This window comes from Artibeus jamaicensis, unplaced genomic scaffold (assembly GCF_021234435.1).
Source record: "Artibeus jamaicensis isolate MK-2021 breed Jamaican fruit bat unplaced genomic scaffold, CSHL_Jam_final contig_1803, whole genome shotgun sequence".
Classification (NCBI taxonomy): domain Eukaryota; kingdom Metazoa; phylum Chordata; class Mammalia; order Chiroptera; family Phyllostomidae; genus Artibeus; species Artibeus jamaicensis.
Window position 1 is genome coordinate 5,755,107 of NW_026521356.1, and position 142,121 is coordinate 5,897,227.

The 142,121-nt window shown below is 43.3% G+C and overlaps 1 protein-coding gene across 4 annotated transcripts; it reads left to right on the plus strand.

Annotated features, from left to right (window-relative positions):
* Positions 1-26,324: 26,324 nt before the first annotated feature.
* On the plus strand, positions 26,325-121,643 carry FKBP5 (FKBP prolyl isomerase 5). 4 transcript variants are annotated; one of them, XM_053671208.1, is made up of 11 exons: positions 26,325-26,450; positions 68,752-68,880; positions 73,418-73,562; positions 85,075-85,217; positions 86,142-86,256; positions 102,193-102,349; positions 108,062-108,152; positions 110,476-110,559; positions 117,181-117,366; positions 119,663-119,902; positions 120,490-121,643. In XM_053671208.1, exons 2-11 carry the CDS (start codon positions 68,776-68,778, stop codon positions 120,595-120,597), a joined length of 1,374 nt encoding a protein of 457 aa, XP_053527183.1. In that variant the 5' UTR covers positions 26,325-26,450; positions 68,752-68,775; the 3' UTR covers positions 120,598-121,643. The 4 variants fall into 4 exon arrangements, with proteins under 4 accessions (XP_053527183.1, XP_053527185.1, XP_053527186.1 ...); XM_053671210.1 differs by having other exon boundaries at positions 68,755-68,880; XM_053671211.1 differs by lacking the exon at positions 26,325-26,450 and adding an exon at positions 30,907-30,994 and having other exon boundaries at positions 68,755-68,880.
* Positions 121,644-142,121: the final 20,478 nt, after the last annotated feature.

Genomic DNA, 142,121 nt, shown 5'->3' on the forward strand with positions numbered 1-142,121 from the left:
TGTCAAGGCAACCGAGGGGGAGGCGGGGCGGAGCGGCTGGAGAGGGCGAGACGAGACCTTTGAGAAAGTAGGCTGCCCGAGGCCTGGGACTGGGGTGGGACTAGGAAGAGGCGGGGGCGGGCTTTTCAATCTCTTCTTATTCACTCGCTGTTTCATTCAACAAACGTTCATTGAACTTCAACTAGGCTTGGCGCCACGCTTAGGCACTGGGTGACTGCAACGCTCCATCCAAACCCTGCCCTCCTGGTTATTGAGTTAGTAGGGTAAGGTAGTCACAAGTCCCGGGGTTAAGTCTGTAGTACTGGTGCAATTAATAGTGTCCCTTTTCGTGCTTGAAAGTGTTTCAGCGTGTGTGTGTGTGTGTGTGTGTGTGTGTGTGTGTGTGTGGTGGGGGGGGCCGGTCCGGTTGGTTAAGGAACCTTGTCCCTGAATTCAGGGAAGTCTCCAACCGTGCAGTAAAGGCAAGACAAGCTATTGTCATCTCAGTATGCAACAGTCACTTTCTTAGCACATGGTGGTCTCTGTCGTCTTTGCCCCCCATTCTGCAAATACCACTAGTGCCTTTTACAGATGAAGGAACTGACTCAGAGAGGTTAAGAGTCTTGCCCAAGGCCAAACAACTAAGTGTTGGAACCAGAATCCACACCCAAGTTTATATGGCCTCCAAAGCCTGAGAGCCCCATCTCAAAATAGATGATCCTTTCTCAAAATAGATATTAAATAAATAAAGACACTGTCCCTGCCATTAAAGAATTTATCATCTATGGGACCGAAAGTACTAGAGACGATAACTAAATAATGAAATCTAGAACAGATTGAAGACAGCTCAAAAGGTTCAGAGGGAAGTTGACAACAAAAGGATCAAAGTGGGGTGGAAATCTACTTCTCGAAGGAGGTAGACTTTGAGCTGGGTTATGAGGTGGTGATTTGGGTGTACGCGTACAACGTGCTGCGGAAAAAGAGAACAATCTAAGGGTGTGGGACCAGGGACCTACAGCTAGACAGGCTGGAATCTCCAATGGCAAGATCCCTCTGTAAACCCAAAGGCACTGGTTGCGTGCACTCTCCTCCCTGCCTTCCATCCTCCTCTGTGGTTTTGTTTCTCCCTGGAGCGGAGGCTCCCACCAGGCAGCTGCACTCATTCCACTCTGCCCTCGAAGTCTTTGCGGTTGGTATTTGGCTCAAACTTGGATGTCGGCCTCTCCCTTTCCCGCTCCTTTCTGAAGATTTTGGGGAAAGAAAAATAGTTGCTCCTCAAAACCAAAGGACCTGAGGGAGCATCAGGAAGCTAACAGGCTTCATGGGACCGGGGAGACCAAGTCCGGAGAAAGAACTGCTGGGATGAGAAAGGAGCGACCGGACAGGCAGACGGTTGCCGCCCTCCTGTACCGCAGCAGCGTCCCCGTGCTGCACTCTGCGGCCTGGGCACGGCATGAATGACCCTGGGTCCCTTCAAGTAGAACGTGCAGGTTAGAAGTTGGTGTACCCAGTGTGCTGAATGGGGAGTCCACAAAGTTGATAACACACACAATAAAGAGTGCTTGAGAAAGGTTATTCCACAGGGTGTGTAGGAGGAAGAAAAAACTTAGATTAAAAAGGGCAGTGTAGCAGCCGCCGTAGGAATTTGGGCCCAAGGTGGAATCCATGGGGTTGGAGAGGAAAGGGTGACAGAAACATAACAGTGCATCTTGTAATAAAAGCAATGAAGGGAAGAATTTGGTAAAAGATCAGATATAAGATGGAGAAAGAGAGAAAATAGTTAAAAATTAACCCAGTATCATGGAAATTTGGGGAGATAAGAGGGCCACGGTGGGCAATGGGGAGGAGCTGGTGTGAGGACCCTAAGTTCGGTCACTTCTAGGCCATATGAGGGCCAGGTCGTGTGTGTGGCTGGGCTTGGAGAAGTCCAGAAGGGCAGTGGGCTGTGCTCCGAGACAGTGTCCCTGTTACTAGAGGTGTGCAAACAGCTTCAGAACAATCCATGACTTGGGCTATCGTGGAGAGATTTCATATATCGGGTAGAAGTTTGAAGTCAATAACAAAGATGCCTCCTGACGGGAGCTTCTGTGAGTGCTGGCTGCATAAGCAGATGTGTGGGAAGTATGCCCGTCAGTGTGCGAAGGTGGTCCGTGGCCCAGGTCTCTGTTGGCACCCATCTCCTCACCTTTGGCTACAGAGGGTGCCAGAGATGTCATCAGACAGGGCCCGGGGGTGTGAGGCCCAGGTGAGGTACTTCAGCAGCCTAGGGCCCCTCCCCCAACCCTCCCCTGGAAGGCCCTGGAGCCCAGGCCTGTGCTGACTGCCAGGACCTTTCCTGGAACTCGAGAGCAGACTGAGCCCCTCCCTGCCTGCCCTGGCACACTCCAGGCACAGCGTGTCCTCTGGGGTACCTCGCAGACACCCCAGTTGGCTGGGGTGTGGGGCAGGTCCCTGCCCCCCAGGAACAGTGCTGCTCTGGGCTTCTAGCTGAGGTCCTGGCTGTCGTCCTCACAGTGGCCCCCACCAGACCACAGGGTACAGCAGGCCTAGAGGAGAAAGCTTTGTGGCTGGGTGGCAGTATGTGTAGGTCTTTGCTGTGGCTTTGGGTAGGAGGGTGGGTAAGGGAGAAAAGCATCTCCCACCTGCTTCTCCTTCCCTGTAAGGAAATCTTCAAGGGTCTAGTGGTTTTGAGGGGTGCGGACAGGAAGAGACTCTGTATTCTGGGTCAGCTGAGAACAGAGATGGGGGAGATCTTTTTGGCCCATATCCTATTTCTCCCAGCATCTTCTTCCCACTACCCTAGAACGAATTTCTACCTCCATATGCCACGAAGAGTTCCATCGTCCAGAGACTTCCCAGAGTGGTGGGGTTTGGAGGAAATTAGACTTGTATCTAGCAGCTGTATGCCTGGCTACACCTGCTGGTGGCGAGAAGAGTGCCCCTGGGTGGTGGGCAGAGCCTGCTCTGCTCAGGCTGGGGCCTGTAAACAGCTGTATTGCAGGGGCGAGGTGCCAGAGTGATGCGCCAACCGGCCACGTGGAGGTCCTGAGTGAGCAGCAGGCTAGGGGGAGTCGGAACCGGGGCCAGCCGAGAGTTCGCCCCTCCCGCTTGAGAGTCAGTCGTCGCTGACCGCAGGCTGCAAGAGCGGTTTATCTGGTGAGCGAGCACACCCACTTACCCAGCTGCTGAGTCAGGCTGTTCTCGCTCCCAGCTCGCACGCCCGCTCGGTACATTGTGTTCCAGCCCCGGCGCGCTGGCACCGGGCCCAGGCGCTCACACCAGCCTCCTCGCTCTGTTTGTGCTTGCGGCTTGCGCTGGGCGCGGAACCTCCCAGCCGCAGCCCGTGAGCGCGCCGGGGCCTGGGCCAGACGTGGACCCCAGGGACGCGCACCCTGGCCGAGTAGCCCACACAGCCCTGCGTGGTCACCAGCCTTAGAGCACCCAGACCTGTGCATCCCTGAGCCCTGGTGTAGAACGCCAGGCGTGTGTGGGGCCTGGAGTAGCACAGCTGGGGTGGGAATGGGGCCGGCGGACAGGTGGTGTAGCTCCACCAAGGAGAAGGCGCCGCTCAGGCTGCACCAGCGCTGAGCCCAGGAGTCTTCTGGAGGATAGCTGGGAACGCTCCAGCCCCAGACTTGAGAGCCCTGAAAGGCCTGGGCTCATAGTCTTGTTACAACGGAAGCCCGGTAGAGGGGGCCAGTTCAAGCGATCCCCCAAAGGAGCCCAGCTCCTTGGCTCCCTTTTTGATCCATTCTTCACACCAGCCCGGAGACTCCAGGGACTCCCAGGGGCTGGCAAAGCAAGCCCAGCCCTTTCGGATAGCTTGGGAACCCCCTGGCACGACGTCAGTAGGAAGAGCCCGGACGCTAATGGGTGGGAGACCGTAGGGTGGAGGAAGACGACCCCAAACTGGAGCCGGACCCCCCCTTTGTCCAGCCCCAAAAGCCGTGTTTATTCAGAGCCACGTTTTCTCCCTACCCTTCCTTCTGCAGAAAGATATCACTGAGAGCTAGTCCCGAAGGTCCCTCTGCCTCCAAACCGAGGACTGACATACTGAGCACCTACTGTTTGGAAGACTCTTTAATTAAATTAAATTGGTCTTTACACTTTAAGATTTAAGACACGGCCCCGGCTAGATAGCTCAGTTGCTTAAGGGCATCTTCCTGATACACTGAAGTTTCCAGTTTGATTCCCCACAGGGCATGTAGAGGTAGTAACCAAGAATTGCAGAAATGGATGGAGCAACAAATTGTTTCTCTCTCCCTCCCTCCCTCTCTCAAATTCAATAAATACATATAAATAAGTAAGTAAGTAAGGCTCAATTCCTGAAGTCCTTTCTTCTCCTTCCTTCCCGCCCCACAGCTGGCTGTCCCGTTCGCCATGCCAGGAGAGCCTGGCCTCCAAGTCCGCTCATCTCTCGAGCTCCAGTTCAAGCTGGTGCCTGCTTGGAACAGCACCAGCCAAATCCGATTTCTCTCCCCTCTGAATGCCCATCACTGGGTTTGTATCCTTCTCATGGCACAGCGTGTGGTCCGTCTCCCATTCTAGTGGTCTGTTTACTAACCCTGTCCTTCTAACCAGATTAGAAAGTCCTTGGGGCAGAAACAAAGTCTCCTTCTTGGAGGCCTCCCCCATCACTCAGCTCATCCCCCACAGGCCCAGCTTGGCCCTGCAGTTGAAGTTTAATAAATATTGGGTGTATTGGTATGATGTCTTGCCCTTGGGCAGTTTGCAGGCCAGTTGAAGAGACAAACACACAGCATGTGAGGTTAAATAATAACCCAAGCCAAATGTTTGTAAGAGCTATAGGGACTCAGTGGGAAGGAGGTGGTGATATGGGAGAAAGATCCAGGAGGTTCCAGGCCTTGACCTGAGTCTGTGGAGAAGGAGAGAGGAGGCGTGGAAGTGACTCATTGTGGCTGACATCACAAACCAGGATCCATGCTAGGCACTTCACATGCGTTATCTCTAATGTTGAAGGAGGGGAGTAGGTTTGGAAAGGGTGGAGGGGACAGTGCCCAAGGCAGACCTGCCAAAAGCCAACCAGTGCTTAGAGGCAGCCTCAGATCTGGGCTCCCCACCCTCAGTCCCCGGGCACTGCCTGTTCCCTGGCCTGCCACTCCTACACACTACACCCAAGAGGGCCGCCCAGCCGTGGATGCACTCTGGTCCCACCCTGCTGAACAACTGTCTGTGTCTGTTGTCTGTGTGGCCATGGGCAAGGCACTTCCTTCCCTACACCTCCCTGTCCTCTGTACCTCCATTACAGCGCTTATAGACTGTGACTCTAAGTCCCAGTGGTACCTGCTACCTCCTCTGATGTTACCAGGGCTGCTGTGGCTGCCTGCACCACCACCCCTCCCCACCTCCCCCGCTCATTGCTGCCTCTCAGTCTGGAGCTGCTGAGAACACTGAGTACAGAGTGTGAGCAGGGATAGTAGGTTTCCTGTGGTTGCAAAAGTAACATCGGGACTTTCCCAGCGGTGTGAGCTCTGGGAGAAGTGGGGGAGGAGGAAGCTGGGCCAACCTCTAAGGAACCTCTGCTCTCTTCCCTCCCCTCCCCAGAGCTCCCAGATCTCAAAAAGGCTGGTACAGTTTGTTACACTGGGGCCGGAATGTACCGTATGTTTCATATGGCCTCTGTCCAGTCCTACACTGACCGCTTTAAAGTTATACTTCCTTCTTCAGCCCTGGCATCCTGCTGTCAATCACTCCTGTTCTCATCTACCCACCTCCAACCTGACTCCCACCCCCAGCCCACATAATGGGTGTTACTTAGGTTCTGAACTCTCACAGGAGGTGGGGGGGGGTGGGTACAGAGAGAGCTCTGGAGGAGAGAAATTGGACTCTGGAAGGGTGAAGCCACGGTTCCCTTTCTCTCTCCCATCGCCCAGCCCTGAAACTGCCTCCAAGGCCATGGCCTCTCCAAGTTGGCTCTGAAAGTTCTCTTGTGGGCCTTTAAGGTTGATCCACCACTCTGCTCCCTGAGCCTTCAGCGATGTTCTTGACAAGTGAGCTGAAGGCTCTGTTTAAGTTGTCCCTCTCCCCCCAAAGGCTCGGCAGACCTGCTAATCCACGACCCTTCCTATCAGTCAGAGAGAACACAGCAGAGGAAGGGGAGGGGGAGGGGGACCCCGCTCCCTGACCCAGGAGTCACACCTTCCTAATAGATGCTGCGAAGCGGAATTTGACACTTGGTGATATTCTGAGTTGTGACGAGTTTAATCTCCTCAAAGCGACTTGGATATCCACAGCTCGATTCATTTACGATCTGGCCTTCCTCCCCCAGGAGGTGTGTTATAGCTAATATGGATTGCCCAGCAGGGACCAAGTATTGGGCTCAGAGCTTTATTTACACGAGCATGGAAACAGCCCTGGGACATGGGTTCTATCATTAGCCCCCTCTGACAGTTAAGGAAACCGAGGGTCAGAGAAGTGACAGAGCTAGCTGGTGTTCACATTCAGGTGTGTCTGACATCGAAGCCATTGCTCCAAAGTGGTCTGCTAGGTTGCTTAGACCAGGTACCTAGTCGTAAATCCTCCATGTCTCAAGCGTCAGAGTCTCATTCCCTCCTCCCTTCAAATGATTCCAGGAACGCCGCCTCCTTGGAGCCCTTGCATACCTCGAAGTGCGATTACGCAGAACAGCGCTTTCCTGCGTAATCAGCCTGTCGAACAGGCTGCCATGTGGAGGCCTCAGAGAACGCCCAGTCGTGCAGCTGGATGTTCAGGCCTGCTGGCTGCGGCAGTTGCCTTGCAGCCACTGTCCTGCCTGCTGCCGCTCACCCCCTCACCTGGGAACAAACCGTGCCTGAGTGTACTGACCTGGCACTGGGATTCCAAGCCAGGGGCCGAGCGTGGGTTCCAGGGTCTGAACTCAGATTTGTCTGTGGCACTAGTGACTTGGTGGCCTTGGCTCTCTTAGGACCCATTCACAGCAGGGCTTTGGGAGAAATCACCACCATGAGTCAATTCTTGACATTTGTGTACATTTTATTTACATGTCCTATCTCAGCATGACCTTAACATTTCTGTGAAGTAAGGAGAATGCTCCCTACTTTCTGATGGGAAAGCCGAGGCAAGAGCAGCTAAGATGATCACCCAAAGGCGAGAAACTAGGTTTGTGACTGATGCCTGGGGCGCTCTGTTTCATAACACAGGGCCTCTCCTGAGCTAAAAGAGGGACAGTTTCCCAAGATGTCCCAAAGCCTGGTAACATGTGGCCTTTCCTCCAGTACTGTTACCCTAGGAAGTAACCACAGCACCGAATTGTCTGTGCCGCTCTTATCTACCCCCAGGGGCTGAAGCAAGGGCACCGATCTCCTGTGGGTAGTTGGACTGTCCCGTCCGTGGCTTCCTGTCCTCTGCGGCTCTCATGGGCACATTTTGTCCTCTTGAACCCAGTTCTTTCTTCCTCTTTTATCTTTCCTTTTCTCTTCCGCTCTCCTTGCTCAACGAGAGCCCTGCTTATATGCCTCCATCCATCTGAGTCTGCTTTTTATTTTTGCTTTTTGTATGTCCATTCTCCTGGGACATTTCCTAAGGTCCCCTCTGCCTTTTTCCCTCTGATGCTGTCTTGTGTCCCCAGAAGCATCTTCCATTCCTACCCTAACCCCACTCGTCACCTCTCCTCCAGCTTCTGCCAGTGACCAGTTGCTCAGATTCATGTGTCCAGTGGGCTCTTAAAGAGCATCTACTCTGTGCTCCAGGAATTATGGTAATGCCTGGGAACCCAAAGTCCAATAGCTCTGCTAGAGCACCTGTTAAGCACCTACTGTATGCATTAAGCACTGTGCTTCAAACTAGGCACACAAAAGCTGGTTGTTGCTCTAAAGAGATCACTGGGCTACTTGGGAAGATGCACAAAAGCAGATTGTTATAATGTTCTGGGAAGTTGGGGACTGGGTGTGGCCAGAGGGTCAGGGAGGGCTCCTCTGAAGAAACCAGTCTTCAAGTCTGACTGAGGAGCTGGCCAGGCAGAGCAAGGGTGCAAGGCATCCCAGGGTAGAAGGAAGAGTGTGCATAAGGGCACACAGGCGTGAAGCTGCCCCATGCTCTCTGGCAAATGCTTTGACTTACTTGGTCTGGCCTGGACATGGACAACAGGTTGGGGCACCCAGAAAGATGGTCCCAGATGGTGAGGAACCTCATGTTCCAGCAAAAGGGTTGACCTTTATCCTGGAGCAGCCAGAAGCTCAAGTAGCCTCATGGCTCCCCCCAGCCTGGGAGTTGCAGGGCTGGGCATAAGCCAGGCCCCAAGCTTCCTCTTGAGCCCCCATTAACCTATATTTACTGCCCTTTGGCTCGATGAGGCCTGTGGGAGAGTCAGACACTTAAATATAATGCTGTTTCCAAGGCACATTTATTTACTCATTCATAAATATGTAGCAGCTCTGGTTTTACCAGGAGCTGCTCTGAGCATGGGGAATGGTCTATTGAACTCCACAGAGGCCCCAGGTCTCAAGAAACCCACATGCTTAGCAATTGGGGAGGCAAGATAGGCCGTAAATAAAGAAACAAAACAAATAAATTAGCAGGACAATTTCAGATTGTGCTAAGTGCAAAGAAAATAAAACCGAGTGATGTAATTAAGAGTATTGAGGTGGGCTGGGTAGTCAGGGAAGGCTTCTCTCAGGAAAGTTGTGTTTGAGCTGAAGCCTAAACAAGACCAAACCATTATGTGAACATCTGGAGGATTAGGCTTCCTCCAGAACATGCAAAGGTCCTGAGGCAGGAAGGAGTGGCTATTTTCTAGGATCAGGAAAAAATGCTGGGTTATTCATTACTTCTCAGCAATCCTGTGCAAGAATCATTGTACCCATTTTATAGAGATGGAAACTGAGGCTCAGAATGGTTAAGGTCCTTGGCCAAAATAATAAGCGGTAGTACAAATTTGGGCTCTAAAGCCACTACTCTTTTTTCTACCAAAGTATCAAGGATAGTAGCCATGTGTTCTAAATTATTCAGGAAGGTCCGGTTTCCAAAATTCTGTCTCATTGTTCTCTGGACAGTCATTCTGGACATTCTTTGTCCCAAATCATGACTTCAGGCCCTGTCCCTGACTTGGAATACCAGTGGGATCCGGGATGAGTGCTTCATCGCCGCAGGTAGAGTGGCGTCTGTCACAGGCTTGCTGAGAGGATGGAACGAGATAACCCGCGTAAAGGTCAGAAGAGAGCTGGAGCACGACACACACTGAGTTTGTGGTGGTTCTTTATTGTGGTCTCGGAAAGCCGGGGCAGCTGCTGACTTGCGCTCCCCCACTCCAGGCCTCCGATGCCTAAGACAGACAGGGGAGCTGTGGGAGAAGAGAGAGCCGGGGAGGGCAGCCAGGGGGGCCTCTTCCTTCGCCCAGCTGCGCCCTCCTCCCTGGGAGCCCACACTGACACACCTCCTTTCCAGTGAAATGCCTCACTGCTGGATCGCACTGCTCCCCTTCCCTGGGCAGAGCAGAAGAGCTGGAGGCAGAGACTGTGAAGTGACAATCCTCAGCCCTGTGTGTGCCAGGAGCCCCCAAGGGCAGGAGGCCATACTGCCGGAGGACCGGGACCCCAGAGGCAGCCTGGCACGGACTGCTGGGACAGAGCACCTCTCAGAGGATGCAGGACCGGGAGTGCGTGACTCTGGTCCTGCAGCCTGTCTGCACCTTTTAGCAGGAGACAGATCCTTCTTCGCTTGTCCCCAGCCTTCCCCAGCTCCCTGCTGACACCCTGTCACCACACACACTCACTCACTCCTCCCAGGCACGCCCCAAGGGGGCCATCTGCAGGGGTTCTGAGGTTGGGGGCAGGGGGAGTAGGGCCAGGGTTCTCAGGTCCCTAGCCTCCCTCTCCCACCCTCCCTCAGCCCCACCTGCTGAGCTGCTTCTAGGTTTCTGCCCTTCCTGCTGCTCAGTGGCAGCAGCTCTGCCTGGGGGTATTTTTACCAGGGATGCAGGGAAGGCACCTTTCCCCTGGACTTTCATTGGGAGCACCCCCTCTCCCCCTGCCCAGCCAAGACTGGGCCTGCAGAGGCCAGTACGGAACCTCCCTCCTGGAAAGGGGAAACGTGTACATTTTCTTCCTACAACTCACCAGATTTCCAGGAGCTCCAGTCAAGCACTGCTGGGATATTCCAGGTTCCATGGGCTCCACCCTGTCCCTGGTCTCCATGTTCCCATAAATCTGGGGAGCAAGAGGAGCGTGGTGGCCCTTGTTCGTGTGGCCCTTGCTGGAGCATCAACCCATACATCAAAATATTGCGGTTTGATCCCTGGTCAGGGCACATGCCCGGGTGGCCCATTTGATCCCAGTGGGTGTGTGTAAGGGAGTCAATCAATCGATGTTTCTTTCCCACATCCACATTTTTCTCTCTCTCTTTCTCCCTTCCTCTCTCTCTCAAATCAATAAACATATTTTTAAAAATAAAAAAGGGAGTCATGGTGTCTGGAGTCAAGATGCCAGGCCTGTGGGTGTTGGGGCCCAAGGGTTGGTTACAGACAGCGCTGAGGACTACGGGGCACCAGGGATTCCGCGTTTGCACAGGCTGAGCAGGTCTGTTCTGCATATTTCTTTGGGTGTGTGTCTTGTAGATGCTAGCAGTACTTCATTGAGGTGATCTATATGCGGGAAGATGCACAAACCCTAAGTGTGCATCTTGGTGAATTTTTACACATGTATGTAACCATTTAACCGTCACCTAGATCAAGATTTTGAACATTTCAGGCAATAACATTTTTCACATGAAAAGGGGACATCAAAAAAGGAGAGTTATTTGAATGCAAGAAAAGCTAAGGAAGGCTTGGGAAACAAAACAGGAGGTTCCAGAGCCCACCTGACTCCTCAGGATTGAGATGGGGGAGAGGGGCCGGGGCGAGGAGTGAGGGGGTGGGGGGGTGGTTGGGACACTTCATGAAAAGAGAGGCAGAAGCCAGAGAGAGGCCTACCAGGGCTCCTCCTGGGTCCAGCTGCCCCCACGTTCTGCTACAGCTCATGCTGCTTCTCCAGCCTGCACACCCCAGCGATGGTCAGGGTCAAGGCTGTGAGGAAGGGTGCTCTCTGGGCCGTCCACCCCGACACAGGGAGGGGTCAGAGCCTCTGCTCAGTTAGGTCATTTCTTTTTCCTTCTGTCCCTTTCAAGGTCTTTATAATTCTGGGCCTCCTGCACCCCCTGTCCTCTGTGGGCAGGGGATAAGCGGAGGTTGTCAACGTAGGGAGGCGGAAGAAGAGTCGTCACAGAGCACAGCATTTCTCTCCTTCACTTAACACTTGCTTGAGCACCACGTTGAGCTGTAGCTTCTGCGGGGTGCTGCCAGTAGATGGGTGACTGAGACAAGTTTTAGCTCTATGTGGAGGCAAAGGTGGCATCCTTAGGTGAGGCCAGGCCTTATTAGCCCCTTTGCATTGGAGATGAGGGGCTCCGAGAGGTAAAATGACTTGCTCAGTATCACGCAGCTAGCTGTTGGCAGAGGGAGGCCGAGAACAGAGGCTCTGGACTCAGCCCTCACTAACTGGAGATGAGAAAGCAGAGGAAGGAAAATCAGCAGCCCGACCCCTTGGCCTCCCTCACGGGCTTTCTGGAGAGACAGGGAGCACTGACCCGGAAGTCAGCAGACCTCATTTCTGCTTCTGGGTCTTAGAAGCATTTCCTCTGTCTGGGCCTCGGTTCTCTCCTGTGTGTAGGAGGAAGGCCACCTCCAGAGGAGCTGTAAGGCTCCTTTTGCTCTAACTTTCTCCAGTGTCCTGCCTCAGTGCCTTTGCTCTGATTGTCCCTGCACCTGGAATGCCCCACCCTTTCCTTCCTACTTCCTTCCTCTGATATGCTCCCGGTCACTTTGGACCTAATTCGAATGCTGCCCCCTGAGACCCCCACAGTTCTGAGGATTCACTGAGTGGTCACGTAAGTCTCCATGACCAGGACCAACAAAGCCTCCCTCATTCGTGACCCTCCTTTCCTGGGGCAGGGCCTCCCATGCGGAAGGTATCTGTTTTGTCAGCCACTGTTGGAAGAATTGAATTCTTGCTCCTACCTATTTGCACATGCCCCTTCCAATTTTCAGAGACTGGGCTCACTCTGACTTAGGGCCTCTAAAAGACTGTGCCTTCCTGCTGGGTGGGCCCGATAGCTCAGAGTATCAAACTGGGGTACTTTTGGCAAGGGTGGCCGCGCTGGGCAGTGACCCCAGTAAGGATGAGATGAAGAGACAGGGCCTGAGCCAGAGGAATAGCCGCCCCACCTCACCTGTCCCATCCTCATTCACAAACACCTGGGCCGAAACCCCCTCTCACAGCAAACATACGGCTCCTGCTCCCACGACCACACCCAAATCCACTCCTACCTACATGCCCACTAAGGAACAAGCACCTTTGCAAACGTGTGCCCTAATGATCCCCTGGCCCTCCCCTCCCCCAAAGCATTGTGCACATGTACAGTGCACCACATGTGCACATGTGGGCACACATACTGTCACATGCACACACGCTTGAGTGTACACACCCACATGCACACACACACAGGCACACACATATATATGTCCTCCATTCTCAGGTGAGCCGCGCGCACACCTGCTGAGCCGAGGAGCTCCAGGGCGCTGGGAGGAGGAGAGTGCTCTGCTGCCGGGGTCTGGTGCCTCTGCATTTATGTCAGACTGGGGTCTTCTGTGTTAATTTTCCTCACCGATGGCCTGTGGGAAGCAGAGGAAGCCCCGAGAGCCACGAGTTCACTCCCAGGCAGCACCTTGCTTGGGAGCTGACAGGCATGGGGGTGGCGACAAACGTCTCCAAAGAGCCATCGTTTCGTGGGGCCAGTAAATGTGAGGCTGCGCTTCTCTTGGCTTTCACTGCCGCACTTGCCACTTCACTGCGTCCATCTTTTATGGCTGCAGAGGCCTCAGGCCCCGGTCCTCTTCCTGTGGGAAGGGAGTGGGAAGACTGCGAAGGAGGCCCAGCGCCCAGGCTGGTGCAGCAGACGGCAGGGCTTCAGGCAGCTGGGCCTTCAAATGGAAGCGGGGCTTCTCTTGGACTCCTCCAGGGTAGCACTTGCGAGGAGGAGAGGTGTGTCTGTGACACAAGCACTCGATCTGCAGGGTTGGGCCGACTGCAAGCTTGGATTCCCCTAAACCCAGTTCAGCTGCAGCCCCACGCACGGTGCTTTTGCCTGGCGTGGTGCTGGGGTGGGCGGGAAGGTTGAGGGGGTGGATACAGAAATGAGTAAGACATAGTCACTGTCTTCTAAGAGTGTGTGTGTGCACGCATGTCGGGTGGGGGCCCGAGGAATACCACACAGGCAGAAGAACCCCTGGGGCTGGAACTTGACGACATGCTCCACGCTGAAGTGATCAGCTCTGCCCACCCCTCCCAGAGCATCACAGACACCAGCGCCTCTCTGGTGCTCCTGCTGTATGCCCCATACTGGTTACTAACACCACATGGAGTCCCAGGGCAAAGAGCTGGGGGCCGCCCCAGATCTGCCCTCTCCTACTCTGTCCAAACAGTCCCCCATGCCATGGGTTATTCTTGTCCCATTCCTCCCATCCATTCTCTCCTCTCAGGGCCCGCTGCCACTGCCTTAATATCTCCACCACCTCCCTCACAGGGCTTTTAAACGGGGGCACCCCTCCTCCCGATGTTTACTATGCTCCACACCGCTGCCAGAGCCATCCACCTCCAACACACAGCTCATGTGTAACTTAGAACTCTTCGCTGGCTCCCCTCTCCATCGGGAGAAAGCCCAGGGCTGACCTGGCACAGCCCCACCCCCCCACCGTGCACCACATGCACAGCCCCTGCACCTCTCAGCCTGTACACGATGTCCCTGCTTCCCAGTCCCCCACTGGCCACGTCGGTGCGCGCCTCCGAGCCTTCGTGTGTGCTGTTTCTGTTGCCTGCAGCGCCCCCCCCCACCCCTTGACCTAGGAAGGAACTCCTCATCTTTCCAGATTGTGGGGGTTCTTCTTGGTCTCGGCTAGAAGACATTTTATAATTGTGCTGACAATAAGGATTTAAAGCCAACATTTTGATTTGCACATTATGAGGCACTATTCTGGGCACCATTCTGACGGCAGTGTGTGTGTGTGTGTGTGTGTGTATAATGTGTAGGTATATATATCTAAGATATATGTAATATGTATATATGTGCAATATGTAGATATATCTATGATATGATCATAGATACATACCACATAGAAAATTGTAAAGAAAATAGACTTTGAGACTCAACTCCCATACATAACATCTTCCTCTTACCCTATCCTTTTTACTTGGAATTTATATGACTCTCCAAGCCCAAGTTTTTCAAGTCAATGACGAGAGGTGTCCTGAGGATCCTCTAATGGCCTGGTTTCCATGACCAGGACTGGGGCAGGTGTCAGCTACATACTGAGCCATCCCTGTGGTTATGTCCCCAGGGAGACAGACCCACTGAGAAGTGACCTAACGTAAGGTAAATTGTTGCTGATGCTGAGAGAACACCCCATCTCAGTGCACAGGCCAGGGGCAGAATTGTTCCAAACGGGAGTGTCTGTGAGGGCTTCCTGGAAAAGGTGAGGTTTGGGATGAACCTTGAAAGATTTTGATAATTGGAGAGATGGGAGAAGGGAGGGAAGTCCAGAGAATGTTTGGCCCCCGAGGTTCGGTGGTAGAAAGGGCAGAAGGCAGGAAAGGGAGAGAGGATGTGATGGACGGTGTGACCAAGCAGGTGGCCATCACATGGTTGAGTGGAAAGGGTGGAAATCACCGGCACTTCCACCCTAGGTGGCTGCACATTTTTGGACGAGTGGCTGATGTCTTCATTTTCTTCTATCCTATATGCAAATTGATCATTTACATCTGGGGAAAGCTCAAACGAGAATCCCCAAGGTAGGAGAGTTTAATGACCATCCAATCAACACGTTTGACTTGTCACCCAACCAGCCAACGGCTTCACTCTTCCTATGCTCACTTCCAAAAGGTAGTGCGGCTCAGAGGACAAGCCATGGCCCTGCCACTTGTGGGACTGGCAAGTCATTGGCACAATTTCCTGGGATTGTTGTTGATGATTAGTTAAGGCACTTAAAGCATTTAGAGCAAGACCCAGCTTCCAATAAGTACCCTGTGGAGATCAGCTGATAGATACAGTTAAAGGTCTTTGAAATGATACAAAATTTCACTGGATTATCTCCCTTCTGGGACACAGGATTTGGCCTTTGCCGCCATCTCTCTCAAGTCCCAGGGTTCTCCTCACTAGTGTGGCTCTTGTTGACCCAAGCAATATCCTCCTCAGCCGACACATGTCCGGAGTCAGTCCCCCAGCACCCAGACCTTTTCGCCTCTGCCCCTTATGTAGGCTGATACATTGGTTTCTTGGGATAAGATTATTTTGCCTTGTGCCCGTGGGGCCTGGACAGGAAAGCAAAGCTGCAATGAAACCCGAGTAAATCCTTCTGGGAGTGCACGGGGCACTTAGCCAACTTCAGTTCTCCCGGGTCAGCCGGGTTCCTGACACCAGAGCTAAGTCCTCAGAGAGTAGGTGCTGGTGGCCCTTGTCCTGCCTGCCCCCACACCCCCGGGGCAGTCAGCACACAGCCCTGCATGAAGCCAGGTTGGGAAATACTGTACCTGTTGGTTGTTTGCACAATAGGGTGACAACACCATCCAAATATGCAGACAGAGGCCAAAGATCTCCGAGAACTGTGGGACGAGATACAAATCTGGCTCCTCACAGTGAAGGGGCAGGTGGAGAGGGGATTAGCTTACAAAACAGAGCCCGGGCCCTCGCCCAGTGGCAGGCCCAACTGGCTGCTCCTTAGCAAACCGTGAGGGCCTTGAGGATTTATTTTGAACTATTGGGTTCACTTTCCCTCCTTTTCTGCCCTTCTTACCCACTTCTGGGGCTTTCTACTAAGGTCCCTCCACCTGGTCCTGCTCTTAGATCGCTTAAACCCAAGTTAATAATTTGATTATGATGTGCCCTGGTGAGATTTCCCTTGTGTTTATCCCGTTTGGGGTTCATTCATCAAACGTGGAACGATTTCAGCCTTTACTTAGTCTAAATGGCTTCAGTATTCCTTCTGGCCCAACCACTGTTTCTCAAAGGTGGTTTGCATGGGGCACCAGGGAGTTTGTTAACAACACTCCATCCATTTAAGAATCTTCTGGGAGCTCAGGAGCCTGTGTGTTGAACAAGTTCCAGGCTTGGTCTTAGGCCTACTGAACTGAGACTATGAATGCTTCAGTGGCAGGGCCTGGGTGTCACTCATCTCAGTGGCCCGGTCCCCACCGAGGCCTGTTTGTGGAACGGAACGCTCGGCTGCCAGGGTTACTCCTCATTCATGGAGCCAGCAAGATGGGTGCCATTTCCCTTCCCAGGCTCCCAAAGCTACAAGGGTGCTAATAGGCTCCGTGAATTTCAGGCATTGGTCCGCAGAGGAAAGACACTCACTGGGGCTCTGAGCGGCTCTCCCAAATCCTCCGAGACCTCAGGGGAAGCAGCGCTGCTGACGCAGACATGTTGGACCTCTGTTTTCTCCAAAACAGAGACAAACATTTCTATGGTGAGGGCTGAGGGCATGGAGTGAGCTTGAAAAGCTGGAAGTTCTGGGTGACGGATTTCATTCAATTTGGGGCTTAGGAGTAGAGGGGAAAAAACAAGTGTGCAGTTAAGAAATAATTCTTTTTACGGGCTGATGAGTTTTGACAACTGTGTTTGCCTGTGTAATCTCTAACACAGCATACATCATTTCCTTCACTCAAAAGTTTCCATGTTCCTTTTTTGCAATCGATTTCCACCTGGTGTGAGCTGCCCCTAATCTGCTGTTACTTTATTTATTTTTAAAAATATTTTATTTACTTATTTATTTTTAGAGAGAGCAGAAGGGAGAGAGAAAGAAAGGGAGAAAAACATCAATCAGTTGCCTCTCATGTGCCCCCAACAAGGGCCCTGGCCTGCAACCCAGGCATGTGCCCTGACTGAGAATTGAATCTGCAACCTTTCAGTTGTGAGACAACGCTGTAATTGACTGAGCCACACTGGCCAGGGCAATTTTTGATTATTTTAAAACTTTTGAATAAGTAATATTTGTACATGGGAACGTTTCAAACGTTATGTTGTTCCAGAAAAGGCTGCTCATGCACAAACAAAGATATGTACCTATCTGCATTTCCCCCCAAATTGTACCAGAATGTATACATTGCTTTGTGCTTGCTTTTTAAAAAAAGATTTTATTTATACATATTTTAGAGAGAGGGGAAGGAAGAGAGAAAGAGAGGGAGAAAAACATCTCTCGGTTGCCTCTCATACGCCCCCAATCAGGGACCTGGCTGGTAACCCATGCATGTGCCCAGAGCGGGAATTGAACCTGTGACATTTCGGTTCACAAGCTGGTGTTCAATCCACTGAGCAACACTAGCCAAAGCTGTGTCTTCCTTTTTTATTTAACAATTTATCTTAGGAATCATTCTACATCATTATGTGTATCTGTTAAGATTAGGTTTAGCTGTGAGTGACAGAAAATTCAAAATATCAGTGTCTTGCAAAATTAGATATTGGTTTCTCTTTCATCAATGAAGTCCAGAGGTAAATAGCCAGGCAAAACTAAGACTCTACAATTGTCAGGGACCCAGATTGCTTCTGTGTTTTACGATGCTGTCCTCAACATGGTGCGTCTACCTCATAGTGCAATATAACCGACTGAGTGCCAACCATCACATCTGCATCTAGCCAGCAGCAAGAGGAAAGGAAAATGAGAAACATCCTTCCTCTTATTAAGGACATTGTCTATGACATTTTTGCTGAGCTCCTATTGACCAGAACACAGGGACACATCTACCTGTAAAGGAGGCTGGGAAACATATTTTTTATTCCAGGTAACCATATACCCAACTCAAAAATCAGAGTAGGAGAGGAGAATGGATATTAGGGGATGACTAATACATAAATTTGTCTCATTTTAAAAATGGAATTGTTTATAGCCAGTTGTCCAATGAAAAGTGGGAGTCTCTCACCAAGCCTCATATCCTGCACTGCCAAATTGAAGTCTCCTTTGGGTGTGCGATTGGTAAAGCTAGGTTACATGTCTGTGTTATAGCTGCAAGAGAGGCAGAGAATTTGACTTCTGACTTCCAGGCTGAGGGACAAGACTCATAATAAGAGAATTTCCCCGAGTATAAAAAGGACACTTAGAATTTTGACCAATCTTCCTGTTAAAGACAAATGTAAGAGGTCTGTCTAGAAGGTAGCCAGTCATGTATTATAAAAAATAGAAACATTTATTGAAGAAGACACAAGATACAAGAAACATTGTACACAGGACAATGACACCTCAGTCGCCTTCAAAGTAGGCACCTTGGGACCTCACACTGTTCTCCCAGTCACCATCAGCTGCCCTGTCATATTTTCCTGAAACTCACTCACAGTCTGAAATCTCTTCCCTTTCAAAGTAATTTTAGTTTTAGGAAAAGCCAGAAGTCACAGGGCACCAAATCTGGGCTGTAAGGGGACTGAGTCACCTGTGTGATTTGATGTTTCACCAAAACACTCTGCATAAGATGTGATGCATGAGCGAGCATGTTGTCGAGATGAAGCTGCCAATCACCAGTTGCCCATCACTGCGGCCTTCTGAATCATCTGAATAGTTTCTGCAGAGGAATGTTCAAGCTTAATGCAAAATTTGATGCAGATTCATTGCTCTACTCGCTCAGTCATTTTGAATGTGACAGTCACACAGCATACACGCTCACTCAATGATGTCTACCACCCCTACTAACTAGTACAGTGAAGTTGTCACTGTTCTCTCATGCGAATTCCAGTCCACTCCCCTTGGCTGGCAGGTTATATCAATGTCACACAAAACATTCTTGTTAACAATGGTTGGATTTTTTCCAAAAAACTCATATGTACGCACATATGTGTGTATGTATACACACATATATGTATTATATACATACACATGTGTGTATACAACACATATACATGTATGTACTGTATATACACATTATGTATATATATACACACATCTATATATTTTTTATTTTCTTCTTTTATTGGTTTCAGAGAGAGGGGAAGGGAGGAAAAAAGAAAGAGAGAAACACTGATGTGGAAGAGAAACATCGATTGGTTGCCTCTTGCACTCACCTCGACCAGGAACTGAACCTCCAACCCAGGCATGTGCCCTGATCAGGAATCGAACCTGTGACCTTTCAGTTTGCAGAATGACACCCAACCAACTAAGCCACACCAGCCAGGGCCCTAGACAAATATTTTTAAATCTTAAAAGCATCAAAAATCTAACAAGATAGGAATTACCGGATCACGATACAGGAAAAGGGAGGAGTGCAGAGAGATTAGTCAAATACAGGACTTCCAACAAATTGGAATTTCAGATAAACAACACATTGTTTTTTTAGCATAAGTTTGCCCATGCAATACTTAGGACATACTAATAGTAAAAAATAATTTGCTGTTTATTTGAAGTTCAAATTTAACTGAATATCCTGTATTTTTTACTCATTCAATCTGGCAGCCCCACCAGGGAAGTGAGTCCAGTACTCGGGGCAGATTTGCCCAAGGGCTTTTGCCAGTCTGAGTTATTGGAGAGTCTGAGCCATGCTTTTGGGAAGCTTCTTAGGATGAGGGGTTCAAAATTGGAGTTCAGGGCCACCAAAGTTAGAGACTCTGATAAACCACCCCTGTGGTAGACTATACTTTGATGACTCCCACACCCCCACCCCATGAACCATGGCTGTGGCTATTTATGTCCTATGTACTCTGGATCCTGGGCTGGCTCTGTGATCCGCTTTACCCAACAGAATGTGATAGAAGTGATGTTGCACTAGGTCCAGTTCAAGACTTGAGAAGGCAGCTTCTTTCCATATTTTGTCTCTTGGGGAAGCCAGTTGCTGTGTAAGAAATTCAATTACTCTAAGAACTGGGATGTAAACAAAGAATTGGTGGCATGAATCCAGCTGAATTTCAGAATTCCTGTGGACGTGTGACTGCTATGTGCCTGCAAGTATCTGTTGAGATTTTCCTTTCTCTGCCTCATCATTCTCTGTGGGGAGCAGATACGTTGTCTTAATTCAAAGGTCATCAGGTCCAGAGGAGCATCACTTGAGAAACTTCATCCATACCTGGGCCTGATTTAGATGATGAAGTTACAGACTTCAAGCTCAATCCTATCACAGTAATGGGGTGAGACTTTGGGGGTCTTAAGGATGGCAATTATATTTTGCATGTGGAGGAAAGTGAATCTTTAGGGGACAGAGATAAGTTGTTAATTTATCAGAGATAAATAGTCCCCAGTAAACCATATATTTGAGTACTCACACCATTACTAGTTTCTTCCCTTGAATCTGGACTGCCTGCCCTGTGACCTGCTTTAATGGACCACGTGTGGTGGAAATGACCCTGTCAGTTTCAGGCCTAAACTATAAGAAGGCCTGGTAGCTCCCACATTTGTTCCTTGAAGGAAGCCAACCACCGTGTTTAGAAGTTCAACTACCCTGAGACCACCACACTGGGAGAAACCAAACTGAGTTTCATGGAGTGACCGTGAGGGGAAGAAACAAGGATCCTGGCCAACATCCCAGCTGAGGTCCCGTTAGCCTTCCGTGTGAGTACGCGTATCTCGGCAGTAAATCACTCAGGCCTTGTCAAGCTGCTCTGACTGATGTCACATAGACCAGTTGTCTCTGCAGAATCTTGTTCAGATTGCAGAATCGGGAGCAAATAAATACACCGGTTGTTGTTTTAAGCCAGGAGTAAGCAAACTAGCCCCATGGATAGCTGCCTTTTTTTAACAGCTTTATTGAAATATAGCTATTCACATATTGTACACTTAACCCATTTAAAGTATCCAACTCAGTGGTCTTTAGTATATCCACAGGTGTTTGTAACCATCACCACAGTAAATTTTAGAACATTTCATCACCTCAGGAAGAAACCCTCTGCCTTTACCTCACATATTCCTGTCTTTCCTGCCCCTATACCCCAAGTTCTAGGCAATCACTAATCTACTTCCTATCTTTTCTCAGTGGATATTTCATATGAATGGAATCATATAATATGCCTATATGGTCTTTCGTGAGTGACTTATCTTACTGAGCATAATGTTTTCAAGGTTCATCCATGTTTATCCTGTACTTTATCATTTTTTATGGCCAAATAATGTTCCATTGTTTAGATATACCACATTTGTTTATCCATTCATCCATTGATAGACATTTGGATTATTTTCATCTTTTAGCTATTATGAATAATTATGTATACATTGGTGTAGAAGTGTCTGTCTGAATTTTTGTTTTCAATTCATTTGGGTATATGCCTAGGAGTGGAATTGCTGGGTCATATGGTAGTTCTACGTTTAACATTTTAGGAAGTGCCATTTTCCACAGCAGCTGTACTATTTTACCTCCCCACCAGAAGTGCACAAGGGTCCCAATTCCTCTACATACTCACCGGTACTTAGTACCCTTGTCAAAAATCAGTTGACTGCAAGTGTATGGGTTTATTTCTGGACACTCAGTTCTATTTCATTGATCTATATGTCTATCCTTGTGTCAGTACCAAGTGTGGATTTATTTGTAGTAAGTTTGAATCAGGAAATATGAGACCTTTTGCTTTTTAAAAATATTATTTTGTGTGTTCTAGATTTCTTGCAATTCCATATGAATTTTAGAATCAGCCTGTCAATTTCTATAAAGCAGTTAGCTGGAGTGCTGATGGGATTGCCTTGAATTTATAGATCAATTTTGGAAGTGCTGCCATCTTAAGAATATTGAATCCTTTAATGTATTACCACAGGGTTTCTTTTAATTATTTGGGTGTTTTAAATTTTCTTTCGATAATGTTTTATAGTTTTTATTGTATAAGTGGGGTACTTTTTTTGGTAAATTTATTCCTAACTATTGTTTTTTTTCATTGCTTTTGGAGAGAGGGGAAGGAAGAGAGAGAGAGAGAAACAACGATGTGAGAAACATCAATTGAATGCCCTACTGCATGTACCCCAACCCGGGACAGAACCTGCAGCCTAGTTGTGTGCCCTGACCAGGAATCAAAACCCAAACCCTTCGGTCCATGGGATGATGCTTCAACCATCTGAGCCACACTGGGCAGGGCTATTTTATTCTTTCCAATGCTGTTATAAATGAAAAAATTTTCCTAATTTCATTTTTGGATTTTTCACTGAAACTATAAAGAGGAATACAATAGATTTTGTTATTGATCTTGTGCCCTGCAAACTTGTTGAATTCACTCATTGGCTGTCACGGTTTTTAGTGGGTTCCTCAGCATTTTCCATACACAAGGTTGTGTTATCTGTGAGTAAAGATAGTTTCACTTCTTCCTTTCCAATCTGGATGCCTTTTAATTTCTATTTCTTGCTTAGTTGCCCTAGATAGAATCTCCAGTACAAAGATAGAAGTGGCAAGAGTGGACATCTTTATCTTGTTCCTTCTCTGGTTTCCTGGGAAGTATTCAGTCTTTCAATATTAAATATGATATCAATTGTAGGTTTTCACTGATACCCTTTATCATCTTGAGGATGGCTGCCTGTTTTTCTGTAAATAAAGTTTTATTGGAACACGGCCATATCATTCATTTGTATATTGTCTATAGCTGCATTGACTACTATGTATCATAGAGACAGAGTTGAATAGTTGTGACAGAGACCATATGGCCTATAAACCTAAAATATTTACCATCCGGCCCTTTATGGCCTAGTCTATTGACATCTGTTTGAAACCACTAAATTTTTGGATAGTGTCCTATGAAACAATACATAACTAAAATAACTCCTCATTTTTGATTGGGACCTCAAAGAACTGCAGCAGTTAGTAAGGGGGAACCATAAATAAGCAAGCCCTCCCTCAGACTATAGTCCAGCTTCAGGACATTTGGGAGACTCAGAAATCAGAAGTCCTGAAATTGGGTTAAGGTGATTCTACTTTGCTAGTGTCCCCGGATGCCTGAAAAAGCAAATGGAAATCCTCTGCACAGGAAGAGAGTGTCTAGTTGCCTCAAATGATATTTTTAAAAATGCAATGTCCAAAGCATAACCAGGGATTGATACATGAAGAGCTAAAACAACAGGAGAAAGAACCAGTAGTAAAAACTGACAACGAAAACCCATGGGGGCTTCAGACTGGAATTAACAGACACAGACCATAAAACAACTATACTTACTATACTTACGGAGAAAAAGCCAAGCTTGAAAATTATTGCAGGGCACTAAGAGATATAGTAAGTGACATAGCAGATCTGAAAAAGAACAAAATATAAATTTTAGTGCTAAAAAGTACATATATAATAACCTAATTAAAAAGTTTAGTGGGTAGATTTAAGAGAAATTTTTGTAAGCTGAAGAGAGACTTAGTGAACTGAAAAACAGTGAAAAGACATTTTTAGGAGGAAGCGTAGAAGGACCAGAGATGGAAAGAACAGAAGAAAGGGATGTAGCGAGAAGGTCTAACATGTTTCAGCTGGTGCTACAGAAGGAAAGAGGAAAAGGTACAGAAACAGTATTTGAATGGCTGAGAATGTTTTAAAAATATTTATTTATTTTAGAGAGAAAGGAAGTGGGGGGAGAGAGAGAGAGAAACATTGATGTGAGAGAGACACATTAACTGGTTGCCTCCTGGACACACCCCAGCTAGGAATTGGACCTGCCACATATGCACGTGCATATGTTCCCTGACCGGGAATCAAACCAGCAACCTTCTGGTTCATGGAATGATACTCCAACCAGCTGAACCATGTGGCCAGGGCCAAATGGCTGAGCATTTTTCGAAATTGATGAAAAACTATTCAAAAGATGACAGCCAGCCATGAAAATGGCAGATATCCAGTTTACCACATGTTCTGTCTCTTAAAACAATACATCATTCATGTACAAAACTGTCTTTGAAAGGATTTTGAATCCAACATGGAGGTAGCTCTATGGCACATGGAACAGAGCATGGGTTGGCTGAGTTCAAGTACAAACTCTGCTGCTCCCTAGCTCTGCCACCTGGAAAAGGTCATCAAACTTCAGTTTTCTCAAGTAATAAATAGGACTAGCAATACTAGCTTACTCTACTTTGCCATTGTGGGAATCAAGTCATAAAATACGTGTGAACAAACCTAGTGAAAGCCAAGTGCTTTAAAAGTGAGAGGTGATTTGAGCAGTATCACAAGCATTTCCAGGGCACTAACAGTGACAGGTAGATAATAAACAGCTACATAATTTGCAGGTCCTGGGGCAAAATGAAAATGCAGGGTGTCTTTTTGGAAAAGGATTAAGAATTTCAAGATGGTGACAGCAGAGCATTAAGCCAAGCAGAGGCCATACACCACAAAGCCAGCCTTGGTAACAGGTTTGGCATAGAACTGCTCTGTGCATTAGGAAAGGGCTGCTCAGCCCACACTCGGGTGTCTACAGCCACAGCTCATATTATCTTTAAATTCTGAAGGGCAGCGGTATTCAGGGAAATTGCAAGCACACGTCTTTCCAAATGCTGAGTAGGGCAAGTGCAGTGACCAAAATGTTTTTTTGAGAGAAGAGTGGGGCCAGCTAGGCTGCCCATGGAAGCGTGAACTGACTTTTCCCCACAGACTGTGGCCTAAGGAAAAAAGCCTATAGAGGTATGTACAGGGCCTGTTGTTTGCAGCATTGGGTTACAACACAGCCTGGCAGATTTGCCCACACTGCTCCTTGCTCTTCCTCCAATTATTGGGCTTTTTTCAGGTCTGTTTTATTTTTGCTTATGCTGTCCTCCCACTGCCTGGGAATCCCTTTCCCTCCTCTTCCATGTCCCTCCACCAGGCAAACACGACCTTTTAAGATTGCATAACCACTTCAATGATGCCTTCCCTGCCTCTTCCAGGAAGAGTTGATTCCTCCCTCCTTCCACTGTGCCCTATGCAGACATCTCCTGTAACATAAGGAGTACTGACATCACCATCTCCTAGGCTGAAGCTATCAAGGGCTGGGGCAATGTGTTTGCACATAGCACAATACTTTAAAAAAATTTTTTAAAAAGTTATTTTATTGTTGTTCAAGTACACTTGTCTGCATTCCCCACCTACCACTCCCCCCTACCCAACTCCACTGATTCCACCCTCCCTTTGGTCCTTTATAGTTGTTTCTGAAAACCCTCCCCCCTCCCTGCCTTTCTCCCCATTATCCCCTCCTACCACAGTACTTAATACCTGCTGTGTACAGTAGATGTTTAATCAGTTGGTGTTAGTATGCAGAGTAGTTTTTATTTATTTATTTTTAGAGAGAGAGGAAGGGATGAGGAAGAAGGGGAGAGGGAGAAAAACACCAATGCGTGGTTTCCTCTTGCACATCCCCTACTGAGGACCTGGTCCACAACCAGGCAAGTACTCTGACTGGGAATCAAACTGGTTACTTTTGGGTTCACAGGCTGGTGCTCAGTCCACTGAGACACACTAGCCAGGGCCAGCCAGGGCAGTATGCAGAGTAGTTTTAATCACCATTGTCTTGCTGAATTAATGTCTTGCTGAATTAACCAGTGACTCTTCCTGGCATATGCTTAAAAGAGAAGCTTCCAGGTACAGAGACAGGGTCTGGCCCTTGAGGAGGTTTTACTGTTGGCTCTGATTGTCTTTTCTACAGGCACCACTTCTTGAAGGCTGGAATGATTTGTCAAAGCGGCTGTTCATAAAGACCTAAGTGACCAACGTGATGTAGTTAGTGCAAAGAACACATAGAAAGCTAGGAGATGTGTCTTCTAATCTGGCTATGAGACATTACGTTTCCTTAGGTAACTATGAAGTCCCAAAGCTACGGAACTTAAGGTTTATTTCCTAAAAAACCGAGAGGTCTGAGCCCCCAAGGCCCAGAAATCTCTATAGGAGCAACTCAGAGGTGGTTATCTATAGAAGTGGAGGGGCCTGGGCCGCTCTCGAAGTTAAGTTTCCTCAGTTGGCTTGTCCATTGGGGAAGAGGTGCTGGTAAGGAACACAAACATTTTTTTAAAAGGCATTTTGCTGTTTCAATCACATGGAATCTCATGTTTGAAAGGTTTGTGAAGTCAACTAGCTTGTTCAGGCATTACTTCCTCTGGAGATAAGGGAAGGGGTTGAGTGTGTGTGTGTCTGGTGGGGGTGGTCGGTTAGTTTCCTCCACGCTTTCCCTCCAGTCCCACAAAGGGCCAGCGCCAGACACGTGGGCTGGCGTGAAGAGGCGGAGGTTACACTAAAGCGGAGGTGCAAATGGACAGGGGAGGGGTTCATTTGCATGGACGATGGGTGCCCACCAATCCGGACTTGCAGAGTGACAGCTCGCGCGCCTTTTGGGGGCGGATTGACAGCTCCGGGGCCCAATGGAAGGCGGATCCTGCGGACGGCAGGGGCGGGACGGCGCCGGGCGCTGTCCCTGGGATTCGGGCCGGCTCTCCGGCGCTGCCAGTCTCCGGCTGCAGCGTCCGGCGCGCAGGCGGCTTGGTGGGCGGGCTGAGGGCGAACCGCGCGCGGGTGAGGCGGAAAGAGACAGAGGCGACGAGCAACCGCGGCGACAGGTACCGGCGCCATGGCAGCAGGGATCGGGAGGGTGGCCGCGGCTCCTTAGGATCCGAATCCCCCCTCGTTCTTGGTTTGGCCGCTGCCGCGCCACCTCCCCGCCCCCTCACGCGAGCCGCTTAGCTCGGGAGCGGAGCGTCTGGGCAAGCGGGGCCCGGGAAGCCTCGAGGCCAGCGCGGCGCAGGCCCCCAGCCCCATTCCGGGCCCCTCTGTGTCCCGCCGGGCCACGGGGTCGGTGCTCCCGTCTGGAGGCGTGGAGCCGGGCGGCCACGGGAGCCGCTCCCTGCCCCGCCGCGCTCAGCTTCGCGGAGGCAAAGCCCGTCACAGCCGCTGGTCTCATTCTGCTTTTGTTTCCCGCCTGGGGTGACAGGTCCCGGCTCCGGCTCCGGCCCGGGCCGGTAGTCTCCCACTCGCCCGAGGCCCGGCGGCAGTGACCGTAGCCTCCGGGAGCAGGCGACTGGACCGGCGCAGAACCGGGAGTCGCGCGAGCAGTTGCCGCTGCGGGAGGGAGAGAAACTTCGCCTTACGTGGCCGGGGTGGGTGGAGAAGTCGAGCGGGGTGAGCTGTGCTCGGGACGCGGAGGGCGCGATGGAGCCGCGCTTACCGGGAGGGGCCCGTGGGTGGTGAGGATAACGGAGTGTCCGGCTGCTGCATCTCGCTTGAGGTTTGCGCTCCCGGGACGGTGGGTGTGGAGGCGCCTTCACCTGTCGCGCTGAGACGAGTGGCTGGGAACAGCATCCCAGGTCTCAGGCCCTCTTGGAGGGTGCCAGTGCGGCGCCCATTCTAACAGGTGATTATTCTCATGACACCTGAACGCCAGTTAAAAGTTGTTTTAAGGCTCCTCATTCATTTCGCTTCTTTCCCCGTATTGATATCTAAAAGGTGTCCTGGCGACAGTGTAGGGGTTAAACCCAGTATTGATTATAAGAAAAAGAAAAATTAGGGAGGGGGGTCAGCGTATAGATTGGCGTCTTTCAATTGGTGAGCCAAGAGTAATATTTTAGTCTCATTTAAAAAAATCGTTTTCAGTAGTGGTGGCGAAAGCATAGTAAGGTACAAGTTGTAAATGGAGAATTCAGAACTCTAGATATCCTTCAGTGTGGTTCAGGACAGCGTATATACAACGTTTGGCCGCCATTCAGTAAATTCTGCAAGAAGCAGTTTGAGCTCTTGGTTTCGAATTTACTTTTCAGGAGTATGTTTTCCAGTGGCATAAAGCTTAACATTGAACGGGAACTTTTTTTGCCCCTCTGAGGGGAGACAGGAGTGTTTATTTTTATTGTCTTATTATTTTAGTACGTTGTGGACAAGAGAAAAGTTGAGGCAGTATTTTAGTTTAGTATTTTTAATATTCTATGGAGTTCTGTCGCACCCCCCTCCCCGAAGGGTTTTTTATTTTAGAGAATTGTAGTAGCTTTTTCTTTTGCTGTTGGAATAAAAATTCAAGGGCAGACTTAAGAAGTTATTGTTTTTGTGGGAAATTTTTATTTGTCATACTTTCACTTAGCATTTTCTGTTTGTCTCTCTCCCAGCGGGTCTCCAATTGACAATCTAGTTATGTCCCTAACCAATTTAGGGCATCTACAGAAAAATATTAAAAATAATATATAGTAGTTATTTTTAAAATATATACTTTAGATGAGTGTTATTAATAACATTCATTTGTGAGAAACATTTAGTTACTCATTTTTTCCTCATGCGTTTTGTTTTATCTCTGTATTGGATACAATTTATACTTAATGTAAGTTTAACTTAAGAACAGAGTTACACTTTTTATTAATTATGCCATCTTACTGGTGTTTCACTGATTGATAGTTTTACTTACCTAATTAGCAAAACTATTTAAAGCTGAACTCTAACCAAGAGACTAGTTGTGACTTGGATTTAAAAAATAATCAAGGATGATCTTTGTAAAATGTTTTATTTTTCTAAACAGCAGGCTTATATGTTATGAGGTCTTTTGTTTTTCCAACATTTAACAAAACAAGTATGTTTCTGAGTAATTTTTTTTTTTTAGTTTTGGGAATTTGGGATGAATGTCCTTTTAAAACATAATTTTAACCAGTTCAACAAGGAAAACTTAAAAAATATTGGATTAGACAACTAATTAAATCTTAAATTTTCTGTTTATTCTTGGATTGGAAAAGAATACATATCTTGGGTTATTTTTAGTTTCCTGAATGTTTCTTAGCTTAGATGGAAAGAACGTCCTCTTTCTATAGCTGTAGGAGTTGCTGTTAAAGCTGGGTTGGCTTTTTGATCCTAAGGGTATATTGATTAAACAGTGGCTCTTCTAGATGTAGAGTGGGTTTTTTTTCCTGTGTGACTAGTTGTAAGGAATCACATAAGATTGGGGAATGTATCAATTTAATTACTGTGGGTAATTAGAAGTTTTATAATCTTTATTCTGTAGTGATGCTTAAGTGTATCACATAAAATTAAATTTATATTTCATAGTTTTATTTACCCAAGAGCGTACTTTAGGAGCTTCAACTGTAAAAGTGTCTTTTATAATTAAAAGCCCATTTTCAAATTCAGTTTTTAGATATTTTAATTACTGATTTTTGTCCATTAATTTGTGTCCATTAATTTTAATTTGTGGTAGACCATATCATAAAACTATCAACTACATTTCAGTTTCAAAATTAAGCGTAAGTTGAATTCTCACATCTACACAATAAACATTGGGAGTGTTTTGTAGGTCATTTACCTTCAGGTGTGGGTCTTTTTGACTTTGGGAATAAGTAAATATTTTTGAATGAATAAAGCCACAAAAAGCAAGGACATGTCAAAACAGCCAAATTTGAGGATAAATCAAATCCCATCATTAGACATTAATACTGCTCTATTTAACAGTAATACAGATGTTAACCTAGCATTAGCAATATCCACTGTAGGTAGGCCTTTAATACAGGGTGGGGCAAAAGTAGAGTTACAGTTGTTTGTGTGGAAAATAATACAATAATTAATAAATAATGATAGAAGAATAAATTCTGTTTCAGGTACTCACAACTATAAACCTACTTTTGCCCCCCACCCTGATAATATTCACAATTCCTAAAGAAGAACCTATGTTACACATACTTTGGCAAACTAAATTCTGTAATTACTTACTGCTAAACAATTAAAGTGTATATTTCATAATTTTGAAACTGAGCTTTCTAATCTAGCTGATTAATAATTAGATTTTGTTTTTTCATTAGTTCACATTTCTGAAATTTTTATAGTGCATTTTAAATTTTTGACATTAATCCCTCAAATTGTAAAGAAAATTAAATCTACACTCTTCAGACTGGGTAGACAGTGGTGTGTACATCCCATAACTATTGATTTAGAAACAGTAGTCCCTTCAGTGTGATTTAATTTGCAAATAACATGTTCATTTATTGTGTAAAATACAGTTCAGCCAAATGAGACAGGTTGGGATAACTTATAGCAGGGCCTCTATACCCTTGTAACTAATCTGTATAGCTCACAGGATATTTGAGTAAAATATCCTGTGAGCTATACAGGATATAGCTATACTAAAATAGTATATTTATACAGTATAGCTATACAGGATATAGCTATACTAAAATACTAAGGATATTTTAGCAATATTTGAAACACTGAAATTCAAGTATGCACTGAAAATAATTTGTATCTCATAGTTATTATGATGAGAATTGACCTACATTCTGCTGAAGCTTAAATATGTAAGACTATAGTCCTCAAAAAGGGCAAGTTCATTTTATGCTAAATTTAGTATTTAATTCTAGTCTTATGGAAAACATCTGGGTAATGAGAGAGAAGAATCACCAGAGGGTATATGGGGTCTGTGTATTTGATATACCTGTTTTCTACCCTTGGTCTGGAAGAAAAACACTTTAAAAATAAGACTGCAATTTTATTTAATTCTCAAACAATCAGGCAAAAGATATTGAAAGTAAATTGGGAATTGGAGTTGTTTGGAGCTGTTGTCTATTTTTGAAAGAATTATTCAAGGCTGTTTTCTTTTAGAAAGAGGTACAATAATTAGAAAAAATGAAAATGATATATTTTCAGAGTGAAAGAATGGATTTTTAAGTAAACAGTTGCACATCTGTGCAAGTTAAGGAACATCCAAATACTAAGACTTCTTTAAGATTAAAAATGTAATACATTTAAATTGTATGCTTTTGAAATTGCTCTTTTTTTGGATGAAGGAATAAAAGATGGAGAATGATCAAAGACCAGAAGAAGTTTTTTTCCCTTTTGTAGTTGGAAACCCTTCCTAAAGCAGGCGGTGGTTAATTCTAGAACCATGTGTAATATTCTTGGCAATTTATAGATGATATCAAGTGAAGAGCTCCTGCTAGTGCCCTGAAAATGACCATTTGATTATCAGAAGCAGGGATGGAAATTTCAGTTTGATCTCTTCAAAAATAAGATTTGCACGCATGTTCCTTTTTTTTTTTTTTTAAATCCTCACCCTAGGATATGTTTATTGATCTGAGAGAAAGAGGCAAAGACATTGATCGGCTCCACCTCCACAGCCCGACAGGGGATCAAACCTGAAACCTGGGTATGTGCCCTCGTGCCCTGGTGCCCTGACCGGGGTGGAACCCTCGACCTTTTGGTGTACGGAATGACACTTCAACCAACTGACCCACCTGGCTGGGGCTGCACATATATTTCTTAATGTTTCTTACATCTGGAAATTAAAAACCTCCTCTACTGTCAGTGAAAATTACACAGTGGAATTTGAAAGTCAAAATGTTTCTATTACAGGCTTAATGCTGCAGTAAATTACTTTTAGGACTGGAGAAAATGTATTCTGAATGAGGATAAAAATAAGTCTTTATCCATGTTAAATATTAACCAGTGGGATTGTTTCCATGTTTAACTTTTTTAAAAAGTAAGACAAGAAAATAAAATCTTGTAATCCCAACACAGTTTAGGTTTTGCCCTTGCTTAAAAATTATTACACTGTGGAGGGTAACATTGATTTTTAGAAATTCTAGTTTGGGAAGGGGATTTGTTATGAGAAGAAGGTATTTCATTGAAGCAGAACAGGGTAATTTACATGGAGAAAAATTTGTTTCTCTTTTGAATTATTCTTAATACATAATACTTATTAAGAAAAATTGAGATGGTCATCTTTTCCATCTTAGATTTTCACTATGAACTTTATAAATTATTTTAATACATTTTTATTGGTTGTAGGTGGACTTCTTAGAATCTGTTCACATATCTGTATGTATGCGTGTGTGTACAGTTGACATTTGAACAAGGCAGGGGCCAGGGATGTTGACCCCTGGCCCCCCAGCTGAAAATTGGAGTATATCTTTTGACTCCTCCAAAACTTAACTATAGTTGGCCCTTCACATTCACTGGTTTCATATCCACCAATTTAACGAACTGCAGATCCAAAACAGTATTTTCAACCTGTGTTGGTAATCTGCAGTTGTGGAGAGAGCTAACTGTTCTAAGCTTGCCTTTGCCTTACTGATAACATAAACACTTTATTAACACATAGTTTCTATGATCTGTACAATATTATAAATTGTGTTCTTACAATAAACTAAATTAGAGAAAAGAAAATGTTAAAGTCGTAAAAGAAGAGAAAATATATTTACTGTATTTATTTAAAAAATCCATGCACCATTGGACTTGTGTAGTTCACACCTCTGTTCAAGGGTCAACTGTATATATACACATACAGGTAGGTAGATACACAGGTACAGGTAGATAGAGAAAATTTCTTTTTTTTTTGCATTTTTAATGTGTAATTATATATAATTACTGTATGTGCATATATAAATCCATTTGTCTATACTGTCTGACTTCCCATGCTTATTCATGTGGAAACTCCCTACCCCTTTAAATGAAATCTTACTGCACCATGAGGAATAATGTCCACAAAAACCTGATATAAAATATTCATAACAACTTTTTTTCATAATAGGAATGAATTAGTGATTCACACAACAACATATATAAATCTCAGAAATATTATTCAGAGCAAGAGAAGCCAGACACACAAATGCACCAAATGACGCCATTTATAAAAAATACAAGAAGAGGCAAGACTTAGGTATGGTGATGGAAATCAGGTTAGGGGTTTCTGGGTACTGTGGTTGCCTGGACAAAGTCAAAAGGGAATTTTTTAGGGAAATGGAAATATTCTGTAGCTTGATTTGGGTGATGGTGATTCAGTTGTACACTTTTGGAAACTTTATTTTCATATAATTTTTAAGTTACAGAAAGTTGTAAGATTAGTACAAGGAATGCCCAGATTCACTGATTGTTAATGTATACATTCGTTCAAACTTACTGAACTGAGTACTTAAGGTCTGTGCATCTTCTGGTATGTAATTTTTACTTTAGTAAGAAAGAAAGCTACAAAAATTTGAAGATAGGAGAATGATATTATTTGCAAAATGTGAAATACCTCTATTCAGAACTAATAATGATGTGGAAAAATCACTGACAGTCTTTTGTCTCTACATACATATATTTATGCTGCTTCTAAGTTTCATGATCACATACTTCTGCCAGAAGAAACAGGATACTGAAAAGGACTCAAGGCAGAACTGCCAGCAAGGAAACCCAGCGTTACTTTGTTGTCCTGTGCATGTCACCTAGGGAGTGAGACTGATGGCTGGCAGCAGCTTTCTGGGAATTCAAGGCGGTGATTGTTCCTGTTGAAAGAGTTGCACATTCACAGTCTTTACTGTGTGGTCTTTACCATACAGGAGGCAAGCAAATTTTGTCATTTTTCAGATGATGTTATTTATCATAAGGAGGAAATATTGGTGTTTGTAAATCATATAAACTGTTCTTGGTCACTGGTAAGTGAATTTGTTGCTCTCTACTAGTTTTAGTGCTTCCATAGTCTCAGTAGAGTGATTTGATTTAAATTACATCTATTTGGCCCTGGCTGGTGTAGCTCAGTGGATTGAGCACAGCCTGGGGGCTGTGAATCAAAGGGTTGCCAGTTAGATTCCTAGTCTGGGGAACATGCCTGGGTTGTGGTCCAGGTCTCCAGTGGGGGCCACGTGAGAGGCAACCACACATTGATGTTTCTTTCCCTCGCTTTCTCCCTCCCTTTGTCTCAAAATAAATAAACAAACAAATAAATAAATAAATAAATTACATCTATTTGAATCATAACCTAGACTATAATTGTTAAAAATTCAACTCCCCCCTCATTTTTTATAATTTTAGATATGTGTTCATAATTTAGGGTTAGGTATAATTTATGGATATTGTTGTTTTTTTTAAGATTTTATTTGTTCTTAGAGGAGAAGGGAGGGAGAGAGGGAGTAAAAGATCATTGTGTTAGAGATACATCAGTTGGTTGCCTTTCACATGCCCCCAGCTGGAGAACCTGGCCTGAAACCCAGGCATGTGCCCTGACAGGGAATCGAACCTATGACCTTTTGGTTTGCAGACTGGCACTCAGACCACTGAGCCATACTGGCCAGGGCTGGTTCATTAAAAAAAAAATTTTTTTTCGCATCTATGTAGAGAGTGATTTATTTGGTTATTTACTAGCGTGGAAGATGTTTGAAGTGATAGGCGGCTAACCAGCAGGTTCAACCAATTAATCATTGATGCTGGGGATAAACATCTATTTTGACTTTACTAACCAAAACTATACATTTATGTGGCCTATATATTTTCCTTCAACAAAAACGTAAGTTCATTGAAGAGAAAAATGACAAATGTCCAACATGTGCCAGTGTGAATAAAAGGACTTTTTCCAGTTAATGAATATATTCATGTTCCTCTGAAATGACAGACAGGACCTTTTTGCCCTTTTATGCCCAATAAATTTCATTGGTTTATTAAAAACTAATAAAACATTTGAAACATTTTTATCTGTTAGAATATTGTTTTGCATTGTCATGCCTTAACTGACATGAATTTAAAATATATCAGTAGGTAGTATTTTTTAGACTTTTACTTCTGGAAGTTCAAACTGCACAGAACTGGCAAGAACACTATAATAAACCTCCATATACCTATTCTCCAGATTTATTAATTATCAAAATTTTGGATAGAATGCTTTTAACTCATATCGATGTACCTTATTTTCTTTCAGTTTTTTCCCCAAAGGTTTTATTATTACATAGAGAAACTTAAAAAACAGTGTATTTTAGTTCAAAGACTTGATTTTGGGTACTGTTAATTTTGAAACAGTTTTTATCTTTCTGTCAATTCATAGCCTGGAAAGAAAGATGAATTTTTTAGCTTTCATTTAGCATAAATGAGTCCAAAGACCCTATATCTATAGAATGAAGCACTCTTCATTTAGAAAGTTAGATTATCTTTAACATGTGATATCTGAGGAATGCTGTTGCCTAAATATTTTTGTTACCTTCTCTTTCTCTAAAAACTCAGTCATTACCATGCTTTTTAGGTCTCAATTCTGTATCTTTTGTCTGAACTTGAGGCCCAGATTTTCACCTATGTCTGGAAACTAAATATGCTTAAATACCATCTCTAGCAGCTGCACACCCAATAACCTTTGCCCACCCCAGCCAAAACAAAACAAAACAAAACAAAACAAAACAAAACAAAACAAAACAAAACAAAACACACTGCTCCTCAGACGTTGCCCCTTTAGCTGTTAATGATGCCATTGTTCTTATTGGTCATTTGTTACTTTTCCTTTATTTCTTAAGCTCAATGAGTCACTAAATCACTTTGTCTTTAACTTTAAAATATCTCTTTGTATCTTTTTGTCCTTTTCATTTCTACAATATTTGTCCTTATTTGGTTAACATATTAAAGCAGGACGTTATTCCTAATTTATAATACACTTAATACATATCAAAATTAAGCTAGGTTTCTAAAGTAAAATGGGGCATTTTCTTGTCAGAAAAGGCTTCACCAGTTAGAGTCCCTTGGAGAAATGGCCTGGTGCCTTGCTTTGTTGCTTTGTCCTGTAGTTCATGGCAGTCTTGCCAGGCAAGGAACAAAGTCTGCTTTCCCGGAAGATGGCAAGGAAGGAACCTCAAGATGTTTTGGAGACCTCAAAAACTTGAGGAATCCAGTCAAACTAATAGGTATTTCAGGCAAAGCCATATGGCACAGCTGTGCCCTGAAGGGCTGACTAAAGCTCAATCTGAAGGTTCCTTGTGAAAATTCCAGCAAAGCAGATATGAAAGCGCTTATATAATCAATTACTTTTTCTTTTTGTGTTCATCCAAATAATCAGTCCAAATGGAAACTGAACTTAATGTAGTCTAGTCTCTTTGACAAAATGAGGGTGATTTTAGGGAGAGAAATTGTGTTTCAATGGAAATTACAATGTTTAATTTTTACCTACAAACTGTTTGAATCCTAATTTTTCTAGTTTTCATCCAAGCTGATGCTTCATTTTTTTATCCCTTGACTTGAAATTATTGAGAACTACTGATAGGATGTCAGCCATACAGATTTACCTACCGTTCTGCCTCTCCATTTTTAGGATTTTAAGGTCAATATCTGGTCCTGGTTTCCTGGCCAACTCCCTTCCTAGGACCTATGGCAGTCTTTTTCTTTAAAAATTTTAAAAGATTTTATTTATTTATTTTATAGAGGAGGAAGGAGGGAGAAAGAGATAGAGAGAGAAACATCAGTGTGTGCTTGACTCTCATGTGCCCCTTGTTGGGGACCTGGCCTGCAACTCAGGCATGCACCCTTACTGGGAATCGAACCAGTGACCCCTTGGTTCACAGGCTGGTGCTCAATCCACTGTGCCACATTAGCCAGGGCAGTCTTTTTCTTTAATCTTGTTTTTAGGCCATGTTTCCTCAAATATCTTATATCCTTCAACAGAGCATCCAGGCTTGGGAGATTAAAGGACCTCCAGCCACAGCTCTCACTTTTGGGGCTGCCCAGTTCCACCCTCTTCTTCTTAATGACCCATACCCGGACCCACAGGTAGGGACAGCTCTACATCCCTAGCCCACCTGAAGTAGTTACAGAAGAAGAGACCTTTGTCTCTATTCTCCAAAACCAGAGCTGGGCTAGGTCATTAAGAATAAATCCATTTTAAAACCAGAGGAAGGGATGAAAGGACAAAGTTAGCCTCATTGGCTATTGTGGCCCCATTTGCCGAGTAGGCCTGACCTTGTTGAACATGATGCCCTTTTACTCTCCTGAGCTTGTCCCCAGAACTGGAACTTACTGGATGCAAGAACAGAACTCACCACTGCCTGCAGCCATGGGCAGAAGATGACTTTGGTACAAACTGCAGCCTCCTGTTAAAACACCGCTACAGCCCAGGGGCCACACAACAGCAACCCCCACCCTTTTTTAATCCAATGATAATCCAATAAAAGCTCAAAGCCCCCACTCTTTCATGCTGGTATCTCTCCACTCTGGGCCCCTCTCCTTTCTTGGAGGGTGAATAAAAACTTTACTCTCTACGAAGAAAGAAAAGGCTTCAGTTAGCCTTATAGGCAAACATATCATGTTTAAGGCCTAGGTAATTATTGTATTTAAACCAAAGTGATGTAGAGTAGGTCCCCCTTATCTGCAGGGGATAAGTTCCAAGACTGCCCCTACCAGTGGATGTCTGAAACCACGGATAATTTTGACCCCTATATACACTTATGATAAAGTTTAATTTATAAATTAAGCAAAGTAAGAGATTAACAACAAGTAATAATAAAATAGGACAATTACAACAATATACTATAGTAAAAGTTATGTGAATGTGGTCTTTCAAAATATCTTATTGTAGTATTCTCATCTTTTCACTTAAAGGAAGCACTTTACAGCATCTCTTTGGCATACTGACTTGTCAGCATCACTGCTATTGTGCTTTGGGCCTTTATTAAGTAGAAGAAGGGTGACATGAAGACAAGCACTGCCATACCTAGACAGCTACCAATGTGTGTGTACAGACATAACATGGATAAGATGGACAAAGGAATGATTCACATCCTGGGTGGGGCGGAGTAGATGGTGTGAGAATTCATCATTGTGCTCAGAATGGCGTGCAATTTAAAACCTATGAATTGTTTGTTTCTGGAACTGAAACCACAGAAAGCAAAACTGTGGATAAAGGGGTACTGCTGTAGCTGATTTCCACATCATTCAGCTCAAATAACCTGGTGAATGTGACTGGCAGGGCCCATAATTTATCAAGGAATGGAAGCAGCAGACTTTCTTAGACCACAGGATGAGTTCCTTATAGCCCAGAATATCTGCAAGTGCTTTGCAATGGGGGAAATACTGAGAATATATATCATATTTTTCAGGACTTCCTAAAGTTTTCATGGCTAAAAGTGCAGGTCTGTAGGTTTATTGTGAAACCCCTTTCCTGTTCCTTTTCCCATTATTTCCTGGCAATGATAGTTCCCATCAAAAAGCCACCTTTTGCTGAAAGTGACATGATACTCTATTTTATTACTTTGCCTTTTTTAACAGACTTCTGGAATTGACTTTTGTTAGAGAGATAGGAGACTGTGGTTAGTTGGGAGGATATAAAATAGAAAGGGGAAAATAAGTGATATCTATTGTACTTCCCATTAGGAGTCATCCAGCTTCCAAGGATTTTGGGCCTGATTACTTTCTACAGAGATTATAGTTTATGAACTTGGCTTTCATTTGGTCAGTTTATGAAGATTTTTCATCTTTCTGCTTTTCTGGGAAATGGCATTTCTTCCTGGTAGGAACCAAGCCCCAACTGAAGATAATTGACTTCAGGAATAAGATAATTATCTTATTGTTTTAAATAATCCAGAATATCTGATGATTTTATCCCGTGGAAACTAGGAATAACATGGGGATTCTGAGATACTTATGCAGAAATTGATGGTTATTCAGAGTGGAAAATGGAGGAGAAAAATACACCATTTCTGGAAGCTTAGTGTGGTAAGAATAGACATTGGGATGAGATTCAAGAGTGTTGCTACTGAGTAGGTATTTGATCTCAGGCAAGTTTAGTTATTTAACCTTTTTGAGCCTTGTTTTAGTTGTAAAATGAGTGGGTTGCTTTAGATAGTATTTTTAAGGTCTCTTTGCAGCCCTGAAATTTTGAAATGAGTGTTTTCTCAGAAAAAAACTAATTTATATACTGTTTATAATCAGTGGTTTTTCAGTGGGCTTTTATAAACATTTTTTTGTTTCCACTAGAGGTTAGGAAAAGAAATAATTAAAGGAGTTAGAATTCATAAAATGGATTAGATTCTAGTGTTTTCATTTATGTATCTCCACTGAATTCATTCCAGATTCTTACTTTCACCTTCTATTTGTGTCCATTTTCCTGCCTTTTTCATTTTTTTTAAATCTTTGCTTTACAGTGTGACTTTTACATCCCTCTTTCTGTTGCTTCTCTTTGCCGTTGTTTTTTTCTCTTTTTTTTCCTAGCTGTCCTTCATTGCCCATAGTTCATTATGAGTGTAGGATTCATCAGCTATACCCTTAGTTAATATATACCCTTGAGTCTGATCTATCAATAAGTTAAATTTAGGCATCCTAATAGTTGCTAGGATTAGCGGGATCCTTCTACTCTATTGTACAGAAACTGGGAAGATGAGTTCTAGGGTAAAGGAAGTAAGGGAGCCAAAGAGAGAAGGAATGATATACAAGAGAGTTTCCAAGGATTTTTTGATATTTTGATTTAAGATATAAGTTAAAATTTAAAAATTTTGATGATGGTGATTCTGCCAATGATATCATAGTTTGGTCCTAAATAATGGCCTGTTTCTTGAGGGCAACACCTGTACCTCTAATTCTGAATCTTTAATGTTCAGCCTAGTGCTGCAGAGTAAGAGCAAGTTGAACTGAATTGTTAGGACTGATTCTTTAAGATGTTTTGTGGTAGGCTGGAGATTAAGAGTATATGGCATAGCTCTTTTTTCTAAGTCCTCACCCAGGGACATTTTTTTCATTGCTTTTTAATTTTTTAAATTATTTTAATAATTTACTTATTTTTAGAGAGAGGGGAAGGGAAGGAGAAGGAGAGAGAAAGAAACATGAATGTGTGGTTGCCTTTTGTAAGCTCCCCCAGTGGGGACCTGGCCTGCAACCCAGGCATGTGCCTTGATTGGGAATCAAACCAGCGACTCTTTTATTTCCAGTCCGGTGCTCAATCCACTGAGACACATCAGGTAGGGCATCATTGCTTATTTTAGAGAGGGGGAAGGGGCAGGAGGGACAGAGAGAAACACCAAGGTGAGAGAGAAACATTGATTGGTTGCCTTCCATATGCACCCCAACTGGGGATTGTACCTGCAACCTAGGTATGAGCCCTGACTAGGAATCAAACCTACAACCTTTCAGTGTATACAGGAAGACGCTGCAACCAACTGGAGGAAGAAAGAGAGGGCAAGAAACATCAATTGTCTCTCATATGTGCCCTGACTGGGAATCAAACTGAGCCCCACAACCCAGGCATGTGCCCTGATGGGGAATCGAACTGGTGACCTTTGTGTGGTAATGCCCAACCCACTGAGCCACACCAGTGTGATATTGACAAGCTATTTGGCTCTTCTAAGTCACAGTTTTCTCTGTAATATCAGGAGGGGCAGTATTAATACCTACCTCAGGGTTGTTGTGAGGATTAAGTGAAATTATACATATAAAGTACTTAGCCTGGAGCCTTGTATGTCTTTGAGCCTGGTATATGTCTGTAGTAAATATTAAATGCTATTATAGTTATTAATAAGCACTTTAGTGTTCCAGATAGTAAATTCTGTGAGGTTCTAAATAATGTTGTTACAGAATAAGTAAAAGATCCTGTTTGTAGGAAAGATAGAACATATACATAAAAGATAGGTAACGGGTCCCATGGTAAAAGACAAATGAGTGATTTACTTAATGACTCAAGAGGCAGGAGTTATTGCTAAGCAGATGAGAACTTCAGGAAGGTGACAGAACTTATTTGAGCTTTGAAGGACTAGTTAGCAAATGAAGAGGAGAGGCTCCTTGGATCCAGACTACCTGTGTTGGAATCCTAGCTCTGCTACTGTGTAATCTTAAGCAATTTATTTAACCTTCCTTCTAGGATTGTTGAGAGAAATAATACATGTCAAATCCTGGATAGTGTTGCTCAGTGGGTTGAGTGATTCCTGCTCAGGGCATATGCCTGGGTTGAGGGCCAGGTCCCCAATCGGGGGTATGCAAGAGGCAACTGATCAATGTTTCTGTGACTCATTGACGTTTCTTTCCCTCTCTCCTTCCCTTCCCCCTCTCTAATAACAAATACATAAAATCTTTAAAAATGCAGAAAAACACATGTTGAGCACCTAGAATGTGCCTCAAACATGATTAGAGTATGATATATTGTTATAAGTTGAAAGAAGGGAAAATATATTTCAGATAGAACATTGAGTGATAAATGAAGGGGAGATAATCCTAGGTTTATGTGAAATGATGAAGCCAAATCATCATTTCCAACAGGGATAACTGGCTGGAAAATAATGGGTGGTTATGTCAGGGCACAATTATAAATGATTAAACCAAGGAGTATAACATTTTTTCCACATGTACTAAGGGAACTTGGGAGGATTTCTTGGATGGTTTGTGAAGCATTCTTGTGTGTTATAGGTAACATTTGTAAGGCTGTATTTCTAGTATTTCTCCTGGCTTCAATATAACTGAAACTTCTATTCAAACTAATTTTGACAGTTAAGCTCATGAATTTTTTTCCTGAACTGTTATGCCTTTGTATTTGTCCATTTCTTTTTATAAACATGTACATTTCTTTTCTCCTGTTTCGTGGGTTTCTGCTACTGCTTTCCTCTCTGTCCTTGAACACCTAGTCTGTATCCTAAATAGCCAAAGTCATGAATTAGGCAGGGCCAGGGAGAGGAAGGGGGGAATATTGTTTAGTCCAGCCATCTTGTCTTACAGATGAGGACCTTCAGGTCCATAGGAAGTAAAGTCACGTGTTCAAGATCACAGCAAATTAGTGAGCAGGCCTGCATCTTCCCAAGCTAATTGAAGGCTTTTTTTTTTTTTTTTGGTGTCATTCTAGTGTGATTCTTACCCATTCAGGTGGGAATTACAGTAGTACCACCAATAATTTTTCTACTAATATTATTAAACACCAAGATAAAAAGTAATTTTACCATGAGGAATAATGTGATAGTAATTTACCCTTCTTAATGAGAAACCCATGATTACGTTTTTTGGATAAGCATTACTATTCTTAAACTAACATTTAAGAACAAGACTCTAAAATCTGCTTTAAGAAGAAAGGGTTTCTTTCATTTTTAGAGTTGTAAATTATAAATGGAATAGTGTAATAAACTTAAGCAGCATCAAATAAAGTGGACTTCTATTGTTTCTATTTCGGCTCTTTTACAGAGTGGTTAACAGGACAGTAAGATTAATATAAAAATTGTTAACAATTGTGCTTTTATCTCACAGCCCCCGACCCTGTACTTGTATTAGGGTAGTCTGTCTCTAAGTTTACATCTTCTTTAGTCTCTTACACTTACAGTATACTTAGAGAAACTTAGTTAGCATTGTTTCTTTCTGTATTATTTTCCTACCTAGATGCAATGTAATAGAATATTTGTAAAGCCCTAAGCTTAAAGTCTGGTTACTCTAGTTGCTCAATAAATACTCCCTTCCCTTTCTACAGGCCAGGTAATTTTTTCTCCTATATAAATGTCAGTTCCTAATCATCAAATCACTGTAACAACACTTTTCTTCCTTTGAAATGTATTGTTTTAATTTTGGCAAGCTGCCTTCCCTACATTTTGAAAATTTGTGTATTGTACAAGTATTTAGTCACATAAGTCATCATTTTATTGTGAAATCATTTTGGAACTCATAATTGTTTTCTATATTCTTTCCCATGATTAGAGAAGGAAAAAGTGGCATGGGTTACATAAAGATGCTTCCAGACCTCTGCTCATCCTGCTCTATTTCTTAAAAGAAAAATAGGCACTGGCTGGTGTGGCTCAATGGACTGAGTGCCAGCCTGTGAACCCAAGGGTGGCCAGTTCGATTTCCAGTCAAGGCACATGCCTGGGTTGCAGGGCAGGTCCCGAGTTGGAGGCATGTGAGAGACAACAAATTGATGTTCTTTTCCCTCTCTTTCTCCCTCCTTTTCCCTCTCTGTAAAAATTAAAAAATAAATAGTGTATACATTTAAAATAATAGGATTCTGGACTAGATTTATGTTTTACTGAAATAGTGATTTCAAATACTATGAAGTTGAATGGTATAATCCACAAATGTCAGTACAAAAAATCTCTGTGTCCTCAGTGCTTTGTAGCAGGTCACTTATTTATATTTCCCATGGCTTGGTTTCTTTTTCCTATCTTCATTGTTCTGAAGGGACAAGGGAATTTCCCCCTTTCTTAGGCCTTGTTACTTGTTTTGTATTTGAATGATTACTCTTTATAACAGATTTTATTCTGTATACTATTAGGAGGGAAGATAAATACTTCAGAATTAGATTTTTTCCCCAGGGCTGAATTTGTCGGCAGATCTCTCTTAGCCATTTTCTTTATATAATATATAGGGTTTTCTGTTTCTGTTTTTTAAATGTTTTCTTATGCAGATTTTATTGTTGTTTGAAAGAAATCTGTTAAACTCTATATTTATGAGTGGTTGCTAACCTTTTCTTCTAAATTTATATAGTAATAAAGTTTGCTATTAACTTCATTCTGAGAATTCTTAGTTTTTTATCATTTAACTTTGTTAGATATAAGCTCTGCAGTTCTCATATGTTGAGAGAAAAAGGGACAATTGAATTTCATCACTTTTATTACATAAATTTGGCCATCTTGCCTTTTCCACTTATCATCATTTTCTGGTTGTTATTTGTGGCTCCTAGAAGTGAAATGCTTTAGTATTGTCATGTACTCTTATAGACTGTTGTCCTTGATATGAAATGTGTTTGTTTCTCTTTTGTAGTTTAAGATGATTATATTGTACATTTTCTTTAATTTATGATATATTTTTGTTTAGTTTTTAATCTAGACTTGTCAATTGGGGTTGTTTCTTTTTGTCTTTATATTTTTTGTTCATTTTATTAAGTGTCCTTTTATTTCCTTTTAACAAACTTTTTGGTATTGCCATATTAAAATATTTTCATGTTTATTTGTGTGTCTATAATTTCTAAAGAAATGTGGCTACATTTCCCTTTTTTTTAAGGTTTCTAAACCATTGAAATATTTTTATCCTTATAGCCTATTTTGTATGTAAGAATGCTGGTAATAGTAATACAATTTTTAATATATTTTATGTGAGTTATTTTCTGACAGTTCCCTAGCTTTGCCAGACCAATTTTGTTAGTAAATTAAAAGATAAAAGAATTGTAAATCCTCCTAATCTAGTGTCCCAAATTTATTAATTTGTTTTGATTTTGTGTCATTTTATTATTCTTTTATTTTAGAAACTTGCCAGTGGCTTTTCTAAAAGTAAATCATGGATTATGTTAACTTTAAAAGAGGAAAATAAAGATACATTTTAGAGCCTATATATCATATAAATATAGGTTAACAGATTTTGTTTATAGATTATTATTGAGCGATATGAAGATATAATCTTTTAAATTGTTAAATTTTTAAATAATTGGTTCTGTTCATTGAAAGGGTTTGCTAGTTTGTAATTAAAACAAAAAAGGCCAGGGCCTTTAAAAACAGAGTCAGTAAACAAACACTAATCACTTAAATAATGAGCAGGATGAAGGAGTGCAAAGAATTCTTTACACCAGTCATCTGAGGCAAGATAGTTTCTGTATTTGAACATTAAATTTAGCTCTGAGCTTCCTGGCAAGCAAGAGAAAAAAGGAAACAGGATAGGTTTCATAGTTATTGTCTGATAAAGAAAGCTTATCAGTTCTTCAGGAGAGAAACTTTTTCTGAATTCTAAGTTATAAAAGGAGTTTGTTATTGAATTCTACATAAGGAGTATAGTTTATATTTCTATTTTTATAACTTATTAAATTCCTGCTATTGCTGTGTTAGTTGCCACATACCATTTATGTGGACTGTAGTTGTATTTGTCATAAGTTTATGTCCACTGTTGGCAGAAGTGGAAATACCATGTCTGGGGTGTGTTTATGTATTGCCTCTAGAGTTGTATCCATTGATGAACAGGAAACTGAAAGCTAAAAGCTCAGGAAATGTATTTAGACTTTGTGGAAGAAATATATATGATATTTAACCACTGAAATCCATTGCTATTTGAAGACTAAAATTTGTATGTTCATTTAGTTAGAAATGAATATTATGGATTCTTATAACAATGCTGTCAGATGCTTAAATGTGATAATAGATCTAATATGTGTATTATAGGCCAGGAAAGTTGTGGAATGCTAGAAAAAATGCCACAGATTGTTGTATGTATTTAGTGATACACTTTTAAGAAATGGAACAGTTGGCACATCAGTTGAATTCTTCAAGGATGTCTTTTTTTTCAGAGAATTACAGTTTGGTTTTAGTGTAGTTCCACAAGATGGTTCATTTTACTCTTAGGGAGTTTTAGTGGTTAAGTTTTATCTTCTCCTGTTGAATTAAGCTTTGTTTCCCTATAATTTATTAATGTACTCTATAATCTTCTTAGCATAGAAAAGAAATGATTAATTGGTCAAAACTACTTACAAAGTTAGATGTATTTGCAAGTTTTTTGGGGGGTATTGTGGCATCTTATTTTATTATTTTATTAATTTTTTTATTGAGGTAGAGTATTGATATTGTGGCATTTTTGGTGCCTCAAAAAATACTACTTATAGGAATCTGTATTTTTTAAGTTATTAAAATTTTCTGTCACAGGAGATGTGATTAATGTGCATGCCTGGTAACCTGTATTTTCTTACCATTCCTATACTTACCTTTTTTTTTTTTTTTAACAAGATGGGATTTGTATGGACTCAACACTTTTTAAAAAAAATCCTCACCAAAGGATACGTTTTTATTGATTTTAGGGAGAGAGGAGGGGAGGAGAGAGAGAGAAACACTGATGTGAGAGAGACATCAGTTGGTTGCCTCCCATATGTACCCTGACCTGGGGATGAAACCTGCCACGTTATGACGAATGGGATGACGTTCCAACCAAACGAACCACCAAGCCAGGGCAGATTCAGTATTCTTATTTGAGACAAGCATGAAGTTTTAATAGCTTCTTTAAAGTGGGAATCTTCTGATAATGAGTTTTTGTTGCTGTTCTATTGGTGTATATTTTAATAAAAGAGGTAACTTACTACTTTTTTACTGCTACATTAAATGAACATTCTATTTATTACAGGATTCTTTTTAGGAATTTTAGCTGCATTTTTACATCAGTAATTATAATTTTCTTAATGGCCTCATTTAAATTAGCCTCTTTTCTGTACTGATTTTGGTTTGGATCTGTCAGGTTAACCTTTGAACCATTGTGGTGGCCAAGGGGATGGAGAACACTGACTGGCAGAGATTGGGGATTGGGGTCCACCTGAAGAGGTGAGAACCCATGGTTTCCCAGCAGAAAATCCCAGAATGTTGTTTCCAGCAAAGGGGGAATGGGCTTCGAGCTGACAGAATAAGGAGGCTCAAGGCCAGACCATAAAGGGCCTGGTATAGTGGGACAAGGAGTGTGACTTTGCTTAGCAGCTGATGTGTTGTTGCAATAGATGGTTCTTTGAGGAACAATTTTTACATTTTTCTTGCTATGTTGTACATGTTTGTTGTACAAAAATTTAGTAAACATTTGTAATCAGTGAAGAAAATAGAAATTTCCTATAACCATTTTTTCATTTTTGAATGTTCTTAGTTAATTCCCTTAATCTTCATTTAACATCTGGGTTACTTATTTATTTGAAGGGGTGTTTGTTGAATTGTTCTTTCTACAAATTGTGCTTTTAATAACATTTAAAACTAATTATGAAGGAAATAGTAATTTTAAATCCTTTGTTGTTGTTTGATATAGTTGTTCTGTTCACTTCTATTTATTTTATAGGAAACCGTAGGTATACTAGGCTTAATGAGAACACAGACCTGGAGTCAGAGTGGTCCTTACAAGGAAACAGGAGAAATGGAGACCAAAGTCTTTTGTGAGCTCTTGGGAAGGAGGGAAGGAGGTCCTTCTTGTTCACCATCGTGTCAGTATCATCAGGCACAATGCCTGACACACAGTATAAATGGTCCATAAATAGTCGTTGAGTGAATGGAGGAGTTTCTCATTAAGCATTTTACCAACTCATATTTCCTGCACTCTAGATAAGATCAATATATTCATCAAACCATTGCTGTATTCAGCCTTTTCTCTTTTAAATGAAAATTTAATAAACTGATTATTTTTTTAAAGATATGTATACATACACACACACAAAATGAAAATCCTACCCTGGCCTGTGTGTCTCAGTTGGTTGGAGCATCATCCTGTGAACAGAAATATTGCAGGTTTGATTGATTCTCTTTGAGGGCACATGCCAATTTGCTGGTTCAGTCCCCATTGGTGCATGTACGAGAGGCAGCTGGTCAGTGTTTATCACTCACATCCATGTTTCTTTCCCTCTCTCCCTCCGTTCCCCTCACTCTAAAATCAATAAACATGGATCAAAAACATTTTTTTTGGAAAAAACAATGAAAATTTCTTGTTTCTTTCCCTGAGTCCCATTCTTCCAATTAACTACTATAAATGGTTTGGTGTATGTTTTCTAGGTACTTTCTTGCATTTACAAATGTATATGCATTTTTTTGACCAATAGAAATTATTACATTCTGTTCTCTGTTCTATAAGTTGTTTCCCCCACTTAGGCCATTCTTAAACAACTTTCCATATAATTCATATAGAGCTTCCTCTTTATTTTTAATTGTTGCATAATATTTCCTTGTAGGGACGTAAAATAATAGTCTAGTAAAGGAATTTCAGTTGTGTCCCATTTCTAAAAAACTACTACAACAATGTTGTGTTTAATATCCTTCTGCTTATAATTTTGCTTGCTTCTGTAAGACTATCTACAGGTAATTTCCTGGAAGTGGTATTGCTGGGTTAAAGGATATTTGTACTTAAACTTTTTATAGATTTTGGCAAATTTGCTGCCATTAAAAATAATTGTGGTACCCTGACTTCCAGCCAAGATGGAGGGGTAGGTAGATACACTGTGCCTCCTCACACAACCAAAATTAAGGACAACATAAATTTAGAAACAAAAAAGCACCCAGAACTGACAGAAAATTGAACTGTATGAAAGTCTGACAACCATTCATCCAGACTGCTAAGATGGGTGGAGTCAGCAGCCTGTGGAGAGGGGTCTGGCAGGAAAAAGGTGTGGCTGGTGGACCCAGGCATGCAGGCTGCAGCCAGCAGACCCCAGGAGCAGGGTGGCAACGAGCAGACCCAGTGAGGTGCACAAGTCGGCTGGCTGACCACGGTCACACATTCGTGTGCAGATAAGCCAGGCAAAAATGGGCAGCAAGACAGACCGCGCAACTCAGGGCCCCAGTGCTGGGAAATAAAGCCTAAAAACACCGATTGAAAACACTTGTGGGGGTTGAGGTGCTGAGACAGACTCCCAGCCTCACAGGAGAGTTCGTTGGAGAGACCCACAGGCTCCTAGAATATACACAAGCCCACTCACCCGGGAACCAGCACCGGAAAGGCCCAATTTGCTTGTGGGAAGCAGCAGAAGGAACTGAAATCCAAGAGAGAGCAGAACAAGCGCCATTGTTACCTTTCTGACCCCGCCCCCACATATAGCGTCACAACCCAGCAACTGGGCTGACCTGTCCTGGTGAACACCTAAGGCTCCGCCCCTCACTAGTAACAGGTGTGACCAGATTCCCCCCCCCCCCCCCCGCAAAAATGGCCCAAACGGAAGAACAGATAAAAACCCCAGAGCCAATATATCTAAGTGATCAAGAGATAGCTAACCTATCAGATGCACAGTTTAAAGCACTGGTGATCAGGATGCTCACAGAATTGGTTGATTTTAGTCACAAATTAGAGGAACATATGAAGGCTAAACTAATTGAAATGAAGGGAAATGCACAGGAAACCAATAGTAATGGAAAGGAAACTGGGACTCAAATCAAAGGAGTGGACCAGAAAGAGGAAAAAAATGACCGAACAGAAAAGGATGAAGAAACAAGAATTCAAAAAAATGAGGAGAGGCTTTAGAACCTTCAGGACATCTTTAAACATTCCAACATCCGAATTATAGGGGTACCAGAAGGGGAAGAGGAACAGTCACAAGTGGAAAACTTATTTGAACAAATAATAAAGGAGAACTTCCCCAATCTGGCAAAGGCAATAGACTTCCAGGAAATCCAGGAAGCTCAGAGAGTCCCAAAGAAGTTGGACCCAAGGAGGAACACACCTAGGCACATCATAATTACATTAGCCAAGATTAAAATGAAGGAGAGAATCCTAGAAGCAGCAAGAGCTAAGGGGACAGTCACCTACAAAGGAGTTCCCATCAGACTCACCTGATTTCTCAAAAGAGACCTTACAGGCAAGAAGGGGCTAGAAAGAAGTATTCCAAGTCATGAAATCCAAAGACCTACATCCAAGATTGCTCTATCCAGCAAAGCATTCATTTAGAATGGAAGGGCAGATAAAGTGCTTCTCAGATAAGGTCAAATTCAAGGAGTTTATCATCACCAAGCCCTTATTCTATGAAATGTTAAAGGGACTTATCTAAGAAAAAGAAGATAAAAAAGATGAACAGTGAAAGGTCAGCAAACTCACAGTTATTAACAACCACACCTAAAACAAAAGCAAACAATTAGAACAGGAACAGAACCACAGAAATGAAGATCACATGGAGGGTTAGCAACAGGGGAGTGGGAGGAGGAGAGGGGGAAAAGGTACAGAGGCTAAGTAGCATAGACAGTAGGTAGAAAATAGGGGGGAGGGCAAGAACTGTGGGAAATGTAGAAGCTAAAGAACTCATGACACATGGACATGAATTAAAGGGGGGAATGTGGGTGGAAAGGGGTGTGCAGGGTGGAGAGGAATGAAGGGAGGAAAATGGGAGAAATATAATAGCATAATCAGTAAAACATATTAAAAATAAAACAAATTACCATTAAAAACTAACTGCACCTTTTTATAATCTCTAATGTTCACTAAGGATATGGGGTGTTGTTTTTCAATAACTACACACTTTCATTTTGGAAGGGTTCAACTTTTGAAAATGAATCCTTCTTGTGGTATTGGGTTGGCTAAAAAGTCCATTTATTTTTTTCCATAAAATAAAAGACATTTTTTAAAATTTTTACCAATAACTGAGTGTTTTGAGTATGTCAGCTATTTCGTGCTATTGGCTTCTCGTGGGTAGAGGATAGGGGTTCTGCTAAACATCTTCCAGTGCAAAAGACTGTTCCACAGCAAAGAATGATTTGGCCAGAATGTCAACAATACTAAGAAACTTCGCAAACCACTTTCAGCACATTCGCTCAGTCACAGCACCTTCTCCGTGTATGGTATAAATCTCTTTTTGTGTTTCAGTTGTGTTTTTACCTTTCTTGAAATAATAAAGCATAATACACCAGAAATGTTACATGTTTTCTTCCATCTTCACTATTAAAATGGCTGCACAAAAATTTGCCAATTTTGATGAGTTTTTCTAAAGTGCATGCTGATATCACAGCTGTCACAATGCAGTCTAACAAAATTGTTTCGAATTAAGTTAAAAACAACTAAACATTACTAGAGCCTTCATGTGGAAAAAGCTAAAAGAACTTTTTTAAAAAAAGGTTTTATTTATTTATTTATAGGGGGGAAGGGAAGGAGAGAAATATCAATGTGTGGTTGCCTCTTGTGCATCCCCTGCTGGGAACTGTCCTGCAACCCAGGCAAGTGCCCTTACTGGGAATCGAACCGCGATACTCTGGTTCGCAGGCCTGTGCTCAATCCACTGAGCTACACCAGCCAGGGCTAGAACTTTTTGGCCAGACCAGTAATTTGAAATGTTTAGAGGATGGTAGATTAAGTAATATATTTCCATTTTCTGATGTAATTAGTTAAAATCAAGTATAGGATGGTTGGCTATATTCTCAATAAACCTGGTTTTAATTAACTGATACAGAAGATCAAGATGTTGGTTTTCTAGGGTTTTGTATCCTTAGAATGTTTAACATAAACACTAGTGACCATCTGAAGGGGTAGAAACGGCGGGACTCAGGAAGGAAAGGAAGAAAACCCGGAGCGCTGATAGCTGTGGAACTGGAACTGGAAAGGAGGAAACGCGATGAGCAGTCGGCAGGTCCTGTTGAGTAAATGGAGAGAAATCACACTCAGGTTGTAAACCTAGAACAGCCTGCTAACAGATGGTGAAGTAAACACAGAGGGGCGATTTTGAAAAGCTGACTTTTCCTGAAGAATCCAGGGATACAAAAGGGCCCGAAGTGTCTATAGTCAGGCAATAAGAGATGAGAAATTGGAGAAGGGAAGAAGGAGAACTTACGACTAGATTGGGAGTTATCTAATAGAGATACGCAGTAGGTGAAATTAATAACCATTGAGTTCAGGCAAGAAGTGCTTGACAGGGAAAAGTAGTTCATTGAAAGCTTCATTTTGAACAGGGTTCTCAGTAATGGGAGAGAGGATGAAAGAATAATCTTGGAAAGAAGAAATTAGCCCTGGCCGGGTGGCTCAGTTTGTTGTAGTGTGGTCCTCTACATCAAAAGGTTGAGGGTTTGATTCCCAGTCAGGATCCATACCCACGTTGGGGGTTCAATACCCAGTCAAGGTGCATATGAGAGGCAACTGATCAATATTTCTCTCTCCTCCTTCTTTCTGAAGAAATCAATGAAAACATATCCCTGGGTGAGGAAGAAGAAGGAGAAGGAGGAGAAGTTAACCTGAGGAGTAGGGAGAGGATCAGGAGAGACTGCCGTTGAGACCTCCCTTTCTTTCTTCCACTCTACGTATGATACTGTGTTTACTGCACAGCACGGTGTCCACCCAGAACATCACGTTCTCTCACTGGTACTGATATTTCAGACAATTCTGATGAGCTATTTTAAAGGTGAAGTTAATTTTACTTCTAAAGTTGAATATTTACTTGAAAAAGGGTCTTGGAAAATTAGTTTGGTGTCATATGCTATGTTCCCTGTACTTTCACAAAATCTTTTCATCTTGTTTTAATATCTAAGGGTTTTAAACAAAAAAGTTGGCTCTGGCCAGGGACCTTGGTTGGAGCGTCATCCCAATATGCCGAGGTCGCAGGTCCGGTCACTAGTCACGGCACGTACAAGAACCAAGCAATGGCCCTGACCGGTGAGACTCAGCTGGGCCTTGTCTGGAAAATCGCAGGGTCTCTGGTTTGATTCCCAGTCAGGGCACATGCCCAAAATGTGGGTTCTGTCCCCAGATGGGGAATATGCGAGAGAGGTAACTGACTGATGTTCCTCTCTCACATGGATGTTTTGCTCCCCTCTTCCTCCTACCCTTCCCCTCTCTCTAAAAATAAATAAAATCTTTAAAAAAGGATCAACCAACGAATGCATCGATAAGTGGAACAGCAAATGGATTTCTCTCTTTCCCTTCCTCTGTCTCTCTAAAATCAGTAAGTAAAAATTGAAAAAAAAAGCAATAGCTCATTGTTGGGTAGATAAATGTCCAGATACCTTGCATATTTAAATTCATCATTTTAAAAAGTTTCCTGGCTTTTAAAATTTGGCAAATAACAAATGATAACAATCCATATCTTCTTAGAAGAACATAATGTGAACTTAAGAGTTTTTACTCTCTCAGTCCTTGTCGGGATGGACCTGTGCACAGGAAAGGTGGCTCTGGCATCAGTTCAGAGTGGGCGCGTGGAACGGTCAGAGTGCAGGGTCAGCAGTCATTCTGCCTGCTCCACTGTTCACTGGAATATTATGCCCCTTGATGCTGCCATCTGGAAACGGCAATAATAGTTCCTGTGATGTGACTATTGAGAAAATCTGTCATGGGACTTACATACGGTACAGTAGCACAGGCAGGAGACAAATATGTGTGCCAGGTGGTGAGTGGAGGGAGAAAAAAGGTAGGGTGGATGCTGTCCTCTCCGCTCTCTTTGTATCAGGTAATGGGGAAGGACTCTCTGACAAGGAAGTGTTTGATCAGAGCCCCAAAGGGAGTAGCAGCTGCGTGGCTCCGTGAGGGGACAGTTGCAGGCCGGAGGGACTGGCAAGTGCAGACCCTGAGGAGGGCACTTTGGAGGGTGCAGCAGGAAGGCCAGGGCAGCACAGAGGGGTGAGCGAGAGGAGCAGAGGAAGCACTTTCAGAGAGAGCCACTGACGGGCATGGAGGGTTTTAAACATAAGAAGGACTTGGGATTTTATTCCGTGAGAGATGGGAAGTCGTTGGAGGGTTGCCAGAGCAATTTTTTTAAGGCAGTCTGGTTGTTGTTTCTTAAAAGTGCTTCGGTTCTCTATTTCCTTTGGGATAAAGATCACATGGTTTATTCTGGTGCACAAGGTTCTTCACAGCCAGGCCTATTTATTTACCATCACCTGCCTCCTCCCCTCATGTGCCTTCCTTTTAGCCAAACTGGATTACGTGCAGTTCTCTGGATGGGTCATGACAATTCGGGTCTTGGTGTCTTTCTGCAGACTGTTTGCCCTGTGAGGAAACTGTCCCCCTCCGCTCACAGGGTCACTGGCTCTGTTACAGCGGGTTCTCTTGTGCCCCTAGACCACCCTTGCCTTATTCTCTCCCCGTTCCCTTCCCCGGCCACTTTGTCCTCAAGCCACATAGTCTTGGAATGTATTGTGTTCTCTGGACTAGCTTTGATTTTACTCTTGCCACACCCTTGCTAGTTGAAGTTGTGCCCATCCTTCAAGAACTAGCTCACCACTGCCGTCTTTTCTCTACCCATGTAAATACTTTGTAGCTCTCTCACCCTTAAGTCACAGTTATCTTAAATTAAAATGTTTCTTTGCCTACCTCATGTGAAATCCTTGCCTTACTCACTTCACTTTGTGTTATAGCCCCCACATTATAGTATAGTGTCCTCTCCAGATGTCACATCTTGTAGGTGTCTGTAGAATTATTAGAAAACTTGTGTTTCAAGCTGCTAAGGGTCAAAAGCAGCAAAAGTGAACAAAGGGACACCTATTACATTAACCAAACAAACTTCCTGTAGCACAATATCGATGATGCCATGGCTACTCTGGTTCTCCCATACATTTGCTACTGGGAACACATTTTAAAATGCAGTTTGGGAAAATGTACTCAGATACATAAATGTTTGTGGTTTTTGACCCAGTGACACTACCGAACATCATCACAGGAGAATAATAGGAACTAGACTGACAACTATAACAGCTACTAATGTTGAAAGTTTACTCTGTGACAGGCACCACACAAAGCCCTGCACCTGTACAGCTTAAGTCAATCCTCAGAATCCCAAGAGGTGTGAATACCGTCAACCTCATGTCACAGATGGGAAATTAAGGCACAAAGACATTAAGTAACTCGCCCAAAATTATACACCTGCTATGTTGTCAAGCCAAGATTCTCACTGACCAGCCTGTTTGAAGAATCCATAGTTTTAATTATATGATATGATAAAAGCCTGGGCACAAAGATGTCCACAGCAGTGTTATGTAGAATAAGTAAATTGTAAGTGATGTACAGCATGAGTTTTATGCCCCATCTATTCAATAGAATAATTTTGATAACAGCATTCACCTTTTTAAGTTACACAAGTCAGTGGTTCCCGGTTTAGTCATAGAGGACTACAACTATCACCAGTATCCCATGTCAGAACATTTCATCACCACAAAGGGAAATTTTATACCCTCCCGGGTTGGTGTGGCCCAGTTGGCTGGGTGTCATTCTGCAAAGAAAAAGATCGCTGGTTTGATTCCCAGTCAGGGCACATGCCTGGGTTGTGGGTTTTGGTCCCTGGTCAGAGACCATACGAGAGACAACAGATTGGTGCTTCTCTCTCACATCCATGATTCTCTCCTTCTCCCCCTCTTCCCCTTTCTCTGAAAAATAAATAATAAAATAAAAAAATAGAAGAAATCTCATACCCATTAGTACTTACCTGCGTCTTCCCCCATTACCCTAGACAACCATCACCTACTTTCTGTCTTTATGGGTTTGCTTATTCTGGACATTTCATATAATGGAATCATACAATAAATGGTATATTATGCCTGGTTTACATTTAGCATAATATTTTCAATGTTCATGCATGTTGTAGCATGTTATCAGTACTTTGTTTCTTTTCATTATAAATAATATTCCATTGTTTGGATTTATTACATTTTGTTAATTTATTCAGTAATTAGTGGATATTTGGATTGTTTCCACTCTTTGGCTATTATGAATAAGGCTGTTATGAATACTCATGTACACGTTTTTGCATGAACATTTATTTTTATGTTCTTAGAATTTTTGATTAGATGATAACTGTTCATGTTTTATCGGAACAGCCAGACTGTTTTCTTCTAGAGCAGCTGCACCGTTTTATGTTCCCTCCAGCAAAGCACGAGGGCGCCACACTCCTCACATCTTTGTTGATACTCATTATCATGTGTCTGTGGGGTACTGAGTGGCATCTCACTATGGCTTTGATTTGTATTTCCCTAATGACTAACAATGTTGAGCATCTTTTTGTGTGTTTATTGGCCATTTATGTATCTTCTTTGAAGAAATGTCTATTTCAATCCTTTGTTGACTTTTTTTTTTAAAGATTTTATTTATTTATCTTAGAGGGGAAGGGAAGGAAAGAGAGAGAGAGAATATCAATGTATGGTTGCCTCTCATAGGTTTCCTGCTGGGAACTAGCTTGCAACCCAGGCATGTGCCCTGGGAATTGAACCAGTGATCCTTTGGTTCGCAGGCCCATGCTCAATCCACTGAGCTACACCAGCCAGGGCCTTTGTTGACTTTTTATTGAGTTGTAGCAGTTCTTAATATTTTCTAGAGCAATCCTATTATCAGATATATGATTTGCAAACTTTTCCATTCTATGTATTGTTTCTTCACTTTTTTTTTTAAAGGCAAAGGGGAGCCATTTATTTTTTATTTTTATTTTTTAAATATTTTATTTATTTGTTTTTAGAGAGAGGGAAAGGGAAGGAGAAAGAGGGAGAGAAACATCAATGTGTGGTTGCCTCTCATGTGCCCTGTACTGGGGACCTGGCCTGCAACCCAGGCATGTGCCCTGATTGGTAATGCAACCAGTGACCCCTTGGTTCACAGGTCTGCACTCAATTCACTGAGCTACACCAGCCAGGGCTCTTTATTTTCTTGATGATGTCCTTTGAAGCACAAAAGTTTTTAATTTTCATGGTGTCTAATTTATTTATTTTCCTTTGTTGGCTTGTGCTTTCAACTTCACACGAGAAACTGTTGCCTAAGTCCTGGCTAGGTAGCTCAGTTGGTTAGAGCCTCAGCCGGATACTCCAAGTTGTGGGTTTGATCTCCAGTCAAGGCATATACAAGAGTGAAATGTGTCAGTGAGTGAAACAACAAATCAATGTTTCTTACTCTCCCTCTTTTTTTCTCTCTCTCAAATCAATAAATTAAAAAAGATTTTAAAAAACCAGAAACTATTACCTAATCTAAGGTCAGTGAAAATTTACCCCTTTATTTTATTTTAAGAATTTGATAGCTTTAGTTCTTACATTGAGGTCTTTGATCCATTTTGAGTTACTTGTTATATATAGTGTGAGAGAAGGTGTCCAACTTTGTAATCTTTTGCCTATGGAAATCCAATTGTCCCATTTATTGAAAACAATGTTCTTTCCCCCATTGAATTTTCTTGGCACCCTTTTTGAATATTAATTGACTGTAAGTCTGAGTTTATTTCTCAGCTTTTTTATTTTTTAAATTTTATTTAGTTATTTTTTAAGTACAGTTTTTTGTCTATTTCTCCCATCCTAGCCTCCCCTACCCCGTGCTCTCCACCTCCCTCCCATTTCTACCCCCCTTAGTTCTCGTCCCTGTGTCCTTCCTATTTGTTCTCAGCTTTTGATTCTCTCCCATTGATCTATGTGTCTGTCCTTACCCTAGTACCACACTGACTTGATTAGCTTTGTAGTAGGTTTTAGAACCTGATTGTGAGTCTTCCCAACTTTGTTCTTTTCAAGGCTCTTTTGGCTGTTTTACTCAATTTTTGCTGTGAACCCAAAGCTGTTCTAAAATATAAAGTACATGTTTTAGAAAAGAACCCTTAAATTGTAATATTTGGATTATGATTAATGTTTTTTATTTTTCTCATATTTTTGTAATATATTATATTTATCATTTTAAAAGTTTAAGTTTTGGCTAATAGAATAATTTTTTAACTCACGAGGGAGCCCTTAGTCCTGTAGACAAAAACCAGAGCCACCTAACTCTCCAGGAAGAATGAGTGAAGGTGAGGTGTAAGGTGATAGCTAGAATGAGCCAGTCTCAGATTTACACTCAGCTCCTGGAATTCTGTTTCTTTCCAGCGAATTTCCTTCAGTGTCTTCTCTGCCTTCTCACACTCCATTAAAAGCACTCCCTCACACCCTAGCTTCCGACTTTTCTCAGAAGTCCCCTTAGATCAAATTTTGGGAAATTGGCTCATTGTATAATCACCTGTGATAAATGGAATGAATGGTGGTTAAGTAGCATGAAGACAAGGAGCCAGGCAATGCAGTCTGAGCCACATAGCCACTGGGGTGGAAAGTGGCTTTCAAAGGGGGTAAAGGAAGTCACCCAAGCAGAGATTTTCACTGCCTTCTGTGCCCCCATTGTGTTCCATCAATTTCTTTGGAACTGTATGTGCTGTTTTCTTATGAAAGCATGTGCTCTTTAAGGTCAGAGACCTACAGGTGGTGCTGGGGCGAGTCAAAAGTTTAAATAGGCACACAGAGAAGCAAGCCGTGTGTCTCAGTGACAGAACACTTTTCATGTCCTTTGTAATTGCTGCTATAGAGTATGTGTGTTCTAAGTAGTTTGGGGCTTTTCTTTATAGCTTAGCCAGTTAAAATCTCAGTATATTGAAATACTTTATAGGACTTGGATATTACAGGTGTCCATTGGAGATTTGTTCCAAAACCAAAGCAAGTTTTATAGACCTGCTAAAGGCTGTTCATAGCAGTGTCAACCAAATCAGCTTTGCAGGATTATGACTTTGAACTGCTAACACTGATTTGCACTGTATATTTTTCAGTTGAATTCATCAAAAGAAGGGGAAAACAGCTTTTAACTAAGATTTTAAAAAAAAATTGTGGTCCCATTTCTGTATTTTTTTGTTTTTCTTGCCTGGGAAGATATATCTGATAAAATATTGCTATGAGCAGTGTCCAAGATTTTGCTGCCTATGTTTTTTTTTATGATTTTTATGGTTGCGGGTTTTAACATTTAAGTGTTTGATCCATTTTGAATTCACTCTTGTGTGTGGTATAAAAAGATGGTCTAGTTTCATTTTTCTGCATGTATCTGTCCAGTTTTCCCAACACCATTTATTGAATAAATGATCTTTAGCCTTTTGTATATGCTTGCTTCCTCTGTCGAATATGGACTATAAAGCTGTGGGTTTATTTCTGGACACTCTGTTCTGTCCCACTGACCTATGTGTCTGCTTTTATGCTGGTACTGTGCTGTTTTCATTACTATGGCCTTATAGTAAAGTTTCATGTTAGGTAGTGTGATTCCTCCAACTTTGTTCTTCTTTCTCAGTATCACTGTTGCTATGTAGGGCCTTTCGTGGTTCCATGGACAGTTTTGAAATGTTTGTTCTAGTTCTGTGAAATATATCATTGGAATCATGATAGGAGTTGTATTGGATCTATAGATTGCTTTGGGTAGTATGGACATTTTAATGATGTTAATTCTACCTATCCATGAACATAGTATGTGCTTTTACTTATTTGTATATTCTGTTTTTTTCTTTAGTGTCTTGTGATTTTCCATATACAGGTCTTTTACATCCTTGGTTAGTTTTAGTCCTAGGTATTTTATTATTTTTGTAGCAATTGTGATTGAGATTGTTTTCTTAATTTTCCTTTCTGTTAGTTCAGTATTGGCAAATAAAAAGGCAATTGATTTATGGATACTAGTTTTATATCCTGCTACTTTGCTGAATTCATTTACCATTTCTAATAGTTTCTTGATAGAATCTTTGGGGTTCTCTATGTACAGTACCACCAAAAAGCTCAACACTAAAAAATCAAGCAACCCAATTAGAAGATGGACAAAGGACCTAAATAGACACTTCTTCCAATGAGGACATAGAGATGGCCAAAGGACATATGAAAAGATGCTCAATGTCACCAATCATCAGAGAAATGCAAATTAAAACCACAATGAAATATCATCTCACACCTGTCACAGTGGCTATCATCAATAAATGAACAACCAAGAAGTGCTGGTGAGGATGTGGAGAAAGGGGAACCCTAGTACACTGTTGGTGGGAATGTAGACTGGTGTAGCCACTCTGGAAAGCAGTATGGAAATACTTGAAAAAGTACAAAGTGGATCTGCCTTTTCACCCAGCCATTCTACTTCTGGGACTATATTCAAAGGAACCCAAAACACTAATTCCAAAGAACATAAGCACCCCTGTGTTCATTGCAGTGTTATTTATAATCACCAAGATATGGAAGCAGCCCAGGTTGCCCATCAGTAAATGAGTGGATAAAAGAACTATAGGACATTTACACAATGGTCGTAAATATGAAGAACATTTTATCCTTTGCAACAGTGTGGATGAACCCAGAAAGCATTATGCCAAGTGAAATAAGGTAGTCAGCATGGTAAATACCATATGATTTCACTCAGATGTGGAATCTAATGAACAAACTGACTGAACAAGGAAAAATGGGGACAGACTCATAGATAGAGAGCAAAATGATAGCTAGTGGGGGCAGGTGAGGGGGTAGAGGGATTAAGCAAAAAGGAAAAAGGACATATGGACATAGACAACAGTGTGGTGACTGCTGAGGGGAGGGAGTAGAAGGGGACTAAATGATAATGGGAAAAATACAACAAAGATTAAACCAAAAATTGTATATTTATTAATGGCTTTTAGAAATATAAAATCACAATTTTAAATTTTTTGTAAAGTTTAAAGTAATTGTTTTTATATAGGGTTAAGAAAAAAGGAGATATTTCAATTATCCATAAATCCAGAAATATGAACAAAACTGTAGTTTAACTCTGTTTTACAATGAAGTACCTGCCATTTGGGAGAGAGATTTATTGTCAGTTACATTATTTTGTAATGTCATAGAAAAACTCTACCCTTCAAATTTTAGACCGTCAAAATATTTTCTGAAGAGTGTTTATTTTATCAGATGCTTTCCCCACTTGGAATTTCATTCATAATTGTTTTATCTTCCTTTTTCTGGCTTAAAAATGTACTCATGAACTTGTACTTCCAGCCTACATGGAATAACAGATTGGATTTACTGTCTTGGCTGTAATCATGTAACAAACAAAAACCCCAGAAAACATAATGTGAACTTTTCAACACTGAAGAACAGGCAAACAGGCAGCACAGGAGAGCGATCCCCATGAAAGCAGAAAGGTAGAGATGAACCCTGCAATTATCCTAACTTAGTGCTTGGGGAGTTTCCAGGCTACAGTGTAAGGAGGCAGAACCCAGGCAGAACCCAGGCAGGGGCCATCAGTCTCCTTGAGTTGAGAAGACAGAGCTGGAATCTAGTGAGGCCAAGGTTGCTGTAGTTGGGAGAAGAGAGAGCTGCTGTACAAGGAGAGAACACAGGTCTGTAGGGAGTCCCCTTAAGTCTTCAGATAAGTACTAGTAAGTGAATGTGTTGTATGGAAACTACCCATAGCTGACAAAGAACCACCCAAAAGAGCTGAAAGGGACAATCCCTGATTAATTTTCAGGGTTGAGAATAGTCTGTGTTCCCACCAGCCAAAGAGGAAAAACCTCATAAGACACAGGATATCAGGTAGAGTACTCAGAAGGGAATTGTCTCAGCAGTGGGGCGAGTGAAGGCCTAAGCTAAAGACTGCTCTGATCCTTTCTAACAAAGCTTAAAAACAGGCCTCAAAAGGATCAGACTGTTCCCAGTAACACAACTGCATCCTAGAACAAAGCTCAATATTTATAGTTTATATGAAAATATTTAGCATCCACCAAGGTAAAATTCACATTTGGCCTTCACCCAAAATATCAGACTTGGACTGATACAGGAAAAATACAATCCTTGAGGAGAATTGTCAAAAAATAGAAACAGACTAGATATGACACAGATGATAAATTTAGTAGACAAAGACATTAGAACAGTTCAGACTGTGTTCCTTATATTCAGGAAAGTAGAGGAAAGATTGAGAATGTTAAATCGATATGAAATTTATTTAAAAGATCCAAATTGAATATCTAGAGATAAAAACAACAATGTGTAAGATGAAAAATAATGCTACATGTGATTCACATCAAATTAGTGCAGGAGAAAAGGTCAGTGAACCTGAAGCCATAGCAATACAAACTAGGCAAAATAAAGCTCTGAAATAAAAACTAGGAAAAAATGAATAGAGTGTTAATGAGCTGATAGGCAACTTCAGGTGGCTTAATATACATGTAATTGTGGTCTCAAGAAGGGAAAGTTTTTGAAGGAACAATAGCCAAACATTTCCCAGAGATCTCCCTTGACACACCAAAAAGTGAAAAAGGGAACAAAGAACATATGTGGCAAATAGTAAACAGAATAGTCAGATGTTAGATTTATATGAGACTATCAGTAATCACTACTATAAAAAGTCAAAAACAACTCAGTTGAAGGACAGAGCTTAGTAAATTGGGTAAAAAGGCAAGACTCACCTGTGTGCTGGCTACAAGAAACCTACTATACATATTAAGATACAAATAGGCTAAAAGTAAAAGGTTGGAAAGGAATACTTCATGCTACACACTGATGTGGTTCAGTTGTTTGGAATGTCATTCCATGTGCTGAAAGGTCACAGGTTCGATCCCCAGTCAGGGCACATGCCTAGGTTGAGCACTTGGTCCCCTGTTGCAGCACATACAGTAGGCAGCCAGTGGATCTTTTCTTTCCCATTGATCTCTCTCTCTCTTTCTCTGTCTCTTCCTGCCCCCTGCCCTCTTCTCTCTCTGTAAAATCAGTTTAAAAAATACCCTATGCTAATACTAATCAAAAACAATGGAATAAGTATATTAATTTTAGACAAACTAGATTTTATTTTATTCATTACCATTTATCCCCTCTATATCCTCTTCCACCTCCACCCATCTCCTCCTGCCTCCAAATTACCACACTGTTAGGCAAACTAGATTGTAGAGCCAAGATTATTACCAGGAATGAGAGTCATTTCATAATGATAAATTGGTTAATTCATCAAATGGAACTGATAGTTCTAAAAATTTGTGAGCCTAATGACAGAGCTTCAAAATACATGAATCAGAACTTGATAGGACTGGGCCCTGGCCAAGTAGCTCAGTTGGTTAGGGCATTGTCCTGACAACCAGTGTTGCAGGATTTGATGCCCATTCAGGGCATATACAAGAATTAGCCAATGACTGCATAAATAAGTGGAACAAGAAGTCAGTGTTTCTCTGTCTCTCAAAATCAACTTTAAAAAAAGAAAAAGAAACTGATAGAACCAAAAGGAGAAAGATTCACAACTATAGTTGGAGATTTCAATACTTTACCTCTCAATAATTTAAAGAGCAAGTAGACAAAAAATAAATAATTTAGAAAATTTAAACAACACCAATAACTAATTGACCTAATTGACATTTATATAACATTCTACCCAATAGAGCAGAATATACATTGTATTTATTTGCACACGGAACATTTACTGATAAGGATGATGTTTTGGTTCAGAAAATAATGTAAATAAATGTAAAATTACTTAAATGAGTTTTCCACTTGTTGCTCTTCCCCTTCCCCTGCTGGTACTCCTATAATTCGGATGTTGGAGTGTTTAAAGATGTCCTGGAAGTTCCTAAGCCTCTCCTCATTTTTTTAAATTCTTGTTTCTTCGTTCTTTTCTGATTGGATGTTTCTTTCTTCCTTCTGGTCCACACTGTTGATTTGAGTCCCAGTTTTCTTTGCATCACTCTTGGTTTCCTGTGCATTTTCCTTTATTTCACTTAGTGTAGCCTTCATTTTAAATGATAAAAAGTATGTCAGCTGATCAGAAGGAAATTAAATTAAAAATTATAGAAAGATATCTAAAAAAATCCCTGAATATTTAGAAACTAACATTTTATTTTAGTTTAGTTTAGTTTATGTTATTTTATATTATATTTATTTATTTTATGTATCTTATTCTTGTTCAAGTACAGTTATCTGCATCTACTGCCCACCTTTTCCCTCCACTCCAGCCATCCCCACCTCCCTCTCCTGCTTCCACTTGCCTTGGTTTTGTCCATGTGTTCTTTATAGTTGTTCCTGAAAACCCTTACCCCACATTGTCCCCTCCTACCTCCCCTCTGGTTACTGTCAGATTGTTCTTAATTTCAATGTCACTGGTTATATTTTTCTTGCTTGTTTTGTTGATTAGGTTCCACTTAAAGGTGAGATATATTTGGTATTTGTCCCATACTGCCTGGCTTATTTCACTTAGCATAATGCTGTCCAGTTCTATTCATGCTGTTGCAAAGGATAGGAGCTCCTTCTTTTCTTCTGCTGCATAGTATTTTCATTGTGTAAATGAACCATGGTTTTTTGATCCATTCATTTACTTATGGACACTGAGGTTGTTTCTAGCACTTGGCTATTATAAATCGTGCTGCTATGAACATGGGGGTTCATAGGTTCTTATGAATTAGTGTTTTGGGATTCTTAGGATATAATCCTAGCAATGGATTTGCCAAGTCAAAAGGTAGTTCTATTTTTCGTTTTCTGAGGAAATTGCATACTGTTTTTCACAGTGTCTGCACCAGTCTGCATTCCCATCAACAGTACACTGGAGTTCCCCTTTCTCCACATCCTCTGGAACACTTGTTTGTTGCTTTGTTTGTTTATGATGGCCATTCTCACTGGTGTGAATTTGTATCTCATTGTGGTTTTAATTTGTATCTCTCTGATGGCTAGTGATGCTGAGCATCCTTTCATATGTCTTTGGGCTCTTTGTATGTCCTCCTTGGTGAAGTGTCTGTTTAAGTCTTTAGACCATTTTTTAATTGGGTTGTTTGTCTTCCTGGAGTGGAGTTGTATGAGTTCTTTTTATATTTTGGAGATCAAACCCTTGTCTGAGGTATCATTAGCAAATATGTTTTCCCATATAGTTGGTTCTTTTTTTTCATTTTAGTGCTGTTTTCTTTAGCCATGCAGAAGCTTTTTAATTTGATGAAGTCCATTTGTTTATGCTTTCCTTTATGTCCCTTGTTTGGGGGGACATATCGGTGAAGACATTGCTGCATGAAATATCTGAGATTTTCCTGCCTGTGCTTTCTTCTAGGGCTTTCAGGGTGTCATGGCTTACATTTTAGTCTTTTTTATCCACCTTGAATTTATTTTTGTGTATGGTGTAAGTTGGTGATTGAGAGAAACTGACACATTTTCAAGAAGCTCCTGGGTCAAAGAAAAAAATGAAAGATTAATTTAGAATGTATATTATTGAAAATGAAAAAAGTCAAAATTTGTGGGATGTAGTAATACATGTGCTCAGTGGAAAAATTATAGTACTAAATACCTATATCAGAGAAAAAGTAAGGTTTCAAATCCATGTCCTCAGCTTCTACCTTAAGAAAATAGAATAGAAGAAGCAATCAAACCCAAAGTAAGCAGAAGTGAGTTAAAGACAAAAGCCAAAACCAATGAGGTAGAAAATCAGAAAACAGTAGAGAAAGTCAATGAAATCAAAAGCTGGCTCTTTGAGAAGACCAATAAAATTGATAACCGATACATGGTCTTTGAGAAGACCATATAGCCAGCTGGAGTATGAAAAAGAGAAGACACAAGTTACCAATATCAGGAATGAAAAACTTGGTTAAACTGCAGATCTAATCATTACTAAAAGGCTAAATAACATAATTATATGAATTACTTGATGTCAATGCATTGGACAGTTAGATGAAATGGGCAAATTTCTTGAAAGACAAAATAACAAAGCCTCACTTAAGAAGAATCAAATAACCTGAATAGTTTTATATCTGTTAAAGAAATGGAATTCCCCCCAAAAACTCTGGGTTCAGATAAACTTCCCTGATAAATTCTACCAAATGATTTAGGAAGTGATAATACCAGTTTTACACAAATAACTGTATACATTTGATGAGGGGGAATACTTCTCAACCCATTCTATGACACTGGTATTATCCTGATACTAAAACCAGACAAATGCCTTCCAAGAAAAGAAAATTATAGCCTAATATTTCTTATGAATATAGTAAAATTATTAACAAAATTTTACCAAATGGACCCCAACAGGAGTCACAGATGATGTGACTGCTTATGATCTCTAAAAATAAACTACTAGACCAATTACGTGCACTTAGCAAAGTTACAGGATTCAAGATCAGTATAGAAAAGTGTATTGTATTTCTGTATACTCGCAAATGAAGTCAGAAGTTTAAATTTTAAAAGATTACCATTTATAGTAAAACAAAAATTTCAATATTAAGGATAGATTTCATAAAACATATGTAAGACCTCTCTACTGAAAGATATAAAATGTTACTGAGAGAAATTAAAGAAAACCTAAATGAAGAGATACTGTGTTCAAGTATTGGAAGACTCAATATTGGCAGTTTTCTCTAAAGATAGATTCAGCGCAATCCCAATTAAAATCCCTGCTGGCTGTTTGTAGAAAGTGGCAAGCTAGTTTCCATCTCTGTGGAAATGGAAAGGGTGTGGAACAGCCAGAACAATTTTGATGAAGAGCAGAGAGGACTTAATGATATCTGATTTCTAAAACTTATTATAGCTATAATAATCAAATAATGTTATTGGTATAAAGATAAACAGATACTTCCATGGAGCTGGAGAGTCCAGAAAAAAATATGTTCAGTTAATTTTGAGTATGGTGCCGAGTGGGAAAAATGTCTTTTCAGCAAATGGTGGTAGAAAAAATTGATATTCATACATAAAAAACTGAATCCATAGCTTAATGCATACCTTGCATCATATATAATAATTCAAAATTGATCATAGACTTAAAATGTAAAGCCAAAATCTATAACATTTTTAGAAGAAAATATGTGTGTCTCTGGGCTTGGAAACAATTTCTAAAGTATAACACCAAAAACATGATTTACAAAAGAAACAAAAATAAACTGGGCTATGTCAATATTACATACAGCTTTTTAAAAGCCACCTACCTTTAAGAGACTAAAAGGATAAGCCACAAACTGAGAGAAAATATTCTCATATGTCTGTATTCAGAATATATAAGAAACTCTCAAACCTCAGTGATAGGAAAAGTCTGGCAAAAGTAGACAAAAGAGCCCTGGCTGAGTGGCTTAGTTAGTTGGTTGGAGCATTGTTCTTTACACCAAAGGTTGCAGGTTAGGGCACATACTTAAGTTGTGATTTCAATCCCTGGTCAGTGTTCACACAGGAGGCAACCAACCAATATTTTTCTTTCACCTCTCTCTCTCCCTCCTTCCTTCCTTTCTTCCCTCTGCAAGCATATTCTTAGGTGAGGATTAAAAAATAGGCCAAAGATTTTAATAGACCCTTTACCAAAGAGAGCTGTATGGATGGTAAATAAGTACATGGAAATATGATCAACATAATTTATCAGTATGGAAATGCAATTTAAAACCACAATAAGATGCCACTATATACATGTTAGAATGTCTTCAGTTAAAAAAGTGCTAGTGAGCCCTGGCTGGTGTGGCTCTGGATTGAGTGCTGGTCTGTGAACCTAAAGGTCACTGGTTTGATTCCCAGTCAGGGCACATGCCTGGGTTGCATGCCAGGTCCCCCATTTGAGGGCGTGCAAGAAGCAACCACACAGTGATGTTTCTCTCCCATCTCTTTCTCTCTCCCCTCCATTCTCTAAAAATAAATAAATAAAATCTTTTAAAAAAAGTGATGGTGAGGAGCAACTGAAACTCATATGCTTCTAGTGGGAATGCAGAATAGTATAGCCACTTTGGAAAACATTTTGACACTTTGTTAAAGACCCAAACTATACACCTACTGTGTGACATAGCCATTCACTTCCTAGGCATTCATTCAAGATAAATGGATGTTTACAACCACATAAAGATCTGTACCATATAGTCAAAGCAGCTTTGGTTGTAATAGACAGACATTAAAAACAATCCAAATGCATCAATAGGCAAGTAATCAAAATGTATATCAACAAGTAAATTAAATACGCAATGCACTGTCTCTGTGCAGGGATAGTACTCAACAGTAATAAGGGATGAACTATTATTGACACACCAAACAATGTGTTTGATTCTCAATATACTTAAAATAAGAAAGAAGCCAGTGGGTAAAAACATGATGCCATTTATATGGAATTCTATAAAGTACAACTATTCAGAAAGCAGATCAGTGATTGCCTGAAGATGTGAGCTGGTCAGGAATGAATTATAAAAGGACACAGGAAACTTTTGTGAGTGACAAATATGTTCATTATCTTAATTGTAGTGATGGCTTTATGGATATATATACGTGTCAAAACTTACTAAATTGTATACTTTAAATATGTGTAGTTTGTTGTACATTAAGTATATGTCACTAAATCTGTAAAAAATATGTGAGTTCAACATTTATTACATGCTACTTAAACTTTGGAATCATGTAAGGTACTCAATAATTTTTAAAATATTTTTTTAGTGATGAAGTTTGATGAGGTAGGAAAATATTGTGTATATCAAGTTTACTTAAAATTTGAACTTATTAGAAAATTGAGATTAAATGAATCTTCTGATTTGAGCTTTCTGAAATTCTGAGGGAATTTTCAGAATGATAAATACCAAAGGTTAGATTTAATTTTACTGTCAGATTAGAACATTATTATCCAACTGGATGATGATAGATAAATAAAGGGACAGAAAAGAAAAACTTTTGTAGAGCCCTTAGTTTAAAACTGAGGAAGTCAACAGAATTCTAGGCTTGGGAGAAATTCCCATGACCCTGATTGGATGACTAGGTATCTGTGATGGTAGAATAACGGCTCCTCATTGACGGCGACATCCCAGTCACTGGGATTTGTTCATATGTTGCCTTATGCAGCAGAGGGGACTTTGGAGATGTGATTAAGGCTAGCGATTTTGAGATGGGGAGATTTTTCTGAATTATCCAGATGGGCCTAACATACTCACATGGATTCTCCTTTTTGCTCCAGTACCATTCATCTTTTCTTCGGTGTTCATTAGGATGTGAAATGATTCCGAGGTGCTTGGCGAAGTTCGTAGTCAATGTGGAGTCCATATGGGGCCTTCTTCAATGGTACAATACTTGTGTCGCTCCTCATGTTTGAGTTTCTTATATTGAAAAGCATGTAAGCTACCCTGGCTGGGTGGCTCCGTTGGTTGGCGTGCCCTCCCATACGTTAAAATGGTTACAGGTTTAGTTCCTTGTCGGGGCACAAAGGTAGGCTGTGGGTTCCATCCCTGGTTTGGGCCCATATGAAAGATAACCTATTAATGTTTCTCTCACATATTGATGTATTGATGTTTTTATCTGTCTTTCTCTCTCCCCCTTCCTCTCCCTCTAAAAGTCAGTAAACATATCCTCAGATCAGGATTAAAAATAAAAGCATGTAAGCTGTCAGCATCATAGAAACCCCAGTGACACTTCCTCTCTTCACATTGACATACTTGTTGTAATACTGGTAGTAACCTCTTTGAAACATTTCTGAAATGCTCTGGCAAGAGCCTCCTGGGGTGAAACCCTGCATTGCTCTCAGCTGGTGGCTCCCCTATTTGACATCCATGAATTTCTTCCCCTACACTGGTACCACTGACACCATCTTGGAGTTGGGGCTGTCCCACTTAGATTGTTAAGGAATTTACAAAGACGGAGAAACTTTCCCAGCTGTGGTCAGGGAGACGGGACTAGGGAAGGTGATCAGAGAGATACAGTGTTGCTGGTTTTGAAAATGGAGGAATGGGGCCATGAACTGAGGAATTTGGGTGGCCTCTAGAATCTGGAAAAGGCAAGGAAATAGATTCTCACCTAGGGCTTCCAGAAGGAATATAGCCCTAATACCTTGTTGTTAGCCTAGTGAGATTTATTTCTGACTTCTAACTTTCAGGAGCGTTAGATTTAGGCCATGGGTATTTTTTAGGCCATTAAGTTTGTGGTAATTTGTTACGACAGCTATAGAAAACCAGCACAATATCTAAGGCGAGTAAAGGTCAGAATTAATAATTTTTGCTGGAGGGTTGCAATGGAATGTGAATTCTGTATTACCAAAATAGCTGTTTTTGTTCCTTGGGAATTGTTTCCCCATCTACATCTCACCTCATTTTCCCATATGAATGCTCAGATCAGGTTATGAACACTCAGTTCCTGGGAACATTTTATGATGCATGAAGAAATTATATTTTTCCTAAATGTGTTTTTTTCTCAGCAGGTTGTCTACTTAAAAAAGACAATGACTACTGATGGAGGTGCCAAGAAAAACAGAGAAAGCCCAGCAGCGGCTGTTGCTGCACAGGGAGAGGACCTCACCTCTAAGAAAGATAGAGGAGTGTTAAAGGTGAGGCCATGAGGACGAATGATGTGGGAAATTCACTCTCTGCAAAGAGTGTTTGTAAAAATCTTTTGGGAATGGGGCTGGAGGTGGTAATATTTACTAAGTGCCAAACATGACAGCTGAAGTCTCACTTCATGTCATAACTTGAGGTTTAGTTTTGGCCCCAGATTATACAATAGATGGTGAGATTGAGGCCCAGCCAGGTAAATTAAATGCCGAGTATCACATGTGTAAATAAATGCAGATCTGGGGGTCAGGTTCAAGTTATGTCAGACTCCAAAAGCTGTTTCTCTCTGTTCTCAGGGTGTGCAAATGGGTTGTTACTTTAATGCAATATTTAGTGTATTAAAGGGTAGCTTGAAACAATTCAAAAGACTTTTTTTTAAGGAAAAGAAGAGCTAACTTGCAAAGTTCAAAAGGATTGGTTTTTATATACAAATAGTATGTACCGTGTAGTTAATCATTTTTATATGTGTTATTTTATTTGTATCTTGCAGTGGTCTTGTAAGACAGAGTACCTCTTGATTCTTCTATTTACATGTGGAAAATAGATATTTGCATTCGATATAAGTGAATAAACTGAAGCTAGGAAAGGTCAAATGGCTTTGGTCATATGAAGTTATTTCTCTTACACTGTTATGCATATGAGTTTTGTATAATTGTAAATTGTTTTGCTGAAAAGATCCTTACAAAGTTTATATGCTTTGGCTTACATTCTAAATATTACTTGTGTGCTGAGTTCTACTCTGTCTTTGTGTCCACAGTAGCAAATGGGAATTTTTACTTTGTTTTGTCTAATGTTGCTTTTGTGAGTGTTTTTTTCCTTTTATTGCCTCTCTTCTGACTTTGTATGTTTTACTATTAGCTTCCTGTCTGCCAAGCCCAATTTTGGAGACTTGCAGCTACAGAATAAGGGATTATGTTATAGGTTAATGTCATGAGACTTTACCTTCTTTCAGATGGCTTCTCAACCCAATGGCATATGAATCGCGCATCCCGAACTCCAGGATGCTGGTAGATAGACACAGTGAGATTCTGCAGGTGCCCTCAACGTCTCCTTCCTCTTTCATCTTTTCAGAGCACCCATCAGAGAACATGGTCTCCAACTTGCTTCGGGTTCTGCTTTGGTCTAGGGGCAAAACCAATGAGATTTTTAGGCTCATATAGAAGATTTTGAGATTGTAAGCCTTGTAAATCGCATCATTTATCATTGTCAGCCTCAGGTTTCACTGTGGGGCTTGGGTTAAGATTAAATAGGCCTGCTAATTAATTTTGTGACCTCCTATCAGTGACAAAAGTTTCCTCTTTGGTGACACTGGAATAATAATACAGTTATACGTTGGCAGCCCTGGGGTCCAGAACCTGTCGAACCCTGTACTCGTCGCATTTTGACGAGAAGAAAATGTTTCAGCACTCGGGGCCGGCTGGCCCCTGGGCGCCCTTCTCTCACAATGAAACAGAGGTCGACGCATCAGTCTGCTGGGAGCTGGCAGACAGTTTGGTCCTCGTGGGTTTGGGCACTTGTCCTGAGTTCCAAAAAGAATTAATAAGTTACACAGTACCTACCACTGTACAACCTACCTCCTAGAGTTTGGGGATCACATAAAGCATTTAGCCTAGTATCATGGCTGAGGCTAAATCTCTCTTATTAAGAGAGATTACCTTCTGGAGAGGCTGAGGCTCCCACGTACTGCATGCAGTTCATGATGGTGAGCACTTTTAGGATATTATGTGATTTCTTTTAGATTAATTTTTGAAACTTCCCCTCCATTGAAGTTCATGAAGGTCAGTAATGATGTTTTCAAGTAGCTCTAAATTCAATTTTTAAAGTTAGAATGATTTTTTGCAACTCTGTTGGTATAATTAACCCATAACATTATGTAAATTTATGGTGAGTTGTGGTAAATTTACAATGAGATGATTTAATACATTTATATATTTCAGAATGATCACCAGCCCTGGCTGGTGTGGCTCTGTGGATTGAATGCAAGCCTGCGAACCAAAGGGTTGCTGATTTGATTCCCAGTCAGGGCACATACCTGGGTTGCGGGCCATGTCCCCAGTAGGGGGCACATGAGAGGCAACTACATATTGATATTTTTCTCCCTCTCTTTCTCTCTGCTTTTCCCTCTCTAAATATGAGTAAATAAATAAAATCTTAAAAAAAATGACCACCACAGTAAAATTAGTTAACACCTCTATCATCTCACGTAATTACTATTTCTTTTTTGTGGTGAGCATATTTAAGTTCTAATCCCTTAGCAACTTTCAAGTATATAACACAGTGTTGTTAATTATAGCCACCATGCTGTGCATTAGATCCCCCAGATTTCTTTGTTTTATGTCTAGAAGTTTATATGGTTTGACTTAGATCTCACCATTTCCCCCACCCTTCAGCCCCTGGCAAGCACCACTGTGCTCTCTGTTTCTGTGAGTTGAGCTTTTCTAGATTCCACGTGAAGTGATATAACAGTGTTTTTCCTTTGGCTTATTTCATTTAGTGTAATGCCCTGAGGGTACATCTGTGCAGTCACAAATAGCGTGATCTCCTGCTTCCTCAGGGCCGAATAGTATTCCTGTGAGTGTGTGTGTGTGTCACATCCTCTTTGTCCCTTCACCCGTGGACGCTCAGGTGGCTTGCAAGGCTTGGGCGTTGTGAATGATGTTACAGTGACATCAGAGTGTGAATCTGTCTCTGAGACAGGGATTTTGTTCCCTTTGGGCTTATAAGGGGGGACCGTTAAAACACTGGAATTCATTTATGAAAAATTGTGTATTCTTACATGTTTAAACTCTAGTCACCTTCATAGTACTCTCTGTTTGATACAGTACACCTACTGAGACTTTTTTCCACTGTGCAAAACAGTTTTTGAACTTGTTGATTTTGATGCCTTTTAGTGTTTCTGCCATTCTTTGTTTCACCTCTTCCACATTACTAAAATGTGTCCCTTTGAGGACTTTTTTCATTGGGGAAACTAAAAAAAGTCACCTGGGACAAGATTGGGTGAATAGGGAGGGTGGGGCATAGGGATTATGCTGGTTTTGGTGAACAACTGCTGAACAGTCGCTGGTTTAGGTAGTTAGGCTCATAAATCACCCACCATGAAATGGGCAAACACGTTGAAAGAGTCTTCAAAAAACATTCACTGAAGGTGAACGCAGCCTCTCACAGCACCAGCTGCTCCACTGATACAGATGGGTCCTAGCTAGGGAAGCCTGTACTGCAAGGGGCCTCCTATACAGAAAATAATTCCCATTTATTTTGGGCCCCCCCTCATATATCCAGAAGTGGGATTGCTAGATCATGCGGTAGTTCTATTTTTAAGTTTTTGAGGAATGTACATGCTCTTTTTCACAGTGGCTGCATCAGTTTACATTCCCACCAACAGTGCACAAGGGGTTCTTTTATGTCTTGTTTTTTTTGATATCAGCCATTCTAACAGGTGCGAGGTGATATCTCACTGTGGTTTTGATTTGCATTTCCAGAACTGTTTATTTCTTTCTAAGATATTTCATTGTTTATGTACAGAAACACAACTGATACCTTTATGTTGATTTGATGTTCTACAACTTTACTGAATTTATTGCTTAGTTCTAACAGCTTTTGATGGAGTTGTAGTAGTGATTGTTTTTCTTTAGAGACTGAGCTTTTGAACTAAGAAAATTGTAGATCCTAAGATGGTATTTATGTGGTAATATGAGGGTGTGGCAAGAAAGACACATCTTAAAGAAGAATGTAAGAACAAATAATTGAATTCTTTAGATAAAAATTCAGATCTTTCCCCAAAAAGGATGTTCTATGGACACTAGCTACTACCCTCTGCTATCTAATAAAAATTATTAATTTACTTCAGGTGATTGACAAAATAAATTACACCACCACATGCCTGGATTTGGTTTTCTTTTTCCAGGATTTACCAACTGCATTAGTGGCTGGTCTATCAAGATCAAATAAATGTACTGGATTTTACACTACCTGAATATTTTGCAGTTTGGAGATTTTTTGGTATTTCCTTATTTAGAAAATAAATTATTTATTATTATACAACTGTACAGTGATACTGATTTTATAAGCTGTTATACCAGCAAATTGGTCTTTTTGGAATTTAATCAAACTAGTGGAATCTAGTTAGAAGTAGCAAAGGAGGGAAATAAAACGTCACCTTTAAAACTGCTTTAGACTTCTTGAATGATTTTGGAAGTCTGATCTTTTGGTCTAATTCAGTTTGTGAGGGACTAGCTCTGTGCTTTGGGAGATTATAGTGCCAAAGCATGGAGGGCATTAAACCAATGAAGCAGGGTCTGTCAGTAAGTTATTGTGAGGGAGCAGTGTGTTTAACAGTGGTATTAAACAGAGCGTCACAGCAGGCTAGGACAGTTTTCCAGTGGAGAGAGTTATGGAGAAGACTAGGAAGGGAGCATTTAGAAAAGACAGTTATTTGCAAATCTGCCTTTGGGATGTCAAGTGGACTGTGTGATCTTTTGATTCTCTGATTAGAAGTTAAAAGTTCCACTTTTTTTTTATGCTTGTGTTTTCTAGATTGTCAAAAGAATGGGGAATAGTGAGGAAACACCAATGATTGGAGATAGAGTTTATGTCCATTACACAGGAAAATTGAAAAATGGAAAGAAGTTTGATTCCAGTCATGATAGAAGTGAACCATTTGTTTTTAGTCTTGGCAAAGGTAAGAGGGTATTTTCTGAGTTGTGTTTTGCTTAGATTATTGCTATTTCTATTACATGGGACCTGGTGGGTACTATCCTTGCCAAAAGTAAAGATTTTAAAGCCATAGTTCTCAAATTATAGTTCCTGGGTCCCTAGGAACTTCTAAAACCCTTTTAGGAGGTCCATAATATCAATTATTTTCATAATAGCACTAAGATGTTACTTATCTTTTTATGGTGTGAACGTTTGCACCGATGGTACTGAGTCTGTAGTGGTACAAACCTCTGGTGCCTGAGCCCAAATCCAGGCAGTGGCTCCAGACTCCACCAGCAGTCAGGCTTCCTTTGCTGCCCTCATTGACGGGTTAAGGTAGAGAAAAGGGAAGCCAGTGCCGCTTGAGAATGTCCTTGATATGGTGTAAAACACTCATTTTATTAAATCCTTGTCCTGGAGTCTCACATCGTCTCGCTGTTTTGTGACAGAAAGGGAAGCACATGTGGAACACACCGAGTGTCCCAGGAGGGCGGTTGTCTCCAGGAGACACACCCTGGGCCCTGGCTGCAGCTGAGAGCTGAGCTAGCTGCATTTTTTAATGCACTTTAAAAAATTTGTGCCCTTTTTACTAAAAAGGGCAAAAAGTGTGATTCTTCAGACTTGACTATTTGGTATTAGGTAGGTATTTTCTTGGAAATGAATGAAGCAACCTGTTACTTCAAGGAAAACAACTGACAATATTTATTACCATTGGAGTTTCAAGTGAAGATGACAGTTCTGGACATTTGCATCTGCCACTTTGAGTTTGACAGCTTTTCAAAATATAAAGGACTTGATGAAATCAATGGGTATTAATGTAAGTGATTGTAAAAATATTATGCAATGAAATCTGTTAACATTTGGAAAATCCGTGTACCTGAGTGAACCAATATCTTCCCAATGACCAATGCAAGATATTACAAAGTGATGCCTGAGTACAAGGTCCACTCAATGAGCGAGCTAGACTGCTGGGTTTTCCTGCAGTACAGTAGAAAACGTTCGTTGATATGTCTTCGGGTTCTACGTTGCCACTAACCTTTATGAAACTACCATTTGTCTAGTTTTGATGTATCAGATGATTATAATTATACATCAGATGATATACATATATATGTATCAGATGATTACAGATAATTTATAATTATCTGTAAAGGCTATTAAAATACTCTTTCCTCTTCAAACTATCTATCTTTGTGAGTTTGGATATTTTTGGCATGTGTATCAACCAGAATTGCAACAGATGAATGTAAAAGTGGTATGAGAACTCAGTTATCTTGTATTAATTCAGACATATTTTACATTTATAAAATCACAAGGCAGTGTCACTCTCCCTGCTAATTTGTTTTTTGAAAATATCGTTATTTTTGCAGTAATAAGTTATATCAACATAATGAGGTTATTTTTAAATGAGTTGGCATGTAACTATTTCTATTTTTAATATGGCAACTATATAGATGAATAAGTAAAATTTTAAGGTCCTCAATTTATAAGATGTAAAGAGGTTCTGAGGGAAAAAAGGTTAATAACCACTGTTTTCAACTCTTAAATGTGATTTTTACTAATTTATTTTTCAAGTACTTTTAAATGTCTACACTTAATTTAATATTCTTATTTCTTTAATCTTGTAAGAAGAATAATAACCTATACATCAAAACTTTGTGGACCATGTTGGGTGTTGAATTCATTCAATTCTGAATTAGGACTTTAAAAAAATTTTATTGAATTTATTCGGGTGACAATGGTTAATAAAATCAAAGGTTTCAAGTGCGCAATTCTATAATAAATCATCTGTATATTGTATGTTTACCACCCCAGGTCAAGTCTCCTTTCATCGCCATTATCCCCCTTTACCTTCTTCTACCTCTTTTTAACCCCCTTCCTTCTGGTTATCATCGTGCTGTTGTCTGTGTCTATGAGGTTTTTTTTTCTTTGCTTAATCCCTTTACCTATTTTCAGTCACCTCCCCATCCTGCTGACAGCTGTCAGTCTGTTCTCTGTATCTGTGAGTCTGTTTCTATTCTGTTAGTTTATTTTGTTCATTAGATTCCACATATAAATGGAATGTGCAATGTCATTCTTATTTGCTGTAGGTTCCAGTGGCAAACTTCTAGTTCATTGTCAGATTAAGTGTAGAAGAAAAGGGCTAATCCCCTTGTCCACCAGCATGGCTCAGTGTTTACTACAATTTCTTTTTCTGCCTCTACAGTTTAGTGGAATTGTTGACTAAGCAGTGATCTGGGACAGAAACAGCAGGTGAGGAGCTAAGGAGTTAAACTCCTTCTGCCTCTGCCACTCCGTCTCCCGAGGTGCTCCCGGCCTTGTGTGTCCTGGTGCCTCTGCTTCCCGTCCCGCTGCTCTCTCTCCAGGCTCCCTCACTGGCGGTGCCACTGCCCCTTCTCCTTTGGGGCCTTAGTGAGTGAGTGGCTCATTAATCTTGAGATTAATGTTGTGTTTCAATAAGATAGCAGCCAAAATCAAATACAGAGCCTTTTCTTGATATAGCAGATAAGACAGTTAAATTAGAATTCTTTTCATTTTTATTGATGTAGGGATGTGAACCTCAAGGGCGTGGCCATGACATTATTCGATTTAGATGATCTCAGAGTTAATGGCCATGCAGACCCCTTTGTTCCCACTGCCCCAAACTCTTCCTCTTCCCTTTGAATTTCTGTCTGGAAGAAGCTTAGAGATTTAAGAAAAGTCTTCTCTCAGCAGCTATCTTTGCAAATAGACTTAGGAATTGCTGAGAATTTACACTGCCACCTTCTCTACCCAGGCTTTCTCAGTGAAACACTCTATGGTGAAGGAGTCTTTCAGGTTTCCTTCGATTTTGAGCAGAGAGAAGAGATGACTTTGGGTAGACACGGTACCTGTGATGCACCCATGTGGAGACAGTGTGGTCTCATGGGGAGAGCGCCCAGCTGGTGTTAGGCAGCCAGGCTCCTCTCTTCGCTCTTTACTGCGGGGCGTGAGTGCAAACACGCCACCTGACTTTCCTCCCTGCTCCTGCAGAAAGGAGGTGTCTGGAGAAGGGCTTCAAGATCAGTCCTGAGTCTGTGATTCCACTCATGTACTTTCTGTGCAGAGCATGGGAATAAAACTGCATGTGACCAAAACCAGCACAGTGACAGGGCCTTCAGAGGCTTCCTTCAGGTGGTAACTACAAGTATGATAATAGGGCAGGATGCCTTTGGTAAAACTTCTGTAACATAGTGTGTTCAGTTACCCATATAAAATAAGAAACATGGGTTGGACAGTGTGTACACACTTGTGCTGTAGCAGTTGTACTCAGCAAAGTGAAGAAGAATAATATACGTGGACTGGAGCATACACACTGCACACTCAACTCTTTGGGTCCCGTATGGTGCACCTATTTTCCCAAGACAATAAATAGAAGTAAATAGTTGAATGGTAATTCATGCTTATTTTGGGATTTGATTGTGACTACAGCATTTAAAATAGAATTTTAAGACCTTATAAAAACATGCAGAATACAGGGTGGGACAAAAGTAGATTCACAGTTGTTTGTGTGGAAAACAATAGAATAATTAATGAATAGTAACACAGGAACAAACTGTGTTTCGCACACTCACAACGGCAAACCTACTGTCTCCCCACCCTGTGCAGTTGCAAATGGTTGCAGATCAGGAGCTGGTGCTACATCCTGGCAATTCTTCAATGAAAGCACAGTAGGGGTGAATCAGATGTATTCTTAATTATCTGAAATTTATTAGTGATTAACCTTGTATTTAAGTGTTTATCAACTTTTACATTTTAAAGGAAACCTTTTGACAGGTAAGATAGTTTATATTTTGCCCTGGCTAGTGTGGCTCAGTTGGCTGGAGCATCGTCCCATCAACTGGAAGGTGATGGGTTTGACTCCTGGTCAGGGCACATGCCTGGTGTGTGGGTTCAGTCTGCAGTCATTGCGTGTGTGAGAGGCAGCCAGTCCGTGTTTCTCCCTCACTTCAAAGTTTCTCTCCATCTCTCCCTCCCTTCCCGTCTCTCTAAAGTCAGTGTCCTTGGGGAAGGATGAAAAAATTATTTTGATCTTTCTTGTTTTATCTTCTACTCCCATATAAAAAAGTATATTTTTTCTGTATAATACTGTGCAGTTTTCATCCTATAGTATTATAAATATGCTTATATTTCAAATATACACTTAAAAATTACATGGTAGTTTTCATCAAGGGTGCCGAGACCATTTTTTTAAATAAATGTTTTTCCCAAACTGGATATTCACATGCAAAAAAAGTGAATTGGATCCTAACTTTACACCATAGCAAAAATTAACTCAAATTGATCAAAAACCTAAAATAAACATACAACCTAAAACTGTATTTTCTTAGAAGACAAGCTTAATGGCATTGGATTTGGCAATGATTTCTTGCATATAACACCAAAAGCACAGCAACAAAAGTAAACAATACCTAAATTATGCTACATCAAAATGTTTTTAAAAATTGTGCATCAAAGGATGCAGTAACAGTGAAAAGGCAAACTATGCACGGGAGAAAATACTTGCAAATAATATCCATGATAAGGGGTTAATTCCAGAACACACAAAGAACTGAAACTTAACAACCAACAACCCCAAATAACCTGATTATGAAATGGACAATGAACTTAGACATTCCTCCAGAGGAGACGTATCAGTGGCCTACAAGGAAATGGAAAGGTGCTCAACGTCAGAAATCATCAGGGAAATGCCAGTCAAACCACAATGAGACGTCCCCCCACTCTGAGCAGGAGGGCTGCCATCAAAAAACGGAACAAGGGCCCACAGGGTCACGGCTAAACGGAAACCCTCGGGCACTGTCGGTGGGGATGGAAACTGGTACAGCCACGAAGGAAAACGTTCCTCAAAAAATGAAACAAAGAACTATGGCCCTGGCCAGAGTGGCTCGGTTAGTTGGGGGTCATCCTGCAAACCTAAAGGTTGCAGCTTAGATTCCGGGTCACTGCACATGCCCTGGTTGTGGGTTCAGTTCCCATTCGGGGCACGCGCAGGAGGCAACAAGGTGATGTTTCTCTCTCACATTGATGTTTCTCTTCCTCACTTCCTTCCCCTCTGTCTGGAACCAATGAAAAAGAAAAGTTTTTAGAAATAAATAAAAATAAAAAGTATAACTACCATATGACTTGGTAATTTTGCTTCTGGGTATATATCCAAAATAACTGATGGGGTCTCAAAGTGGTATTTGTTACTCATGTTCATAGCAGCATCATTCATTACAGCCAAAGTGTGGAAGCAACCCAGATGTTAATATATAGGTAAATGAATAAACAAAATGTCATACACTCATCACATCCATCCATCCTTTAAAAAGAGGAAAATTTGGACACACGTGACAATACTAATGAACCTTGAGGACATTACACTAAGTGAAAAAAGACATAGTCCTTCCCCCCTTTCAAAAGCTATCTCCTTTTTTGTGTTTCTTATCTCTTTGTTAAAGTTCTCATTGAGTTCATTGAGCAGCCATATAACCAGTGTTTTGAACTCTGCATCAGGTAGATTGCTTATCTCCATTTTATTTGGTTCTTTCTCTGGAGTTTTGTTCTGCTCTTTCATTGGAGACATGTTTCTGTGTTTCCTCAACTTTGGCCACCTCCCTGTTTGTTTCTGTGTATTAGATGGAGCTGCTGTGTCTCCCGGGATTGGTAGAGTGACCTTGGTAGTAGGTGTCCTGTAGAGCCCAGTGGCACAGACTCGCCGGTCACCTGAGCTGGGTGTTGGAGGTGGGCTCGCCCACCCCCCACCTTGTTGTGTGGGCTTTGTTCACTGTCCTGTTGTAGTCGAGCCTTGATTGCTGGTCAGTGGGAGGGATTTACCATCAGGCTGATTGGCTTCAAGGACTCTTCCTGACCACTGTGGAGGACCAGCCCTGCAGGGGCCAACTCCATGGAGCAGGATACACTTCAACGGGGCTCTGGTGCCTGAGCCAGACTGTGCCTCAGCCATTATCCCCACTGGTTTTCACAGTCAGAAGTCATGGGGACCTCTCTGTCTGGCACTGGAATCCTGGGCTGGGGATCCTGCTGTGGGGCTGAGATGCCTCGTTCCTCAGAGGGAACCTCTGCAGAGGGGATTTCTCATCCAATTCTTATCCACCACATGTGGGTGTGGGACCAGCTCATTCAGCATCTCTGCCCCTCCTACCAGCCTCAGTGTGGATTTCTCTGTATATCCCTGGTTGTAGGACTTCTGTTCAGCCAGGTTTTGGGTGGTTCTGAATATGATGGTTCTTAGCTGAGTTGTAATTTTGATGTGGTTGTGGGAGGATAGGCGTACTGCATCTCCCTATTCTGCTTGCTATCTTGACCAGAAACCCCGAGATCAAGAATCTTAAAGATGTTCCTGCTTTGACCAAGTCATTCTACTTCTAGGAATTGAACCTAAGGAAATGTGGTAGAAGCACACTCACCCAACTTCAAGTCAACTAACTGATGCTCTGCGTTGGTGAATACCCTAAGTGACACCGGAATTTCTACCCTGTGCTGTGGTCCCACACTCTGCTGTAGCCAGAGGACTGGGCCCTGGCAGTGCCCTCCGGCAACGGGCCACTAGGCCACAGCAGAGCAAGCTGGACTTGCTCCCCAGGGAGGGAGAGTGCACACCATGGGGTGTGTCAGAAAGAGTGTTCATAGGGACTTGTTACAAGGTTTGGGTTTGTATTAGGCCATTGGGGGAATGATGTGAGGAAGAGGGGCTTTGCTTTGGATTGTGTGTTGTTAGATGGTGGGGAAATTCTCTGGGCATGTTAACACATCTTCCCTGGAAGGGCTGACTGGAGAAAGGCTGTACCTGCTGGGGAATATTGGTCACTCCCAGTAGCCAGGAGAGGGCATGTTTGGTGTTCTGTAGGTCACATGGTAACCTTGATTCTTATCCACGTTTAGACAAAATTTTGAAGTGTTTCTTTTTTTGTCTCACTTTCTCGTGGTGCCAGAGTGACTTGTCCAATGCTGATGTTTGGTGAGAGTGTTTCTGCCCAGTGGGGGAGTAACATGGCCTCGCTGTGGGCCCTGGGCCAGCCTGAGACACCACCGGTGCCCAGCTGGGTCTGGCAGGTTCCAGACACGAAGGGCTGTTTTTTTCTTCCTCGGACTGCTGCTAAGAATTGGTTGAAACTTGTTTATATCTATTGTACTTTAAATAATTATATAATTTTATTAGCTAGTATACAAAACTTTGAGATTAGTATAAAAAGAGGAATTCTGTGAAAACTAAAAGCATTTTAAAAGTGGCTGTTGATCCTGGCTGGGTAACCCCACTGGTTGGAGTGTCATCCTGACATGCGAAGGTTGCAGGTCCGGTCTCCAGTCAGGGTACACACAGGAAGCAACCAGTGAATGCATAGAGGAGTGGAACGGCGGATCGATATCCCTGCCTCCCTCTCTCCCCCACCTCTCCCTCTCTTTCATACCGTCTCTCTACAGTCAATTTAAAATAATTTAAAATGGCTGTTGAATTAGGGGTGAGTAAAAAGCAAAGCAGAGGCCACTCAGAACATACTTTTATCAGAAAGATTCTGCACACTGATCGTTTTATAAGTGTCTTCTAGTCCTGACTGCACTTTAAGGAAACGCACATTGTAAACGCTAATGAAATGTCACATGTGATTTCTCTACTCAAGGTGACGTGGAGCTCTTATCCCTGGGGCCACGCTCGGAGTCAGGGCCTCGGCCTTCTCACATAAGATGACTGCATTAATGTAGTTTAATATGTTTTCAGTGTAAAAGAATGTTTGAAGTACATATATGTTCTTTTTTATGATTCTTTATTTAAAGCACTTTTAAAATTAGCTTATCCTTTGGACTTCTGGTCAAGATGTAAGTCAGTAGGTAGATACCTGCCATCATCCTGGAGAGCATAAAAGCTCACTGGTGACTTCAAAAGCATCCAGTGGAACATACAGACACATAAAAACGGACCAGGTAGTACCCGAAGAACGTCAGGAGACAAGTTTGGGCCGCAACACTGACTCGCGTTAGCAAGCTTGCATTTTCTTTGCTAGACGTCATGAGGTGAGGCTGCCGTGTGTCCTGTGTAGGGAGCACGTTGCAGAAGAGATGGGATCCAGGACGCCCAGCAGGCCCTGAGCATCACATCTTACCTTTTCACTAAAATGAAACTGCGTTGCGTGGGTCCACCCTTCTCTGCCAAAGAGTGGGCACAAGGGCAGCAGCGGTGTTTGTGGCATGACACGCTAGTAGTTTTTTAAATTACTAACAGAGCCCTGGCTGGTGTGGCTCTGTTGGTTGGGTGTTGTTCTACAAAGCAAAAGGTCACTGGTTGGATTCCCAGTCAGGGGCACGTCTGGGTTGCAGGTTCGTTTCAGGTTCGGGCACGTACAGAGGCAGCCAGTCAAAGTTTCTCTCAATCACATAATGGTTTCTCTATCTCTCTTTCTCCCTTCCTTCCCCTGTCTTTAAAATCAAAAATTTAAATTTAAATTTAAATTAAGATAAGAAAATAATAATAGAGATGTGAGGATGGTGTCATAGGTAAACACTGTGCTTGCCTTCCTCCGTGACCACGTCAGAATTACACCCAAACTACAGAACAACCATAACTGAGAACTGCCTGAGATCTAGGGGAACAGAAGAAGTTCAACTAAGGATATAAAGAGGAAGCCAGTTGACACTGGTCAGAGAGGAGGAGATGTTGGATGACTTTGGCCTACACCCACCATGGCGATTAAAAACCGGGAAGGCTATCTCTGCTGTGGAGGTCCCTCTGAGGAACAAGGGGTCCCAGCCCTGCGTTTCTGTGCTGGAAAGGGAGGTCTCCATAAACCCCGGCTGTGAATCCAGTGGGGACTGTGCCGAGTGAGACAGAGGGCTTCTGGAGAACCAGTGCACCCGCTGACTTGGACTCACTTACTCTGAGCTCCAGATCTGGAGCAGCTGCTCAAAAGGCACCAGGGACGTGTAGGGAGTCCAGTATCAGGACAAGAGCTGGGGGGACAGCTTTCTCTCAGACAGAAGTGTCGCACAAGCCATTGTCACTTTGCTGAGTCCTGCACCTGCAGGCACATTGGGCGCCATGGCTGAGTCTCCAAAACCCTGGACAATGCTGTTTGCCTCGCCCTGGTGATTCCCTGAGACCCCACCCATCTTTGAGCCCACCCAAGCCATTTCCAGTGGCTTTCCATGCAAACAGCTCATGCTGCAGGCTTTTCTAAAATCTCTCAAAGGTTCACAACCCCCCCCCAAAAGTTAGCATTTGGCCTCAGCATGCCCTGTACCTCTTGCCAAGTCTCCCCAAGCCTGGCACTAGTGGTGGCCAGCATTGGTTCTCAGCATAGCCTCTCCCAGGCCCCTCCATGCCCAGCACCAGTGGCAACCAGCTGCAGCTCACTCTGTAGTTCATACCCAGTGGCCCGGGCAGAACAAAGGAAGCAGTGGAACTTGGCCTTCAGCAGAGCTTCTCCCCAAAAGCCCCAGAAACGACACACTCTGTGGTCAGCTTTACACCACAGCAGAGCACTAACTACCCAACCACCTCCACAAATGACACACCCAAAGGGCAGCAAGCACGAGAGCCCTGCTTAACTGAGTCCTCCTTTGGGGGGCAGCCCTGCACAAAGCTGCTGTAGTCACAGCCACTCCTCACCTTCAGTCAGTTTGAGGGTCAGTCCCTCCCCTTGATGAGCCAACAGTGATCAAGGCTCAACTACAACAGGAGGGCTCACAAGGGACACACCTGGAGCACCCAGCTCAGGTGACCAGGGGGACTGCACCCCTGGGCCCCACGTGACACCTACTACACAAGGCCACTCCACCAACAGGAGATGCAGCAGCTCAACCCAATACAGGGAAACAAACATAGGGAGCCAGCAAAATGAGGAGACAGATGTGTTCCAATGAAAGAACAGGACAGAACTCCAGAAAAAGAACTAAATATGGAGACAAGCAGCCTACCAGATGCAGAGTTTAAAACATTGTCTGTAAGAATGCTCAGTGAACTCAGAACTTAAGAGAAAGGAAATATTTAAAAATGGCAATTGAAGATTAAAAAGAACCAATGAGAAGTGAAGAATGCATTAGAGGGAATCAGCAGTAGGTTGGATGAAGCAGAGGGTCCAGTCAGCCATTTGGAATAGAAGGTAGCAGAAAACACCCAGTCAGAACAGCAAAAAGAAGAAAGAATCCCAAAAGAGTGAGGATACTCAGGGGCCTCTGGGATAACATCGGATGTAACAACATCACATCATAGGGCTGCCAGAAGAGAGAGATCAAGGAACTGAAAACACATTTGAAGAAATGACGATGGAAACTTTCCCTAACCTGGTGAAGGAAGTAGATAGACAAGTCCAGGAAGCATAAACATGAACAAGACAGAAACTCACTGATAAGAGAACTTTTTATTTTAATCCTTGCTCGAGGGAATTTTTTTCATTGCTTCTACAGAGAGAGGAAGGGAGAGAGAAATATTGATGCAAGAGAGAAGCATCAATTGATCACCTCCTTCCTGTTCATGCCCATACAGGGGATTACAAATGCCTGGAGCAGGGACTGAACCTGCAACCTAGGTATGTGTCCTCAGCGGGAATCAAACCCACAGCCTTTTGGTTATGGACTGTGCTCCAACTGAGCCACACTGGCTGGGGCACAAAGAACATTTTGATGGTGCCAGACAGGAGAGAGTTGGGAAGATGAGTAAAAGGGGGTAAGGATTAAGATGGGCAAATTGCCAGTTATAAAAGCAGTCTCAGGCCCTGGCTGGTGTGGCTCGGTGGACTGAGCAGTGGAGTATGAAGCAAAGGGTCGCCAGTTTTATTCCCCATCAGAACACATAGGCGTGTGGGATGGGGGCCAGGTCCCCGGTAGGTGTGTGTGAGAGGCCACCACACACTGATGTTTCTCTCCCTTTCTCTCTCTCTTCCCTTTCTCTAAAAATAAATAAATAATAATTAAAAACATAAACAGTCTCAGGGATGTAAAGTAGAGCCTGAGGGATATAGTCAGTCCTATTGTGATAACTCTGGATGGTGTCAGATGGGTGCTAGACGTCTTGGATGATCACTTTGTAAGGTATGTAAATATGTAATCCCTACTAATATATGTCAGCCGTAATTGAAGATAAAAAGTTATTTAAAAATACATTAATTTTTTGTAGTCCTTACTTCCTGCCTGAGTCTCTAGTGTAAAGAATTAGAAATTTGTTGCAGTTTTTGTATTATGACAGTGAACTGTTAGCTGGCCTCCCATGCACTAAAAGGTTGCAGGTTCGGTCCCGTTAGGCCACAAACAGAAGTCAAACAATGGACATTTCTCTCACGCGTCAATATTTTTCTCTCTCACTCTCTTTCTCCCTCCCCCTTCCTTCTCTTTCTGAAATTAATAAAAATGTATTCTCAGGTGAGGATTAAAAAAGAGAGACAACTGGTCCAAAATGGAGTCACTTGTGTTAAGTGCCCCATCTGCAAACCAAGACTTAACACTGACATAATGGTGGTTTTAGCCTCTCACCTTTTCCTTTCTCTTAGGCCAAGTCATCAAGGCATGGGACATTGGGGTGGCTACCATGAAAAAGGGAGAAGTGTGCCATTTACTGTGCAAACCAGAATATGCATATGGCTCGGCCGGCAGTCTCCCCAAAATTCCTTCGAATGCAACTCTGTTTTTTGAGGCAAGTATGTGCGTGACGCTGCCCTGCTGGCATCTGCTCTGCTGTAGTGCTGGTTCTGGAGCAAGAGGCAGTGGGGCGGGAGCCAAGCTCGCTGTTGAGAATGAGACCCAATTTATTTATTTCAGAGCTCGGCTTCTTGAATTGTTTCCCACAAAGGCAAGGTGTATGTGCCAGTGCTTTCTCATAAACGTGTGTGTGGCAGAAGAAGGTCACATCAGACAGACAGAGAGACGAGCAGCTTAGGAGGAAAGGCTCGGGGGGAGCTGTGAGTGTGGCCTGTTAGCAATGACCGAAGACAGGGTGGGAATGTGGGGTAAATGCAGACACAGGCCTGCATCAGGTTTTAAGGTATTTTCATGTTATAAAAGTTCATAACTGTCACAGATCTCATTAGCCACTGTAGTGGGTGTGAATATGTTGTTCTCCATGTGTTGAATTACATATATTTGGCCAAACCTTTTTAAATTGAGGGAGGAAATTCTTGAAATAGCATAACTGGGTAAAAACTCCTCAATGTGGTTACAGGCCTGATTTCATAGGGTTTAGTCTCACATTTGAAGACGAGAATCCTGTGGATCCGAGTGGTGGTCTCTTGAGTGGGACAAAATATTCACCAGTGTTGGGCCTGCACTTGGGAGCTCTGGCTTTGCGCCCACCAGGCCGCCTTCCCGGTGTCTCTGGCCGGCTTTGCCCTGCTCCCCGTGGGATGTGGTCCCAGACGTGGTCGGTACTTGAAGGTGCTTTCCAGGTGTTGACAAGTGCAGTGTTCTTTTTCTCCCACCCTTCCAGTAACTAAGATGCATAGATTAATATAGAAAAGAGTTTTATTTTGTAGAATGAAAGGAGAATTGCTTGCCCTTGCCTATAAGTATGTTTAGTCAGCTGTGTTTGATCTTCTCTCAGCCAAATTTCCTTCCTTCCTAGATTGAGCTCCTTGATTTCAAAGGAGAAGATTTATTGGCAGATGGAGGCATCATCCGAAGAATCAAACAGAAAGGAGAGGGCTACTCGTTCCCCAACGAGGGAGCCACCGTGGAAAGTAAGCAGTGCTGGGGGGGGAGCCGCTCCTCAGAAGCTGGGTTGAAGTGGGGATTTCTTACTTACAATCTGTTGATAGAAATAAATATATTGAACATATTTCAAAAATAGTTTTAAATTTGATATTTATTTGATAATGATTTCATTTAGTAAATATTTATTCAACATGTATGTGCCAGGTACTACAAACTCAAAAAAATGAATGAAACGATATGTCATTGATCAAGGAATTCTTGATGTGCTAACAACTGTTAGTTGCCATCCACGTTTCTTGGTATATTTCTCACACACCCTTATACAGGAAGATGTATTATCCCAGGATGAGAAAAGTGAGTTTGGAGAAGTTATATAAATTGCCAGTGACAGAGTTCCTAACAGAGCAGTAGGTTGTAATGCCCTTCAAGCCTCACAAACTCATCTCACTGGCTGTCATCAAGGTAAAAACCAGTCCATCATTTTAGTCTGATCAGCATTGGTGATAGTGTTCATTCCATTCTACCTCAGGAGACCTGGGTTCAAGGTCTGCGTTGCTGTTTACTGAGTGACCCGAAGGTGTTCTGTTTTTTCATTTCCTACGTTAGGAGTAAGGACGCTGCTGTGAGGACTGGGGTGGCTAATCCTTCCTCCTCCCAGAGCACGCGTGTGCACCACGGTGCTCACCGCTTGGCTGTTAGCGTTGTAGTCAGCACATGCGTGTTTCTGCAGGACACGGCGAGTGCAGTTAGTACTGCCATCAGCACGTGCGCGTTTCTGCAGGACACGGCGAGTGTAGTTAGTACTGCCATCAGCACGTGCGCGTTTCTGCAGGACACGGCGAGTGCAGTTAGTACTGCCATCAGCACGTGCGCGTTTCTGCAGGACACGGCAAGTGCTTGAGGACTAGGAGTGTCTTCCCCTTCTTGTTTCCAGCATCATGCAGTGCCCAACACACATTTGGTGTTCAGTACCTGCTTTCAGGTTTGAAGGAGCTGAAGTGCTGCAGAAAAACTGTGAGAAAACAGGAATACTTCCACTAAGAAAAAAAACAAATCACAGCACAAATGGCAACATGAACTACATAAGAGGCAGATTTTAAAATAAAGAGTTCATTTAAAACTGCAAACTAGAATAGTTGATTTTCTTATCTCTCATGTTGTATATACTGCTTTGGACCCTTATTTCATTTCTATAAGTGGCAAATTAGTCTAAATTGTTTTTTTTTAAGTTGGAAATAGTTATAAATAGTGTTTCTGTGCTACTACAGTTGAAGTGTTCAGATAATTATTTACAAGCAGGTTTAGAGTGAGTGGAGCCGAGCTCAGCTGTGTGATGTGGGAGAAATCCTGAGAGCAGGAGTCAGGAGACAGGACCCGGCTGCGGCCGGCTCTGCTGGACATCGCCTCTTGGAGCCTCAGCTTCCTCCCTGCGCAGCGACGCAGGGAGGGCGGCCCTCCTGGTTTCTGAACCCTGCCATCCCTAAACATTCTGTGATAGAATTCTAAATGTTTATGAAAGTTTCAGAAGTGACACAAAGTTATCGTTGGTATATTAACAAACACTTAAAATGTTTGTGTATAACATGTATTTAATATTTTAAGTATGAAAAATTTTGAAAAGTGGAGTTTTCGAATATATACAAAAATAGAGTTTTTTCCTATAATACAATGACTCCCCACATTTAACAATTTAGAATATATTAAAACTGGAGATTTGTGTGAACTAAATGAACAGGAAAGCCTTTTCCAAGTTATGGACATTACCACAAAACCACCCCTGCAGAGTTAACTTTAGAGCAGGCTAAATTAAATCATGCTTTTGATACTATTTCAGTGGGAATCTTTTCTTTCGTTTATGTTTTTAAATAATTTTTGACTTACAGAAAAGTTGCAGAACAAGTTCAGAGGATTTCTTTATACGCTTCACCCAACGTCCCCTGACGTTAGCATCTTACCTAACAGCAGTGTGTTTATGAAGTCAGGAAATGAATACTGACACAGTACTGCTGACTTTCCTACCAGTCTTACTGGAATGTTTCGGACAGCCAGCCTGATGGCCTTTCTCTGGTTCATGGTCGGTTTCGAGACCCACATTGTATTTGGTTGTCACGTCTCCTTAGCCCCTCCAGTGTGTGACCGTTCATCAGTCTTGTGCGTTCTTCATGACATGAACACTTTGGAAGACAACTGGCCAGATGTTCTGTAGAATATCCCTCAATTTGGGTCTCTCTGATGTTTTCCCATGGTTCAACTGAGGCTGCACATGCTTGGGAAAATACCACGGGAGTTATGTCGTGCGCTTCTCGTTCTTGGGAGGTTCATGGTGTTGGTGAGTCATTGCTGGTGATGTTCCTGAGTCACTGGGTAAAGGCGGGTCTGCCTGGCTTCCACTGCACAGCTACCCTTTCCCTCTGCGATTCCTCAGTGTCTCATTGGGAGGGAAATACTGGGAGACCACATGAGTATCTTCTTTTGTGGAACAACTCCACACTCTGATTTTAGCAGTTATTAGTGCGATGTTTGCCTAATGCTGTTTTTTGTTTTTTTTTTACTTTCCACTGTTTCTTCTACATTTATTTGGAATTCTGTGTTTAAGAGCTGCCTCTTTGCCCATTTTTTAATTTAGTTTATTCATATCAGTGTGGGCCCATGTTTATTTTATGGATGTTTATTTTATTCTGTAATATTGTACATTACTGCTCTTGCTTTAATGCTCAAACTGTGCCCCCTTTGTCCTTTGGAAGCTCTCCTTCAGCTTGGCTAGTGCGTCCTTTTAACCCCTTCATGGTGTTTTGAGCACTTTTTCACTTTTGGCCCCATTGGTGCTCTAGGCCCATTGTGGAGTTTCCCTGCTCCGGGTCTAGAATCACCGTTTTCCAAGGCGCTCTGAGTCCTCTTATTGGGGAATGAGACTTAGAAAGTAAGCTCTGAGTGCTGGGTTTACTCATGCTGTGGAATGTTATTGCTTCTAGAGTCTCTTAGCAGACAGAGCTGGCAAATACAGTATATGTATCTCAGTACACATGGGCACACATGTGCGTGTGTTTCTGCATTGGTCTGTATTTATACTGAAGCTCTGAGTACGTACTGACACTTCCTGTTCCAGGTCAACACCACAGGCTGCTCCCTTTGCTTGTTGGAGACTGCTTTGTCCACGAGTGAGAGACGTGGCTCTCAGCATTCACAGTATATTTGTTTATTTGCTCAATCATAATCTATACAGGATGTAATCTAAAATTACCAATTCATGCATCCCCCTATGAAAAAGAAACTTCCTAAGTAGGAAGTATCTGCGTGTAGTGCTTTTGTCGTCAGTCCTGTGGCAGCCGTTGAAAACACATTTTCTGTCTTAGGTTAGTCCTTTGCTTCCTCACTCCCTTCAGTGTGGGTACACATCTGTCAAAATCGGGTTCATTTGTTGTATTTACCTTCCCTATGGGGTTCCCTCCACACTCTAGCTCATTGCAGTTATTCGTTTGTGTTTTTGTGATATATGAACATTACCATGAAATTCTAATCTACAGTCAGCCATCCCTCGGGACCCATAGGGGATTGGTTCCAGGACACACCCCACTCCCCAAAACCCCAGAACCTGCAGATAGTGAAATCTACTGATCCTTGAGTCCCTTCTAGGAAACGGTCCTTTCGTATCACCTGTGCACGTGCTCCCTTATACTTTAAATCACCTCTTGATTACTCATAATTTCTAATACAAAATAAGCGCTGTACAGATAGTTGTTATACTGTATTGTTTAGGGTATAATGACCAGAAATAAAAGTCTGTACATGTTCAGCACAGACATGACCATCATAGACCTGACTACATAGTACATGTCAGCATCAACATAACTTTTCCCTGAGTATTTTTCACTCACTGTGGGATGAACCTGCGGAGGCAGAGCTCTCAGATGCAGAGGCCAACTGTACACAGGAGACGCTCAGAAACGTTATTCTCCCCTCATCCTCAGTAACCTGCTCCTTTTTCCCCATTATTTCTTCCTGTGGGTAACCAGTCTCACCAGTGTCTGGTTTATTCTTGAATTTCTTTTGCAGATTTGAGCAGATACATGTATTTTTTCATATCTCTTCATCCTTTTTGCAAGAAGGGTAATATACAGTTTATGGAATTTTTAAATGTATTTGAATAATCTGTATAATTTTACTTTCTCTGTTTTTAAATGTATCAAAAAGGGCAATGACTAATCTTTTGTCTCTTATCTTGTTAGATTATACTTTTCTGGGCATTTTAGAGTAAATGGTTAATTTTTACTTGTTCTCCCAAAAGCCCTTTTTGTTTTTTGGAACTAATCAATTTTATACAAATTTATTGTACTGTATTTTATCTATCAAGGTTAAGATATCCTGCTGTCCCTCTTCGACAGAAGTCGGCTCTGTGTGGGAGGCACACAGGTGACATACACATGGTCCCTGTCAGAAACCAAGGTCACACTGTTCTCCTTGAGGTTTTCTTAGACTCGACTGCTCTGCCTGCTTTTGAAGCATCACTCATACACTTAGGTTCAAACCAGGTAGGAATCCAAGAACTAGATCCAGTTTTACAGTGAAAGAGCAATAGACCGTCATCATTCATGATGTCTCTGTAGATACACAAGAGTCACAGAGTTTCTGTCACTTCACTGAGAAGTCAGAGGAGGGCCTCATGGGCTTTGGGAAGAATACACTTGGAATGCATTTGGAATCTGGACATTTTTATGACTTTCCAGAAGTTACTTAACCACCTTGAGCTTGTAATATTCTTGTCTATAAACTAGAAATGCTAATCTTCCCCCCACAGGGTTTTGGGACAGACAGTAAAGGAAGAAAGGTGCCTGGTACATGCTGGACACTTAATTTCTTTTTTCTACTCTCTTTTTTATATTTACTTTTAAAATATACTTTATTAATTATGCCATTCCAGTTCTCCCATTTTTCTCTCCTTTATTCCCCTCTGCCTTATACCCCACTCCCACCATCATTTCCCCACCTTAGTTCGTGCCCATGGGTCATACATATAAGGTCTTTGGTTTCTCCATTTTCCATACTGTTCTTCACCTCCCCCTGTCTATTTTTTACCTACCATTTATACTCCTTATTCCCTGTACCTTTTCCCCGATTGTTCCCCCAGCCTGTCCCTGCTGAGAACCCTCCTTGTGATCTGTATTTCTGTGAATCTGTTCCAGTTCTAGTTGTTTGCTTAGTTTGTTTTTTTCTTTGTTTTTGTTTCTTTAGGTTCGATTGTTGATAGTTGTGAATTTGTTGTCATTTTACTGTATATATTTTTCAAAATATATTTTATTGATTATGCCATTATAGTTGTCCCATTTTCCCCCCTTCATTCCCCTCCACCATGCACACCCCCTCCCCCACCATTCCCCCCCTTTAGTTTATGACCACCTGTCTCAAGTTCTTTACATTCTGTGTTTCCCATACTATTCTTGCCCTTCCCCCTGTCTATTTTCTACCTACCGTTTATGCTACTTATTCTCTGTACCTTCTCCTCCCACTCCCCTGTTGTTAACCCTCCATGTGATCTCCATTTCTATGGTTCTTCTCCTGATCTAGCTGTCCTCTTATTTGCATTTATTTTAGGTGTGGTTGTTAACAACTGTGAGTTTGCTGTCCTTTCACTGTTCATAATTTTTTATCTTCTTTTTCTTAGATAAGTCCCTTTAACATTTCATAGAATAAGGGCTTGGTGATGATGAACTCCTTGAATTTGACCTTATCTGAGAAGCACTTTATCTGTCCTTCCATTCTAAATGAATGCTTTGCTGGATAGAGCAATCTTGGAGGTAGGTCTTTGGATTTCATGACTTGGAATACTTCTTTCCAGCCCCTTCTTGCCTGTAAGGTCTCTTTTGAGAAATCAGGTGAGAGTCTGATGGGGACTCCTTTGTAAGTGACTGTCCCCTTAGCTCTTGCTGCTTCTAGGATTCTCTCCTTCATTTTAATCTTGGCTAATGTAATGATGATGTGCCTTGGTGTGTTCTTGGGTCCAACTTCTGTGGGACTCTGAGCTTTCTGGATTTCCTGGAAGTCTATCGCCTTTGCCAGATTGGGGAAGTTCTCCTTTATTATTTGTTCAAATAAGTTTTCCACTTGTTGCTCTTCCTTTTTCCCTTCTGGTACCCCTATAATTTGGATGTTGGAACATTTCAAGATGTCCTGGATGTTCCTAAGCCTGTCCTCATTTTTCCAAATTCTTGTTTCTTCATCCTTTTCTGTTTGGTCATTTTTTTCTTCTTTCTGGTTCACTCCATTGATTTGAGTCCCAGTTTTGTTTGCATCAGTATTGGTTTCCTGTGTCTTTCACTTCATTTCACTTAGTTTAGCCTTCGTATGCTCCTCTAATTTTTTACTAAAATCAGCCAGTTCTGTGAGCATCCTGATCACCAGTGTTTTTAACTGTGCATCTGAAAGGTTGGCTATCTCTTCATTGCTTAGATGTATTGGCTCTGGGGCTTTGAGCTGTTCTTCCTGAGCCATAATGTTTTGGTCTGTTCGCACCTGTTATGTATGAGGCGCGGAGCCTTAGTTGTTCACCAGGGTGGGGCGACCCAGTCTGGGTTGTGATGCTGTATGTGGGGGTGGGGTCAGAGAGGGGCAATGGCGGTCCCCTCTGCTGCTTCCTGCCACTGGGGCCTGTGTGGTCTGTCTCACTGCTCGCTCCTTCGCCGGTTTATCTGCACAGGAATGTGTGACCACGGTCAGCCTGTTGCCTATGCCCTCAGTAGGTTTGCTGGTTGCTACTGCACACCTGGGATCTGCCCACGGCTACCTGTGTGTCCTGGTTGGTCCAGTAGATCTTTCCTGCCCAACCTGCTCCGCTGCTGGCAGAGCCCCAACTCTGCCCCTCTTACTGGTTTGGCTGAATGGTTCGTTGTTGTCAGACTTCTGTATAGTTCAATTTTCTGTGATTTGGCTGCATTTTTGTTCCCAAAACTTTGTTTTTTTTTTAAACTTGGTTGTGTGAGGAGGCACAGTGTCTCCACCTATGCGTCCATCTTGGCAGAAGTCTTACTTATATATCTTGTTAATAGTAATTTTATCTAAATCGTTTCTTGAGGGTTTTTGTTTGTTCATTGAAGAGTCAATTTGTGGGCTGAATAAGAAGGCTTTTATTTTTATTGAATGGTGATATTTTGCTTCCTTTCTGTAGCTTGTTTTCTATGTGGAAGACAAAACCTACATTAGTTCGACAGGATTTTTTGTTTCTCAGTGGAAGTTTGGTTGTTCACTGTCTCCATCAAGGTCCTAGTCCTGCTCAGTCTTCAGGGTCTGTTCCGTGTGCTTTTTCTTACCTCAGTTAAGAGGAGCATCTTGTCATTTTTATTCGGTGCTGTACTTTTTCCATTTTAAAAGAGCCCCTGTGTTCTAACTCTTCTAATTGGCATTATTGTGACAACTCTTAGTCATCACACTCTAGTTTGATTGCCTGTAGTGGCTGCTTTGCTGCTTTGAAGCTTCCCTTTCTCAGAAAAGCCAGTCTTACAGAAGGTGCTGAATGGAAAGGTGAGAGACCAGCTCCCCCTGCCCCCCAGCCCGTGATCTCTCACACCTTCTGGTTAGTGGAATTCAGTGCCAGGAACTGGCAACCAGGTGCTCCTGCCCCCCAGTGCATTCAACCACATGTGCATGCAAACAACACAGGCGATGGGCAGTGTTTTCAAATGTAAAGTTTCAACAAGATCTTCTGGATTCAGACTGTTGGGAGTGCCCTTCCCTCTCACCAGCTTTCCCTCTCGAAATGCCACTGAAGTGAGAAATGGGGAATGACTTTAAAAGAGAGGAAGGAATCCCTAGTAGTGCTGGAAAACAAGGAGAATACAAGGGGTGGATCCAACATAATGAAGGATTTCTGGAATATGTAAAGTGGATGAAATTGGTCTGATGGAAACTGGACTCAGGACACAGAACCCGATACAGGTGGACAGAAGACCTCCAGAGAGGCACATACAGTTCTTTTCAGCAAGCTTGGGCAGAACTCCAAACTCATAGTCAGCTGGTAGAAGGGAGCCAAAGCAGGATATAGGGCCATCATCAGGGTTGTTACAAAACAGTGTGGAACAGCTGGGCCTGTCAGCCTCTGGTGCAGTAGTTCTCAGCTTGGGTGGAGTTTAGAATCACCTGGGGAGGTTTAAAGTCCTGATGCCCAGGCTTTAGCCCAGACCAGTTTAACAAAATTCTCAAACGGTCAAAGGATGCAACTATGTAGGTATATGTGTGTGTGCGCATGTGTGCGTGCGTGCGTGTGTGTGTGTGTGTGTGTGTGTGTGTGTTGTGTGTGTGTGTTTTAACTCCTCCAGATGATTCCAGTCTGTAGCCAAGGATTGAGAATTACTACCCTAGGGTCTGGCTATGATTTTTGCTCCCAGGCTAAAGCCAGTAAGGCCAGATTTCTAAAATAAGAAGGATCTGCCTCAGAAGATTCTCCATATTAGGATTTGGAGTAGAGATGAGGACGTGAAGTACCTTTGAACTTTTAAAACAGGTGTGGGGTGGAGAGTGAAGCAGCAGGGATGCACAGCAGTAAATGTGCTGAGTCGTTTTACTGCTGAAGTAGAACTTTCTCACGCGTCACCAGTGGGAAAGGTGTCCCCAGCCTTTCTGTGCACCTTGTGCTCAGCACGGAGTCAGTGCCCGGGAAACACCTGTGGCACCTGCACCCAGAGATCCCAGTTAACCTCCCCCTTTGGGGAAAGGTCCACGGGGGCAGTGTAATTCAGCTGCTTCAAAATTCTGTGCTAGGGAACTATAACCGTTTCACCCTTTGTAATCCTTCCTGTATAATATGATTTGATAACAAAGAATCATCAGCAAATACCATGAAAATGAAAAACCAAAGTGGGACAAGAAGAAATAGAAGAGGACTTTAAAAATACTATTATCTTCAAAGAAATTTAATAGATATTAAATTCATAAGTCACACAACCAGTTTCTTTGAAAAAAGAAAGGGAGGATAAAGTTCTTGGAAATTCAGACTATGGTTATGGTCCTGGCCGGGAAGCTGAGTTGGTTAGAGAATTGTCCTCGTAGTCAAGGTTGTGGGTTTGATCCCTGGTCAGGGCTCGTACAAAAAGCAAACAGTGAACGCTTAAACAAGTGGAACACATTGATATTTCTCTGTTTTTCTTCTGTTCTCTCTTTCTAAAATCAATAAAATATTTTTCAAAAGCATATGATTATCAAAATTAGAACTCAGGAGAAGGGTTGAAATGCACAATGAAAAGTTGCAGAATTCCGAACTGGTGATAGGAAAGAGTTAAGGATCTCAGAACACAGAACAGAAAACAGATGTGAGGTCACAGAAAACTGAGAAGACAAAGGTGGTGTGTGGAGGATGGACAGTGCGCACCTCCTCGGACGTGCAGAGACCGAAAGGCCCGGTCGGTAGCAGCGCACAGGACACCCTGGGAAATGCTTCATTCCAGGGCTTAAAAGGAAACTTTGAATTCTCCTGGGGAGGAACACGCTGGTGTCAAGGCTTGGGAATTGGAATGACAGCAGACCTGTTACATGTGATACTAGATACTGAAAGACCCCGCTTTGAACATTGTATCTAACTATGAGTGTTTTTCACCTGCACGTCTCAGCCAAATGATCTTTTAAATATAGGGAAAATTAACTTTCTGGAATATGCAGACTCAATGCTCTTTTTGAGAAAAATAATACTATAGGGTATACTGAAATATCAGGAAAAATAAAGTCAAGAAGTGAAGGCTCAGGCATAAGAAACATTAGTGAGCAAAAAAGTAATTCCGAGCATATGACAGTGAAGTTGCATACATTTATATTTAAAGATCCCTGAAGTGATAGTAATGTTAAAAATAATACTAGTTTAATAGTCTGGAGCTAGGTTCTGGGTCCTTTGATAAGAAAACAATCTTCACCTGAGGATGTGTTCATTGATTTTTGGGAGAGAGACACTGGAGGGAGAGTGAAACACTGACTGGTTGCCTCCTGCAGGGGGGTCAGCCTGGGATCGAACCTGCAACCCAGGTGTGTGCCCTGACCGGGAATCCAACCCGCACATTCTACCTATCCAGGGAAGGTTCTGGCTCTTTTTAGTAAAATGTGGCACAGATGGGAAGTGAAGAGTGGAGGCAAAATTGCCTAAAATTATTTTCTTACTCCAGGAGAGATTATGCTGGTTAATTGTTAACAAATAGAATTATATACCTTGAAATGATTTGTGTAAAATGTAGTGCCAGGTGCTAGTAAGAAGAGCATGTAGAATTGCTAACCTCCCAGCGGGGCGTGGGAAGGAGAGGAACGAGGAAAATTGGATCATTCTAGTGATGGAAAGAAGGAAACATAAAAGACAACATTATATAAAAAACCTAAAATGGGATGGTAGGAGGAAAAGAAATCTTATCAGTGATCAAAAATATATGGATGGGATTCTCATGAGATTTAAATGACAACAAAATCTAGCTGTATGCTCTTTATAAAGAAAACACCAAGAGCCAAAACGGCACCAGGAATTGAAAATGGAGGAGACATTTCCTGTATTCCCATGTTGAGATCTGATAAAGCCATGAGGTGTTTTTAGTTTGGTGTCTCACATGCTGTGGAAGTATCTGTGCATGTCCTGGCAAAGTTTGTCCAGTAAGAGAGCAAATTCTTAATGCCATTTATTATGTGTTTTCACAAAATAATGGACTGTGGCACTTGGTCTAAAATGGACAGTGTTTATTTGTCAAATGTCATGGATGTATATAGTAGAAAATACTTTTTAAATTATAATTACAGCAATGGATCATTTATTTTAGAATAGTGTTTTAAAAAGCTTCAATCAGTAATGAATTTAAATAGCTCTTGGAATTTAATGAAAATAGGGGTGCTTATATATCAGAAAGGAAGGTTCGTATGAATTAAAGTTACTTCCGTTTTCCCTCCTGTCCTGTGTTCAGATGGACCATTAAGTAAATCGGGGGATAAGCAGTGACGGGAGGAGACTGCGGTAGGTGGGCAGAGCACAGTGCACGGGGGGTGTGTCGCAGCCCTGCACACCTGAACCCGCACAGTTGTACTCACCGGTCGCCGCAGTGACTTCCACTGGAGAATAAGAATCCTTAGTGAACATTCACTCCGGGGCCCTGCACAGTGTGTTGGGCACTGTGAGATACAAAAGAAGCCTCAGACATTGCCTTTGCCTAGGCCTGAGTTCTCTTCGTATTCTGACAGTTCTCTCTGTGGAGCCACTGAGTGTTTCTTATACTAAGTTCTAAAGTGTGTTGTATGTGGCATAATTACAGGAAAGATTCATTGAGTTCCTCTCTGTGCACCTACACACAGCACAGTGTTTGCACACAGTAGACACCCCAATATATGAGTGAGTGAATGAATGAATGAATGAATGAATGCCCGGTACTGGGCGAAGAGCTTCAATCAGTGCCTGATTGAATCCTCTGAACAGTTGTGAGTGAGCTAATAGCATTTTCCCCAATCTATAGATGAAGAAACTGAGTCAGAGCATTTAAATGCCCTCGCCCAAAGCCACAGCTGTTAAGTGGCAAACTGGGACAGGAATGCAGGTCTGATTAACGTGTCCATGTGAAGAAGAAGAGTGGTGAGGACTTGTCGCGGGGTAGGACGCAGTGCTGTGATTGTGCTTCCTGTTCAGACTCAGGCGTACATCGTCTGCAGAAGTTATTCTACTCAGGCAGCCAGCTTCCAAGCCTGCCGTCAGTCAGCATCTGTCCCTCAGTTTTGTAAGCAACATCGCAGTGGCACTGGTCCATCTCAAATAGTGTGAAGTGGTGCTGAGGGGGAGGGGGATCATTTGCCCCCAGATTCACCACCACTCTGGTTGGGAACAGCTTCTCTCCTGATCAGCAATCAGATGCACTCTCCTGAGTTTAGAAATCCATCTCTGCTTTCTCATGTGCCTTCTCAGAGAGACATTGAGATCCCTTTGTCTTTGGACGCTTGTGCTCTGCCGGGCAGGAGACACAGGCAGGGAGACTCATTTGGCATGAATGAGGCAGCAGAGAAAACTCTTCACTGGTGAGAGTAACCTGTCACAACCTGGTTTTCTGTGGCCAAGTGACCGATCTTGTCAGTAGGAACGCTATTGCAACATTCCCATTGAGATCCCCATGACCCAGTGATTGTTTTTGGAACGAGTGCAAAGACATCAGACACCAAGAACTATAATTAGAAAAAGGAAAAACAGACACTCACCAGAGCTACACCTTTAGGCTGGAGCGTTTACAGCACTATTTTTTTTTTAAAGAGTGTGCAGCCTGTGTCTCACTTTTGCTTCCTAACATACAAATTACACAGTTTTCATTCCAGGTTGTGTAACTGCAGCACAGACGCACACTTTAATGGGAGTACACACTGCTGTCAGCACATTGAGTTCGTGTGCCAGGCACATTCAGAACAGGGTGTTCTGTGCTCTTCAAAACAAATTGCTGCAGGGCAGGCAGAGAACAAGAAGTCAGAGCTGCAGTCCCAGCGACGTTCTGCAGCAGACCGAGCTCACATGGAGCCGTTGCCCTCGGACTGCGTGGCTAAGCTGGGTGATTCAGTTTGGTGTGACTGTGGGGTTTGGTGGGCCCTTTCCCTTAAGTTGCATAGACTTTAAGTCAAGAGAAAGTGTCTCCTTTTACCTTGTCTATTTCTTTCCCTACCTGAAAAAGCCCTCAGTAGAAGCGTCCTGTATGTACTTTTCTTCTCTTTGGGAACGTCATAGATCATTCACTTCCTGTAAATTATGCGGGTTGGAATTAGCAACAGACTTCCTGAGCCCTGGAGGCTGAGCTCCCAGTGAGTCATGGTGGTTCTTATTAAATATTTATTAAGTGAGCATTTGTATTAAGACATGTGAGGTCAGAAGCAACCACAGTTCTCCTTAGTAGCAACCACTGAGACAACTGAAAAAAAAGCAGCTGGCCGTGCAGGAGCTAGGCTCGTCTGCCTCTGTCACTGGGAGAGGGCTTCCTTACTGCGGCAAAGGGCGCGCACTTGTCCAGCTCCAGGGCGGTGTGTGAGTGCTTGTCAGCAGTCCTGTGGAACTTGTCACACCAGTGCTCCAAGTTTAGAAGCCAGTTAAGGAACTGTAGCCCTGGCTGGTGTGGCTCAGTGGACTGAGCACTGTCCTGTGAACCAAAGTCACAGGTTCAATTCCCATCAGGGCACATGCCTGTGTTGCAGGCCAGTTCCCCAGTTGGTATGTAAGAGGCAACCAATCCATGTATCTCTCACAGAGAGATGTTTTCTCCCTCTCTTTCTCCCTCCCATCCCCACTCTCTAAGAAGTAAATAAAATCCCTTTTTGAAAAAAGGAACTATAGCCTTTGCTACTTGTAGATACACAAGCAGAGAATCAATGGGCTGTACACTCCCCAAGGCTGTGGGACGTCCTCTTGTCCAACAGGCGCTGGTTTTATGTGTTCACTTACCAGCTGGGGTGTGTGAGAGCGTGCAGGTGTCAGCTCACTAGTTTCAGAGTTTACGGTGCTGTGCCTAGCGCTTGTTCAGGTCCAACTTAGAAGAGTTAAATGTACCAGATTAAAAAAAGGATAGTCCATCTATAAGGTAATAAATATTTATAAGAGTTACTACAGTTATTTTGTACCTTCCTAACAGGTGGCCACAAACATTAGTTGTTAGACCAGCTACAAAAAATGTTTTGCTTTCTTAATTACGTCTTCATTGTCATTTGTCTTGAACTTGTCTTTGTTTGCTTTGCTCATCTTTCCCAACATGTCTGTGAGCAGTGTCTTTTCCCAATGTGAATGGGTATCAGACGTGAAGAGAACTTCTGACACTGTTTCTGTAATTTAGTATCTATCTGGCACCTGCAGCAAGCTCACACCAGCCAGGAAACTGACACGGGGGCGGGGCCTGAAGTGTCTGGTCTCCTGTGTGAGAACACGTTCAGACTCCGGCACCAAAACCCGCAGTGAGCGTGCCGACAGTTTCTGCTCCCACGGAATGCGCTCTGCTCTCCTTTAGGGGGGGCGCTTCTAACAATCAACTTCGCACAAGATTTGTTAAGGAAGCTGTGAGCTACTAAGATAATCAATCTCAATACTTAAGGAACTCCAAGTACATGAGTTGAAATTCACTTTGCTCACTCAGCAAATCTTTTGTTAGAAAAGATTTTATTTATTTTTAGAAGGAGGAGAAGGGAGGGAAAAAGTGAGGGAGAGAAACATCGTTTGGTTGCTTTCTCATATGTGCCCCAAATGGGAAGTGAACATGCAACCCGTGTATGTGCCCTGACTGGGAGTTGAACCAATGACCTTTTGCTTTGTGGAATGATGGCCAATCAACTGAGCCATACCGGTCAGTGCTCAGCAAATCTTTTTGCATGAAGATATTATCACATTAGTATAAATTAAATTTCTTATACAGATTTAAATGCAAACTTTGCAGAATTTTCAACTCCTTTAGAAACATCAGCATTTCAGTGTGCAAGTTAATTAAGTTTTCTTTTATGTAAAGCATTCCAAAAGTGAGAATAGAATCATCAGCATTTGTGAGTGTGGGACAAAGAGCAAAGTTCCTCTACGCCAGCCCTGCCCTGACAGGCCTTTTCTAGTTTGGCCACGCTTCTCAGACTCCATCCTCGTCTGCAGTGGGAACAAGGCAGGATGGTACCCACCCCAGTGAGTTAGAAGGCACACACGTCCATGAGCCGTCGTGGTCCTAGCGTCTCCGTAACTGCTGTTCACTCTTCAGGGTTTCCTTTCTCAGGCCCAGAGGCATTACCTTTGAAACTGGATTTGGCCTGTGTTGAGAGTTATGTTACTGGGTCATTGGGTCATAGAAGTTTAGAATTTCAAAAGTAAAATCAGTTGGAATTGAATTTGTATTTGGAAAATAATTTTCTCATGGAATGAGTATAACAACAAATAATTTTTATTTAGTGTCTCTAAAGCAAGTTATTGATCTACAGTAGAGCAACCAGTCCAAAACTCTGAAGCATTTTAGGAAGTGGCTACATTTGAATCTTGGCCCATGTATTTCAGAAGTAGAAATGAAGGATTTTCTTATGAAGGACAAATGATTATATCATTGACGTGGTATAATTCAAACTCATAGTTCGTACTGAGTCAAAGACCTATCGGGTAAGGGATGAAGAACCCTCACTGCAAAAGTGGCTCAGAGCCAGAGAACTGTTCATCCTAGAAAAGAGTCTAGTCGATCAAGAAAAAAACATGTATGCATTTTCCTTATTTTGTACCGAAAAACAGAAAAGGCCCTTATTTAACATGAAATTACCCTGGAAATGAGCTGAGAGAGTTGGAGTGGAGCAGGGCATTAGGCCCCAAGAAACTGATCTCTCATTAACATTTTAGACGTGGTGGTGAAGGAATTTGGTTTATGACCTTACCATAGAGTATTGATTCCATCACATTCTACATTTATTTCTCCACTAAGGGGCAGAGCTCTGATAGTTGTTGATGATGTTGCCTTTGGGTTGTCCGTTTTTGTTCAATATGCTTGTGAATGACATTGAGACTCTTAAGAAAATAAAGAGCTTCAGAATTCAGTTAACCTTGTATATGATTCCGGAAATGGTCATTCAGTTGTTTTTCATCCGAACATATGAAGTTAAGGTGCAGTTCTAACTGTTTCAGCAGTTACATACATGAGATTAAATCTGTACCATTTTGATAATGATCCATGAAATAATCTAGTATTTCTTGATCCTGTGAGGATACCCCTGCCACATAGTGGGTTTAAATTAAACCTATGTTTCCACTTGGTTTTATTTTCCACTGAACTATCTCATTGATACAGTTATCAGTAGTTTGAAGTGTAAAGTTAAAATGGGTGGAAACATTGTTGCTCTTCCATTTTCACACCAGGCAGACTGAGCTCGGACAACATGTGCCATTTATGTCTCTGGGTGGAATGAGAAAGGGAAACACTCATTGATCCCTTCCCTCAGTCTGCCTGTCCTGAGGGGCAGCCCGGGTGACTGTCCTGTCTCCTCTCCCTCAGTCCACCTGGAAGGCCACTGTGGGGAAAGGATGTTTGATTGCAGAGACGTGGCTTTCATCGTTGGCGAAGGAGAAGACCACGACGTTCCCATCGGAATTGACAAAGCCCTGGAGAAGATGCAGCGGGGTGAACACTGTGTACTGTTCCTTGGATCACGGTGAGCAGCATACCATTCGGCGCGCAGTGACGTTGTCTGACGCACAGGGACGTGTTTGCTTTTTCAGTTAACATTTGATGTTTTCAGTGAAGTTAATGCTAAGAGTAGAAGCAGCTAATCACATCAAGCTGTAGTGATGGAGTGAAGTTTTGGACCTCAAACAACAAAGGGTTAGGAACGTGTTCACAGTACTTGGCCACGTGTAATGTGCACCCGCATTTTTGTGTGCATTACACAGGGATTATTGTACCCACGCTGTGTAGCCATTATACCCAGCAAAACATGGTGCTTGACTGATGATTGTTAAGGGAAGGACTGACAGGCAAGTTTTGCCTTTTTGTTTATTTTGCCTGCCATATTGCCAAGGAGGGAATTTATTAGTACTTGTCACGTGGTCCTCTGGCCCCCTCTTCCCTCTCCTCTAAATTAGGCAGAGGTTGGAAGTAGAAGAAACATTTGGATAATTTATTACCACTTGAATTTGTGCCCCCTGTTCTTACGCAGAGTCCCTGAAAGAAAAACAACTGCCCTGGCTGGTGTAGCTTAGTGGATTGAGCTCAGGCCTGTGAACCAAAGGGTGGCCAGTTCGATTTCCAGTCAGGGCACATGCCTGGGTTGGGGAACAGGCTCCAGTAGGGGATGCATGAGAGGCAATCGAACATTGATGTTTCTCTCCCTCTCTTTCTCCTCCCCTTCTCTCTAAAATAAATAAATAAATAAAATCTTAAGGAAAACAACATGAACAACTATTCTTCCTGGAGGTAAAGGCACTGGAGATGATTCACTTTTGCCTAAAGTTTTCCCATCATAAGGATGCCCATCAGCCATTCCAAGCTTAGAACTACCAGACACTGACAGTCTCTCTTGTGGAAACATGTTTGGTATTGTTTTCAGATCTCAGATGGTGCCATGAATCCAACCCCTCTATCTAGAGGAATGGACCCTTGAGAGAAATCGGGGGTTCTATTCTGTTTGCCCCTAAGTGCATCTGCTTGTCTCGCGCCTTCCCCCTCTCTGGCTCCCAGGGTTTCGGTGAGGAGAGTTTTGAGGTGTCAAGAATCCTGATGAACCCCACTCAGCAATAGGTACTAGCGTGCCTCTCGCACAGTCACGTGCCTTTGCGTGGCCTCAGCAGCCATCAGTGGCACGTCCACCTTTGCCCCGCCACTCGGGCCAGAGGCCTCTTTCTGAGGCGGTGCTTTATCCGCCACACACTCGAACAGCCTCCCGCAACGCTCCGCACCACGACCCTGTTGCCGCCCTCGCCAGGCGCCCCGTTTCTTTACCACCTTCTTCTTCTCTGTCGTACTCCTTCCTGTGCCGCGGGATTCCCGCCTCGGTGGGCTCTGCTCACCTCTGTTCTCTCTTTGTGGTTCAGCCTCAGCTGAACCTATTTCTTTCTGTAAGGAAGTTTTTGAAAATTAGGAAATGCATAGAGATGACTTTCTCCTCCATAAATGAAAAATATCCCCCGACTTTTAATCTGGCCTTCCAAAACTACAGTAGTTCTAGATTTATATGAAGAGTGTGGTATTCATGTCCAGTGTATGTCTTCAGAGTGAAGTTCCTTGAAGGTAAGGTCTGGATGTGCTGTGAACATGCGCATTAGAGGAACCATTTCTTACATTTTAACCTGGCTCACAAGGCGCTGGTGGGGCAGATCTCTCAGGTGTAATGACAGAGAGAAACAAATTATCCTTCTGTTTGTTAATGCAAATAGTTAATGCAAATATCCTCCCAAGTCCAACTTGTTTGTTGTATCCTCAGTGCTTGACCCCTGTTAGTAACCCTGTGCCCTTCTGCAAGTCACTTAACTCTCCTCAGGCTTAGCTGCCCCTCCTGTAAGCTGAGGAGCATAGTATCTTCCTTGTCAGGGTTTGGAGAAGTAAACGAGATCATTACATAAAGAACTTAGTGAAGCACCTGACACATATCAGCCCCTCAGTGTATTAGCTGCTCTGTTCCTGTGATGTGTGTCTTCCCATTTTACCCTCAGACCACAAGAGAAAGAAAACTAAACTGTGGCGATTTTTTTTCAGTTCGAGACATAAAAATAGCCAACTACTTTTCATAAATTTCTAGGTATAACAGTTTTTCTTATGGTGTTTTTTATCATAATTTATCACAGTGAAAAGGGAATGTGTTATTTTCTCTTCAAGACATTGGTCAGTGTACTGAGTTGGGGGAGGACCTGCGCTGCCACAGGAGACCGTTCACACCAGTGCTGTGAGCCGCCACCTGGGGCTGCAGGGCCCCCCACGCCGGGCGCGCCGTGCTGCTTGCAGTGACCCGCCAGGGACCCCCACTCCCCGGCTGCCCCGCCCCTGAGCGCCGCGAATGTGGCTGGGGCTCACATGCGCTCTGTGTCACTCTGTGTCACCTCCGTTCCTGTCCCCACAAGGGTTCCAGGGCGCTCCTTCTCTTCCGTTCTGATAGACTACGTGGCAGGGTGTTTTTCTCATCAGGACGATATCTTTTGTTTTGTTTTAAATGCTGTGATTGAGTCGTCTTTTTCATTTTAGCTCAAGTATGGCTAGTTTTGACTTTTCCTTTTTTCCTGCTGTTTCTGTCCTGCACTAACCCCGAACAAAAACACAGGCTGTTGGGAGCCACAGTGTCTCCCTGTGGGGCCACCTGGGTCACCAGCGACTCCGTGCTCCGGGGATGCACAGAGTCGGAGTAAACCCTGCTCCACAGCGCCCCTGTGTGTGGCTCCCCAGGAAGCATTTCTCCCTGAGCCTTGGTTCCTTTGTCTGTGAAAAGGGAGCCGTTGGTAAGGAGCCGTTGGTAAGGACTCGCGGTGCCCGTGGCCAGGTGCAGGCAGAGGCCGGTGGTCACCGGTGCTCATCCTTGTGTCTCTGCTGTCCGCAGGCTGCTGTAAACTGAAGAACGTCCAATGGTACATGTTGTTTTACTTACTCTATTACTGTTAATTTTTAAAACCATGCTTAAAGACTGCAATTAACCCCTGTGTGTATGTTTATCTTCTTGTACCTCTATATTTGAGTGGCGTGAATACATATAAAAGTATATCAATAAGTCCTTTCCCGTAAATCGTTATGTGAACAAGACACGAAAGGAGTAATTGGAATTTGGGTCTTTGGTAAACTACTTCACTGATGCTCCCACGGGCACTGAGTTCCGTGCGTCCCGGGGAGTCTGACGGGTTCTGTTTCCCTTGTCACTCTTTCCCACCGGGCGGCCCTGTGTCTACAGCTTTTTAAAATTAAAGTTTTAGCATCTCTAGCCAGGAGGAGTTTATTCTGTGACTTTAAAGAACTTTATTTTTATTAACTTGTGATCCGAGATTATGATATTCATGATTTATTTTTATTTATTTGGAATTTATTAAAGTTTGCTTTGTGGCCTTTGAAAATAATCATCAAAAGATGGTAAAATAGTGAGGATTTTTCTAATTTACCCAAAGGAGTAATTTTTTTCCAGTTTTATTGAAAAACAACTGCCATACATCACTGCGTGGGTTGAAGGCACACGGCATAAGGCTTTGAGTTACACAGTGTGGAGTAGGTTCGGCTCACCCATCTTCTCAGTTTGTCCCTGGGCTGTGTCCTAGAGTTCCATCGGTGGCTCTGTCTGGGAGTCAGACACATGTCAGTGCCAGGGGACCTGGGTGGGGGGGTGGGGGGCTGCCTTCCCATGGGGCTGCTGCAGCTGAGGTCAGCCAGCTCTGGAAGGCAGGCTGGATGCCCCTCCCCCAAAGGGGCGTGTCCCCTGTGCCTCTCCTCTGGCTCTCTTCACGTGACCCCAGGAGAGACTGCAGCAGTGAGACCCTCCTTCAGTCTCCTTTAGTCCCACTGTCAGTAAACACCGAGAGCACGCTGGTGCCTCCCTTGAACACCCCGCCACTGGTCCCACTGCAGCTGTGAGACCACCACTTGTGAGTGCCTCGAAGACAGCTCCTCTTGCCCCCAGCACTGAGGACACCCTGGGCTGGGTGCCCTTGGCTGTGGGGACTCTCGTGTGCATTGTAAGATGTTGAGCTGGGTCCCTGGCCCATACCCCCTAGATGTCAGCAGCATGTCCCTAGTCATGACAAACCCATCCTTAGACGTTGCTGAAGGTCCCTGTAGGTGGGAGGGTTAAACTTCCCCCCATCGAGTGCCACTGGGCTGAGGCTCTTGCCAGACCAGCTGTTTAGGGCAGGGCCTAAACAGTCAGTCCAGATAGAACGTGCTGTCAGTAACCACACTCTCAGCAGGACTCTCCCACCGACCTGGTGGCCAGTTGTTAAGGAATGGTCCTTATTCACCAGATGGCAGAACCAGGAGAGCAGATATATAGGTGTCGGAGCTCAGGTGGGAAAGTAGTTACCACTTCCTAAAAGTGGCCACTGGTAACTGCCCTCTCCTTTCTTTGGGGGAGATCCCTCTGCCCTGCTGTTGTGACTGCCACGCCCCACCCCTGCAGCTCCCCTTGCCTTGCTCAGGCTCCAGCTGCCGTGTTCGCGTGTAGCAGTGGAGGGGAGTGAGAAAGCATTTCCTTCCTAAAAAATTCAGGCCAGGGGTGAAGAAAGTAGTGCAGGCAGCAGGAGCTGTGTGTTCCCACTCTGGCCCTTTTGCCACAGAGAAGGTTTATTGGCATCAACCTGGTTTGGCATCTTGGAAGTTATTGCATGAAAGTTTGGGTTTACTAAGTTTTTTGCAATGTCCTTCCATATATTCAAGCATAGTCTGGCTTGAAATGGATGAGAACAGAATAAATTCCACGGATCGCATTCCTAACATGCTGGGCTTTCTTCTAATGCTGAGAAACCTTTGACCCAGACAGACGTAGCTCCGCCAGAACTTCTAGTCTGGTAGATGTGTGCTCACTGCCTTGGGGTTGTTAGAGATTCTCTGTGGTCTGAGGAAATACATTTATAGTCTGCAGTGATCTTCCTCAGTCAGTTCGGCTAAAAGGTGTGAGAGCCACAGAGCTCTGAGAGCATTTCGTGGATGAGGTGTTAGAGCTTGCTAGGGCGGCTCTTTCTGATTATATATTTGTTACGTGTTTTATATTTTCCAGTGTGCTTTTTAAAAGTATTGAAGAAATACTGTGAAAAAGGTTGTTTTTCCTTCTGATGTGTGAGCCTTTCCTCTCATTCATCTAACTGGAGATGGTACTATTAGAAGGAGACAGCACTTGAAGTCGAAAGCTTATTAAAGCACACCTCTACCAAGTCCTGGCTGGTGTGGTTCAGTGGATCGAACACAGGCCTGTGAACCAAAGAGTCTCAGTTCCATTCCCAGTCAGGGCACTTGCCTGGGTTGCAGGGCAAGTCTCCAGTAGGGGGCGCATGAGAGGCAAGCACACACTGATGTCTCTCTTCTCTCTTTCTTCCTCCCTTCCACTCTGCCCCAAAATAAATAAAGTATACAAATTTTTTAAAAACCCACCTCTACCAAATAGCAATGGCACCGTACTGCTGACAGTGCTGTCTGCTCTGTCCTCATGCTGCTAAAGCTTCAGGGAAGGGTTCTAATAGCCAAAAAATGGCCGTGTCATCAAAAGACAGAGAAAAGGGCAGTGACCCTGAGATCAATGAAGCTCACTGCCCCCCGGGAGTTCAGGTGCTGCACCGCACGTGCATTTGAAGGAGAGAAAGCTCAGTCTAGCCTGGTCTGAGCTAATGTGATTCTGCAGAGCACCGAAGGGTGTGTCTAGAAACACACCAATTCTTTTAAAGCTTTAGTTTTCTACTCTCCATTTCAGGTATGGTTTTGGAGAGGCAGGGAAGCCTACATTTGGCATTGAACCGAATGCTGAGCTTATGTATGAAGTTACACTGAAGAGCTTCGAAAAGGTGAGAAAATACAGCCTCTCTGAAATCGTGGTGGGTTTCTTCTCCATCCACTTCCCGTGAGTTATCAAATACATTACAAAGCAGAGCAGGTTGGTGGCATGTATTTGCATGCCAGTCTCCTGTCTGGTCGCTGATGCTCCTGGAGTGGGGACCGCGGACGCAGCACAGTTGACACACAGCCAAGGTGCTCGGCGCTCTCACTCTGTCCCTGTGGATCCGCCTCCTTTTCTGAGGGTGGGAGAACCCAAGACTTGTCCCGTTGTCTTTCCCCAGACTTGTTCTCTTTGTGCTTTTTCCCTCAGTAGAAAACAAAAAGGTTCACGTTCTGCCAAGCAGCTCCTGGGGTAGGGGTGCAGGTTTCCAGGCCGACTGGTCCGCACCCTCTCAGGAGTGGTGAGGAGGCCTTCACTGTGGCTGCAAGTTGTTATCCAAAGCGGCCAAGCTACATGGGCCACCAGCTCTGTGACTCAGAGCATGAGAGAGAGACCTGCTGACCCCGGGCCTTTTCTGTTCATACCCGTGCAAGTAGGAAAACAGGAGAGTTGGTCAGTTGCCTTGAGTTCCAGAAACGGCACACCTCTGTGAGGGTGTCTCCGTCTCAGACCTGCCTCTGGATGCTCCCAGCGGTGCCCTCACAGGACAGACAGACAGAAAACATGTGCCAGAGGGAGGCATTCTGTTGTGTCCAGCTAAGTCCCCTGTGTGTCGATACTAAAGCCCGCCTGTCCCCAAGAGCCTCAGGAACTGCATTTTGTTTGCCTGTCTTATCCCCACTGTGCCCCCTCCAGGTCCTGTACGTTAAACTTTGGGCTGGAAACGGGACTGTTTATATTTTATTAGATCCAGAAAAGAAACCATTGATGACTTGTGGCAGGCCTGTAAGTTTGGGCTGAGAAAGGCAGGGGTTCGGCTTTGGGAGCTTCCTGCCACACCCCTCACTCTTCCTATTCCCGAAACAAGCATGCTGTCTTCGTCACCGTGGCTGGTTGTCACGTCACCTCTTCTGACAGCTGCTGGCTCCACCCTGACCCTCCAAAGCTGTCTCCCCAGCACAGTGTTGTTGCTGGAGAGAGAGAAGCGTCATTTGTGCACGTGGGTATTTGGATCTTTGTCTTTCCTGTTCTTGTACTGAAGTCGCTCCCCGGCCCTTCCACCGTGGCCCTGTGGGCACTGCCTGCGTGGCACCCCTCACTGGCATTGCCCCTGTCACCGCACCAGCGGTTTGTCTGTTCCACGTGACTCCACTGGCTTTGTTTGAGCCCACGTGAAGATGTGTGATCTTGGAGGCAACTTGATTTCATTATCTGCCTCGTTTTAAGAATATTTTTATACTCCATAAAGAGTGAACCCAATATTAAAGAGCAAAAGAACCTTGTTACTAGATTTTCAAATAATAGAGCTAATTTGATATGAAGCAACATGGGGTTGCCAGAAAGCCTAGTAACTATCTTATTATTCACTTTCAAGGAATACACCACTCGCAGTCTTCAGACTAAAGAGAATTTTATACTCACTTCAGCTTCCTAATTTCTATGCAGTAAATGGCTCTGACACAGCCTTGTCATTTTCCTTAAGGGACCTCAGATTGTTCTGTGGAGTCTGGGATCCCTCTAAACCCAGCGATTCGTACTGAAAGCACAGTTGTCTTTGGATCTGTGTCTTTAATGGGGGAGAATAATAATATAGATAACACAGCGTGGCAGGTGATCACGGAATCACGTATGAATGGCTTTGAAATGGTGTGTTTGCATTAGCTTGACCCTCCCAGTTATGCTTTACCTGAAATTCCCCAAGTGCACATCTGCAGGCCGATGCGGCCTGGAGGCTTTGTCATGTCTGGTTGCATCAGGGGAAGAGACAGCTGAGTGACCCGGAACTTTAAAAATTCTCACGAACACACAACTGTGGCTGCCTGCTTTGGCGTTCCCACGTGAGAGTCGGAAGACGGAGGCTTGAGAGAAACCAGCAGCTCCAGTTGTCCTCACAGATCAGGGGAGGAGTCACGGGAGGGCAGAGGGACGCGGCTTTCATCGCGTGGCCTCCCCTCATAACTGCAGAGACGCATCGTTCAGCCGTCTCCAGGGGTCTGTGTCACTCCCCACATTTCTGCGGGCTCCTCCCTCCCGAACCGTGGGGTCCAGCTGCAGCTTTGTCTGTGCACCGCGAGCTCTGGCCCGGTGATGACGTGGCGAGGGCACACTCCCACAAGCCAGTGTGTCCGAGGGGTGGGTGTCATCACAGGGGCCACCGTGTGTTCTCGGGCATCGGCTGACACTTTTTCCTCCTCTGTTCACCTAACCGTTGTCACAAATTTACACAACAGGCCAAAGAATCCTGGGAGATGGACACCAAAGAAAAACTGGAGAAGGCCGCCATCGTCAAAGAGAAGGGGACTGTGTACTTCAAGGTACGTGTGTCCTGGTACAGCCGTTTCTAGCTCAAAGAATGTGCTCCGGTGTCAGAGAACCGTGCCAATACTCCCTATTCTGAGTTTCACCAACACCCTTCAGGGTGGGAAGAAGCCGGAACCTGCACAAGTCTGTCATGTCCCTGCCCTGGCCGGTGGCAGCTCAGCTGGTTGGAAAGCCGTCCTGATGGCCAAGGCTGTGGGTTCGCTCTCCATTCGGGGCGCGTGCCAATGATGCATCCATAGTGGAACGACACATCGATGTTTCTCCCTCTCTCGCAAATCAATTTTTAAAAACGTCTGTCATTTACAGTATAACAAATAGTGAGAAAGGATAGGTTAACATGACAAAAGAATAGAAATGATCTTTTACACGGCCTGCTCTCTCTAGAATGTAACCCTCCCTAAAGGCAGACCAGGTCTGGCTTGCCCAGCCAGCAGTGGGTCACTCGAAGTCTGAAGCATCTGCTTTGGTACACAGTTGGCACTCAGTGTTTGTGGGGTGAAGCAAGAGAAACTAGAATATTGTGAGCAGCAAAGGGATTCAGAGGGTGAGTTTTACCTCATTTTACTTTGCACTGTCTTGTGAAGTCACTAAAGCACAGGACAAAGGAAAGGGAACCTACAGAGATTTCCACAGACATGGATCGGAGGTGAGGACTAATGTCTCTGAGGCCACTGTGGTCCCTGCCACCCCTGCTTTTGTGAGCGAACTTCAGGAATTCCACAGTGACCTCCGTCACTGACTGCTTCTCGAAAACCCTTGCCTGTCACATCTAGTGACGTGTTATCTCCTCGGTTCCATGTTAAAGCCCCAGAGAGAAGGAAAAGAGACCCAGCACGTTGTTCACTTCTGACCCGGGTGCTGTCCTCATTGCTTCCCCACCCAAACTCGCACCTTCTCCCCAGCCAGAGGAAGGCTTAGTGAGGAAGAGAGGCAGAGAAGGAAGGGGGGTGGCGAAGGCTCCTTCCTGCTTCTTTTATTCTTGCCACTGCTGTTCACAGACAGAAGCGCGGTGATGTTGTCCGCAGTCTAACGCAGCGATGCCCAGATGCGCTTCACTAGGCCTCAGGGAGCGCAGACTGTGCAGGGGACAGCGGCAATGGTCGGCGGGGTGGGGGGCACACCTGACAGTTCCGTGGGACGGCGCAGTCACAAAGTTAGTGCTGCCAGGGCGCGATGGGTGTGGTTATTGTTTCTTAAACTTTGAGAGGCGACCTGCCTTGGTCATGAAACAACTCAGTGGAAGTGAGTATTGCCTTATGCAGTAAGGACAGATTTTGTTTCATAGATCTCTTGTTCACTTGTGAGAGGGTACTGGGTCATCATTTCAAACAGTTTTTACTGTGGGTTTTGGTTAACAAATTTGAAATCTCCTGGCTTACATAATTATTTATATTTCTTTCTAACTACTTACTGTATATACTAAAATAGCACATGGCTCACCACAGGGAGTGTGGGGGAATGAGCTCTGAATTGGAAACTGGGAAAACTGGGCATTACGGCTGCAAATGATTTTAAGTCATTTAGGGTCTAAAAAGGTTATTTTTTTCAAGTGAAAAGTTGAGGGAGTTTAGATTACGTGATCTCCAAGTTCTTCCTAACCCTAAAATCCTGTCAATTTTTAGACTCTTGAGAGCAAGTTTGATTTTAATTGATTTATTTATTTGCTTGTTATTTCAGTTTGGTCATTAGATTCCACATAGGAGTGAAATCCTATGGTGCTTGTGTTTCTCTGACTGGCTTATTTCACTTAGCATAATGTTCTGCAGGTCCAACCATGCTGTTGCAAAGAGTAAAATTTCTTTTTTACAGTGGAGTAGTATTCCATTGTGTAAATATATACCATAGCTGTTTTATCCACTCATCTACAGGTGGACACTTAGCCTGCTTCCAAATCTTGGTGATTGTAAATAACACTGCAATGAACATAGGGGTACACATACACTTTGGAATTAGTGTTTCAGATTACTTCGGATAAATTCCTGGAAGGAGAATTGCAAGTTTGGTGGTTTAAAATTCAAATTATGTCATGGTTCGATTCCCAGTCAGGGCACATGCCTGGGTTGCAGGCCAGTTCCAAGCAAGGGACACACGAGAGGCAACCATACCTTGATATTTCTCTTCCTCTCTCCTTCCCTTTCCCTCTAAAGATAAGTAAATAAAGTCTTCGAAAATATATTTAAAAAAATAAAATTCAAATTATGTATATTGGATACTTCTAAAACTTTCAAGTAGGATAACAAATGGGCTTTTTGTTGACCCCAAATACACAGTACACTGGAATAAAAAGAAATTTTTCTTTAAAAACTTTTTTCAGCCCTGGCTGATGTAGCTCAGTGGATTGAGCGTGGCCTGCGAACCACACGATCACGGTTCGATTGCCAGTCAGGGCACATGCCTGGGTTGCAGGCCAGTTCCCAGAAGGGGACTCACGAGAGGCAACCATGCATTGATGTTTCTCTCCCTCTCTCCTTCCCTTCCTCTCTAAAGATAAATAATAAAATCTTAAAAAAAAACTTTTTTGAGTACAGGTTCTGAATGGTGTTACTTATACACCTGGAGTCCTTGACAGTTTTTAAATGTATTTTTTAATATTTCCCAAGACTTCTAAATAGAATATCAGCAGTTTGGGGGAGGCAGGTTGACGCTCTTGGCATTTACTAGAATTATATCAACTGAGTGTAGTAGAACAGCTGGACGATAGCAACTCTTACTGGTTGTTGATGACTCTGAACTTTAGGGAAAACTGTTGGTAATGAAATAATGGTGGAAAGCCACATGCCATACAGCTCTGAACATATAAAAAGAAAGCTCCTAAACGTATATAGAAAGATGGCCATAATTCATGACCAGTAGCAAAAAGCATTGCTATACAATTACTTCAACTTTGTTGCTTCTAAGCATCACAACTGCAGTGTGCTTTGTGTATTTCATGTTATGAACTCTCTTGAAAGGACTGATCTTTGAATAAAATCTGCATATACAGTCACATATATGGAACACATTATTTTTAACATGCAATTTGATAGAGAAAATCTTTCATAACACAAGTCCATTGGGGGAAAATTGATGAAAAGTTCAAAACCACTGACCTAAGACTCTTCTCCCAGAATGTCTCTGAACAGTTTGTAGGACAACAGACTCCCCGGAGGCACCTGCACAGCTGCAGATAAAAGACCCCAGCAGTGGTCCTGGTTTTAGCTGTGAGGCTTCAGAGTAGTGGGTGAATGGCATCCCCTTTTCAGATTCTGGGCAGGTTTCCATCTGCCACACTGGCCTCCTGGGCCTCATGTTTCTGGAGGGTTGACTTGGAGCCTTGCATTCATGCAGCATCCAGACTGTGAGTGACGGCAGAGACAGAGCAATGACAATGACATTTCTGTCATCAGTGAGTGGGAGGTCCGTTTTCATGGACCTGTTGATTTGGTTTACCCTTCAGTGGGTAAATCTCTTCCCTGAATAGGGCCGAATGGTGGTCAGCTTTTAAATAGGAACAGTTTTGCTGTTTAGATGGGAAGGTCCTCAGATCAGCCCCTGAGCTCTGAAGAGAAGACAGGTAGGACAGGACTCTCTTCACTTGGTTCTAAAAATAATTCAGCCTGGATAACAACATGGCATTGTGCCATGCGTTGTGCAAACTGTGACAGACATGATTTATATTTTCTCCCCTAGCTGACTGCGTTCTGCAGGACAGGAGCTTCAGTGACTGTCACACCTGCTTAGTGTTTCTTTTTTCCAGTGTGGAGTGAGGCAGTGTGAGGGCACCACTGTGAGGTGGGCTTCTGGCGCCCCCTTGTGCTCTGTGGGGAAAGATCATTTCCAAAGCAAGCAGGTGAAGGATCATCTTTCAACCACTGCACCCTCTACAGACAACCAGGCTTAACTGTTTGACCGTCCTTGCTGAACCAAGAAACCAGTCACTGATGACTCTAGAATTTTAAGTTGAAAACACCTCATAAGAGTCAATCTTATGAAGCTCGTTTTCCTTCCTACATTGTTTCAGTGCCGATTTCCCAACCCCAGCACTGCTGAGATTTGGGGCTGTGTGGTTCTGCCTTGCAGGGAAGCTCTTGTGTGCACTGCAGGGGACAGAGCAGCGTTCCTGGCTTCTGCCCACCAGATGCCACCGGTGCAGGCACCCCCTCCAGTTGTGAGAACTGAGAAACATCTCTAAACATTGAAAATGTCCCAGGGGCCAAAATCACCCAGGTTGAGGACTCCTGTGTTAGCAAATCAGAAGCAGAAGTACCACAAAACAAACATCTTTGCTCCTTGGAAGTTGAGACCTAAGTAAAAGTATGTGTGATCGTGCTGTGTGGGAGGGCTTCCAAGGAATTCAAATGCTCTGTGAATGCAAAGGAGCTACTGTGAAGTCTGCTACTTGTTTTCCTTTTGAGAAACTGTGGCCGCTGCCACTCTGATGATTCGGAACCTGCAGGAGTGATGCCATCTGGGTCTTTCTCCCCCCGGCCGTGGCCCTTCTCTTCTTTGCCTGTAACAACACAAGCACGTTAGGTGATAGTCAGACAGGTAGTAGGTACATTAAAGGTGAAGCAGGACAGAGAGGAAGGAGAAAGTAGCATAAGAAGGAACGTGTCCTCACCTAATCTGAATGAAATGACAGCTTTCATATCTGCTCCACGTTGCCCCAGTGGTAGAAGAACTTTGGGCTTCATAGTTATACTCCTTGGACGTTAATGTTTATTCAACAAACCTTCACTGAGGGCCTCTTTGTCCTAAACCCTCAATTCCAAACGGGACAGGACACGCTTCCTGTCCTCACCTCCCAGTGAGACACAGAAAAGAATGACGGGAAGAAAATGCCAAGCCCTAAAACTGGGCGGGGACTGCATCCTCTTTTTTCTGTGGTGCTCCCCAAAAGGAGTAGTGAGCCTGTGGCCATGACAGAATAAAGTTTCTGTTCTGTCGGGCCGCCATAGTGACATACCAGAGACTGGGCTGAAACAGGAGGAATTTATCTCTCACAGCTCTGGAGACGGGAAGTCCAAGGTCGGGGTGCCAGCAGGGTCGGTGTCTTAGGAGAGTCCTCTCCTTGGGTCGCAGGTGGCTTCTTTCTTGCTGTGTCCTCACATGACTTTCCCTGGGAGCTTGTGGGTGGGGCGAGAGAGGAGGTGAGCTCTCTGGCGTCTCTTACAGGAGAACTGATTGTACCATGAGGCCCCACCTCAGGCCCTTCCCTCACACCTGACTGTCTGCACAAACATCACATTGGGGGCAGGCCTTCCACATGGGGATTGATGGGGGTGTCAGTTCAGTGCATAGTAAGTACAACATCATTTTCTCAGGAGTTTCAGGAATTATTATGACACGGCCTGGTGTCGTGGTCTTACAAACAGCCTGGAACACAAACCTGAGGCAGAGAGAACCCTTCCGCACTGACTTCTCGGAGCAGAACTGGGGAGCTGTGCCGTCCCCTCCCTGACCCCGGAAGGGGGCGCTCGGCGGGGACGCAGCTCTGCCCTGGTTCAGGCCCGGACTCTGCACTGGGCACTGGTCTCCCTGTCTGCACCGACGTGCACACCAGGGCTTCCTCCCCCAGGGGGCGCTGCAGTCCTACAGCGCCCCGTGAGTCCGTTGGAGCAGGAACCTTCTCAGAGTCTGTGATGTTTCTGTTCTGAGTCGCGCAGCGAAGTTCCCTGTGTAAGCGGAGCCGCCACCGTGCACAGAGCCGTGTGTGCCGCGGTGAGGGTGGTGAATCCTGGTGACGTTGTGCGGACACCAGCTGTTGGTCATTTTGGGTTTAATGTCCTGACGGGTCTGACCGTGGTTCCGCCGTCTGGGAGGACGTGTCCCCTGTTTTCAAGCTTTACCATCAGCTGTCTTCCATTCACCCTGAAACGTCAGGAAACCCGCTGTCTCAGCCCCGTGGTTCCTTGTGTAGAGCATGTGTGTGACTCACACACGTGAACTAATCACATGTTACTCAGGGTACGTTCGCATTCTACAAATCAGGGGAGAGTGAAAACACGACTAAGGGAAAGATGTCTCTCCTGTCTGCCACCTCTGGAATTTGTGTTTCACAGTTATTTTTGTTGGGTGCTGCTTTTTCAACGGAGTATGTTCCCATTGTTGTAGGTCAGCAAACTGTAGCTTGTTTTTGTAAGTGAGGTTCTCGCGGGACGTGGCCCCAGTTATTTACAGGTTGTCTGCCGCTGCTTGTACCCACTGTGCAGTGCTGGTGGTCAGGAGCAAAGGGAAAGGTGACTGTCCCTTTAAGTGCACTAGTGACATAGTCTAAAACTACTCACTGACCTTCTGAAGGTCTGAGAGATTAACACCAGAGAATAAACCCCAAAGCCTGCTGCCCTCCCGCACAGAGGACTGCCCCCCGGGAAAGAGCGGGTGCTGAGTGTTGGGAACACCTGTGCTCCGTGTCCTGAAGCAGCTGGAGGGTCTCCAGGACCCCGGGAAGGATGGGGAAGTACCTGGGGAGCCAGCCCTTCGGACCGAAAAGAAATGATCAGACCCCAGGTTTGGTATGAGGAGGGTTTCCCTTTTCAGGATTTGGTTCTCGGGGAGGCCTGAGCCGACCCTTCTCTGGTTCCCTGCACCCCCTGTCCAGCTGCACAGAGTAATTCCGAGCTCCTTTCTCCTAGGGAGGCAAGTACGTGCAGGCGGTGATTCAGTACGGGAAGATCGTGACCTGGTTGGAGATGGAGTACGGCTTGTCAGAGAAGGAATCTAAAGCTTCAGATGCCTTTCTGCTCGCCGCCTTCCTGAACCTGGCCATGTGCTACCTGAAGCTCCGAGAATACATCAAAGCCGTGGAGTGCTGCGACAAGGTGCAGTGGGCGTGGGGGGCGCTTCCCACACCCCACAGCTTCCCTCCACCCTCACCCCTGGGCTGCTGTTCCTTCTTCTCAGCCAAGGGTCAGCGGGTTTCTTATTTGGCTTCGTGTATTTATGTCTGGGAGTATTTGTACCTCAGTAGGAACTGGGAAATTCAGAAGGGTTTCAATTAAAGACTTTCCTGATGCCTAGACTATTGATAGTAATACATTACGAATAAAAGGTTTGAGAGGATGAAACAAATTTTACCCATGACCTTCCTTAAATCTATGGAATTTACAGCTCCTCAGGTTCGGTTCAATAAGAACAGGTTTGACTGGAGCCTTTCAGGACTTACGGTGACGATGGCAGCTGCTCAGGTGGAGGCGGTGTGGAGAAGCCACTGTCCCTGTCACCACGTTTACTCCCTTGGCAGGAGCACACAAGACCACCCTGAGGGGCCCACCGGCCGTCCTCGGCCCTCTCCCTGTCCACACCTGTGCCGCTGCTGCCGCTCCCGGTCTTTCAGGACTCGGCTGTGCGGGGCCAGTGTCCCTCTGCAGTGTGTCCGATGTCCCTGTGCACCACCAGCACAGCTGCCTGTCCCGTCAGGTGTCTGGTCTCAGAGTGAGCGTGTGTGTTGTGCTGTGGGTGCAGCTGATGGTGGGGTGTGTCATCAGGGTAAACAGAAAGGGATCCAAAAAACAAGCCACTGTTTCACAAATTCTTTGAAAGATCATTTTTGAATTTTGTGGATCAGTACGTTTCCTCTCACGTCTCACTAAATTTTTGCCTAAGAAAGAACATTGCTGTTAATTACACTGTTTAAGCTTTTTGCTTCTTTCTTTGTATTATGATAGTGTAAAGTTATTCAAAATTCACGCACTACAGACACACACAGGAACATGAAGGTCCCTTGTGAAATCCCCACTGACGTCTCTTCAAGGCCCGTCATTCGTCTCACACACATTCCCTCCGTGTTTCCCACACAGAAGAGCAGATGTGTGCGCTTTTCAAACCTGAGAATATACGGCTTTAAACACATCTTTCTGCATCATACCAGTCTATCACGGAACTCTGCCTCATCCCTTTAAATATCTATTCAGTACCTACTGTGTGCATCTGTGGTCTATCTAGCCAGCCGCCTTTGGCAGATTCCCGGGTATTTGGTGTTACAAACTCCGCAGTGTCTCCCTGTGCTGACTCGTGGGCTTGTTTCTACAGGACAGATTGTCGAAGTGGGAATGCTGGGTGAAAAGACATGATTTTCATACATTCGCATTTTCACCTTGAATGCTATATGTTATCATTGAACATTATCAGTGTTTCTTTCCTGATATCATTGGCAGCAATACATTTTATTTTTATTTCTTATTGCATGTTTTCCCATTGTTTTTCATTTGCACTTTGGTGAATTTCCTGTTCACAGCCTTGACTACACTGTCCGTTTCCGACTGACTGAGATGGCTTGGACGTCATGGCTGTCACCCGCGGTCTGACAGTCGGGGTGCTGGGCCCCTTCTTGTTTGTGTTTAACCTGGTTGATAGCATATTTCTTGTGAAGAAAGTTTTGCTGATTTCATAGTCAAATCCGTCTTCTCCTTTCTAGTTAAAGGTCTTCCCCACCTTAATAAGATAAAAATAACCCCATTCAATACTTGCAAAACCTAGTCCAACTAGGTTTATTTTTTTTTAAATATTTTAAAATAAGGCTACTATATTTTCAGGGGGGTTGCATGTAAATACACTTGGTTTAGAACTTATTTTTGTGTTTATGATGTGGTAAGAACTAACTCTCATCTCCGTCATGGGCGGCTGCTGTCTGGGCCCCATTGACTGCAGAGCCGATCCGTGCTCTGAGGACCTGCCTCTGAACACTTCGTTCTGTCCCACTGGCCTCTGTGCCCGCGGACCAGTGACCGAGCTGGTTTAGTGTCGGTAGTTTAGTGGTGTATCTTTTCCTCAGGTAAGGCATGGCCCTCTTATTACTTTTGTTTTTTCAAAATTTTCCTAGTCATTCTTGGGCACTGATTCCTTCCATGAAACTTTAAAACGTACTTCTCAGGATCCCCCTTCCAGACCCTTTAGTGATCTTAGAGAAATTGTATTAAATACAGAAATTAATTCCGGTAGTGAGTTGTATTTTGATCAGTAGCATAGAATAACCTTGAGCCCATCTTTCAGTGTGCTTTTTCTACAAATTAGTGAGTTATTGGCCAGAAAGCTTTAGTGAGTTATTTAAATACTGAGTGTCTTTAAAATGCCCACTAGTTACACTCATTCTCTCTAAAACCGAACTGTGCATTGTAGGCCCTGGGACTGGACCGCACCAACGAGAAGGGCTTGTACCGCAGGGGTGAGGCCCGTCTGCTCATGAACGAGTTCCAGCTGGCCGAGGGCGACTTCGAGAGGGTGCTGGCGGTCAACCCCCAGAACAAGGCCGCGAGGCTGCAGATCTCCGTGTGCCGGAAGAGGGCGAAGGAGCACAACGAGCGGGACCGCAAGACCTACGCCAACATGTTCTCCAAGTTCGCAGAGCGGGACGCCAAGGTGTGTGCAGAACCCCCTTCCCTGCAGAACGCCGGGAGCATGGAGCAGGGAGCGCGGTGCGGTCTGACCCGAGGCTGGAGCGGGACCAGGGTGGGTGGGGCTGTTCCTACACCAACAGCAGGAAGTAGGGCACTGACTTGTCCGTGCAGGACACGAGGAAACTTCATTCCCTGGGAATTAAACAAATCAGGCACTTCAGGTTTTTTCCAAATCACACCTGCAGGTTGAGACCTCCGATTTTCCCAGCAGCTGGGCTGTGGTGGGGAGGCCCAGCCTCCCGCCCTCCCCCTGCAGGTTCCTGGCCAGTGGCACACAGGTCAGCTTCCCTGCCACAGAGCTGTATCCTGAGCTCATCCTGCGCTCCCCACCCTCTTTTGTCACATGGACTTGATTATTTAATGGTGGCGAGCTAGTCATTTAACCAAAGAAAAGTACCCTCTCCCACTCTAAACCATTGGCAGCACAGCCCTGACTGACCCAATCAGGAAACCGAAATGAAGTCCTTGCACCGCCCTCTCCTGTCACACTTGACAGACGGTTGGTGGGGCCAGGAATGACTCGAACATTTCACTCATTTTCTTCCTCAGGAAGAGGCCAGTAAAGCAGTGGGCAAGAAGACATTAGAAGGGGTCACCAATCAACAAGAAACAGGAAGTCCTGCAAAGGAAGAAGGGCGAGCTAGAGACCACGTATGACGCCACGCAAAGGAGGGAAGAGTCCTAATGAACTCGGCCTGCTCCCCGGGCTTTCCCCAACTCAGGACTGACCGTGTTAAATGTGCAGTTTGTCACAGTCTGTGTGATTCTGGAAGCACAGGGCAAAACCAGTAGTCCCCACAAAGCCACACCCTGCTGCTGCTGCCCAGTGCTGCCATTGAGGGGAGGCGAGGGACCACTGTGGGGACACAAACAGGTGGCCGTTGGTGTGGAGAAGTGGGGCCGGCAGCAGAAGTCCAGCTCATTTCAGTTTAGGTCGGTGTCCACTGTGCAGTGCAGGGTCCCCGGATGATCCTGACCATCGGGCTGTCTGTTAGGTGTCACGTGTGATAGAATTTCAGTAGCACTTCAGAAACCTGCAAATGAAGGCCTCCTGAATTCCTCCTTTCCTGCAGATGGATGGGGGGGAGGAGGGTGGAGCTCAGTGTGTTAAATCACTGAAGTGCTGCGAATGCGACTGTTGCATTTTTACCCAGCAGAAGCCACAGTGGAGGGGCCTGCTGTCCCCTCAGCAGGGGACCTGCTGCTCAGGCCCACAGCAGCATCACAGACTTGGCACCAAGAACCTCACAGGCCACTTGCTTGCAGACTTAGCCCCGCCCCCTCCTGAGTGGTCCCGCCCCCTCTGAGCTGGCTTTCTACCACCCCTGCCTGTCCCTGAGGAGGAATTCTGTCATTCCTGAGACTCTCTTCAGCAATGACAGGGAGCAGAGAGGTGTCTGGGTCAGTTTTCTGTGTTTTCGGTGAGGTTCTGAGAGGCCGAAGTGTGGAAAGAGCCATCAGAATCATGCTTTTTTTCCTTCATCCGCTCCTTTTAGGAAACAATGTTGACCGCAGTCCCGCTTGTCAGCCTCGCTGTTACTCAGTACCCGATTTCCACACCAACCCTTGCTGTTCAGAATGTACGACTTGCTCTTGTACCGTCTCTGACCAGGAGTGGATGTATTTACACGTCCACAAAGGACCCATGCAGCTTTTTTTGTTGTCTTTTAAAACTTACTGGCTCATAAACATTTTTATGTACACTGGTTTATGGAACTTATTTACAATCCTCTCTCATGAAACAAATCCGCCTTGATTTTTTACTATTATTAAGTAGCTGAATTTTCAAAAACAAACTCTGGGAATGGAAAACTCAGTAGTCGCTCTCCCGCATTAGGGTATTCCTCGCAGACCTGACACCCAGGGCTTTCTCTTCCTGCACTGAGAACTTCCCTGTGCTGGTGCGGGTTGTGAGGAAGAAGTGAAGAAAGCGCCCCCTGCAGGTGCATCTAGCTCAGAGTCCCTAATACTGGGGCCCTGAGTTAGGGCAGGTCTCAACCTCTGTACAGGTCCCTGAATCTTAGTCCTTCCCGGTGAACACGATGAGCCTGACTTTCTAGTCCCACAACCTAAGGGGCACTCTTGGGAAAGCATTTGGCGACCTAAAGCATTCACTTCAGCCACATCATCTCACTGTTTTACGTCGTAAAGAACGCTGGCAGTCATATTTTAGATTTGTTTTAATTCTGTGGCAGTTTTGACAAAACACTTCCATTATGGGGTTACGGCTCATTTCAAAACTAAAAATAATGTCATTTCCTTTTATACCTGGGTTCTTAGCCATGGAACAAATGAAATTATATTCTGTTTCACCATTAACAATAACTAAAATTGTTTTAGATTCTCAGTCATGCTTTTTTGTTTTTCCATGAGGTATTTCCTCCCAAAGCCCCAAATCTTACCTAGGAAATATGAAAAGCAGGAATTGATTTTGTTTGTGTGCTCAACTGTTTAGCATTTGCAGCTCTGTGGATGGGAGTGTGAGCCCAGTGAGCCCAAGACTGAGATTTGATCCTGAAAAGGCCAGTTAGCTTTCTGCGGGTAACACATGAAAAGTGTCCACAATTAGATTAGCCCAGCCAGTGTCCCCTAAGTGTGTCTGTGTTACCAGGGGTGGTGGGGCAGGCAAGAGTGTGGAGGAGACAGAGGGGAAGGGTCAGTGGGTGGGTCCGAGCAAACACTCAGAAGGTGACATCACCACTTGAGGAAAAGAAGCTTCACACATTCTTTCAGCAAACCCGGAAATCTTACACAGTTTGTCTAGAAACTGGCAAGTGTCTTTGAACTGTCTTTTAGATGTATATAGAGTGAAGTGAGTTCAAACCAAACCAAAAGAAACCATTCAGATGCACTTTTTTTTTCTATTCCTTAACTACGGAAACATGGTTTCACATTGTTCTTGGTTTTGCTTAAGGTGTCTTCAGGGAAGGTTGTTTGGCTTGGAAAACCATAGTCAGCTGAGTGCAATGGGACAGGAAGGTGGCAAGGACAGCATGGCCCTGCTCCGCACTGTGACATGCACCGTGAGTCCACACTGGGCTGAACACAGAGGAGTGACGTGTCTGTTCGAGTGAACCACGTAGTCGGGAAACAAGAGGATCTGTGTTTTCATTAACCAGTGGGTATTCGACCATTTTAAGTGATTGTAATGTAGGTTCAATTTGGGAAAAGAAGAGATTTAATTTGCCCTTTAATAAAAATGTGAAATATAAGTAAGCCTATGTCAGCCGATGCCCCGTGGTAAGCATGCATTCCTTCTTAAGCAGCATATTTCATTGGACAGTCATGGTCGCACACTGAAGGCCTAAGGAGATGCTGTCACACGCCTTGGAGGACACTTCACACACTACAAAGGGGAGGAGCTGTGGGCCTGGCCCAGGGGTGCGCCTTTCTCCAGAGGTAGCACTGTCTCTAGACAGGGGACGAAGGCCCCAGGCCTTTCATTCTCTGAATTCCTTGCTTCATCTCTGCATTTGAGTCATACTCCTCCCCTTAGGCGGCTAAGTTATTTGGTAATGAGATAATACCCATGTTTGCCTGTATTTCCTAAGCAAATAATAATTAAGTTGGGGACCTTGAGATGAGCCAGAGCAGCTTCCTGGCTGTGAATTTGAGATGCAGGTAATTGGAGGCAGCCCGCACCTGGCTGCAAAGCAGGAGGGGTGTCGGGAAGCACTTTGTCCTTCTTGACTGGTCTCTGTGACGACACCGAACTCCCCTCTCAGCACAGCGCATTAGAACACCCTCTGTGACACTGGTGACCTGGGTGTCAGACACACAGAGTGTGGGGTGATTAGTCAGAATCCCAAACTCAGAATCCCCCAGCCCAGCTGTGGGTCATTTCCGTCCATTGGCTGCTTACGTGTTTGAATGGCAATGGCTGACAACGCTGTACAGAAAAGGACGTTCTCTAATGGATTGAAAATGTTGGGGGACCTTCGGGGCTCCCTTTGAGATTTCTCTCTCATGCACGTCTGACGTTTCTTTGGGAGGTAGGGAGAGCATGTGGAGAACGCCCAATCATTCTGAGGCTGCTGCATTTGTATCACTAATCTCTCTCTTTTTCTTCCTTTCTGAATCCTCACCCAAGGATTTGCTTTCTGGTTTGGGAGAGAGAGAAACATTGATGTGAGAAAGAAATATCAATTGGTTGCTTCCCATGCATGCCAGACCAGGTATCGAACCTGCAACCTAGGTATGTGCCATGCCTGGGAATCAAACCTGCATCCTTTTGCTTTATAGGATGATGTTCCACCTAACTAGTCACCCGGCCAGAGCTGAATAATTTATCTCTTGACTTCTAATTGCATGTCATCTATGTGTGACCTTAATAATACCCGACAAAAAGGGAACATCACTGAATGTCATGCCAAGAAGCATCCTGTTGGAGCTAACTGCTACCCCTGGATGGGACAGTGGAGCAGAGCCATGATGCAGGGGCTCCCCGAGGACCTTGGAGACCCAGAGAGGGGAAGACCAATGGTTATCCAGGTCACCTGATGCCTTACACATGTCCGAAGTAGGTCCTTTTCTAGTCGGAAGCTTTGTAAATCACGCTCCAGGTTGAGATAAGGAACTTCAGTGGTTGGGTTCTTGTGGTTTTCAGATTCTTTTCTCTAGATATTAGATCCTTGTCTCCCTCCACCTTGGAATCTGGTTGGAGCAAGAAAAGGCAAAAGGTTTTCCTATGTCATCTGCTCATTTTTCAGAAATTTAAATATCCATGCCCGGAGGGACCCTGCCTTTTTAACATACTTAAGACCAAGGAGTAAAATCTTGAAAGGTCCACCCAGCGTCAACAAGGCTGGGGTGGTATCAGCTGCTGAGAAATGTGTGGAGGAAAAGCTGCCCTGCAGACACAGGTGAAAACCGGTCATACTGCTGTTCACTGAGTGCCCACCATGTGCCAGACGACTCTGCCCACTGACCTTCCACATGTAAGAAACACGTGGCTGCGGCATTGCTTCTACTTTCCGAATCTCACACAGGGTCCAGTGGTCTCACCCACAGCCATGCAAGGAAGGAATTCCGGGGCGTGTATTTCAGTCTTGGCTTAGCTGACATCCTACAAGAATACCAAGTGTCAAAGCCTTTCTTTAGGTGTTAAGTATGTCTCATCTGAGTCCGCTTTGGATCAGTGTTTTTATAAAATACCTTCTTGTTGTAGGCACCATGACTCGACTTTAAAGTGACCTCTTTAATAAGTTTCTGACCAAGGAGACATGGTGGGAAGAACAAGTATCTGATGATGATCAGTGCTTGGGGTGCAGTGACTAGTTCTTGTTGCTCTACCAGTGATTTGGTGTCTGCTCACAACCTTGTTCCCACACAGAACTCAGATGTTTTCAGTCAAAGATGTAAACCCACGTGTATGACACTCCACACACACCAATGTCTTCGTATAGACGACGCCAGCCTGAACGTGTAGTGAGCACTCAGGTGAACCCCACTGAGGATTCAGGAACTCGTTCTTTTTCCTTGTCACCATCCCAGCACTGAGTACACCATCCCAATATAGAATATACTAGATGCTCAGTGAATTGAGTTCTTGCTTTTTCTCAATAAGCAGCCTTGCACCTCTGTCTCTGTGGACCTTTATTGTTGATACTGTCTTCATGTGTGGAGGCCAGAATCCCATGATTTTCTGGTGATTCCTGCAACCTGACTTTGGCCTTGAATTCCCTGAGGTGGGGAACAAACAGCAAACTTGAAGGGGGCATGACTGCAAAATTGGTCTGTGGTCTTCGGGCCAACTTGATCTTCCATCTGTTTCTAGTCACACAACTCAGAGTGCATCAGCCTAAACAGATCAGATGGGAACCGAGGAGGATTCTGGGAAGGAGGCTGAGTAGGGAGCATCAGGAGTCTCTCTCCCAACCTAGACACCAACTGCACTGGCAGAACCTCTCAGATGTTCACCTTGGAACTCCGGAGCCTGCTGGAGCCTTGCAACTCCCAGGGAGGCCGGGATGATAAACTAGAGACAAGTTTAGCTCTTAGCACAGCAACACCCACCCACAGCCTCCAGCCATGATGGGCAGCTCTGCAAGTTTTGCTGGAGCCGGTGGTCACAGCCTGCAGGACTGAGGGTGGGAGAAAAAGACTGTCCCCTGCATCCTGGGGGGCAGTTCTCTGCTGCTTCTGATCACCGAGGTGCAGAGAGGCTGGCAGCCATTGTCTCTCCTTCCCCCAGGGTTGTAATCCCCGACTCTGGCTCAAGTTACTTCCTGAGGAGGTTTAGAGGGCCAACAACTCTCCTCCCCTATTTTTCCCACTTTTCCCCTTTCACGATGCAGACATTAAAGACTAGGACATTAAAAAAAACAAGTGCATATTCAGAGAATATTAACTTACCACACATGCCCAGGATAATGCTCTTAACAGACATTAAGTTTACAGCTCAAGCTGATTCTCAGCACAGGGTCAGGCCACAACAATTTTAAAAGACAACAACAAAAAAATCCCCACTGAACCCTGTGAAGGGGTGAATATGACATCTGGAGTTACTACACTGTCAGACTCAAGTGGCCAGCATTCAACAAAAAATCACAAGGCATACAAAAACACAAGGAAGTGTGGCCCATTGACAGGGAAAAAAATCAACAGACTCTGTCCTGAAAAAGAGTTCATGGCAAATGTGATAAACAAAGACAAGGTAACTATGTGTGAATAAAATGGGAATATCAAAAAAGAGGAAACCTCAGAAGAAATTTAAAAATTCTGGACCTGTAAAGCACAATAATTGAAAAATTCACTAGGTGGATTCAAAGGCAGATACAAGCAGGCAGAAAAAAGAATCTGAACTTTAAGATAAAACAGTGGAAATGATTGAGACTGAGGAACAGAGAGAAAAACTGAAGGAGAGCAAACAGAGCCTAGGGAACCGATGGGACACCCAGTGGGCCAGCGCACACAGCGGGGACACCAGGAGGAGCAAGGCGACTTAAGAAACAATGGCTGAAAACTTCCTACGTTTAATCAAACACAAGCATAAACATCAGGAAGCTCAATGAATCCCAAGGAAGATGAACTCAAAGAGGCTCACACCAAGTACAATATAATCACACTCTCAAAAGACAAGGCAGAAAGTGAATCTTGAGAATAGCAGGAGAGAAGTTGATGACCACATACAAGGGAACCTCAAGATTACCTACAGATTTCTCCTCAGAAAATGTGGAGGCTAGAAGACAGTCAGCAAATGTATTCAAACTTCTCAAAAATGAAAGTCTTCTATGCAGCAAAACTGACTTTAAAAAAGTGAGGGAGAAATTCAGATGTTCCCAGGGGAACAAAAGCTGACGGAGTTCGTAACCCCAGACCTGCCCTGCCAGGAACACTCAGGGCGTCCTGCAAGGGGAAGGGGAAAGACACTAGACGGCACCTCAAAGCCCTACGTGGAAACAGAGGTCTCGATAATGATGAATAAATAGGCAATGGTAACAACTAGTATTGTTACAATCATGGTTTGTAACCACTTTTTTTTTATTCTTCAGTTACCATTGTCCCCATTCCCCCCACCACCCCGTTGCTCTCCCTCGCCCCATCCAACCCTGCTCCCAAAGACAATCCCCACCCCACTGTCCTCGTCCATGGGTCCTTTGTACATGTTCCTTGACTTAACCCTTCCTCTTCTTTTCCCCATTATCCCATTCCACCTCCCCTCTGGTCACTGTCAATTTGTTCTTTTTTTAAAAAATATTTTATTTATTTATTTTTAGAGAGAGGGGAAGGGAAGGAGAAAGAGTGGGAGAGAAACATCAGTGTGTGGTTGCCTCTCATGTGTCCCCCACTGGGGACCTGGCCTGCAACCCAGGTATGTGCCCTGACTGGGAATCGAACCAGCAACCTTTGCTTCACAGGCCCATGCTCAATCCACTGAGCTACACCAGCCAGGGCATTATCAAATGCACATGGAACATTTTCAAAGATAGACCCCATGATAGGACACAAAATGAGCCTCAATGAATTCAAGAAAATTGAAATCATACCAAGCATTTTCTCTGACCACAAGGGACTGTAATTGGAAACCAACCCCCAAAGAAAACACCCAAAACACCCAAAATCATGGAGACTGAATGGCATGCTATTAAACAATGAATGGGTCAAGAACGAAATTAGAGAAGAAATCAAAAAATTTCTGAAAACAAATGAAAATGAACTCACAACAACCCAAAACTTAAGGGACACAGTGAAGGCAGTCCTGACAGGGAAGTTCATAGCAATGCAGGCCTACCTAAAAAAGATAGAAACATTTCAAACAACAACCTAACCCTACACCTACACGAACTCAAGGAACAACAACAAAGGCAGCCCAGAGCAAGTAGAAGGAAGGAAATAACCAAGATCAGAGCAAAATTAAATGGCATAAAGACTAAAAGCACACAATTATAAGGATCAATGAATCCAGGAGCTGGTTTTTTGAAAAGTTAAACAAAATCGACTAGCCATGAAGTAGGCTCATCAAGAAGAGAGAGGACACAAATAAACACAATCAGAAATGAAAGAGGAGCGATTACAACTGACACCACAGAAATAGAAGGAATTGCAAGAAATTACTATGAAGAACTGTATGCCAAGAAATTTGAAAACCTAGGAGAAATGGACAAATTTCTATAAAAATATAATCTTCCAAAACTCAATGAAGAAGAAGCAGAAAGCCTGAACAGACCAATAACAGCAGATGAAATTGAAGCAGTAATCAAAAAACTCCCGTCACACAAAAGCCCTGGACCAGATGTTTTCAAAGGAGAATTCTACAAAGCATTTAAAAAGGAGCTAACCCCTATCCTTCACAGACTATTCCAAAAAATCCAAAATGATGGAAGACTCCCAAACTCTTTTAATGAAGAGGGCATCACCTAATTCCAAAACCACATAAAGACACAACAAGGAAAGAAAACTTCAGGCCAATATTGCTGATGAAGATAGATGCTAAAATCCTCAACAAAATATTGGTGAATCACATCCAACAATATATTAAAAACATCATACACCATGACCAAATGGGATTCATCCCAGGGATGCAAGGATGGTTCAATATTCGCAAATCAGTAAATGTAATACATCACATTAACAAAAGCAAAGACAAAGATCACATGATCATATCAATAGATGCAGAAAAAGCTTTCAATGAGATACGACACCCATTCATGATAAAAACACTCAGTAGCACTTCCACCAAGATGGAAGTGTAGGTGGAAACACTGTGCCTTTTTGCACAATGAAGTCTAAAAACAACAAAGTTTTAGCAACAAAAAACGTAGTCAGCCCTGGCTGGTGTAGCTCAGTGGATTGAGCACGGGCCTGCAAACCAGAGGATCGTGGTTCGATTCCCAGTCAGGGCACATGCCTGGGTTGCAGGCCAGTTCCCAGAGCAGGGGACCCACAAGATGCAACCATACATTGATATTCTCTCCCTCTCTCCTTCCCTTACCCTCTAAAGATAAATAAATAAAATCTTAAAAAAAAAACGCAGTCAAACCACAGAAAACTGAACAATACAGGAGTTAGACAACAATAAACCACTCAGCTAGACTGGTAAGAGGGGCAGAACCAGCAGCGGAGTGGGTCGGGCAAAAAAGATCCCTGACCCAGGTGTGCAGGCAGCCAAGGACAAATCCCAGGTGTGGGGTAGCAAGGGTCAGACCCAGTGAAGGCACAAGATGGCAGGTGGACCACGGTCACACATTTGTGTGCAGATAAACCAGCGAAGGAGTAAGCAGTGAGAGAGACCAGGCAGGCCCCAGTGGTGGGAAGGAGCAGAGGGGAACGCTATTGCTCCTTCTCTGACCCGCCCCCACATACAGTGTCACAAACCAGCGACCTGGGTGGCCCTGCCCTGGTGAACATCTAAGGTTTCTCTCCTGAAACGTAACAGGTGCAAACAGATCAAAACATGGCTCAAGAAGAACTCAGAACTCCAGAGCCAATAAATCTAACTGAACAAGAAATTGCCAACCTATCAGAGGCACAGTTCAAAACACTGGTGATCAGGATGCTCACAGAAACTGGTTGATTTTAGTCGCAAATTAGAGGAACATATGAAGGCTAAACTAATTGAAATGAAGGGAAAGGCACAGGAAAGCAATATTGATAGAAAGGAAACTGGGACTCAAATCAAGGGAGTGGACCAGAAGGAAGAAAAAAATGACCAAACAGAAAAGAATGAAGAAACAAGAATTCAAAAAAAATGAGGAGAGGTTAAGGAACCTCCAGGACATCTTTAAACGTTCCAACATCCAAATTATAGAGGTACCAGAAGGGCAAGAGGAACAACCACGAGTGAAAACCTTATTTGAACATATAATAAAAGAGAACTTTCCCAGTCTGGCAAAGGAAATAGACTTCCAGGAAGGCCAGGAAGCTCAGAGACTCCCAAAGAAGTTGGACCAAAGAAGCAACACACCAAGGCACATCATCATTACATTAACCAAGATTAAAATGAAGGAGAGAATCCTAGAAGCAGCAAGAGATAAGGGGACAGTCACCTACAAAGGAGTTCCCATCAGACTGTCAGTGGATTTCTCAAAAGAGACCTTACAGGCAAGAAGGGGCTGGAAAGAGGTATTCCAAGTCATGAAATCCAAAGACTTACAACCAAGATTGCTCTATCCAGCAAAACTTTCATTTAGAATGGAAGGACAGATAAAGTGATTCTCAGATAAGATCAAGTTCAAGGAGTTCATCATCAACAAGCCCTTATTCTATGAAATGTTAAAGGGACTTATCTAAGAAAAAGAACATAAAAAATATGAACAGTGAAAGGACAGCAAACTCATAGTTATTAACAACCACACCTAAAACAAAAGCAAACTAAGAGGACACCTAGATCAGGAGCAAACTATAGAAATTAAGATCACATGAAGGGTTAAAAACAGGGGAATGGGAGAAGGAGAAGGGGGGAGAAGGTACAGAAAATGAGTAGCATAGACGGTAGATAGAAAATAGATAGGGGGGAGGGTAAGAATAGTATGGGAAATATAGAATCTAAAGAACTGAGACACGTGGTCATAAACTAAAGGGGGGGAATGGTGGGGGAGGGAGTTTACAGGATGGAGGAGAATAAAGGGGGGAAATAGAACAACTGTAATGGCATAATCAATAAAATATATTTTATAAAAAAGAGGGTAAACATGAGGGCCAGGGACAGGGTAGGGTCAGGTTCGGAATCTGATTCAGGCTCAGGATCAGGATGATAGTAACAGTCAGTGTCAGTATGAGGGGAAGATCAGGGGAAGGGGACCATCAGGATCAGGGTCAGGGTCTAGGTCTACTTCATCAACAGGGTCAATATGAATCAGAGGACTAAGGATAAGCATGAGCATCAAGGACAGAGTCAATGTGTCAGAATCAGAGTCAGGGGCAGGTAGGAACAGGGTTAACATTCAGATTCTCTACTGTGTGATTGTGAGGATCAGGGCCTAACTCAGGCTTAGTATCCGGGTCAGTTGAGGGTTAGAGTAAGATTCACAGTTAGTGTGAATGTATATGTCAGTTATGATGTGTCAGGGTCATGATGAGAGCCAGCAAGAGAGCTACCAAAGAGTGAGATGAGAAGCCGTGGGTGGTATGCCTCAGCAGATTTAGCATGGGCCTGCAAACAGAAAGGGTACCAGTTCAATTTCCCTGTTAGGGTTAGGGCACATGCCTGGGTTGCAGGCCAGGTCCCCAGTTCAGGGCATGCAAGAGGCAATAGATCGATGTTTTTCTCCCACATTGATATTTCTCTCCCTCTCTTTCTCCTTCCTTTCCGCTTTCTCTAAAAATAATATATATATTTTAAAGTAAAAAAAAAAACAAATACTCAGCAAAGTGGGAATAAAGGGAGCATTCCTCAATGTAATAAAGGCCATATATGAGAGACCTACAGCCAACATCATACTCAATGGGCAAAAACTAAAATCCTTTTCACTAAGATCAGAAACAAGACAAGGTTGTCCACTTTCACCACTTCTATTCAATATAGTATTGGAAGTTTTAGCCACAGCGATCAGGCAAGAAAAGGAAATAAAAGGCATCCAAATCGGAAAGGAGGAAACAAAACTGTCATTGTTTAAAGATGACATGATAGTGTACATGGCAAATTCTATAGACTCTACCCAAAAACTGCTCGATGTAATAAACGAATTTGGCAAAACAGCGGTATACAAAGTCAATATCCAGAAATCAAAGGCATTTTTGTATACTAACAATGAAACAGCAGAAGCAGAAATCAAGACAAAAATCCCATTTGATATAGCAAAAAGAAAAATAAAATATATGGGCCCTGGCTGGTGCAGCTCAGTGGATTGAATGCAGGCCTGTGAACCACAGGATCGTGGTTTGATTCCCAGTCAGGGCACATGCCTGGGTTGCAGGCCGGTTCCCAGCAGGGGACCCACGACAGGCAACCAACCATACATTGATATTTCTCTCCTTCTCTTCTTCCCTTCCCCTCTAAAGATAAATAAATAAAATCTTAAAAAATAATAAAATAAAAAATAAAATATATGGGAATATACCTAACTAAGGAGGTAAAAGACCTATATACAGAAAACTACAAAACATTGAAGAAAGAAATCAAGGAAGACATAAACAAAGGGAAACATATACCGTGTTCATGGATTGCAAGAATTAACATCATCAAAATGTCCATACTACCCAAAGCAATTTACAGATTCAATACAATACCTATTAAAGTACCAATGGCATATTTCACAGACATAGAACAAATTCTTCAAAAATTTATATGGAACCATAAACAACCCTGTATAGCAGCTTCAATTTTGAGAAAGAAGGACAAAATAGGTGGGATCACAATACCCGATACCAAACTGTATTACAAGCCACTGTAATCAAAACAGCCTGGTACTGGAATAAAAACAGGTACATAGACCAAAAGAACAGAACAGAGAGCCCAGGAATAAACCCAAGTCTCTATGGTCAACTAATATTCGGCAAAGGGGGCAGTAACACAAAATGGAGTAAAAATAGCCTCTTCAACAAATGGTGTTGGGAGAACTGGACAGCTATGTGCAAAAAAATGAAATTTGAGCACCAACTTACACCATACATCAAAATAAATTCAACATGGATAGGAGATTTAAATATAAGCCACGATACCATTAAAATTCTAGAGAAGAACATTGGCAGGAAAATCTCAGATATTTCACGCAGCAACATTTTTACTGATATGTCCCCTACAGGAAAGGACATAAAGGAAAGAATAAACAAATGGGTTCTCATCAAAATTAAAAGCTTCTGCATGGCTAAAGAAAAGACTATTAAGATAAAAAGAGAACCAACTGTTTGGGAAAACATATTTGCCAATGATATCACAGACAAAGCTTTAATCTCCAAAATATACAAAGAACTCACATAACTCCACTCTAAGAAGACAAGCAACCCAATTAAAAAATGGGCAAAGGACTTGAAAAGACATTTCTCCAAGGAGGACATACAGAGGATCCAGAGACACGTGAAAAGACGCTCGATATTGTTAGCTATCAGAGATGCAAATTAAAGCCACAATGAGATACCACTTTACACCAGTCAGAATAGCCATCATAAACAAAACAACAAACAACAAATGTTGGAGAGGTTGTGGGGAAAAGGGGACCCTAGTTCACTGTTGGTGGGATTGCAGACTGGTACAACCATTATGGAAAACAGTATGAAGTTTTCTCAGAAAACTAAAAATGAATATGCCTTTTGACCCAGCAATTTCACTGTTAGGAGTATATCCTAAGAACCCTGAAACACCAATCCAAAAGAACCTATGCACACCAATGTTCATACTAGCACAATTTACAATAGCCAAGAGTTGGAAGCAACCTAGGTGCCCATCAGTAAATGAATGGATCAAAAAGCCACGGTGCATTTACACAATGGAATTCTATGCAGCAGAAAGAAAGAAGGAGCTACTACCCTTTGCAACAGCATGGATGGAACTGGAAAGCATTACGCTGAGTGAAATAAGCCAGGCGATAAAACACAAATACCATATGATCTCACCTTTAACAGGAATCTAAACAACAAAACAAACAAGCAAGCAAAATATGACCAAAGACACTGAAATACAGAACAGGCTGACAGGGACCAGAGGGGACAGGGGAGAGAATCTCAGGGGAAAAGGGGAAGGATTCACAGGAACAAATATAAAGGTCACATGGACAAAAACTAAGGCGGGGGGCAGGGAATGGGAGGGAGGCAGGGAGCACTGGAGGGCGTGGGCTGGGATGGGTGTAAAAGACAGAAAACTGTACTAGAACACTAAATAAATAAATAAATAAATAAATAAATAAATAAATAAATAAAAATAAGGAAGCTATTAAACCAATACCCTAACTTTATAATTTAATGAAAGAAAAAGAAGAAAGAATCCCTGGTTGCAGAAAGAAGGAAGTAATAAAGATGAGAGAACAGATCAATGAAATAGAGAATAGAGACACAATACATAAAATCAATAAATCCAAAATTTGTTTTTTTGAAAAGATAAACAAAATTAGCAAACCTTCATCTAGATATACTAAAAAGAGAAGACTGAGATTACTAAAATCAGACATACAAGTGGGGACATTACTATCAATTCTACAGAGATACAAAGAATCATAAGACATCACTATAAACAATTATAGGCCAACAAGTTGGACAATCTAGAAGAAATGGATAAATTTCTAAAACCACCACCAAGACTCAAGCAAGAAGAAATAGAAAATCTGAACAGACCAGTTACTAGTAAGGAGATTGAGTCAATATTTTAAAATCTCCTAATGAAGAAACACCAATTCCCTCAGAAACTTCTTTAAAACATCTAAGAAGGAAGACCTCCAAAACATATGAGGCCAGCATTACCTTGATACCAAAGCAAGGAAACCAGACAAAGATACAAGAAAAGAGGACTAGAGACCAATATTCCTTCCTGATGAATGTAGATCCAAAAATTCTCAGCAAAAAACTAGAAAGTCAAATTTAATAACACTTTAAAAGGATCAGGCACCACGATCAAATGAGAATCCAGGGATGCACGTATAGTTCAACAGCCACAAATCAATCAATGTGATACATCACATTTAATAGAATGAAAGGAAAAAATCATGTGACTCCCTCAACAGGTACAAAAAACCTTTGACAAAATTCAACATCCACCCATGATAAATACTGAGCAACTTAGGTACAAAGGGACTGTACCTCAACATAGTAAAAGCCATATCGACAAGCCCATGGCCAAGTAGGACCTCAGTGATGAAGGTTAAGTCTTTTTCTCTAAGGTAGGAATAACACAAGGGTGCCCGCTCTCATCACTTCTAGTCAACACAGTAGCAGAAGTCCCACCCAGAGCAATCAAGCAAGACGAAAAAAGAAAAGGCATCAGAACTGGAAAGGAAGAAGTAAAACTATCTGTTTGCTGATGACCTGATTTTATATATAGAAAACACCCCCCAAACAGTTAGAGCTAATCAACAAAACAATGAAGTTGCAAGATACAAGATTAACCTAAAGAATCAGCCCTAGCCTGGTGGCATCATCCCACAAGGTGAAAAGTTGCCGGTTCAATTTTCAGTCAGGGCACATGTCCGGGTTGCGGGTTCAGTCCTGGTCAGGGCGTGTACGAGAGGCAGCTGATCCATGTTTCTCCCTCACGTCAATGTTTGTCTTTCTCCTTCCCCCTATCTAAAAATAAATAAATAAAATCTTAAAATAAAAAAATTAATCAGTCCTCACAAAGTGGTTTAATTGGTTGGAGTTTTGTCCTATACACCAAAAGGTTGTGGGTTCAATTCCCAGTCAGAGCACGTACCTAGGTCGCAGGTTCAATCTCCGGATGGGGTTTGTATGGGAGGCAGCTGATGGATGTTTCTCTCTCACATCAATGTTTCTCTCTCTCCCTCTATTTCCAAAATCCATAAATACATCCATGGGTGAGGATTAAACAGAAAAAGAATCAGTAGCATATCTACACATTAACTATGAATTATCTGAAAAAGAAATAAAGGAAAAATCCCATTACAATAGCATCCAAAACAATAAATACTTAGGAATACATTTAACCAAAGAGATGAAGTATGTTTAAACTCAAAACTACCAGACATTGATAAAACAAATTAAAGAAGACACAAATAAATGGAAAGGTATCCTGTGTTCATATGTTGGGAGAGTTAATATTGGTAAAATGTCCATACCACCCATGCCATCTATGAATTCAATGCAATCCTGGTCCAGATTAAAATGGCATTTTTTACAGAAGTATAAATAACAGTCCTAATATGGAATCACAAAAGCCCCCAGAGGCCAAAACAACCTGACAAAGGACAGAGGGAGGGGGTGTGGGGAGGGGGGAAGAGAATATTGGGAGCGTGAATAGTGATGGAAGGAGATGTGACTTGGGGTGGGGAACACACAAGACGATGTACAGGTGATGTGTTACAGAACCAAACACCTGAAACCTGTCCAATTTTGTGAACCAGTGTCAGCCCCAATAGATTTTTGAAAAGTGAGAAGTATGGCACGTCCTGATTTTAAGCTATATTATAAAGCTAAAGTAATCAAAACAGCATGGCCTGGCAATAGAACAGAACTGAGAGCCTAGAAATAAAGCCATGTGTATATAGCAAACTAATATTTGACGAGGGAGCCAAGAATACTTAATGGAGAAGAGATGGTCTTGTCAACAGATGGTGCTGGACAATTCAGATATTCACATGTGAGGAAGTAACACTAAACCCCTCTCACACCACTCACAAAAACTAACTCGAAATTGATTAAAGTCTTAAATGTAAGAACAGAGACCATAAAACTCACAGAAGACGACACAGGGAAAAAGCTCCCTGACCCGGGTCTTAGCAGTGACCTTTTGGATGTGACAGTTTGAGCACAAGCGACGAGATGAAACGTAAGCACGTGGAGCTACAGCAAAGGAAAAGGCTTCTGCACAGCAAAGGAAACCAACACAATGAAAAGACTGCCTACGGGATGGAGGGAAATGTTTGCAAGTCATGTCTGACAAGGGTTCATATCCAAAATATTTATCAAAATACATACAACTCAATAGCAAAACAAATCCCCAAACCAAACTGTGCTGATTTAAAAAGAACAGAGCCCTGACTGGTGTGGCTCAGTGGGCTGGGCAGTGTCCTGCAAGCCAAAGGTCACCTGTTCCTTTCTGGGTCAGGGAGCAGGCCTGGCTTGCAGGCCAGGTTGCTGGTTGGGTGTGTGCCAGTGGCAACCAATTGATGTTTTACTCACACTGATGCTTTTCTCTCTCTCCCTCCCTCCCTCTGCTCTCTCCAAAAATAAACAAATAAAGTCATTAAAAAATTAAATAGACTGAAGACCAGAACAGACATTTCTCCAAAGAAGATTGATACAGAGAGCCAGCAGGTACATGAAAAGATGCTCAACATCACTAATCGTCAGGGAAATGCAAGTCACAACCACAGTGACATATCACCTCAGACACATGTGAATGGCTGTCCCTCAGTGGGTTGAGCGTCATCCCACCATCCCCAAGGTCACTGGTTTGACTCCCAGTCAGGACACATGCCTGGGTTGCAGGCCTGGTCCCTGGGAGGGGGGCACAGCTGATCCATGTTTCTCTCCCTCACTTTCTCCCACCCCTTCCCCTCTGTCTAAATATAAATAAAGATATCTTTAAAAAAAAACAGGACTGGGGATAAAATATACAATCCCATGACTACAGTTAATGCTGTTACATGGTACCGTTTGAAGTCGTTAAAACAGTAGATCCTAAGTGTTGTCATCACAATGAAAACAAGCATATTTTTCCTTTTCTGTATCAACATTACCTTTGTAATTAATATTGACACATTAACTTTTATAAGTTATCATGCTGTACATCTTAGACTTACACAGTGTCGTGTGTCACTTATACCTCAATAAGATGGAATATAAGAATAAAAAGACATTATCCACAGAGTACACAGGAAATACACAGAATGGGAGGAAATATTAGCAAATCACATATCTGATGAGGATGTAATATTGACAATATAGAGAGAGGCCTCCTAAGATTCAAGAATAAAAACAAACAAATAAATCAATAAGTGGCCAAAAATGAGCAAAAACTTGAATAAATATTTCTCCAGAGATGATACATAAATATTATGTATTTGAAGAGGATTTGAGGAGATACTTGCACCCACGTTCCTGGCAGCGTTATTCACATGAGCTAAAAGGTGGAAGCCACCCAAGAGTTCACTGATGAATGAATGGATAAGCAAAATGTGATATATACACAAGGGAATATTATGCAGCCTTAAAAATGAACTAAGTTCTGCAATTCTACAACACGGATGAGCCTTGAGGACATCACGCTAAGTGAAATAAGCCAGTTACAAGAAGACACATGCTGTATGCTTTCACTTTTATGAGCTATGGAAAGTAGCCGAAGTCATAAAGACAGAAATCGTAGTGGGGTCACCAGTGCTGGGAGAGAGGAGATCAGGGAGTTGTTGGCTGATGGGGAGAAGCATCAGACTTACAGGACACCAAGGCATAGACGAGAGTCACACGCAGTAACTGTGCTGTTCTCTCAGCCTTTACTGAGTGCAGGCTCACTCAACGTAGAACATGAACACACATTAATGTCCTGCTCACATTCTAACAATCTAACAGAATTAGAACACACACAGCAGTCCACAGGGGATGATGAATCTGAGTCCCAGAGTCCCGGGCTGCAGGTGCGGGACACAGCACGGTGGGCAAGGCAGTGATCAGTGTCTTGCAAGGAACGTTCTCTGCAGCAGGTGGGCAGCAGGGCAGACGAAGTCCTCAGTCCAGCAGGGCAGAGCCTGAGGCAGCTGACGCCAAGGGAGATCCGCGTGGCGTGGAGCAGCGCTCTGGCGTGTGGAGCTCGGCTGTCTCAGCCGTGGTCTGGAACCTGCCTCAGTTACACCCTGAGAGTGTGTACTCCACCCTCTGGGTCTTTTTGAGAAATGTCTTGGCACCCCGGATGCCAAGTGTGGAACGTGCCCAGGAGCCTATCCATGGGTGGTCCCGCTCTGCAGACGTGGCAATTCTGATCCCGTGTGCAGACATCTTGGGTGTGTCCCCTGCCAGATGTGTCTAGTGTGACTTGGGTAGTTTCCCTCTTGAGCCAGTGTCCTGACTGACTGGCAGCCGTCTTGGTTGACAGGAGTGACTCCATTTTGTTGTATATACTTTCTGCTCTCCTTACCGACCAATACTATTCTATTTGTCCTGCTCTCCACACAAGTCCAACCAGGGCCCACCCACAGCTGATACCCAGACCACCACGCACACGCCCTTCTACAGCACTCCCCTGAGCCTGAGCCGGCGGGCCACCGGTCCCCTCATGTGGACACCCCCCAGCACCACCCTAGGTCACACCTGTCTCTTGCCTTGGGCCCAGTCTGGGTGGTTTCTCATGGTGGCAGAATCTTCATCTCCTGGAAGCCAATGTCCCCTCTTAAAAGGCACTCGAGGCAGAAGTCTGGGGAGCAGGGAGGAACTACCCCTTAGGTCTGCTTCTCAGGGACCCACCCACTGGACTGCGGCTACAAAACCCCAGAAGTTTCTTGCTTAGAAACCAACTGGACAGATATACCTTGCTGAGTTCTGTTTATGGCGTGGTCACCAGGAAACACTGTGTTTCACAGAAACATGTTTTCCTTATGTCTCAATCAGACCTGCATCCCTTAGAGGGCCATCGGTTCCTGATACTGTGGGGAGTCCCAGCCCTTGGCTGCCTCGGTGCCCCTCGTGCAGGGAGAGCGCCCTGCGGGAGTGGGGTGTGGAATGTTCTCCTCTCAGGCCCTCAGCGATTTCTCTGTGGGCCTCTGCGCCTCTCGGACCCAGCTGTGCGCAGTGACCTCACACTGTCCAGTTGATCCCGCACCTGATGGCAAGTAGACAGAGGAACCATGTCACCTTCAGGCTGTGAGACTGTCTGGGCCTCAGAACCCAGTTACTGCAGGACAGCCTGTATCTTACGGCTCGTGGGGCCCACAGCTCTGTGCTGTGCTGTGGTTTCAGTCCCAGTGACGAAGCAGGGCTCCCTCCGAGGGTCCTCGGCAGGACCTCGTCCACCTGAGGAAGCCAGAGGCCAAGTGTGGCAAGACCAGGGGTCAGGCTGACACCTCTGTGTTGACAGGAAGAGATTCTGGTCAGGTCACTTCCCTCCTCTTGGGACTCAGTTCCCAAATCTGTAAAATAATATAATATTTATTTAACTTTGAAATTTTGACTTGTGGTAAAAAAACAACCATGAATATTGACCATCTTAACCATTTTTAAGTGTACAGTTCGGCCTTTTTAAGTGTATTCACACTGTTGCAAAACCAGTCTCCGGAACTTTTCACCTTACAAAACTGAAACTCCTACCATCACCTGCAACTCCGCACTCCCCCTCCCCCAGCCCGAGACCATCCCCACCCCACTTTCTGTGAATTGACTCCTCTCTGCACCCTGTACAGGTAGAATCATGGGGTGTTTGTCTCTCTGAGACCGGCCTATTTCACTCAGCAGAACGTCCTCAGGGTCCTTCCATGCTGTAGCATGAGTCAGAATCTCCTTCCTCCTAAAGCTGAGGAATGTTCCATTGTACGTATGGGCTGTATGTTGTTTACTCGTCCATCACCGATGGACACCTGGGTTGATGCCACCTTCTGGCTCCTATGAGTAATACTGCTAGGAACACAGGTGTTCAAATGTCCCTTTGTGATCCTGCTTCTAGTTCATTGGGACAAACACACCCAGAAGTGGGGTCATTGGATCACACGGTGGTTCCACTTCTGATTCTTCAAGGACCCGCCAAGCTGTTTCCGCAGCAGCAGCACCATCGTACATCCCGACGACGGCGCACAGGCTTCCGATTTCTCCACATCGGCGTCGTCCTAATGGGTGTGAGGTGATGCCTCACTGTGGTTTGATGGTGTTTCCTTGATGATCAGTGGTGCTGAGCATCTTCTCATACACTCGTTGGCTTGTCATGTATCATCTCTGGGAATGTCCATTCAGGTCCTCTGTCCATTTAAAATTCTTTATTTATTGATTTTTAGAGAGAAAGAGAGAGGAGCAGAGAGAGAGAACCATGATTTGTTGTTCTACTTATTTATGCATTCATTGCTGGATTCTTGTATGTCCTCTGACCAGGGATAGAACTTGCAACCTTGGTGTTTCTGGGTGACATTGCAAACGAGCTACCCAGCCAGCGCTCTCTTTGCCCATTTGTTATGAGTCATTTGTTGTTGTGTCATAGCTAATATTTATTAAACTATGCTTAGAACAAAACTAAAACAGTTGGTAACCCTGGCAACCTAACAATTTAGTGTCATTTCAGACCCACAGTCTTTATTTTTTAATATAATCTTTATATCATTTTTCATTACCATTTTTCCATTTAGTCCCTATAATGCCCCCTTCCCCCAGCAATCACCACCCTGTTGTCCACGTCCACGAGTCCTTTTTTCTTTTTTGCTCAATCTCTCCACCCTGCCACCTCCCTTCTGAACCCAGCTGGCATCTGTTCTCCATCTATGAGTCTGTCTCTGTTTTGCTTGTTAGTTCAGTTTGTTCATTAGATTCCACATATGACTGACATCATGTGGTACCTGCCTTTCTCTGCCTGGCTTATTTCACTTAGCATAATGTCCTCCAGGTCCATCCTTACTGTTGCAAAGGGTAAAATTTCCTACTTTTTTATGGCCAAGTGGCATTCCATTGTGTAAATGTCCCATACTTGTTTCATCCACTCATCTACTGATGGACACTTGGACTGCTTCCCTGTCTAGACCATTGTACATAATGCTGCAATGAACATTGGGGTGCACATGTTCTTTTGAATTGGTGTGTTTGGTTCCTTTGCACATATTCCCAGAAGTGGGATTGCTGGGTCAAAAGCCCCACCCTTTTAAAATTTTTTGAGGTATCTCCATACTGCTTTCCACAGTGGCCGCACCAGTCCGCATGCCCACCGACGGTGCAAAAGAGCTTCCCTGTCTCCACATCCTCGCCAGCACTCACTGGGTTTGGGTTTATTGACGGTCCCCATTCTATCAGGTGCGAGACAGTATCTCATGTGGTTTCACATGCACTTCTCTGGTGATTAGTGACGTTCATATGTCTGTTGTCCATCTGTGTGTCCTCTTTGGAGAAGGGTCTATTCAGGTCATTTGCCCATTTTCAATTTTTTTGTCTTTTTGGCGTTGAGTTTTGTAAGTACT

Bases quoted from the DNA above. Each gene is read 5' to 3' on its own strand.
- FKBP5 (XM_053671208.1), top strand. From the start codon at position 68,776: ATGACTACTGATGGAGGTGCCAAGAAAAACAGAGAAAGCCCAGCAGCG. The intron at 86,257-102,192 runs GTAAGCAGTGCT...CCTCTCCCTCAG, and splicing joins CGAGGGAGCCACCGTGGAAA to TCCACCTGGAAGGCCACTGT. The intron at 102,350-108,061 runs GTGAGCAGCATA...TCTCCATTTCAG, and splicing joins GTACTGTTCCTTGGATCACG to GTATGGTTTTGGAGAGGCAG.